At 37.6% G+C, this 118,018-nt stretch overlaps 4 protein-coding genes across 5 annotated transcripts in view; 2 read left to right on the top strand and 2 right to left on the bottom strand.

The window, feature by feature from the left end:
• Window positions 1-4,583: 4,583 nt before the first annotated feature.
• Window positions 4,584-82,725, bottom strand: rnf17 (ring finger protein 17). The gene is made up of 37 exons (XM_052148354.1): window positions 82,671-82,725; window positions 82,332-82,447; window positions 78,532-78,629; window positions 78,342-78,426; window positions 78,126-78,206; window positions 64,441-64,544; window positions 63,857-64,025; window positions 63,590-63,666; window positions 58,165-58,239; window positions 57,794-57,999; window positions 53,582-53,686; window positions 53,348-53,506; window positions 52,886-53,057; window positions 50,089-50,215; window positions 44,272-44,438; window positions 41,849-41,984; window positions 35,166-35,319; window positions 33,450-33,565; window positions 33,146-33,260; window positions 32,546-32,663; window positions 32,218-32,433; window positions 31,848-31,995; window positions 31,620-31,732; window positions 31,378-31,468; window positions 31,148-31,260; window positions 29,548-29,795; window positions 28,896-29,059; window positions 28,635-28,754; window positions 23,946-24,026; window positions 23,673-23,795; window positions 23,529-23,585; window positions 23,345-23,452; window positions 22,684-22,807; window positions 22,457-22,595; window positions 6,369-6,555; window positions 5,698-5,811; window positions 4,584-5,614 (listed from the first exon to the last, which is right to left on the bottom strand). Exons 1-36 carry the CDS (start codon window positions 82,723-82,725, stop codon window positions 5,716-5,718), a joined length of 4,563 nt encoding a protein of 1,520 aa, XP_052004314.1. The 3' UTR covers window positions 4,584-5,614; window positions 5,698-5,715.
• Window positions 82,726-85,405: 2,680 nt separating this feature from the next.
• arhgap20 (Rho GTPase activating protein 20) lies at window positions 85,406-99,589 on the top strand. The gene is made up of 15 exons (XM_052148785.1): window positions 85,406-85,636; window positions 86,923-87,005; window positions 89,413-89,580; window positions 90,395-90,544; window positions 90,657-90,698; window positions 90,796-90,880; window positions 90,976-91,053; window positions 91,141-91,207; window positions 91,449-91,601; window positions 91,880-92,070; window positions 92,742-92,906; window positions 93,080-93,210; window positions 94,260-94,440; window positions 94,543-94,654; window positions 95,632-99,589. The coding sequence occupies exons 1-15, from the start codon at window positions 85,562-85,564 to the stop codon at window positions 96,939-96,941; spliced, it is 2,991 nt and encodes a 996-aa protein (XP_052004745.1). The 5' UTR covers window positions 85,406-85,561; the 3' UTR covers window positions 96,942-99,589.
• Window positions 99,590-99,680: 91 nt separating this feature from the next.
• On the bottom strand, window positions 99,681-103,326 carry LOC127659134 (adrenodoxin-like). Of its 2 annotated transcripts, XM_052148800.1 has the most exons (5): window positions 103,052-103,326; window positions 101,124-101,248; window positions 100,700-100,829; window positions 99,939-100,105; window positions 99,681-99,796 (listed from the first exon to the last, which is right to left on the bottom strand). In XM_052148800.1, exons 1-4 carry the CDS (start codon window positions 103,207-103,209, stop codon window positions 99,967-99,969), a joined length of 552 nt encoding a protein of 183 aa, XP_052004760.1. In that variant the 5' UTR covers window positions 103,210-103,326; the 3' UTR covers window positions 99,681-99,796; window positions 99,939-99,966. The 2 variants fall into 2 exon arrangements, with proteins under 2 accessions (XP_052004760.1, XP_052004759.1); XM_052148799.1 differs by having other exon boundaries at window positions 99,687-100,105.
• Window positions 103,327-106,550: 3,224 nt separating this feature from the next.
• The window catches only part of dnajc3a (DnaJ (Hsp40) homolog, subfamily C, member 3a), a 13,953-nt gene continuing 2,485 nt past the window's right edge, over window positions 106,551-118,018 (top strand). Inside the window, exons 1-11 of the mRNA XM_052148795.1 lie at window positions 106,551-106,717; window positions 107,304-107,414; window positions 107,589-107,713; window positions 107,803-107,877; window positions 108,321-108,473; window positions 108,758-108,939; window positions 110,983-111,102; window positions 115,108-115,213; window positions 115,308-115,428; window positions 115,992-116,124; window positions 116,215-116,363. Coding sequence (XP_052004755.1) covers window positions 106,636-106,717; window positions 107,304-107,414; window positions 107,589-107,713; window positions 107,803-107,877; window positions 108,321-108,473; window positions 108,758-108,939; window positions 110,983-111,102; window positions 115,108-115,213; window positions 115,308-115,428; window positions 115,992-116,124; window positions 116,215-116,363 — 1,357 coding nt within the window. The 5' untranslated portion in view covers window positions 106,551-106,635. The remainder of the gene's footprint in view (window positions 106,718-107,303; window positions 107,415-107,588; window positions 107,714-107,802; window positions 107,878-108,320; window positions 108,474-108,757; window positions 108,940-110,982; window positions 111,103-115,107; window positions 115,214-115,307; window positions 115,429-115,991; window positions 116,125-116,214; window positions 116,364-118,018) is intronic.

Below are 118,018 nucleotides of genomic sequence, written 5' to 3'. Positions count from 1 at the left end.
ATCAACCATTAAGGTCCTCCGAAGCAGACTTCACAAGATATTTAGCCATCTTAAGGGAGATTCCAAACCGAAGGAAGCGTACATGTTCACTTGGAAGGCATAGGGAATAACTGTACATCGATACATCACTTCACAGGAAGTGGAGAGTGAAATTTATCCACCAGTCATTGCGAACTATCAGAGTACTGATGTAGTTTGGCTAAAATAAAATAAACAAATGGGTTTTGATATGATGATGTTTAAATCAAGCTTAATTTACCTCGTGTACTTTCTATGCGGTTGTGCATGAGTGTTAGGCACACAGGATGCCCATTATCACAACAATTGGTCTTATAACAGCTAAAGGAAAAGTCTGGGTTCAATAGGTCAATACTGATTAACACAAAACTATTTTACTTGCCCTTCCTTTTCTTAAATTTGTTTTTACAACAAATAAATATATATGGGTTACAGTAATGCAATTAAAATTGAAGTGAATGGGGGCCAATTTTATGTTAAAATACTGACTTTTAAAAGTATGGTCACAAGGCATAAACAATATGAGTGTAAAAATTATTGTACATGTAATAAAATCACTTACTAAGGTTTCTGTTTAAAGTTATAGCCAATGTTATAACTTTGTTGCCATTACGATGTAATATCAACAAACCCTAAAACAGCTGTAAAAACTACAATTTAAAAAACTTTACAGCTTAAATAATACACGAGTTTTAACAGATGTAAGTGCATTTATAAAAATGAAACGTCACATATTTCCTGTTTTTGCCTTGACTTTTATGTTGAAATTCAGTTCCCCTTGTTAGATTTGTAGTCCTTTGTAGTTTTATTTCTTGATTGGTTTTCCCCTGATTGTTTCCCCCAGATGGTTCTTGTTCCCTTGTTTTCGCTTGTGTATTTAAGCCCTTGTTTCTCTCGGTTTCTTTGTCAGTCTTAACATGTGTTGTCATGTTCTGTGTCTTTGATTTATTAAAAGCTGCAATTTGATCCTCATTACTCGCCTGCCTCGTCACATTACGCTTCCCATTTCTGTGTTGAAACCCTCCAAAAATTGGCCATATTCACTTCCATTGTAAGTGCCTCACTGTAACCTCGATGTTCTGTTATTTTTTTTAAAGAAAAGGAGGGATGAGTCAAAATGATTTTGCCACAAGTGCTGAATTTAACTTATTTTGAACCCAGAATATTCCTTTAAGAAGACACATATTAAAAAAAGAACCTCATAATTTTTTTTTTCTTTCTTTCCAAGTCATTTCATTTAACAAGCGGGTTACAACTTCTTGAGAAATATATTAATTTAAATATAAAACAATACATTTTTATAAGTATATACACATGGATGTATTATATAACTGCATTTGTATGGAAGTAAGGTTAGTTATTGCACATTTATATTTACGTGAGTATATCGTGTCATCTTACTTGAACCCTGAAATCTGTGCGAGCCAAGCATCGTCTGTGTTTGATGGCATTGCAGGGAATTCCAAATGAACACATTTTGTCAAGTGAAGTGAACTTTCAACAGATATCTCATTTTCAGTGAATAGGGAGGGAGTAGAGAACACTGCGCTGGGACCCTGTGGATTGGATGCCCCCGAGGACAAAGCCTTTGTTGTAGTTAGGGTATTTAAACATTGTCTAACTGGCCCAGGCTAAGCAACCACATTGACCAGCTAGCTAGCTTTTAGTGGTGATAATTAAGCAATATCACACAAGCAAGATTGCGATATGGCCCTACATCAGCACTGCTGTGATTAGGCTGAAGGCCGAGTGCTGTAGGCAATCAACAGTTATATACAACAAGTACATTTAATTTTTTAATTGAGTACGGTCTTAAAAAACACATTTGTGGATGGAGCTATTTTCTTACGCCACGGATCAGAATCTGCAGTTGCTGGTCCAAAAGAAATGATGCGTCCAAGCCTCTCAAAAACATCACTTTAGAACCATTAGTATTATGGCTTGGGCTGTTTCTAACATGTTACTGGAGAAACAAGGATGTGTGTGTGTGAGAGAGAGAGAGAGATGGAGCATGTGCGATTACCTGTTGATGATGCTGTACTGTGTTAGTCAGCTTTCTGAAGATAATGTTGGTGAAATTCATAAATTGTTTCAGTGGGAAAATAGCCGTTCAGGCGGGGGTATTCCTCCCTATTTCGCAGTAGCCAGTGTGCAAGGGTTTTTACTAAAGAAATCTCCGCCATTTTGAACAGTATGTACTTTCCAATGTGGAAATTCCAGTAAGAGGTAAGCGCCTTGAGTTTGTGTAATTAATCAGTCTGTTGTGTCTCGCAGCTGTGTTGAGCCTTATTGCTGAAGTTGTTAGTTTAAAGCCATTTAAAGCTATTTCCTAGCTTTAGTAGTGTAGTAGTCATCCGAGAGATCACGCTGTGCTGATGAATGAAAACACTGACTGATGATGACTCGCTGCACGTCAACTGAACTGGCTTATACTACACAGAAAAATAATCTCTTGCCGCCACCTGCTGGCTAAAATCTGTAATGTCAAAAAAAAAAAAAATGTAAAGAGACACATCTAGCTCTTAACACATCTGCTCTGCTCTTACACTTTAGTTTAGAATGGCACATACAGCGGAGTGATACACACACAGTGAAGCATCTGAGTGCCGATGGTGTGAGACCATCAGTACTCATGGAACATCTCTCATCCAATCAGATTTTTACGCATTTATTTAAAAATGTATAATATATCAAAGTAGACATATAATCGATAGTTTCATTTTTGTGTGTGTGGGCGTGTATAGATTTTGTGTTTAATCTTCAATTTCATGCTCCCTGTGCCTTTAAACCTAATTTAAAACCGTGAATAGCGATTTAATAACAGCAATATAAAATATTCTCCAAATGTCATAGGCACTGCTCATAAATGTAGCTGCAGAATAAAAAGTAACAGCCAGTATGTGTGGCCACAGGCTGCATTAAGTACTGCAGTGCATCTCCTCCACATGGACTTCACCACATTTGCCAGTTCTTCCTGTGAGATTTTACCCCACTATCCACCAAGGCACTTGCAATTTCCCGGACATATATGGGGTGAATGGTCCTAGCCCTCACCCTCCGATCCAACAGGTCTCAGACGTGCTCAATGGGATTGAGATCCAGGCTCTTCACCTGCCAAGGCAGAACACTGACATTCATGTCTTGCAGGAAATCATGGACAGAACAAGCAGTGGCTGGTGGAATTGTCTTGCTGGAGGGTCATGTCAGGATGAGCCTGCAGTAAGGGTACCATGTGAGGGAGGAAGATGTCCTCCCTGTAACACACAGCTTTGATATTTGCCAGCAATGACCACAAGCTCAGTCCGATGATGCTGTGACACACCACCCCAGACCATGACGGACCCTCCACATCGATCCCGCTTCACAGTACAGGCCTCGATGTAATGCTCATTCCTTCGACGATAAATGCAAGTCCAACTATCACCACTGGTGAGACAAAACCATGACTCATGAGTGAAGAGCACTTTTTTGCCAGCCCTATCTGGTCCAGCGAAGGTGGGTTTGTGCCCATAGGCGACGTTGTTACTGGTAATGTCTGGTAAGGACCTGCCTTACAACAGGCCTACAAGCCCTCAGTCCAGCCTCTCTCAGCCTATTGTGGACAGTCTGAGTACAGATGGAGGGATTGTGCTTTCCTGGTGTAACTCAGGCACTTGTTTTTACCATCCTGTACCTGACCCACAGCTGTGATATTTGGATGTACTGATCCTGTGCAGGTGTTGTTACACGTGGTCTGCCACTGTGGGGATGATCACCCGTCTCCCTGTAGCGCTGTCTTAGGCGTCTCACAGTACAGACATTGCATTTTATTGCATTGGCCACATCTGCAGTCCTCATGCCTAACGCACCTTCACACAGATGAGCAGGAACCCTGGGCATCTTTCTTTTGGTGTTTTTCAGAGTAAGTAGAAAGTTCTCTTTAGTGTCCTAAGTTTTTATAACTGTGACCAAATTGTCTGTAAGCTGTTAGTGTCTTATGTTCATTGTTTATGGTTAATTGAACAAGCATGGAAAACATTGTTTAAACCCTTTACCTTAAAGATATTTGGATTTTTAAAAACTCTCTTTAAAATACTGTGTCCTGAAAAAGGGACATTTCTTTTTTCGCTGAGTTACTAGTTGATGCCTCTTTGCTACTTTTATGGCTCTGAGTACAATGGAACACACACACACAATAGCCTAATGGTGTGGAAGTGCTTCAGTTTCCTAACAATCAAATAGGTGGGTACAAATTCCTTTCAAAATTAGGTATTAGTAATCCAGTATTCTACTTTATGGTGCTTAGGTTAAAATTTCAATTTCAAATCTCTCCCCATCCTCCATTTCTGAGAAATACTTTACAGATGGTCGAAAGGAAACCATTTTCCATGATCAGACAGTTAGAAACCTTTATCCTAATGTGAGAGAGGAAAGTATACTCACAGATGGAACAATAATACAACTAAATTCATTAGTACAACTTGTGGACCTCCAGTCCATTGTGTTATAATGAAAAAGACATTCATCCAGGCAAATTAAAGTCACAATAATGGAACATTTTTATTATACTTTCTCACAGGGATGGAAATAAGGTGATCTAGTTTAATACAGGTCAGCAAGAGGTCCATACTACAGATTTTAAGAGACAGGAGTATCCAGATGGTACGATAATACCCTGTTTTTATTCAGATGGACGGCAGGAGACACAAAACCCCACATGTCATGTGCACATAAAAAGATGCACAAGGTCAAGTCATTGTGGACACTAAGGCATAAAAGGCACAAAACATTTGTTTCATTAAAATGTAATGAAGAGGACTTTAATTAATTTACCGTGTCTATATTGTTTTAATGTGTGAAGTATTTGTGTAATTTGTTCTGTAAAATAAATATTTTTGTAAGCTGGTTTAAACACTTGTCAGAACATGTTCAAACACCACCAATAGAATAAAATAGTGGATGATGTAAAGTTAATTTGATCAATTTAGCCCCAACTATGGTTTTCCATTTTATTTGACAAATTCTTTAGTCTTTCAGGAACAGTTGAGGTACACTACTTTCTTTTGTAGATCAATATGTTTTAGCAAATAGAAGTTTGCAGAATTTTTGTATAAATTAGAACCGACGAATGAGCTGCTGCTTGTGTGCTTTTAAAATAGGTAAGTGGTGGAGATGGTTAAATAAATGGTTTCCTTTATGCATTTACTAACTGCATTCTTGCAAATTTTGGGTTATGACTTGACGCAAACACTGGTCAAAACAACCAAGACAGAAACTTTTACTTAAACTCTGCTCAACATATAGAGAGCACAAACAAAGCCTTGCTGCTACTTTTAAGCAACCTTGAATATGAACACAGGAAATCTCAAATACCAAAACAGAAATGATCACATATGTGACATATTTAGAACAAATGCATATATTAATACTCTAAAATGAGGCATAACTTTACCAGCATAAAACCTGACACAAAACTGCCCAAATATTTAAAGCAATGACAGTGCACATAACTGCACAAATGTAAACTAAAAACACCAAGAATTTAAACAAAAAACTAATTATTTGCTGTCCTTCAAACTTCAATGAAAGCTGATGAACTTGGTTGTCACTGCCAGAACTTAAAGAAACAGAAAAGAATCATGAAAAATACACACATTTACAGGCACATTCTTTACATCATTTGAATTCCTTCGTACTTACCTTTCTAAGTGTTAAGAGTTATTCATAAATGGCAAGGCCTTTCTCCACCAGGGGTGTGTGCACAAGTGTTCCATCCACATTGTACAGAAACACTGTTAGCTGTGGTTCTGTTGCCTGAAATGGCACATTTAGACATTCCTAATTTCACATACATTTTCATGCAATTGCTTTGAACATCCAATGATGTAAAAAACAGCCTGACCGTTTCTGGCTTGTTACTAGATAACATCTGACAAATTGAGCCTCTTTACACCGGAATTTGATAAGTAACTGAATATATTCAACTGGATTACATTTACACCTTCTCTCAAGTGTGAACAAATAGAACCCAGTATGTAATTTCTAGCTTGAAGAAATGTTTCAGGAAAAATCTAATTTAAACAAACAAAAAACTATAACTTACTGTACAATGGAAGCCTACATATTCCTTTAACTCTTGTGACTGGGAAATTTGAAGTGTGGTACCAAACACACTTCTGCCTGTGTAATTGTATGAGATTAAAGACCACATGTACACCTTTATTGAATGTGGTCAAAATCTATCTCTGAACACCTCCAAAGTTTTATTGCAAAGTTAATCATATCATGATCAGCAAGAATGCATGTTAAAGCCAGGTGTAAAAGGAGCAAAACTTCTATATAATACCGTATCAACTCTGAATGAGACTTACAGTCAAAACAGCAGTGAGGTCACCATTCAACAGGTCAATCATCTCCAGCATGGCTCTCATGCTCCACTCTGGCTGGTAAGGGATCCGCTCCAGCTCTGTGCACAAGGTTGGTGGTCTAAAGCCTGCCACCTTCACGTAAATCGCCGCACACGGAAAATGATAGAGGGATGCAGGGAGCTGCCGAAGTCTGCAATGTCAACATGCATACATAGCACTTTCTGCAAGTTACCCTTTGAGATTTTTAATGCATAGATGACATCAAACAGGTTCAGGCTTATAGAAATCGTGATTGTAAAATAGTCTCACTTAGCTTTAAAACCACCAAATAAGAGGGTCAAGTAAAATTGTCTAAAGTAATTTTTGGTTTTAGGGTCAATTTACAATAAACAAAATGTATTTTTAGGCCAGTGGAATAATGAAGAGTTCACAAAGGGAACCTAATCATACATTTGACAATCACTGTTTAAGTGGGAATGAGGGGTACATGTTAAACTATTGTTGTATTTGAATGATTTCATACTGTATTTAAAAAGGGTTTCTCTGTGGTTCACATTTTACATTTATGCATTTGGCAGACGCTTTTATCCAAAGCGACTTACAGAGCCCTTATTACAGGGACAATCCCCCCGGAGCAACCTGGAGTTAAGCGCCTTGCTCAAGGACACAATGGTGGTGGCTGTGGGGATCAAACTGTAAACAAAGCAACACAAACCTGTTTTAAACTGATAAGCAGAAGGTTGTCAGTTCGATCCCCACTACCACCGCCATTGTGTCCTTGAGCAAGGCACTTAACTCCAGGTTGCTGTTAGCATGTTAAGTAATATCTAGTGTTTTAGGATGTGTTTTGTATGGACTTAAAATAGCATGTACAAATAATATGCATTTATAAATGCCCTTTTTTTCCCCCACTTACTCTTACATTTATCATTAACCAATGGTCCACCACCAGTTGAGATCCATCAGTGGATCTCAACTGGGTTTGCTTCAGGACTTAGATTTTACAATGGAAATCAAGTGGCAACCCAACATGTGACCTGTATTTAAATGTTGTCGGGTTGCATTTTCTTTTATCTAGCATATTCATAGTTTTCAAGTATAAGTGCATGTATAATGTGACATTGTTGATGTCAACAACAAAAGATAATTAAGTTTTATTAATTTCTCCCCTTTTAAAGTTGATGAGCCCATTATATTTATTATTCAGTTTATTTCCTAATATATAATATTTCACAATGCAGGAAAACTTTGTCCACAAGTCTAGGGCTGCATCCGAAACCAAAGGTAGCATTCTTGTTGCCTCACTGAACTATCAGTCAATGACTCAGAGTACGAAGGTACCTCCAGAAACTGGTTTTGGACTACCGAGGCAGCATAATGTCGCAACGTTGCTAGGGTACCAGCAAATGATTAATACCACTAAAGGTAACACGTCTGCTTAAATCATCCAACCGAACCGCAATGCAATATTAATCTAGAACAAAATTCATGAGAGTTTTGACGATAACCAAGTGTATATTTAATAACTACAATACTACTTTCACACTAGAAATGGAATCATAAATGCACATTTATTCACAAATTGGCTTTCAACTGCCTCTATGGCAGCCATTTTATTTTCTTCAGCTCAACCGCTGTGGAACGGTGTGCACAGGATTGTGGGATTTCATAGGCAGCGAAGGATACATCTATGCTGCCTTCAAAAATCAATTAGATGAAGGTATCTCAGTAGACAGGATGTGACATTAGCATTGGATTCGGATGTGCCTTGGTCCCTTCCTACTTCCGTATACAGCCTCCAGAGGCAGCATTTTTTGGATGCAGCCTAGAAGGTCCACAATTTAAAGTCCTCCATATACTTGCCATTATATTTACAGTGCAATGCCATATAAGTACAGGTAAGATTATGGATGGCTTTTTATTACCATGGTTAGGCTAATAGAGCTAAAAAAATAATATAGATATATATTTTTTATAATAACAATTGATAGTATCAGTTATAAAAAATAATAGCCTAAACACAGTAAACATTTAGAGACTTTAACTACAACTGCCACAGTTAATTCAAAATTAAACAGAGGTCTTAATATATTCTTAATATAAAATTGTCAAAATACCACAGTTACGGTTACTACCATTAAATGATGATACATTTTAGTAAGCGTGATGTGTAATATGAAAAAATGCTCTTTTCCTCTGTACGGTTTATAATGTTGGGGCCATCTACTGTTTAAGAGGACTCCCTCCATAGCAATTTATACTATAAAGTTCTCACTAGAATTCAAATGGGTCGTATCACTATTTAATATGGAAATAAATTCATGACTGAAGTCTTTGAAGCATAAAAGCATGTCGAATTACTCTAAATGCAACATATTTACATGCAAGCTGAAATTTAACATGGTTGTATTTTTAAGCATTGAAAATTTCATTTGGAAACATTTCACAACTAATTTCATTATTAAAAATTAAACAAAGATTTTTCACCTTCCAAAGACCATTTCCAAAATATTCAGATCATTTGAAAATACCAATTTTCCGACAGGTAAAATTCAGCCTGTTATATTTCACTTATATTTTCACAATCTCAACCTGGTGCTATTTGTCCTCACCAGTAGGTGGTGCAATGCGATTGAGTTACAGGTAGAGATAATAGCTGTGTAGACTTTTGATAGTTTGTTTTTCAATTGGAAAAGAAGAACAGAAACAAGAAAATGAACTAAATTTAATAAAACAATATTACAATTAAATTAATGAATGAAATTAATTAGGCCTAAATCAACATGATATAGTATTAAAATCAGAAGGAATGATGTTGATTTTATACTGTATCCTCATAGATTATACTATAATCTATGAGGATATTGTCGATCTTGGCACAACTTCCTTCCCACATTCCTTCTCTTTACAAACTCTCATCTTCCTCTGACACTGAAGGGCACTGCCACGCACATATCTGCCACGCACTGTCTTTTTACAGTTAAAGACAAAATTATTAGCCCCCCTATGAAATTTCAATTCTTTTTTCACAGTATTTCTTATCATATTTTTCCTCTGGAGAAAGCCTTATTTCAATTTGCCTGGAGTAAAATAATTATTAAAAAATAAATTAAAAAAATGCTAAGGTCATTATTATTAGGCCCCTTAAGAAATTATCTGTTTGATTGGCTACGGAACAAACCACTGTTATCCAATGACTTGCCTAATTAATACCCCAAAGCTTTAAGTTGCGCTTCACTAGTTGCTTTGCAAGATACTAATCCTGAGTTTGAAGTAATATATAAGTCATCACGGCAAAGACAAAATAAATTTGTTTAGACTTGAGAAAAAGAATAGTTAATAAACAAACCAGGAGAAGGATATACACGTTTATCAAAGTGTTTTCAGGTGTCAAGAACTGCAGTGAGAAGTATTAACAAGAGACCCACACAGTGGAGAACAATACAGGCAGAGGCAGGAAGCGAAAGATTTCAAAAACCTTGGAAAGAAAACTGGTGAGAGAGGTTTCTAAACACCCAAGAACAGCTGCCAAGTCACTAGTGAATGTCTGGGATTGATGTCTCAATGAAGACGGTCACTACAGCCTACTCAGGAATGGACTGCAAGGTTGCGGACCAAGAAAAACTCCACTTCTGAAGAAGAGACACATCCAAGCTAGACTGAAGTTTTCCAAGGACAACCTAGAGAAAAATTATGCATACTGGATACGTGTCCTTTGGTCAGATGAGACAAAACTAGAGCTCTTTGGCCATAGAGATGTAGCCTATGTTTGGAGAAAGAGGGGAGAGGCACTCAACCCAAAGAACACCGTTCCTGCAGCGAAACATGGCGGTGGGAGTATAATGCTGTGGGTTTCAGCGTGTCTGGAACTGGGAATCTCATCAGGGTCGAAGGAATCATGAAAAAGGAAGACTACGAGAAGATTTTGAAAGACAACCTCAGGCAATCTGCAACAAAACTTGGTTTGGGTCGACATTTCGTCTTCCAGCATGATAACATCCAAAGCGTACCTCACTTCTGGTGAAGAACTACCTCCAAACGAGCAAAGTGAACGTCCTTGACTGGCCTGCACAAAGCCCAGACTTGACTCCCATAGAAAATCTGTGGGCCACACTGAAGACTTGAGTCCATGCCAGGAGACCAACAAATCTGGAGGAGCTTGAGAGATTTGCTAAGGAGGAATGGGCTGCGGCGACTCAGGAGAAATGCCTAAAACTTGTTGAGAATTACAACAAATGACAAAGGTATACACTATTGACCATTAACATCAGAGGGCTAATAATTTTGACCTGTAGATTTTTTTATTCTTAGTTATAATTTTGTTTCTATTTGTATTATGAACACCAAGTTGCCTAAATAAACTATTATGTTTAGAAATGCTATGTTGAAAAAAATCTTTGCTCCATTAAACAGCACTTGGGAATTATTTGAAAAATAACTAAATATTTCATAGGGGCTAATCATTTTGTCTTCAACTGTAGATATGCATTGATGATCAGTTTGGGCGCAAGGTGCAGATCTCCGCTTAATCAGTTATTGTTTGTACAATTAGCCTATGTTAGTGCTTCCACCGCCCTATTGTGCACATGAAATAGGCCTGCCAACACGTAAACCTCTTTAAAATTTTCATAGTCTTCACAGACCCTAAAAGCTTGCACACCAATGGTCGACCCACAGATTAAACATTGCAAACGCACATTTGATTAACAAAGCAGTGATTGTGTAAAAAGAGTAGATTGTAGCCTCCAGCACAAAAATAATTACAAAAATATGTATTTAATTATGTAGTTAATTAATTTAATTAAAAAAAAAATTACTGAACATTTCTCAGAAAGCAAAATTACAAATATTAAGTTATGCACAAATCTATGAATGAGCACCACATACGGTCAGATTTCAGCACTTCACAATGGACAGCAAAGAAGCACTTTCATGTTAAGTGCAGGTTTGGGAAACGCATGAGAAGGAAAGAACCTTCGCATGTAGATAACGATCTTAAGAGCTAAGACTCATCGCTATCAGATAAGCATGCAGTCTTTGTTTCTCATGATCAATGCACTTGTCTGGGAGCACTTTCCGTTTCAGTTTAAAGTGCTTCGAAGCAATGGCAGCTTAGAAATTAATGTCATGCAAAGTAAATAGTGCAAAACAAAGTACAGAAATTAAGAGAAATGTCAAGAGATATAAATCTCTCGCTCTCTTATTACACATGCATTTTGTGCAGTGTAGGCGGTGCTCGGTTTCTGGGGCAGCCGTTGCCATATTTACAATGAACAATAACTCCAATGCGCACATCCACACACATATTTGTATTTACTAAAACCAACGTAATTAAACACAATTTCCGTTATGCAAAGTAATTTTGGATCTGTTTTACCTCACCCCAAGGAGAAGTGCCCTGTCAACACTCTTTAATTAAGATGCAGTTGACCACAGATTTTAAGCTGGGCTCACTTTTTTTTTTAACTGTTGCACTTCATATAGTAGTTAAATCAAATCAGCAGAAAGTCAGTTAAATAATAGAAGTGAGTTGAATCATAATCGGTTGTTACATGAGATATCCAAATGATAAAATAAAAACGGCACTTGTGTTTATAGTTGATTTGTCAGTCTTTGATTTGCCTAAGCAAAAACCTGATGCAAATTTAGCGCAGAATTTATTTATATTTGTTGTTTATAATTTCATTAGAATTAAGTGAAATTTTTTGGGTATAGTATATGATTAGCATTGACAACATGTCACCAATTGGAATCAATTCGTTTTTAAAATAAGATTATTTTAACCTGGCAAATCTACTTGTGCACAAGTATGCTCGCAAGCCCTGGCTCTCTAATAATGTATTTTTATGAGATCATATAGTTTGGGAATTTTAATTACGTATCTTTTCTTCCATGTTTTCTGCAATCTGATATGAGCTAAGTAAATTTTTGTTTGATTGGCTGTGAATAAAAAGCGTTTCAATGCTGCAGCAGCTCAGAAAAAGTCTTGCGGCGCCTGTCGTAAAGAGCCGAACATGTGAAAACGGCAGGATATTGGGCACACAAGCACAGTTTGAGTGCTGCGTCCGTGCCGCTAGCAAAACAGCCCGCGATTTGCCGCTGTCCTCTAGTTGAAAATTAAATAGATTATTTAATCGTGCTTACCGCGTCCCGCATAGACGGCCTCAAACCATCACGGTGCCTTGAACACCTGGTGTATACAAGGAGTGATGCTTTCTGAAAAAAACTGTTGAAAAATCACTATGAAATCAATACCATCAAAATTGTAATGGCAACAGAAATATGACATTTTCTTATTAAACAGATTATTTAAGATGATATAAGAGAAATGTCAAATTCAGAAAATGGACTTCAAATTCCTCAATGCCGACCCGCTGTTTACAAACACGCCGGCGGAGCCCTTTGTCTGGGCTGCTCGGCCGCGGAAACGCAGAAGGAAAAGGGGAAAAAGAGCCGGCGTTCTCATCAGAGTAAGATGTCGTGCAAATCGACACCCGCTACACAGTATACTACTGGCAAATGTTCAGTCTCTGGACAACAAGCTCTGCAAGCTGAGAGAGAGGATCTCTTTCCGACGAGAGATTGCGGTGTTATCTGTCTTACAGAAACCTGGATGTCTGCGGAGATTTCAGACTCGGCCATCGAAATCACGGGCTTCTCTGTGCACCGAGCGGACAGAGCGAAAGACCTCTCAGGTAAAAGCAGAGGTGGTGGTGTATGTTTTATGATCAACCAATCATGGTGTGATCAGAGGAATGTACATTTCATCAAGTCTTTCTGCTCTCCTGATCTGGAATATCTCATGCTTCTGTGTCGACCATTCTGGCTACCGAGGGAATTCACAGAGGTCATCATCACAGCTGTGTACATCCCCCCCACAAGCCGACACAGACCGGGCACTCAAGGAACTGTATGGGAGCATAAGTGAGCAGGAAACCTCACACCCTGAGGCCACGTTCATTGTTACCGGGGACTTTAACAAAGCCAATTTTAAAACAATCGCTCCAAAATACCACCAACACATAAACTTCAACACACGAGGGGACCGGGTTTTAGATCATTGTTACTCTCCTTTCCGGGATGGCTACAAATCCCTCCCCCGCCCCCCATTTGGCAAATCGGACCACTCTTCCGTTCTTCTTCTGCCCGCTTACAGGCAGAAACTGAAACGGGAAGCACCCACCCTCAGAACGATCCAGTGCTGGTCGGACCAATCAGACTCTGCGCTACAAGACTGTTTTGATCACGTGGACTGGGAGATGTTCTGGTCCGCCTCTGATGACGACATCGAGGTTTACGCTGACAGCGTAACGTGTTTCATCAAGAAGTGCGTAGAGGACGTTGTTCCGACCAAAACAATACGGATATACCCCAACCAGAAACCATGGGTTAACGGTGATGTTCGCACGGCACTCAATGCGTGGACCTCCGCTTTTAATTCTTCTAACACGGAGGAGCGTAAACAAGCCAGTTATGCCCTCCGTAACACTATCAGTGCAGCCAAATGCCAGTACAGGCACAAACTTGAAGGTCAGTTCAACACCACTGACTATAGAAGTATGTGGCAGGGAATTAACACAATCACGGACTACAAACGGAATAAAGACTCCGCCGTGAACACCACTGCATCTCTCCCGGACGAACTTAATATATTTAATGCTCGTTTCGAGGACAATAACACCGCACTCACGGCTGACGCTACAGAGGTTGTTCACTCTCCGTCTCTGTTGCGGATGTAACCCGATTCTTCCGACGGGTGAACATCCGTAAAGCCGCGGGTCCAGACGGCATTGCAGTTTGCCTACCGCAACAACCGCTCCACTGATGATGCCATTGCATCTACACTACACACTGCTCTCTCCCATCTGGAAAAAAGGAACACATATCTGAGAATGCTGTTTGTAAACTACAGCTCAGCATTCAACACCATAGTGCCCTCCAAGCTTGATGAGAAACTCTGGGCTCTGGGCTTAAACAGCTCGCTGTGCAGCTGGATCCTGGATTTCCTGTCAGGCAGACGTCAGGTGGTTAGAATGGGCAGCAACACCTCATCACTGACCCTCAACACTGGAGCCCCGCAGGGCTGTGTTCTCAGCCCACTCCTGTATTCACTATACACACATGACTGTGGCAACACATAGCTCCAATGCCATCATTAAGTTTGCTGACGATACGACGGTGGTAGGTCTGAACACTGACAATGATGAAACAGCCTGCAGAGAGGAGGTGCACACTCTGACATGCTGGTGTCAGGAGCACAACCTCTCCCTCAACGTCAGTAAAACCAAGGAGCTTGTAGTGGACTTCAGGAAGAAAGATGGAGAACACAGCCCCATCACCATCAATGGAGCACCGGTAGAGAGAGTCAGCAGTTTCAAGTTCCTCGGTGTCCACATTACTGAGGAACTCACATGGTCCCTCCACACTGAGGCCGTTGTGAAGAAGGCTCACCAGCGCCTCTTCTTCCTGAGACGGCTGAGGAAGTTTGGAATGGACCACCACATCCTCACACGGTTCTACACTAGTACTGTAGAGAGCATCCTGACTGGCTGCATCACCGCCTGGTACAGCAATAGCACCGCCCACAACTGCAAAGCCCTGCAAAGGGTGGTGCGAACTGCCAGAAACATCATCGGAGGTGAGCTTCCCTCCCTCCGGGACATATCTACCAGGCGGTGTGTGAAAAAAGCTCGGAGGATCATCAGAGACTTCAGCCACCCGAGTCATGGTCTGTTCTCACTGCTACCATCAGGCAGGCCGTATCGCAGCATCAGGACCCGCACCAGCCGACTACATGACAGCTTCTTCCCCCAAGCAGTCAGACTGTTGAACACTTGATCTATCAGGATCAATAATTAGCACTGCACTTATTAATCTATAATCTCTCACTGGACTGTCAACATATTCTCCTCAATACAACTACTTGTATGTATGTATGCATGCATGCATGCATGCGTATATATATATATATATATATATACATTTCATATACTCTTTACTTATTGTATATTGTGTATTCTATATTGTGTGTATTGTTTACTGTACATTGTATATAATTATTGTGTTGTGTAAGTATGTTGTTTACTGTAATTGGTATATGTCTAGTCACTGTCATGACTGCTATGTTGCTCGGAACTGCACACAAGAATTTCACCTACTGTTGCACTTGTGTACATAGCAGTGTGACAATAAAGTGATTTGATTTGACATGTGAGTGATAAGCTTAGTTTCTATCTTGTAAAATCCACAAATGTAGCATATTTACAGTGTTGCAACAAACTTAAAATGCACCAGTCTACTTTGCCATCGCAAAATCTCAAACACGTCTTCTGGCTGGAAGTAATGTTCCCTATGCGCTGTGCACCGCGCACTATCACGCAGCTGCACTCAAGAGACGTGATCCATAATTTAATGAGCTGTACGCAAAAGACAAGAGCAGTAGAAATTGAGAGGTAATCAAATAAAAAGCAGTTTAGTCTAAAAATTTGTAGTTGACAGATAATGTATAATTAATATAATAACATTATAGTGAATACAATGTATAATGGATGTTAATAGAAATATTTATTAAAATGGTTGTATTTATTCTTGTAGTGTTTACTACAAAGCAGGAAATAGGAAAATGCATATTCCTTGGTGCGTTGGAGTTCCAGAAATGGCTAGAATTTATCTGAACATGAATATTAATAGTAACACAAGTATGTCATTTCAAAACATGGTATAGTATGTAAATGCGATTTATTATTTTGAACTTTCTATATTTTAGTGTACTTGTAAAACACTATAAATTTAAGTCAAGAATGTTTGAAGGTCAATTTAATTTAGTGAATGCTAAGGGTTAGTCTCAGGGTGCTTTCACACTGGCAGTTTAGTTCGAAACAGCACGGTTCGCATTAAAAATTTGTATCGTGAAAGCTGTCATGCGGACTGGGGTGTGCACCGCGGTACAGAACCAGAGTTCGTCTGAGTTCGGTTGAAATGGAACTGTAGTGCGATTCAAGTGAATGTGAAATCAACTCAGACTCGAGTGCGCACTCGTGCAGGAAGTAACCTAAACATGCGTTTTAGCCGATGACAACATCATTAGTTTCAACAAAACACGAGTATCCACACATTCCTGAAGTTCCAAAAAAGCAATGACACCACAATGACATACAAGTACAACCAACACTATAAATACTGTATGTCTATCTACCTATACACCTTATAAATACTATTACAGATTATAAATATAGGGTATAATAGGAGATGACAGTGGTGATAACTTCACCTTGGACATGAATGTGAGAAAGCGTGCAATGTAAACAAAGCTGCAAATTAATTTCTTGCAATCAGCTGACTCCTCAAAAAATGGTGTTTGTGAGCAGCAGCAAGCCGCCTTCCCCAGGACATCTGATGAGTTACGCCATGAAGCGCACATATATGCAGTTGTCGTTCACTCTGTTGTGCATAATGGCACCAAAAAAACAAAAACAAAAAAAGTATGAGTCGCGTTGTGTTCACCATGCGTGTTTGTGACGACGTAAGATGAACGCAAACGGACCAGGGTTCACTAGAATCAAGAGTGTGCGAAACAAGACAAACACTGCGGGGGGCATCAGGAACAATCGCACTCCATATCGGACCGCAGCAAACATGCTCAGTGTGAAAATCCCCTCAGTCTCAGAAAGCAGGAAATCGCCACAGACCATTCACAGCAAGCATGATGTAAATTGCAGCATAAATTGCAAGAGCTGTCAGAAAATCCATTCTGATTGGCTGGCAGCTCTTATGAGGTGCACAAGTTATCACTTTATCAGATAACAAAATGTTGTTTAGAAGTTAACAGGCTACAACAATGAGCACCTCTGTGGAAGAACTATAGTCGAAAACTACTTGACTTTTGATTAGATTTGCCAAAGCTTGCAAAAAAAGCAGCAGTTAACGAGTACTGCTTTAACAGATTGTTAAAGTGATGAGCTACCACCTTGTTGTATGTCATGACACATTAAAAGTAAAAAACAAAACAAAAAACATTCGGGGTGCCTCCAAAAGAAATTGCCTAGGGCCTCTAAATGTCTAGAACCGGCCCTGAATCACAGATTGCTGTGTAGATAGACATGGGAATAAATGAGGTAAGGTGATCACAGTTTTTTATCATTGTACCATGGCGAAAACTGAGCCTTGTTTATTTATTTATTTGCATTTCCTGAACTATGTAAATATCTGCATATTAATGTCCGGTACTGAAGTAAATAATTCCAAAAAACCAAGGGGACTACACAGTCGAGGATTTTTAAAATCATAAATGTAATTGACAGACATTATTTTTTTAATAATAATAAAAAAATATATATTTTATTTAAGCTAACAGAATATTAATTACTAGCAGATAAAGATCTACCCATCTTCATTTGAAGTCAAAGCTCAGTTTTCAGCTTTTCTGTTAGAAAAAAAACAAAAAAAAACAAACATGTTCCTGGGATAGGCTCCAGTACCTTCACAACCTTACACAGGATTAGTGGTAATAAATGAATGTGTATTTTTTACCAACAACACACACACACACAAGTTTGGAATAATGTACAGATTTAGCTGTTTTGGAAGGAAATTGGTCATTTAATTCACCAAAGTGCCATTCAACTGATCAAAGTATAGTCACGACATTACTGATGTAAAAAACAGCACCATCTCTATTTGAAGAAAGTCATTTTTTATCAAATCTTGACAGGCCCCATATCCAGCAGCCATCACTCAGACATCTTATCCTTGAGTAATCATGCGAAATTGCTAATTTGGTACTAGAAAAATCACTTGACATTATATCAAACACTGTTGAAAGCTATTTGGTTCATTAAATTAAGCTTACCATTGTCTTTGTGTTTGTTTTTGAGCTGCCACATTATTCAATAGACTGGCATGTCTTAAGGTCAATATTTGGTCAAAAATGGCAAAAAGAAAGTGCTTTCTCTAGAAACTTGTCAGTCAATCATTGTTTTGAGGAATGAAGGCTATACAATGCTTAGGGAAAAAAATTTAAACAGGATTTCATACAATGGTGTACACTACAGTCTTTCAAAGACAAAAGGACAACTGGCTTTATCAAGGATAGAAAGATATGTGGAAGGCCAGATGTATAACTAAACAAGAGGATAAGTACATCAGTCTCTAGTTTGAAAAATAGACATGTCCTCAGCTGACAGCTTAATTTAATTCTACCTGCTCAACACCAGTTTCATGTACAACAGTAAAGAGAAGACTCGAGTGCAGGCCTTATAGTAAGAATTGCAATTTTGAATCAGAAAAACAAAAAGAAAAAGGTTAGAGTGGGCAAAGAAACACAGACATTGGACAACAGATAATTGGAAAATAGTGTTATGGATCTTAACCCCATTAAGCTTTTGTGGGATCAGCTAGACTCGAATGAGAATCTGGACGAACTGACAGCTAGAATGCCAAGGATCTGCAAAGCTGTCATTGCTGCATGTGGAAGATTTGTTTATGAGAACTCCTAAAAGAAGTTTAAGTTTAGATTATTTTTTAAAAATTGTAATGGTAATTTTTCACGTTATTAATGTCCTGACAATACATTGTGATCCGATGAATGCCACTTTGGTGAATAAAAGTACCAATTTCTTTCCATAAGAGCAAAATCTGTACATTATTCCAAATGGATTCCCTCTGGTCACCAGTGTATATATAGGCTGCAACTTTTAAGATCATCATAATTAACGCTGCTCGTTATTTTACATAGAGAACACCTCTCTCAAAACAGCACTTAGATAAGTCGTTAAAAAGTAGAACTTAAATGCTTTGTTATGGGAGCTGTCCGGTCCAACTTTGAAACCTTGGCCAATATGTCCAGATTATCTCATCAACATGACAATAATGCAGCAATACTGACAAGCATGGAAATTATGTGTAACCTCGTTGATACGCCAAAAGTTAATAATGATCACAGCATTTAATTTAATAAATGATGACGACTTTGGTAAGATGGTGTTTCAGATTAATGCTCAACTTTATGGCGATTAATGATAGAAATGTATGTGAACGAATGCAATGAGAATCATAATAAGGGTCTCTAATTTTGGCAAAAGTTTGTATCTTTTGCTAGAAACTGAATGCACACGGTACTGTCATTTTTCGAGTTAAAAAAATGCATCACACTTTTAATTATTTTCCTAAATTAAGTTTTTGAATCAGTGAATGTAAAACCTGGTGTAGTACTTTTTGTCAGTTAGTGCATATTCTCTTCTGGATTTTGGAAAATAATTATGTAACATTCTACAATAATCACATTTTATGACTAAATATTAAGCCTAATATTTGGATACATTAATTTGTTTAGGCTAATAAATTAATTATAATGAATGCTGGGCTAAATGGAAAATGTTAGCGCTAAAAAACTGTAAAATGGCAATTGTTGTTAAAGAAGAAGAAGAAAAAAAAGAAGAAGAAGAAAAAAAAAAACCACTTTTCTTATGCTTCAGTTCTTTAACAGTTTTCCCTCGGCACACCCAAAACCTTGTTTCTGGCTATGGCTTTCCAATGATCCAAATATAATTAAACAAGTTATTAAAACATTCCTTATTCCCTGATAAACTGTGAAAATGCGTAAAAGATACTTTCAAGTTGCACTTATGACTTTAGAGTGGTTCAAAGCCCTTGTTAATTTACTAAGTTTTTATTTTACTACTTTGATGGTTTTTAGGAAATACGCAGTAGTGATTAGTACTACTGTAGTGATACTAACATTCTACTTAGTGCCTCAGGAAACCCAAGCATGGACAAAATGAAATGAGACAAAAAAAATTATAAAAATAAATAAATAAATAAAGGTTTCCAATTCGGGACTGGTCACCATACTACATAATACGTAATGCCTACCTACACAGCAATCAGCTCTTCACGCATCTGAGAGTTATGTAATAACCTGGACAATGTATCAGCAATCTTTAAAAGTCAATACATTCCACCTACTGTTCTGTGCTTCACTACAATGTAAATGCATCCGCTAAGTGCAGTATAATAGATCGCGTTATGCACAGCTTCACCACACCTTTTGATAGCTGACAGCTAATTAAAACAGGCTGTGTGTCTAAGTAGGCCAAGAAATTTTGCACGAAGATGCGAGGGACATCGATAGGCTATTTCTAAAATAGACAACAAATATTTCTCTGGTACACGTAGGTTGCAGAACCCATGCCTACACAGAAGATAGACAGGGCCTTATGTCTATAGACCCTTCCCTGACTAGTACGGTTTGTGTCAAAGGCATTCCTTAGTCCAGTTGCTTAATGAGAGAGAGATAATATGTAGTTGCAGTAAAAGTTGTGAAGCAGTGGATAATTATTCTGTTGCAAGGCATCAAGGAACAGACGATGATGTGGGTTGACCAATCAGTACAAAAGGTGAGTTTCATGTGCAAATCAAGTATGTATCAATTTTCTACCCATGAACAATTAATTATCAAACATACATGGCTGTTATCTCTACCTGTAGCTTTGGTCTTCAGCAGTCAACACCTGATTGCATTGCACCACCTACTGGTTAAGAACAAATAGCACCAGGTTGAGATTAGCATCGGTACTCTGCTGAACTCTCCTGAAGTTCACGGATGCAGAAGTTTGAATTTCGAACCGGATTTGAACCACTGAATGAGGAAACAAATTTTGTTAAGGGAAATAGAACAGGATGAATTTTATCTGTCTAAAATCTAGATGGTATTTTCAAATGAACTGAATATTTTTAAATGAACTTTGGAAGTTGAATATTTATTGTTACATTGTTAATAATGTAATGTGTGGTGTTGTGAAATGTTTCTAAATGAAATATATTCAATGCTTAAAAATACAACCATGTTAAATTTCATCCTCCCAAAATGCAAAGCTGTAAATGCAACATATTTAAATGCAAACACTGTAAATTCAACGCATTTAAATGCAAGCACTGATAACACAATGCATTTATTTTTTCAATTAGAGCAATTCAACATGCTTTTATGCTTCAAATAATTTAGTCATGAATTTACCTCTAATTAAATTTAATTCAAATTAAATACCTCGTCATTTTTTTTGCATTCTGTAGAAGAAAGTTATACACATCTGGGAAGGCATGAGGGTGAGAAAATTACGAGAATTAGCTTTTTTTTGCTGAACAATTCCTTTAAGACACAATATCAAACTAAGCACATTTTCTGAATAAATGGGGAAAAAAAACTAAACATTTGACATGGACTCAAAACATAATAAAGTCAAATCATTTGACTTTGACAAGACAAATTTCTTTGATCTGTGACTGGTTTAAGCTCTATCACCAAGAATGATGCCTTACGCCCTGTCTACAACGGATGCACGTGTCACATCAAAAGCAATAGAACCCATTATAATCAATGATGCTGTCCACACTGGAAGTATTCTCTACAGCGCTTTGCATGACAGTGAACAGGTATCTCGTTCCATTTGCACTGCACATGATGACGTGACTACTGCCAACAGCACAAATAAATGGTTTAGAACGTTTGTGTCAATGCGTCCTTTGTAGACAGCCTCATGCAATTGCGTCACGTCAATGGATACGCTCTGTGTAGACAGGGTGTAAAAGTCTACATCCACAATAATCTGGAAACATTTGAGAATTGCAATTTCATTCCGAAGAGCTCTCCATCCACACTGACATTTTCAAACTTTAAGTTGCTCGTCCACACTGAAACGTCTGAAAACACTTAAATTCCCTTACTGCGCATGCAAAATGTTTTGTTTTTTTCAAAGCAGCGTGGTCTAAAAAGGCAATTGTCCTTATGTTTTGCCATGGAACAGCAATACATAGTAAACGTCCCATCGCCCTTAGAGGAATGCTTTTTTTTTTTTTTTATAAAAAGTAACATTTATCTTTAACAACACTATCAAAGTGGACAGCAGGCACAACAATGCCACTACAATATGAGCCACCATCTTTATTGTTTTGGCTCGAACGGATCACATGACTGCATTCCCATTCCACAATACAACGTGGATGCAGCATTATCAAATTAATCCACTTTGGATAGCTCATTTCAATTTTGTGCAAGATCAACTCAAGCCAAAAATTTACAATCTGAAAAATCTTACTTGTGTATTGGTAAGATGTCATCAGAGCCAAAGTCCACATGTCTCACAAGGAGCTTGACAGTAGGAGTGACTTCAGAAAAACACTGTAGCTTTGCACGATAATATCTACCATCACTGTACTCGGCCAGACAGGGACATTCTACACACACACACACACACACACGTTTTCAAATTTGCTTTGATTTACAGGTCATCCTTGAATATACCAAAATGAAAAATACAAGTACCAATAGGGAAGTCTGATAGTAGACTTAGATTTTCAACACTCATATTCACATGATCCAGAGCTTCCTCCAAACTCTCTCCCTCTTCCTGTTTCCCCCCAGACTTATCCAATACACACAGGAAGATCTGCAAGCATACACATTTTTGAAAGCAATGCAAGTACCAAGAGGTGATGATTACCAGACATTACTGACCTTCAAAACAGATTATTTTGGACATGTATAATCTTTTGTACATACAGCCTTTGCTATAATTTATTTTGCTAATTTTTCCATTTAGGTCATGTGTGCACATAATGCACAAGTAAAATGCTGGAAATCAGCTCCATATATTTGCAGACTTAAGGACATTTAACAAACAAAAAAAGATTCATACTGATGTTATTTGCAAAAAGCCGTAATATTAAATTGCTCAAGAACGTAAAAGGTTAGAACACTGACATACAAAGTCTGCTATCAGAAATTTGTGACTATTTTAACTTAAAAAAAAAATGTAAGGCACTGTTGCAGTCTTTCAAAATCTAGACCACATCATTTGGTACATGAGTTTTATTAAAATAATGAAAGTCTAATTAATGAAATTACAGAATGCATTACAGTAAACATTTCATGAGGTTTAAACACTGACCAATCATCTCGCATCATGATAACATGATAAACGTACCTCATTAGGGGTGCGGATGTGCTTGACTCTGACAGGGAAATGTTTCCAATTTATGGGAAGTTTAAGTTCTTTATAGACCCCTAACACAGGCTGTGGCTCCTCCAGCCCCTGAAAAAAAAATATTTGCATATTGTAACAATACGTAGCAAGATATTGTTTAATTTCTAAGAGATTAAAGTTTTACCTCTGTGTTTACATCCCAGTCATCCAAATCCGGGACAGGAGGCTTAACCACATAATCCTGTACATAAACACAGAAAAAATGTCTAGAGGACTACACCGCTCTCAAGCAAACCTAACCCACTCTCCCAATCTCCACTGATCAGACCTCCTTGCTGCTGATGGCAGAGTCAAAATTGGCATATTGGTGGTGCACCATTATCTTGCTGAGTGCCATGCCATCCACGGTTATCTCTACGTTAACACAGCCACTGGGATCCTCTAGGTGTTCCTGCAAAACATAAGGTTGAACGAGAGAGTGCTGACTGCATATAAACACATGATTTTTCCCTTTAAACTGTAGTGATTTGTAGCTTCCTACTGATGTAAGAAGTGGTATGGATGTAAAGATGTAAACAGGGACATATAAATTCAACTTTACCATTATGTGGACAGTGACAGGACGTCCAAGTAGCAACTCCTTCATGAGCAGCACAGCATCCAACTGCCATCCATTTCCAAGCTGTAACAGTTCATGGCGTCATCAAACCATCATTTAACTATTTTAAAATCACATTAATTCAATTAAATATATTAAGATGAATTACATATGATTTCAGAGCGCACGCACACACATACAGTGGGTACGGAAAGTATTCAGACCCCCTTAAATTTTTCACTCTTTGTTATATTGCAGCCATTTGCTAAAATCATTTAAGTTCATTTTTTTTCCTCATTATTGTACACACAGCACCCCATATTGACAGAAAAACACAGAATTGTTGACATTTTTGCACATTTATTAAAAAAGAAAAACTGAAATATCACATGGTCCTAAGTATTCAGACCCTTTGCTGTGACACTCATATATTTAACTCCGGTGCTGTCCATTTCTTCTGATCATCCTTGAGATGGTTCTACACTTTCAATTGAGTCCAGCTGTGTTTGATTATACTGATTGGACTTGATTAGGAAAGCCACACACCTGTCTATATAAGACCTTACAGCTCACAGTGCATGTCAGAGCAAATGAGAATCATGAGGTCAAAGGAACTGCCTGAAGAGCTCAGAGACAGAATTGTGGCAAGGCACAGATCTGGCCAAGGTTACAAAAAAATGTCTGCTGCCCTTAAGGTTCATAAGAGCACAGTGGCCTCCATAATCCTTAAATGGAAGACGTTTGGTATGACCAGAACCCTTCCTAGAGCTGGCCGTCCGGCCAAACTGAGCTATCGGGGGAGAAGAGCCTTGGTGAGAGAGGTAAAGAAGAACCCAAAGATCACTGTGGCTGAGCTCCAGAGATGCAGTCGGGAGATGGGAGAAAGTTTGTAGTAAGTCAACCATCACTGCACCAACCACCAGTCAGGGCTTTATGGCAGAGTGGCCCGACGGAAGCCTCTCCTCAGTGCAAGACACATGAAAGCCCGCATGGAGTTTGCTAAAAAACACCTGAAGGACTCCAAGATGGTGATAAATAAGATTCTCTGGTCTGATGAGACCAAGATAGAACTTTTTGGCCTTAATTCTAAGCGGTATGTGTGGAGAAAACCAGGCACTGCTCATCACCTGTCCAATACAGTCTCAACAGTGAAGCATGGTGGTGGCAGCATCATGCTGTGGGGGTGTTTTTCAGCTGCAGGGACAGGACGACTGGTTGCAATCGAGGGAAAGCTGAATGCGCCAAGTACAGGGATATCCTGGACGAAAACCTTCTCCAGAGTGCTCTGGACCTCAGACTGGGCCGAAGGTTCACCTTCCAACAAGACAATGACCCTAAGCACACTGCTAAAATAACGAAGGAGTGGCTTCACAACAACTCTGTGACTGTTCTTGAATGGCCCAGCCAGAGCCCTGACTTAAACCCAATTGAGCATCTCTGGAGAGACCTGAAAATGGCTGTCCACCAACGTTTACCATCCAACCTGACAGAACTGGAGAGGATCTGCAAGGAGGAATGGCAGAGGATACCCAAATCCAGATGTGAAAACTTGTTGCATCTTTCCCAAAAAGACTCATGGCTGTATTAGATCAAAAGGGTGCTTCTACTAAATACTGAACAAAGGGTCTGAATACTTAGGACCATGTGATATTTCAGTTTTTCTTTTTTAATAAATGTGCAAAAAGGTCAACAATTCTGTGTTTTTCTGTCAATATGGGGTGCTGTGTGTACAATAATGAGGAAAAAAATGAACTTAAATGATTTTTGCAAATGGCTGCAATATAACAAAGAGTGAAAAATTTAAGGGGGTCTGAATACTTTCCGTACCCACTGTATATAAATAAAAGGGCTGCAGCAGTATACCAGTTTCACGGTATGAAAATGTATGGTTTTCATACCATGTATATTTGCTTATCTACGGTAACCGACGGAGAATCTCACCAGAGCATGCGTATCTCCTTTCCCCCTCGAATGCCTGTCCGACTAATCAACTTGAGCCACACTCACACACACATGCAGCGGAGCAAATGTCAGAGTGAAGTGAGGTGAGGGGGTCTGACATAAGTGAGTGTGTGTGTGAGTGAGTTAAAGCAGTGTTTCTCAACTGGTGGGTTTTCCCACTTTGGGTCAAAAGTCTATTTGGACTGAGTAGCAGACAGCAGGGAAAGAACAATGCCCTCACAATGCTCTCCCACTAGGGCTGGGACATCGCGTCGACATCATTGATGACGTCGACGCAAAAAATACGTCGATTCGTCGGACCCAAAACAAAGATGGCGGCGCCGGCGAGTAGTAGCAACACGAGTGGCTCCTCAGACTATCAGAAGTGCAAGGCGGCATGCACTCGTTCCTCTAAAGTATGGGAATTCTTTAATTTAAGGAAACAATTCCGTGATATGTCGTCTTTGCAAAATGGAGATGGCCATTCTAGCACCACGGCAATGCACCAGCATCTGAAGAGGCACCACCCGGGAGCAGCTACAGATGACAGAGCACCGTAAGTTTTTTTTCAACTCCCCACTTTGCACTCGATGTTGGAGTAGGCTATAATACATTGTCGACACCTAAAGTTTTCGCTTATAGCTATTAATAATGCGCTTATAGCTATGAATGTCGTGAAAAATACAGAGAGGACACTGACAACGCGCTGACAGACAGGACCAAGCAGGTAACATTTAATAAAGTCTCAACTTTCAAATTTGGTCATTCAAAGAAAATTAAACCATAAATAGGCCTACTATTTTGTGGCTCTTTAATGTGTCGTGACAGATTGCCTCAGTTAAAGCTGCTTGTGAACCAATCATCTTTTCCTTGGTTAATTTATAGCATCAAATAGGCTAAACATGAATGTAGCCTACATCAGAAGGACTGTTGTTTTAACCGCGGAAAGATGTCAGTACAGTAGCCTACAATCCATTATTCAAATTCAAATCCACCGACGTTAATCTTCTCTCTCCTAACTATTTTGTCGGACAAAAATGGCGTATAATGATTGATTGATCAGATCGCCAGTCAATCAAACTCCCGGCAAATTTTTTTTTTTTTAAACAAAAACCCCCACCCCCGATGAAACCAGTATTACCGGTGTTGTCACAAGTCGATTAATCGAATAGAAATCGAATCGGACTGAAAAAATTAATCGTTAGATTAATCGATGCATCGAAAAAATAAATCACTAGATTAATTGTTTAAAAAATAGAAGTTTATCCCAGCCCTATCTCCCACTGAAGATATTTCGGCCTCTCAAACAGTAGGCAGCCCTGACATGTCAAACAGCACTGAGGAAAAAAAGATCAGCACTGTGCTATGCACAATTTTCTTTTTTTTCATTATACATCATCACCTTTACAAAATTGTTTCACAATTTTACATGAGCAAAAGTAACTTTTATATTTTGACAATGTTATAGTTTCATATGAAATACTCTAAAAGGTAGAATTTATTAGACCTCATTTTATATCAACAGTATCAGCTGTAGCTAAAGTTTTAAGATGTGTTTTAGCTAGTATATCATAAATATTATAATTTGTTATTATTATTACTACTATCATTTAAGACTAGCTACACTGACCTAACAATGGTAATGAGGAGCCTTTCCTCTTGTGTAGTGTGCATGTTCTGTTTGAAATTAGGAAACAAATGGGATAATAATGGGCTCATATAAGTAAATATGTTCTTAAATTTTTAAAATGGGGTGAGAAAACTTCCTCTAGCTTTTGTTGTTCGTCAACAACAAAAATAATGTCACTTAATGCATGTCCTTGTACTTGAAAACCATGAACAAAACTATGCAACAAAAGGAAATGTGACCCGGGATACATTAAATACAGGTTAGGTTTTTACTATGGTGGGTCGCCACTAGGGATGAAATGGTTACCGGTTTTTAATTATCATTAAAACCGCGCACCATTATCGTGATTTGTAAAACTCACAGTAAATGCTGTTCACACAAACCCAGCATGAGTCTGACGCATGGGCGCAGCATGCAACATTGTTATTGTTGCTTTTTTAGCGTGAAAACATGGCGGAAGGCAATGACAGCGCTTGGGAGAATTTCCAACCTTCCAAGAAGACCAAATAAGAAAGCGTGGTCATATTTTTGATTTTATAAGAATGCTGAGGGAAAATTAGAAGACGATGGTAACTCTGCATGCAGAGCTTGCCAGAGGAAATTTGCTGTGAAATGGGACAACCCATCGAATCTGGCGAGTCATCTTCGTGATAACCATCCATCACTTTATAGTGCATGCAAGGTGTTAACTTTTAGCTCAGTGCATGAGTTGGGGAAAAAATATGAGGTAAAGTAAATAGACACAACGGGCTACTGAAAATTAGGGTGGGGTGAGGGGTACTTAATTGTAATGAATATCTAACAATGCAAAAATATATTACGTTTAAAGAGCAGGCATCATTTCCTTTATGGAAAATTTAGTTTTTTTTCTTAGATTCCAGGGTATAATATGTCCCTGACATTTCTTGACAGTTTTTGTGAATCGCACAGAAATGGATATAAAAGCAAGTATTGGAAATCTCACTGCTAACAGATTTATGGATGGTATAAATATGATGAAAATGGTTATGGTCATCACAGAAGACCATCATGTATGGACAAAAATGGAGATAGAATTTGATAAGATGAAAACTCAGTTTACATAGCAAGGATTCAAATTCAAATTTAGCACACAAACACACCGGTATGACCCCATTTAGCTGACAGGGTACACAGAGCTGCGGTACATCCTCACAGAGGACTGCTGGGTACACGTGGCAAACTGGAATGCTCTCCACAAGTCCCTGATCCACATATCGGACCTGTAACAAACATTCACTTCACAAACTGCTAACAAACAATATAGGCCAAATATTTTTTGCCAATTAATCAAAGCATAAGAATTATAGGAAAAATTCTGTATACTTCATAGAAATAGTGCAATACAATGAAAGCACACTGACCTTTACATGTCCTCCAATGACCTCCAGCACCTGACCTCTGTACCAAAACATGTCGGTTCCCATGACAGCACAGCCCAAAACTCCTTTCCAGTTGTAGTTCTTCTGTCTTGGAATGGTTTTAATGTGCTGCTGCAGCCGCACTCTTAAGCGATCAAACTCACACACTACACTCACACGGAAAAAGTACATGGGATGACTTCAGGAATACTTGGAATTTTTAAGGGGACATTTAATGAAAAACATGACTTTCCTAGTTTTATCATTTAGACATTCTACCTTTAAGAACTCAACTTGATCCCCTCTCCACAGAGACCATTTATTGAGCTAAGCAGCAAAACCTCTCATTCAGATATCTTCATATTTAGGATGTCATAACCATGAGAACAACAAAATATGACTGCCCATGACGCACGCCTATTCCAAATTCTGAAACTTTGTAGGGGCAGTTACTCACTGCACACGTGACAAGGTTAGATAAGCACAAGAAAGGTAATTGACATACAGAAGTCTTCAAAGGTAAAAAAACAAACAAAACAAAAAACAGCCTGTTTAATTGAAAGGGTGAAAGTGGTAGAGTAAAAAGGTAATGAGAAATTAAGATTATGTAAAAAAAATAAAATAAAATAAAAAAGTGGAAAAGAACGTCACACACCTGCTTGATGTGTCATTGCATAAATGACTCCTTGTTCAGAGATGGCAGAGATGCTCATAACCGTGTGTCCACAGGGAGGCAGCTCTGGAGGGGGGTAGGCATGTGTCTGTACTCTCTCTGGAGGAGGGTTGATGCGAGGAGCAGGTGTGGGCAGAGTCTGAGCTGGGTTGTTAGTTCTCTGTGTTTCAGGGTTCTGCTCACTCAGCAAACACTCCTCTGACAAAGCTTTCTGCGATGTGGAAGCAGCCCTAGAACACAACTTGCTATTAAACAGTGTTAAGAAGTAGGGCTGCAATAACTGATCGATAAAATTGATAATGAAAATCATCAACAACAAATTTCATTATCGATCAGTTGGATATATGCAGCCAGCACGGAAAAGCTCCATCAGTGATGTCACTTCACAGCCCAGTAAAAATGTGTTGCATGATGAAACTCCTTAGAAAAATGACAGACAAACTGAAGCAGAAAAAAACATGACCCAAGATGTCCAGCACACAAGAGCACTTTATAAACACTTCAAAGAAGATCATAGTAAGCATAGTTTAATGTGGAGTGGTTGCTGCATCAGGTGCGGTTGAGTTCTCTCTCCAGCACATAACTTACATTTGATTGCTATTTTCTACGTTTTATAATGCATTCATATTATTAATTCAATATCAGGCGTGTATTTTGAAACACTGTTTTTACCGCATACAAGCATCCGTTAAACTTCACTGAGAAAACGAGTGTGCTCATCTGCATCAAACTGCTCGAGGGAGCGCCATAATTTTGATTAAACTTATGCAACATCATACCAAGCTTTCAGTTTCAATGTAATTAACTGTGCAGCTTTCATTAATGTCATGCTGATGTCTCAGGTCAAAGTGTGACAGTTTAAGTGTTTTAGATAGTTTCTCATCATGTAAAGCAATGAGCAACAGGATGAGACTTTTCAGCACAAGAGACAATAATCTAGTTAATAATAATAATAATAAAAACATAACTATTCAGGCTTTGTTCAAAGTTTTGAGAGTATAGAATCATTAAGTACAGTAAACAAAACAAAACCACATCCTTATGCCCTTTATAATTTAATAAAAATATGCTTCTTAAAAAAAAAAAAAAAATTGTAATAATAAGAAATTTGGTTATTTATCCAATGAATCGAAGAAATAATCGAAGATTAATCGATTATCAAAATAATCATTAGTTGCAGCCTTATTAAGTAGTAACCAAGACCTAGTTTTAGTTGTTATTAGGGTAAACTTACAATCTGATCAAGTTAAATGCATTCACCCTGATTGTTCATTCAAAAACCCTTATTGTTTTTGTACCAGAAAAATGTGACCGATTAAAATTATGAATTATGTCATTTGATAGATATAAAAAGATATTGCTCTCCTAAGTAGCTTCTATGTAATTAACCATTTCTTAGTAAGAAGCTTGTAGTGCAGCTTAAGAGTAGCTTTACTGTAAGTTTACTATAAATTATGGGTAGCTAGAAGACTGGCATACTACAAAGCAAAGTAGCTTTCAAACTAGTTTTAACAGTGCTATTAGGAAGACAGTGTATGCACAGAGCTGCTGTTAACACAGCAATGGCATATGATTTCCTTACTTTCGCTCTTTGAGTGCAAGTCCTTCACTGATGAGGAAATCTGCAATACTGACGTTTTGACCAGCCCGGTTCGAACAGAACAGAGACACCAGCACAGGTCTGGTAGAACTATCCTGAGGGGAAGAAATGCATACACAGAGAGTAGATTTGTTTGTACTACAGTTAAGCAACGTTGTCACCTTTTCTACAAGTGTTGTATTTCTTTGTAATTCTTTGACATTGTTTCCAACCTTTATGGTCATTATGGCCATTGCACCGGTCAGGTAGTGAGAGATAAAGTCGCACGCTGTGGCCGTCCATGTGGAGAGACCACCAGCTGGCCTAAAATAGTTAGAGTGTAAGGTAATCATGTAGAGGGGAAAGAAAATCATTATAAAAGAAAATGACAAAATTCACAGAGAAAATATAAAAAATATATAATGTTAAAGCAATGTTCTAGCAGTTAGCACAGTTCTGTTCATTTTTTTTTTACCTTATACCACTGAGGTTACATTCCAGCAAGAATGACCCAATCAGATCAGGATGAAGAGGTCTAAGACTGTTCACGTGAAGCTTCACCTTATTCCCGAAGTCAAAACGAAAAACCTACAAACACACACACACACACACACACACACACACACACACACAAAATTGAAATTACATGACGTTTAACTCTTTCAAGACATTCATCTATGAATGTGTGTGCAATACACTTTACCTCTGCAAGCCCACTGCTAAAGGACAAACTGCACACTTTTCCTCTTTCCCAAACTCCAGTGTTGTTGGCAGCACAGACCATCTCTGCTTCCCACTCCATCTCCGGTGGCTCCGACTTAGAGTAGAGACACTTCAACATGTCGTGGATTCTGGAAACATTGCAAGCAAAGTGCATGTGTTACAAACTGTAATGCACCTGATGATTATGAATAGGCACCACACACATATTGTGGAAAAACATGACTTTTAGTCTCCTGTGTTCAATGTAGACATACTAAAATTTTCACAAAACAAAAGACTCTCCTCAGTCTACCCAGATACATTGAAGCAAAGCTTTCAAAAAATATCTGAAGACAGAGGAAGGCAGACACCTCTTTAGCTGGCCATCAAACTGTAGCAGCTGCACACAGATGTTTCCAGGGGAGGTGACGTGTGTCACACGAACTCTGAGGTCTTTGAGACAGGTGGGCAGACTCAGGTTGGCTTGCAGTTCTTCAGAAGCAGGAGTCTGTTCAGGTAGAACTTTCTCTTCGAATGGAGGATCCCATACAGTTGCCACCAGGGGCTTCGGGACATTAACCTGGGTCCTAAAAAAGCATGAGAAATGAATATGTAATAAAATAGATGTTATGGAAGGAGGAGAGGAAGAAATGCCATTCAATAGTCTTTCAAAACTTAAGGTTTACTGTAAATATTTACCGTTTACAGTTTACAGCAAGACCCTTCTTGACTAGAATGTCTCCAATACTAGCTCCGGTGCAGTCATCGCTGAACTCCAACAGACATATAGGCACTGGACTAGAGGTGGGCACAAGCTCTGAATAGGGGTGAGGAAAAATATATGAAGTACATAAATATTCAATAACATCAAAACTTTGGTCAATAATGTCCCGATAAACATTTATATTAGGGGAGAAACAAAAAATGACTGTATAAAAGTAAATGAAAGATCAGTGTAAAGATAGGCCTATTACTCAGTTGAAGAATTTACTTTTTCAATAGTCATGTACATTTTAATCAAACAAATGTATCAAAAGTAAATAATAATAATAAAAAGATAAATATATATTTTATCTGCTAAGCAACATTTTTCATTTAAACCAAAAATATGGCTTCTCATGAAAAAAAAAAAAAAAAAAAAAAACTTTATTGTTCCCAACAATGACAATGTGTATAGATTATTTAAAATTCTATTCCCAAATATAAATTTCAAAAATCAAAATTATGGATTTGACATCCCTTTCGGTATACATCTGGTACAGTCCGTGCACATTTATGTGTTTAACTGTAAACTCTTACTTTGTGCCAACACAGTGACAAACTTCTGCTCCGTGAGTTCCTTAAAGACTTCACAGGCTTCATTACTCCACATCTCCTTCAAACCATCCACATCAGACAGAGTGCACCACACCGCCTGAGAAGCAAATGGACAGACAAGTATTCTTAAGTTTGTTACATGTATCTCTTCAAGATCAGTTGTTCAATAATTCACAGAAGTACCTGTGAGAAGTGAGAATTATGTTGTCAAATTTGGAAAATGTCAAAAACGATAATGATCCAAGCCTGCTTAAAAAGACCTTGTTCATGCATTTTTAATCCTTACCATTTCCGGTAAAGCAAAGAACTCATCCTTTATCTGTCTCAGGTCTTTCACAGAGAGAGTCTTTCTGTAGCCAAAGTCCACATACCGGACCTCAACCCTTTGACCCCCTGGGAAACCTGACAGATAAATAAAGGCAACACTTTCAGCCCTGACAAACTGAATTAAACAAAATGTGTGTGTTACATTTTAAGTTACATACACTTAGGTTGAAGTCATTAAAACTCTTTTATTTTAACCACTCCACAGATTTCATATTAGCAAACTATAGTTTTAAGTCGTTTAGGACATTTACTTTGTGCATGATGAGTATTTGCTCAAACAATTGTTAACAGACAGATTGTTCCACTTTTAATTGACTGCATCACAATTCCAGAGGGTCAGAATTTACATTCACTCAGTTAATTGTGCCTTTAAGCAGCTTGGAAAATACCACAAATTATGTCAAGCCTTTAGGCAATTAGCTTCAGATAGGCCATTTGGCCAATTGGAGTAAATTGGAGGTGTACCTGTGGATGTATTTTAATGTCTACCTTCAAATCACCTCAGAAAAAAAATAATAATTTGTGGATCTCCACATGTCTGGTTCATCCTTGGGAGCAATTTCCAAATGCCTGGAAGTACCACATTCATCTGTACAAACAATAGTACACAAGTATAAACCCCATGGGACCACGCAGTCATCATACCACTCAGGAAGGAGACGCATTCTGTCTCCAAGAGATGAAAGTAGTTTGGTGCAAAAAATTTAAATCAATCCCAGAACAACAGCAAAAGACCTTGTGAAGATGCTGGGGGATCTCTACAGTAAAACTAGTCCTATATCAACATAACATGAAAAGCTGCTCAGCAAGGAAGAATTAATGCTTCAAAACTGCCATAAAAAAGCCAGACTACAGTATACGAGTTCACATGAGGACAAATCTTACTTTGTTGAAAAGATTTCCTCTGATTTAATGAAACAAAAATTGAACGTTTTAGCCATAATGACCATTGTTATGTTTGGAGGAAAAAGGGCGAGGCTTGCAAGCCGAAGAACACCATCCCAACCATGGGGAGTGGAAGCATCATGTTGTGGGGGTGCTTTGCTGCAGGAGGGATTGGCGCACTTCACAAAATAAATGGCATCATGAAGGAAAATTTTGTGGATATATTGAAACAACATCATAAGACATCAGTCAAGAAGTTAAAGCTCAGTAGCAAATGGGTCTTCCAAATGGACAATGACCCCAAGCATACCTCCAAAGCTGTGGCAAAATGGCTTAAGGACAACAAAGTCAAGGTATCGGTGGGCATAACTGAAAAAGCATGCGTGAGCAAGGAGGCCTACAAACCTGACTCAGTTACACCAGTTTTTGTCTGGAGGAATGGGCCAGAATTCCAGTAACTTATTGTGAGAAACTTATGGAAGGCTAACCAAAATGTTTGAACCATGTTAAACAATTTAAATGGCAATGCTACCAAATACTAACAAATTAAAATGTAAACTAGCCCACTGGGAATGTCATGAAATAAATATTGCCTGAAATAAATCATTCTCTACTAATATTTGGACATTTCACATTCTTAAAATAAAGTATTGATCTTAACTGACCTAAGACAGGGAATGTTTTCTACAATTAAATGTCAGGAATTGTAGAAAAACTGAGTTTAAATGTATTTGGCTAAGGTGTATGTAAATTGCTGACTTCTCATGTATGTGTACAAACATTACCGCACCTGTGACCTGGACCCTGCACCACTCTTGGTCATAGAGAGCAACACAGGCCTGTGACAGTGTAGGGCAGAATATCTGGAATTCACTGCATTGTGTAGAAGAATCATAACAGTCTTGAAGCTTAGAATGCAACAGCAGGTACTCCATATTCTCAACCTGCATTTTCATAAACTCTTATTATAAATCCACTCATACACAACATGAATGCACAACTACTACAGTTGCATAGAAAACACTCTTTGAAAAGTCTTACAAGTTTAGTTCACTCAAAAATGAACTGTTGTCATCTCTTACCCACCCAGATTTAGTTCCAAACCTGTATGATTTTCTTTATATTGTAATTCCCTATATTTGTGACAAAACAATTCTTCCATATCTAGATTACATATCGTTCATAATGCAGCAGCGAGACTTTTAATGGGTGTCCATAAACGTGAGCACATTACTCCTGTGTAATTGTCTTTACATTTTCTTCCTGTCCGATCTCGAATTGATTTTAAAGTGCTCTTGCTAGTATTAAATCCTCAAATGGCAGAGCCCCTGCCTATCTCTCCGACCTTTTGTGTGAACACCATCCAGGAAGAGCTCTTAGGTCTGTCAACCAGAGTTTATGAACTATTCCTAAGTAGAAGCTAACGTCTAAGGGTGATCGAGCATTCGCCATAGTCGCACCAAAACTTTGGAACACCTTACAGACTTCTATCAGAACTGCGTCAACACTACATATTTTTTAAATCGAAGTTAAAAACACACATTTTCTCTCTAGCCTACAACTTGTGATGTTCTCTGTTGTTTGTTTATGTCTTGTTGGGTATATATATTTTTTTTTTTATTGTGGGTTTTATTATATTTAAAATGTTCTTGCGTACAAATTGTACAGCACATTGGTCAACTGTTGTTTTTAAATTGTGCTATATAAATAAAATTGAAGTGAATTTATACCACATATTACAAAAGTGGAAATTATGAAGAATGTTCATACAAGCAATGGGTTATGATGGCCGACTAATCAACTAGTCTTTCAACAGCCAACTTGGTCGATTAGTTTCTCTATAACCTTATACAGTTTAAGTTTTGCCATTTTTGTAGCAGTGATTTAATTTGGGTGCTAACAGTGTGCTGACTTTTACCTGTAACCCATAGCTCCATAGATATCCATACGAACAGCCGTGGCCAAAAGTATTCGCAGTGAAATACATTTTGTGTTTGCTGCTTCAGTATTTGTAGATTATTTTTTCACATGTTTCCATGGTAGACTGGAAAACAATGATAAGCATTTCATAAGTTTTAAAGGCTTTTATTGGCAAAAACATTCAATAAATGCAAAGAGTAAATATTTACAGTGTTGACCCTTGTTCTTCATAACCTCTGCAATGCTGATATCAGCTTCTGGGCCAAATCCTGACTGATCACAATTGATCACAATTTGTGGGTTTCTGCTTGTCTACTCACCTTTTGAGGATTGACCACAGCTTCTCAATGGGATTAAGATCCGGGGATTTGCCAGGCCACATAATGGTACCATTCTTTAATCATGGCAATGTTTTTGGGCAGAATTGTGAGAGCCCACTCCCTTGGATGAAAAGCACCCCTACACATGGATGGTCTCAAGATGCTTCACTGTTGGCATGACACAGGACTCATGGTAGCATTCACCTTTTCTTCTCTGAACTATTGATTTTCCAGATATCCCAAACAGTCAGTAGGGGGCTTCATCAGAGAAAATATCTTTGCACCAGTCTTCTGCTGTCCAAACCTTGTACTTCCTGCAGAATTTCAGTCTGTCCTTGATGTTTTTCTTGGAGAGAAGTGGCTTCTTTGCTGCCCTTCTTGACACCAGGCAATTGTCCAAAATCCTTCGCCTCACTGTGCATGCAGATGCACTCACTCCAACCTGCTGCCAACATTGGGCAAGCTTTGCACTGGTGGTGACACGATTCAATAGCTGACTCCACCGGAGGAGACGGTCCTGGTGCTTGCTGGACACACTGGGATGTCCTGAAGCCTTCTTCACTGCAGTTGAACCTCTCTCCTTGAAGTTCTTGATCAGAGCCGGCCCAAGGCATAAGCAAACTAAGCGGCTGCTTAGGGCCCCGGTGGCCACCAGGGGGCCCCCAAGAGCACATGAAATGACAGCTTTACGTTTTTTTTTTTTTTGTGATTATACAGTCAATGGACAATGGTAATTATACAAAAACGCAATATTAAATGCAATATTATGTTAACGTGCTGCAGGATGCAAGCAAATTCAGACAGCAAAACAGCAATGTCACAAAAAAGGACATATCTTCTGGTGCAAAGAAAAGGAAAAAGGAGAAAACAGAGGAAGAGAAAAACAGCTAAGTTAAGCAGCTAGGCTAAGTTATGAGCTAACATTAGCTGGCTAGTTAGTTAACATAGCCTATATAGCATATCTTCTTTTTTAGGAAAGTTTGATTAATCATCCGTAAATAGCCTTGACATCTTAATATATTATTAGTACAACATATTACTTAGCAAGTTTTAGATTAAAGTTTTTGTCTTCTGTGTAAAAATAACTTTCCTGGGTATATATTTTTGTAATAAAAATAAGCTTCTGTTCCATAAACTTGGTACTGATAACAACTTAACATTATTTACATTAGTCTACCATTTTGGGGTCTTTGCTATTATATTCCAATATCATTATGCCTCAATTAGCTAGTTATAGATTAAGAGTTGTTGTTTAGGTGTACAGATGGCTTGCTGCTGTGTATAATAATTTGTGTTGAGAAAAATAACATATTTTGTCAAATGTGTACTCTTATGAAACTTCCCTAGGAGCACTGTTTAAATATTTTGGACGTGAGGCACAACCAACGCCACCTGCCCCAAGTTCCAGTGCTACAGCTGATGATGATTTTTCAACAATCCCAGATCATTATATTTATATGAATAAACCATGCCTTTGTTTTTGACAGACAGTTGCATTACCTTCTAATATGACATCTAACATGGCTAGCTTTTATTATTATTATTTTCATCAGGTCCATCCTCTGCAGGCGAGGAGCACTTCCCAGCACGTGCATCCACTGATGTGGTCATATATCCTGTCTGACTCAGAAAGGACTGATCTGGTAAGCAGAGGGCCACTGCCTATACAGGAAAACTTCACATTCCCTGAAAAACCTGATGGCCGAAGCTTCCACTACACCTACAGAAAGTTAATTAATGGGGAAAAAAATTTAAGTGGAGCTGCTCACTTATTCAAAAAGAAATGATATTGCTAGGAAGTACACAAAACTGGTAACAGAGGATCAACAGGATTGGGTAAATATAGGTATAAAATATGCACGTCGATTCATCAGACCCAAAACAAAGATGGCGGCGCCGGAGAGTAGTAGCAACACGAGTGGCTCCTCAGACTATCAGAAGTGCAAGGCGGCACGCACTCGTTCCTCTAAAGTATGGGAATTCTTTAATTTAAAAGGAAACAATTCCGTGATATGTCGTCTTTGCAAAATAGAGATGGCCTTCCATTCTAGCACCACGGCAATGCACCAGCACCTGAAGAGGCGCCACCCGGGAGCAGCTGCATGTTGAAATGCTCACATTCCTCCACTCCAAAATATGACTGTATTTTTGTCTTGAATGACACGCACACACACACACACACACACACACACACACACACACACACACACACACACACACACACACACACACACACACACACTATTCTTAAGGTGAAAGGAGAGTGTAAGTTGTTATTTGCATGTGAATGAAGATGCTTTTTTTTAGTAAGCTAGGCCTATGTTCAACATAAATGTTGAATTCTGAATGTTTATTTTCATTATTTATTTTTTGTTGGAAAAGCACTTTCTGTATTAGCTTAAAGCCCCCAAGTTTACAATAGTTACTGTATTCTTTCAATAGCTCTAAGAAAGGGTGGCTGGGTGATCTTTTTATTTTTTTTATTGAATGCTAGACATCAGAATGCATTATTTTGCTCTTGTACACTTTTACTTGAATTTTATTTTTGAATTTTGAGTTTAAGAAAAAGGTGAGTGGCAGAGTGTATTACTATATGTTGTTGTTATTTTTATGTGAATGAAGAATTAAAAGATGCACTTTTTTCAGTACGCTAGGCCTATGTGTTTTCAAGGCTTCAAGGTTTTATTGAATGCTACCTCTGACTAAGAATGCATTACTTTGCACTTGTATAGTCTTTTATTTTGGAATTTTAAGAGCAATAAACATACATTGCAATGTAAAGGAATTCATGTTTTTTTCATTCAGATATGTAAATCAACATGTATAAATTGCTATTAGTCAATTAATGGGGAGATAATTGAAATCGAATCGGACTGGAAAAAATTCATCGTTAGATTAATCGATGCATCAAAAAAATAATTGCTAGATTAATCGTTTAAAAAATAATCGTTTATCCCAGCCCTATGTGCTACTGTTACATTTAAAACCATAGAAGGGTAAAATCATGCCAGGCAGACATTGGTATGTTGTAAGCAACACAGCTGCAACTAATCAAATTGAAAATTGATATAGTGTGCGAATAATCAAGCATTGACAATATTCAATCATATTGGTGGCACTGAGGGGCCCCCAAATCAAATTCTGCTTAGGGCCGGCCCTGTTCTTGATGATCTGGTAAATGGTTCTTTCAGGTACAATATTCTTTGCAGTAATTGCCTTGCACGTGAGGCCATTTTGATGCAAATCGATGATGGCTGCACGTCTTTCTTTAGAGTTAACCATTGCGAACAAGAACACAATGATTGGAAGCACTTCTTCCATCCTTTTATAGCAAACAGTCTGTTCTTATAATCAAATCAGCATGATTACTCATACACGTTAACACTTTCCCAGGTGCTGCTGATATGATTAGTGAAATTATGTTAGCTGGTCATTTTGTGCCATAGCCAAAAACAGTGAAATTTGGGGTTATTTTGGGCAATGAAACTTTTTGCAATTATTTAAAATGCATCTGATCACTGCACAGTAATCTAGAAACAATGTGAATCTACTACATCACAACAACTGAAGCAGAAAACATCCCAATACTTTTGGCCACGGCTGTAGATACCATCCATTTAGATGTCAAAAATTAAATTACAGTAATTCTGAAATGGTGAGATCTCACTTTTTTTTTTACACTGTCAGTCATCTTGGAGGAGTTTGTAAGAATATAGTGTTGTCTATGAGAATGCTGTATAGGATCTCATGGATAGGCTGCATATGCAAATAACATGCAATGACATTGGGACTACAGGTGAATTGTCATGTCATAATTCAGTTTAGCCTCAGAAATGGTTTTTGAAGTTTACTCTTTAGCCTCCATTTGTTGCAAAATTATCATTATGATAATAATAATAGCCTATGGTATTACATGTTATATTTTATATTACAATTAGTTTGATAAGTTAAAATGCTATATTGTATATAATAATTTTTTTGAATACAAATGTACATAATGCTGCATTATACATGGGTACCTTTGCACCAACTAGTCGCCTAGCTCAGACTGGTGGATTGGTAGTTTTGCACATCCATATCTTGTACCAGCAAATTATACATTACAGAGTGACAATTGTCCTTTCAGACACAACTGTTCTTTAATAGACATGTTTTCAACCAAATTGATTATCAATTTGGAAATATAGTCTTTTTAACAGTAGATATCCTTGGACTTTTAAATTTTGAAAATGTAAAAAAAATAGATAAAATATATACACTTATATACACACATTTAAATAAATACTAAAAATTATTAATACAAATTTTATACAAATGTAGTTAATATATTTGTAGTGCACTGTGAAAAATATTTTATCGATTATATTGCAACCTCCCTGCCAAGGGTCCGTGTTTTATTTTCTCATTGATTTTGATTTCAAAAATACATTTAGTGACACACGAAAAACAAATGAACTGAAATTTCCAAATTCAAATTGCACTAAACTAAATGAAACAAAAAATAATAAAATAACCTTAATTAAAAACCTTATTTAACCACCTCCCCAAATCCAAACAGCTCCATTTGCCATCACTTAAGCATCTGTTAAAAAGCCCTAAATAAAAAATAAAAGCCCTAGGTGAAGGTGAAGTGAATGGGACCCACATATTACTTTTGTGAAACTCAAATCTAATCCTCAAAATAATAATTCAGTATTATCTTATAATAACCCTGACAGGGTCCCACAGTAATAATTTAGTATTCTGCAACATTCCACAGGGTTCCAAAAAAAAAAAAACATTTAAGTAGTTTTTGCACACCTTGTTCATTCAAAAAAATATATTAGTAAAAATATCTGAAGGTAAATAATGTCTTTATTAAGCTACTATGAATGATTAAATATAAGAGCATGTCAATGAAGACGATTAAATCTCATTCTATCTTGTTTATTTAGTGAAAAACTTTAGGAAACATGCCTTCATTATTTTTTAATTGATTTTTATTTAAAGCCTTTAAAATTGACTAGCAATGGCTGTTTGGGTGAAATTATGGTTGCTCTGATAAAAAAAATAAAAAAATACCCAGACCTTAGCATATGGGTAATACAATCTATTTTTATGGTGGTTTATCTTTTTTGTCCTGCTTCATGGTCGTTTTAACATTCTTCAAGGAAGAAGGTCATACAGGTTTGGAATGACATGGGGGTGAGTAGATGACAATATTCTCATACCACTGAGTGTGCATTATACTCACTAGTTGTATATAGAAGTCAGACGGCGTGTTTACATGAGAAACCATAGCTTTGACCTCAACGTTGAGTTTGGGGGAAACTGGAGGGTAGAACAACAGGGCCACACTTCCTCTAGAAGCTGGCATAGGAGAATAGAATCTGTATAAACACACACATGCACAAATAATTTGACAACCATTTTAAATCAAAGCACCATATGTTTTGCAATTGGAGCAACTTATTTATTTCGAGCCATGGGTATAAATATTTTAACTTGGCTGTCAATTAAAATTTTCTAATACATTTTTATTATATACAAATTAATTGCAAATAAATAACATTATTATTTGCTGAGAAAGTCCCCCAAACAAAAGATTTATAAATGGAAAATGAAGGGCAAATAATAAAAATAATTCAGATTGAAATATATTGCATTATTGTGGCATAAGTAAAGCATTACTAGACAATACAAATTGTGGCTTTTGAAGTCAATATTTCATTCCCATATCTTTGAACAAGCCTAGAGTCAACAGCAATCCATTTTGCATTAAGTTAGTCAACATGTCCTTTGCGCATTCTAGCGTTTCATCTGTGCTCGATGCTTTGAGCATCTCACTGGTATTGATCCTCGATTTCTAGCACGTTGCATCAAGTTGAAAGTACTTAAATCTTTGAAAATAATCTCAAGATCCTTGTATTCTATTGTGCTTTGTCCAGCTGTCAATAATGCATCCTGTGCGACCAGCTCTCATTCTGTGGCTGCGTTACGTAAGGTTTGTTGAGGCATGCTCAACTGCTCTCAACTGATGTGGCTTGTAAAAACACTTTCTTCAAGCTTGAATTGCTCCAATGGCAGGAAAATAGGTACTTTTATTACAGAATTTACATATAGGTCAGGGGGCATGTGTTGAATTCATAAAGGTGTACATTTTTATAGAATTAAATCATACTAAAATATCGTGCAAATTTGACAGCCTTAATTCTGACATTTAAAGTCCATCTTTAACAGGAGTTGAGCAAATATGGGAGTACTTCTAATGTGGCAATTATATGAGCACAACACATTCTTTGCATTCATAAATTGTTCTCTGCTCAGACAACAGTAGCTCCATCAACTGGCCTAAATCACACACACTGGCATATAGGCCATCCTTGGTGTCCAGCATTGTGTGTCTCTTAACTATCTGACTGGAAAAAAAGAGCAGTAGCACAAGTGTCTGAATTTAAAGGTCACAAGCACGCACTTGGAGTTTATTTTGTGGAGTATTTTATGCAGGACACTGGAGTGACTGGGTCATTTGTTGCACTCATGTAGCAGCCGAGTGGGCCAGCTCAATGAACATTCATTTGGCTGCCTGAGGAAACTGAACAGCCATTTTTTTTTTGCTGGTTCCGCTAACAGCTGGAGCTTGTTTTGTGGAGGAACATAACTTCGGGACAGATATGTGGATGAAATCTACACATTCTTTATTTTTATTCCCCCTATTGGCTTGAGTTGTTTTATAGATTATCTTTAGTTGTGCAACTCTGTCTCACAAAATTTGTATAGGAACACCAGACTTGCGCATCCCAAAGGTAAAGTTGTCGCGGGGATTTTGTAGGCATACATGGACTGTTTGAGTTCAGTGGGATGGACGACAGTTGGTGCTGTCGTGCAAGGGGTTAATGCACACGTCTTTCATGAAAAATGTTACAGTTTCACTGTGAAAATACTTATGTACATGTGTTTTTTTTATTTTTAATAAATTTGCAAAGATTTCAAACAAACATCTTTCACATTGTCATTATTGGGTATTGTTTGTAGAATTTTGAGGAAAATAATGAATTTAATCAATTTTGGAATAAGGCTGTAACATAACAAAATGTGTAAAAAGTGAAGCGCTGTGAATACTTCCGGATGCACTGTAAGTTATATTTCACTCAGAAACAGACCAATAGGGAGTAACACACACACACACACACACACACACACGACCCATTAAGACTTTTTTACATTACATTTAAGCACCATTATGTCAAAATGGTAAAAGCTTATCAAACTCAAATGCATGTGACCAAGAATATAAAAAAGAATTAGGTCAGAAGTAATCTAAAAGGGTTCCAAAAGCAACCAGATTAGATTACTTTAAAAATGTAATCCAATATATTATGTTACTGACTACAAATGTAGTCATATCATTTGTAACCAGTACCAGATTACAATTCAGAAGTAATCTACCCAGTACATGTCTCTGGCATGCACATAAGCGCCACTAATCTGTCGTGGTTAATTTAATGTAGAATAGTTTTAATTTGATTTATTTGTATCTTTTCAGAATCATTGGAAATGAGATGCATCAGACAATCTATTTTTTCTTCCACCCCTTTGCATTAACTACTAAAAGAAATCTATGAATTAAACAATTATTCTCATCTATTGACCAACATATATTTGACTTTTACATACCTGGCCAGTTCCATGAAAACTAGGTACTCCCGCATTGACAGCATTGGTGGTTTTTTCAGATCTACCATTAGAGTGTCTCCATCTTTACCAAACACCTGCATCTCCACAGCCTCAGAGCCCAAAAGACGCCTCATCTCTTCACTTGCTTCTGAACTCCACCCTCTCACCTGAAACAGATGTTCACATATTCAGAAATCACAATGAAGCACAACACAAGCCACTTCTGAATACTCAAATGTTTCATTACAGGTACAAATGTCCATAATAACAGACATAGGTCAGGGCCTGTATTTACAAAATATTTTAAAGTTAAAAGTAGCTTCTAACTCAACTTTAGGAGCAACTCTTAAATTTATGGGCATATCACTCATGACCAAACTCAGTAATTTTAGTGAAAATCTTCAGTTAATATGAAGTCAGTTCTACTGGCACATTTGTTCATATATCTTATGTGGGCCTGGAATGTGGAATGAACACTCAATTGGAGCCAGCAGCCTGATGGAACCGGTTTACTTACATTATAAGGACCTACAGAGCTTCAACATATTTCTAAAAACCTTAATGCGTGTTCTGCTAAAGAAAAGACAGTCATAAACATCTTAGAAATACATATTTTTGGGTGAACTATTCTTTTAACCCTATAACGCCAAGTGAATGAAATATAAGCAGTGTATGACGGCTCCTGCTTCACACTCTGTACAAGCCATCAATACAAAAGGTCTATGGTATGTAGCTTTCACAAGTTTATGGCACCGTCTAGTGGTTATTTGTTTAAAACAAATGGTGTCAATGTTTATATATAGAGAGTTGTATGAAAAATGACTTATGTTGGGATTATGTTAAGTGACCGTAATTATTATATTGTTGATTATATTTTAAAATGGATATTTGCTAAATAAATGCTTGGTTAAAATTTTGTATATTATTATTATTTAATTTTTTTTAAAACGCAGCTGAAATCCATATGTATCAAATATGATGCAACAGGCTTTTGAGGTACATCTCTCAAAATCACCATTCCATTACATTCCTACCCACCAAAAAAAAAATAACTTTTTAAAAGATATATTTAAAGTGTGAACTAATATTTGTGTATTTTAATTTATGCAGCCTGCTTTATTATAAAGGTCTCATTATTTTACATTACAAGCTTTTATGATGTAAACTTACCATAAGTTCCTGAGACCCAACAAAAAAAGTTTTACAATTTCCCCTTTTGAAATGTCAATATAGTGCTAGGTGCATACAATACATATGATAAAAATTGTTAAATGAATAAATATTTTATTCATATTGTAATTAATGTGCTGAAATAAACTGCGATTTATTTCAATTAGGGCTGCCCCGACCAAAGATTTTACTGGTCAAATAGTAGTCGTTAATTTAAGCCATTAGTCGACTAGTCGCATGTATATGATATTAATTTAATTACTTAAAACGTTTTCTAATGCTTCCCCCCCAAAAATATATTTGAGTTCCAGGGCTGAGAAAGAATGTTATAAGTAACATTGCTAACAATGTTCTTCTACATTATAGAGAAATACTAAACCATAATAATGAGCCTTTAAAATATTAAATTTACCAGCGCACACATGAAGCGAGACACAACGACACCGGCAAAAGCTGTAATGATCCTGAATGTGTCGGAAAAACAAGCAAAAGGAGAACGTCTGAACATTTAGTTAATTTATTGAGAGAAATGCACATTAGGGTTGTGCCGACAGACGATAATCTCAGAGATCAACGATGGTCAGAGTGATCGCCAATAGCTGATGCCTTTGACCATGTCATGTATTAAATTATTATTATTATTAGGCTATTATTATTATCATCATCATCAAATTAATATAAAAAATAATTTGCCCGTAGACACACAAACACGCACTTGAAGAAACACACTTATTTTATTAAGAACAGATGACAGAAAAGCAGTCTATGCACATGTTTGACATGCTGATACGGAGGACTGCAATCTCGTGGAACACGCGCATCTAAAAGTTCACTCTTTGTTTCTGTCTTTCGATTTATTTCGTCTATGAGTGCAGCAAATGTCCTCAGACATCTCAGATCAGGAGGTGTTTGGAGTTCAGTTCGCTATATTTCCACAGAGCAGTTAATTGTGAATGCATTTTACAGCCTGTAAAATACAACAAAATACATAAAATAATACAAAAACACGTTCACCTCGAACCATGATTTATATTTCAGGGATTATTATCACTATTTTTACATTTATTATTGTTTTTATGTCTTAATTTGTGTAAGTAATTTTCCGCCTGCATGTTTAGATAGATACTGATATATATTACAAACACACAGTATCTCACAAAAGTGAGTACACCCCTCGCATTTTTGTAAATATTTTATTATATCTTTTCATGTGACAACACTGAAGAAATGACACTTTGCTGCATATTAGTGAGTGTACAGCTTGTATAACAGTGTAAATTTGCTGTCCCCTCAAAATAACTCGACACACAGCCATTAATGTCTAAACCGCTGACAACAAATGTGACAACTAAGTGAAAATGTCCAAATTGGGCCCAAAGTGTCAATATTTTGTGTGGCCACCATTATTTTCCTGCACTACTTTAACCCTCTTGGACATGGAGTTCACCAGAGCTTCACAGGTTGCCAGTGGAGTCCTCTTCCACTCCTCCATGATGACATCACAGAGCTGGTGGATGTTAGAGACCTTGTGCTCCTCCACCTTCCATTTGAGGATGCCCCACAGATGCTCAATAGGGTTTAGGTCTGGAGACATGCTTGGCCAGTCAATCACCTTCACCCTCAGCTTCTTTAGCAAGGCGGCGGTCATCTTGGAGGTGTGTTTGGGGTCGTTATCATGCTGGAATACTGCCCTGTGGCCCAGTCTCCGAAGGGAGGGGATCATGCTCTGCTTCAGTATGTCACAGTACATGTTGGCATGTTGGTTCCCTCAATGAACTAGCTCCCCAGACCATGACACTCCCACCACCATGCTTGACTGTAGGCAAGACACACTTCTCTTTGTACTCCTCACCTGGTTTCCGCCAGACACACTTGACACCATCTGAACATAAATTTATCTTGGTCTCATCAGACCACAGTACATGGTTCCAATAATCCATGTTCTTAGTCTTCTTATCTTCAGCAAACTGTTTGCGGGCTTTCTTGTGCATCATCTTTAGAAGAGGCTTCCTTCTGGGATGACAGCCATGCAGACCAATTGGATGCAGTGTGCGGCGTATGGTCCGAGCACTGACAGGCTGACCCCCCACCCCTTCAACCTCTGCAGCAATGCTGGCAGCACTCATACGTCTATTTCCCAAAGACAACCTCTGGATATGACGCTGAGCATGTGCATTCAACTTCTTTGGACCACCATGGCGAGGCCTGTTCTGAGTGGAACCTGTCCTGTTAAACTGCTGCATGGTCTTGGCCACCTTGCTGCAGCTCAGTCTCAGGGTCTTGGCAATCTTCTTATAGCCTAGGCCATCTTTATGTAGAGCAACAATTCTTTTTTTCAGATCCTCAGTGAGTTCTTTGCCATGAGGTGCCATGTTGAATTTCCAGTGACCAGTTTGAGGGAGTGTGAGAGCGATGAAACCAAATTTAACACACCTGCTCCCCATTCACACCTGAGACCTTGTAGCAATTTGGACATTTTCACTTAGGGGTGTACTCACTTTTGTTGCCAGTGGTATAGACATTAATGGCTGTGTGTTGAGTTATTTTGAGGGGACAGCAAATTTACACTGTTATACAAGCTGTACACTCACTACTTTACATTGTAGCAAAGTGTCATTTCTTCAGTGTTGTCACATGAAAAGATATAATAAAATATTTACAAAAATGCGAGGGGTGTACTCACGTTTGTGAGATACTAATATATATATATTAGTATATATATATATATATATATATATATATATATATATATATATATATATATATATATATATATATATATATATATATATATATATATATATATATATATATATATATGTGATCAGATTCAGAGTCCTACGATCGATATTACGATATGTGCCTATTTTACACAATTACATTGTCAAAAAAAATCTACCAAAATATAATTTGAATATAAAGCATTATTGAGCTCTCTGAAACGTGGAAATCCAGTGTCTACATTGGGACATCCACTACAAAATAAGGTACTTTAGTAACTGAAAAAAATACAGAAAAAAATTAAACAAAAAATTGTCACACACACACAAGTGATAATTAATCATTTGATGACACCTCACTGCCTTGTGGAATGAGGTAAACACTACAGTGACAATTTGTCAACTCTACAGTAGTCAAGTAAGTCTTTCAATCCAAAAAACATTCACAAGACAGCAGAGTATGTGCTCTCCTTCGCTATAATTTCTTCTTCACTACATCTTCCACGGTTGTATTGAAAAATTCTGTTACAGTTTACTGTGATAAATGTTAGTAAGGGTGTCAATGTGAAGATGAATAAAGTCTTGTAATTGATGTTGGCACAGGTCAAGTGTTTTCTCTATCCATATAGCATGATTGAATTGCTCCAAAAGTGAAAATTCTCATGTAGAATTCAAATGTGTGAGCTCTGAACATAATGTTGTGATTTTGCTTTTATTCATATAAAAAATAATTTGCATGTCAAATTAATGATTCCATTTTGTGGGGGGCCAGGGTAGCTCAGACAGTACTGATGCTGACCATCACCCTTGGAGTTGCAAGTTCGAATCCAGGGTGTGTGGAGTGACTCCAGCCAGGTCTCATAAGAAACCAAATTAGGCCGGATGCTAGGGAGGGTAGAGTCACATGTAGTAACCTCTTCGAGGTCGCGATTAAGTGGTTCTCACTTTCAATGGGGCACGTGGCAAGTTGTGCGTGGATTGTGGAGAGGTGCATGAGCCTCCACATGCTGCAAATCTCTGCAGTGTCATGCACAGCAAGCCATGTGATAAGATGCGCGCATCGATGATCTCAGAAGCGGAGGCAACTGAGACTTGTCCTCCACCACCTGGATTGAGGCAAGTAACCGTGCCACCACGAGGACCTAGTAAATAGTGGGAATTGGACATTCCAAAATTGTGGAGAAAAGGGCACAAATTCTTTTTTTATATATATATATGTATACCATTTTTCGATCACACAGTAAGTTTTGGAACCCAATTTGTTTTATTATTGTAATTTATAATAATAATAATTTTACGATACATTGGTAATACATTTCAGTAGTAATTTCTTAATGCTTTATATTGGAAGTCTGTCACAGAGTGCTCCAGGAAGCCTGTTTATTTGTAGGCTAATTCACAGTAGTGTAATACTTTTCTCATTTAACATCAGGTAAAATGCTTGTCCGGGGCCGTTCTCAGTGCATGCTACAGGTGGACCGAACAATTGATAATCTACATCTGAGATGGAGTTTGTGTGGAGCAACCAAATATTGCGCTGAGCAGTGCATCACAAGCCTTTGTGGTGCTCATTCATTAAAGCGTTGTGCCAGAGACTACTTCGCTGTGCATGCTGTCTGTATACTTATTCACAAAGCTTTTAGATGACTGTAAGAGCCTGAATAAAATGCAAGAGTTATATGGACTACTTTAATGGTGATTTGAAGGTTATGTAATTATTTGATCTTGACTGTAACGTCAATGACAAACATGCAGTAACGGATTTGGATTGGGTTTGGATCCAGGCAAAAACATCTGTATTGGACCAGATACTGATCTAGGTATCATACCCTAGTTGTTCCACCCAAAAATGCTTTTCCTATCATGACTTTATATTGCTTTTGGAAAGGATAAGAAAGAGTAAATACAGAACATCTCAACAGCTCACCGTGTCTGAAGGAATAATGTCTTTAAGAGAACATTTGATGGCCATTGGAGCCCAGCAGCTCATTTCAGACCGAGCAGCTGAATCAGGTTTCCGCAGACAGTCGTTCAATCCTTTCAAACTGCCATCACTGAGAGGGAGAAAGAAAAAGAGGGAGAAAGAGAGGGTGAGACAGATTGACAGTAATGGTTAATTAATTTTATTTCCAAACATAAATGTAAACCTCATGTTAGGGCTGCACGATTATGACGAAAATCATATTTGCTGATTATTTCCTTAGATATTGTAATAGTGATTATTAATTTTGATTAACAGAACTAGGGATGTGCGGAATGACAGACATTTAAAAAAATAGCAACCCTAATACCTTTTTCTTAACGGATTTCACCAAGTAAACATTACTTAACATATTAAACCAGTCTGTTGAAATAATTCACAGGTAAGCTTTATCTACGAGAGAAAAAAAATGCAATGAAATGTTATGCGGGATCTGACACACCTGAAGCAATTATCCTGCACTTGAAAAAGCCCACTCAGCAGGAAAATAACTTGCAAGCATGCACAGATTTAAAGAAGACTCAAATTTAAAAACATCCATAGCGACTTGCAATACAAGGTTTTGAAATTCTTCTAATCTTTTACTTCCCGCATAACCACCGAAGTGATTTCTATAGCTAAAGTACTTTGCTGGTCTTGCAAGAGGACATTTTTCTTTGTGCATCATCAGTGAGGATATAAGCACACCAAGCCTGAAGTAATATTAGACTTTGTATACATCTGCTTCAGATATCCTCTTAAATAATATTTGTATTATTAATTACATTTAAAATGTGTAACATTAACATGACAGTTATGTGCAGCCTTTGTAAAAATATGTGTGTAAAAAATGTTGAACAGTTTAATGGGGAAAAACATTTACTGACTAGTAATTCCAGTGTGGACTCGTGGCATCAGAACAGTTTAGTCAACTAGTCATGCACATCCCTAAATCGAACTGACATTAAAATACTTTTTATTTTTTAGATGCATGCCATATTCTTTATGTATGACTATGCATCAAAACAACTTGTTGATTCAGTTCGATATGATGGTCATGGTTCGATGACGACAACATTTAAATGACAGAATGTTTTTTTAAATGCTTGCGCAAAATGCATATCATTTTTAATCAACATTAAAAGTCTTAAATACAATAATTTAAATGTTCAGTTTAAATAATAGTTTCTTATTATAACTTTCACTATAACAAAAACATCACAAATAAGCATTCAAAAACAGTGGACTACATTTAGGCTGATCAGGTGCAGAATAAGCAATAGAACTGAACAGAACCTGTCCCTAAAAAGTATGTGAAAATGTAAAAAATTTTGTTTGTCTTTATTATAATGATATTTTAACTTTTTAAAAATATACAAATTCTACATTCTATCAATTCATATTATTTCTTGAAATTGTATATATAATAATGACGAGCAATCAATGTTTGAAATAATGTGTATAATTTACAAGTAACAATATTAAGTTTACATTAATTTGTATAACAAGCGCTATATTGATACTGTCATTTTAAGAGTTTAACGAGCATCTCACAGATGTCTCGGTTTTTTTGTGCATCTGTGCCATTTTTTATTAAAATGTATATTTCTTTTTAATTTTTTATCTGACTGTAAAGAACAGAAAAGATATTAATAGGCACATTATTAAAAGAAAGTGGAGTGCTGGATCTCATCTTTGATGGACACATATTACATAGAAGAAATGGTCTGTTTTAAACTCAAGCACTTTTCAACAAAACAAGGTGATTTTTTCATGTGTTCCAGTACTTATATTTTTAAAAGCAAAATGTAGGCACTTTCAGTACTTCAAGGACCTTGTGTGAACTCTTTAAATAGCGTAGAAAAAAAATTGCAGTGGGGTTAAATCGAGCGATGGAGAGTTTAAGATGTTTGATGGGTCATTTAATTTATGATCACATGGACAGAACACAATGTTTCAAATTTCAAAATATTGAGATTAGCCTCGATATGGTTTGTAATTTTTTGGGGTTTGTGATATATCCAAATTAAATAAATCGAAGAAATATATCATCCCATCCCTATTATTCACATTTTAAATAAATTGTACACAGTATCATTTAGACAGTGAGCATTACTGATATGCCTTAAGACTAATTTAAACACGTAAGATTTGCCTCTGCATTCAAGCACACAACGGGCCTAAAACTGTTTTGTATATAGAAAATATTGGGTGAAATTATGGAATTCACTAATTGACACTTTTCTTGATTATACTATTGCGACAGCTGCAATTGAAATCTTGATTACATGCCATGGAACCTAGCAACTAGAAATAAATGTAACATTTAAAAAAAGGGAGCCAATCATAAAATGTATACTATGTGGGGGGCAGTGGAAATGTTGTCTTTTTATATAAAAATGTGTTTTTATAAGGCCTGTTGCGATTATTAAAAAATTGTCTGATTGTGATTATTGTGCACTTTAAATTCCACAATAATTCTCACATTTTAATGCCCAAATAAGGGAATTTAAAGCAAGTATATAAATGCCATCAAAAGCATGTTTGTGTGCCTATCAGTTGAGCTCCGAACATCACTGAGCCACACCGCAGAAGTCAAACAGGGGTGCATTTCCAGTACAGCAATGTGCCCAACAGCCTAACAACCATATTACGATGCATCATTGATTAACAAGCTACTCAAATAAAGCTGGTGCAAATAAAGGATGTCTTTTTAAGCCTGACAAACTAATTTCTAAGCAAACTTACACAGTTTAACTCTCACCTTGGGATTGCGAGTCCCTTAGTAAAGCCATAGTCCTGGAAGTACACACAAAGACGGGTGACTTCTGAAGCAGGGCATTTAGTCACACTCTGGAAACACTCTTTCTGGAAGAGTTCAGTCACTGTTACCCTACACCAGACATCCTCCTTCCACCAGACAAAGAGCAGAGAGCCTGCCCACAAACATGCACACAATCAGATCACAAGAACCCCCCCCCACCACACTTTAATAACATTAATAACATTCCGATATTACACACCAAATCTGTATTAGTTCTGTTTGGATCTGAATTGATGTATGATCATTTGTAATTGTCTGTAGAAAACATTGTCTAAGAGTTTTTACTAAGTTAACTCGTGTATTTTATATGACACCACATTAACCATGCAAAAAAAAAAACCTAGTCTTAAAACCTTGTCAGGGTTTTAAGACAACAAACAAAACATCCCTATTTGCACTTACCTATCTTGATTTCATCACTGAATGTGAAATGGCTACTCTCCCCTGCGCATAATGTGCCGATCTTTTTAGTCAATTTATGCCCCGACTTGTGTTCCGTCATATATCGTATGTAGAAATGTCCAGGGTTTACAATGTGGCTCACCAAAACATAGTGCACCACTACAAAAATACACAATGAGCCATTAAGACAATTTCTTAATCAACCAAACTTAATTCAGATTAAGCAGCACATACATTTAGGATGTGTAGTTGAGGGCTTGTCAGTCTGCAGCTTGTGATGTCTCCTCTGTACCCAGTGCCTTTCTTTGTGCCTGGGTTCAGGGACTGGGTAAGTGCATGCTAAAAAAAACAAAAACACATATATATAAAAAAAAAAGAAAAGAAAAAAATAGTTTGGTTCCCTCCTTCACGGTATATATAAAAACAAATAAATCACAATGTCCAATTACATTAGAAACCTTGCGGCTGAGGGATCAGTGAATATTCTTGCTTTATTGATTTTGCATTGAAAATGTAATTTATTTAAAAAAAAAAAAGAAAAAAAAAAGAAAAACTTAAATCAAATACATTTATAAATTAAAATTGCACTCCATTATTTTATTTGCTTTTTCATTTTGTTTGGAGTGACACACACACACACACCTTTCCATTTACAGTTAGGCAAGTGTCCATCTAAACAAGCAGGTGGAAAATTACGGAAATATATATCATGGTTTGAGATTAACGTGTGTTTGTATTATTTTATGTATTTTTTATTATTTTACAGGCTGTAAAAGTGAGGGGTGTACTCACTTTTGTGAGATACTCTATATGCGCATAGACGGCATTTCTGTCATCTGTACTTAATATTATAAAGTGTGTTTCTTCAAGCACGTCTGTGACTACGAGCAAATTATTTTAATATTAATTTAATAATAATAATAATAGTCTAATATTAATTTAATAGATTAATGGGAGAACAAGCCAAATATCGTCTTGACATCGTGAAAGGAATCAGCTATTGGTGATCATTCTGTCCATTGTTGATCACAGAGATCATCGTCTTTTGGCACAACCCTAATGTGCATTTCTCTCTAAAATTACCAAAATGTACAGACAGTCTCTTGCTGGTTTTTCCCGAGTCATTACCTGCCACTCGCTTCGTGCGCTCGCTTGTAAAATAAAGGCTCATTATTGCGGTTTAATATTTCTCTGTAATATAGAACGGTGTTAGCAACGTTACTTATAATATTCTTTCTCAGCCCTGAAACTCAAACCATTTTCTGATGCCCCCAACACACACACACACACACTTAAATTAACATCAAACATGCGATGAATTGTCAACTAATTGCTTAAATTAACGACTACTAGTCGACAAGGAAAAACTTTGGTTGGGGGCAGCCCTACCAGATACTGACTGTTACTTTTGATTTCAACCCCCCTTTTGTTCAGGGACATATTATTCCATTTCTGTTAGTCACATGTCTGTGAAACTTGTTCAGTTTATGTCTTATAAATGTGTCACATATTTACACATTAGGTTTGCTGAAAAAAGTGGTTGAAAATGAGAGGAGGTTTCCATTTGCTGAGTTTAGCTCTGCCTCTGTTAATTTGTACACATTTTCTGGCTGTGCAGACGTGGTATATTGAGAGAGAAACAATACCGGAGTTTGAGGAATCTGCAGCATAATAGATGCTGATTACATTTCTATTTCAACATGATATCAAGTTAACGGTCATGTGTTTGTGACAAGTGCAGTTTCAAATGAGACTGGTTTATGTGATGCAAGTTTATCACAAAGGCTAAAGTAATAGTCAAGTAATCCAATTGTCATAAGGACAAACATGTATTTAAAAAATGTAATTTAGTTTCATATTATAAATAGATAAATATTTATAACCATTAGGTAGGTATATGTATTTATGCATATACATATATATATCACTCACCTAAAGGATTATTAGGATCACCTGTTCAATTTCTCATTAATGCAATTATCTAATCAACCAATCACATGGCAGTTGCTTCAATGCATTTAGGGGTGTGGTCCTGGTCAAGACAATCTCCTGAACTCCAAACTGAATGTCAGAATGGGAAAGAAAGGTGATTTAAGCAATTTTGAGCGTGGCATGGTTGTTGGTGCCAGATGGGCCGGTCTGAGTATTTCACAATCTGCTCAGTTACTGGGATTTTCACGCACAACCATTTCTAGGGTTTACAAAGAATGGTGTGAAAAGGAAAAAACATCCAGTATGCGGCAGTCCTGTGGGCGAAAATGCCTTGTTGATGCTAGAGGTCAGAGGAGAATGGGCCGACTGATTCAAGCTGATAGAAGAGCAACTTTGCCTGAAATAACCACTTGTTACAACCAAGGTATGCAGCAAAGCATTTGTGAAGCCACAACACGCACAACCTTGAGGCGGATGGGCTACAACAGCAGAAGACCCCACCGGGTACCACTCATCTGCACTACAAAAAGGAAAAAGAGGCTACAATTTGCAAGAGCTCACCAAAATTGGACAGTTGAAGACTGGAAAAATGTTGCCTGGTCTGATGAGTCTCGATTTCTGTTGAGACATTCAGATGGTAGAGTCAGAATTTGGCGTAAACAGAATGAGAACATGGATCCATCATGCCTTGTTACCACTGTGCAGGCTGGTGGTGGTGGTGTAATGGTGTGGGGGATGTTTTCTTGGCACACTTTAGGCCCCTTAGTGCCAATTGGGCATCGTTTAAATGCCACGGCCTACCTGAGCATTGTTTCTGACCATGTCCATCCCTTTATGGCCACCATGTACCCATCCTCTGATGGCTACTTCCAGCAGGATAATGCAACATGTCACAAAGCTCGAATCATTTCAAATTGGTTTCTTGAACATGACAATGAGTTCACTGTACTAAAATGGCCCCCACAGTAACCAGATCTCTACCCAATAGAGCATCTTTGGGATGTGGTGGAACGGGAGCTTCGTGCCCTGGATGTGCATCCCACAAATCTCCATCAACTGCAAGATGCTATCCTATCAATTTGGGCCAACATTACTAAAGAATGCTTTCAGCACATTGTTGAATCAATGCCACGTAGAATTAAGGCAGTTCTGAAGGCGAAAGGGGGTCAAACACAGTATTAGTATGGTGTTCCTAATAATCCTTTAGGTGAGTGTATATATACATACATACACATACACATACACATACACACGTGCGCGCGCACGAAAAGCACAGACTTAATTTGAGGTTATTTATCATCACTGGTTAATTGATATTACACTAGATAACAATACCTGGAAAAACTTCAAAATACGTGGGCAGAATGTACTGCTGATTGAAGTGGAAATTGAAGTGGCATTCTGTTATAACTGCCCGTTTTAATTTGTGTTCAGGATTTAACATGCATCTCACTCTATATATGGCCAGCAAAGCAAAACTTTGCAAAATTCGAATAGTATTTTTACTATTCGAATAATTATTTCAGAACGAATATTAGAATACTCATGCACATCCCTAGTGCAGTGCATAAAATCATGCAGATATGGATCACGAGCTTTAGTTAATGTTTACGTTGACCATCAGAATGAGGAAAAAATAGGGGGCCTGGGTAGCTCAGAGTGTACTGACGCTGACAACCACCCCTGGAGTCGCGAGTTCAAATCCAGGGTGTGCTAAGTGACTCTAGGCAGGTCTCATAAGCAACCAAAATGACCCGGTTGCTAGGGAGGATAAAGTCACATGGGGTAACCTCCTCGTGGTCGTGATTAGTGGTTCTGTGGGGTGCATGGTAAGTTGTGTGTAGATCGTGGAGAGTGGCATGAGCCTCCACATGCAGTGTCTCCGTGGTGTAATGCAAAATGGGCCACGTGACAGGATGCGCAAATTGACGGTCTCAGGAGCGGAGGCAACTGAGACTTGTCCTCTGGCACCCGGTTTGAGATGAGTAACCACTCCACCACGAGGACCAACCAAGTAGTGGGAATTGGGCATTCCAAATTGGGAGAAAAGGGGATAACAAATATTTAAAAAAAGAAGAATGGGGAAACATTTTATCTCAGCGATTTGGAGAGTGGCATGACTGTTGGTGCCAGATGGGCTGGTTTGAGATTTCTGTAACTGCCCAACAGTCTCTAGAATTTACTCACTGGATGTTTTGTTTTTGGCACCATTCAGTGGCAGTTCTGTGGATGGAAACACCTTGTTGAGGAGAGAAGTCAACAGAAAATGTCCAGAATGGTTTGAACTGACTAAGTCTACGGTAACTGAGATAACCACTCTGTACATTTGTGGTGAGAAGAATAACATCTCAGAATGCAATGGGCTTTCTGTGCGAGACTTTGAAAACCCCTGATGTAAACTGCTAAATAATTCATCACCATTCAGGCAGAATGTGGGTATTTCAGAATTTCCATCATATTATTCAAGTGAAGATAGTAAAAAACAAATGTTTTTATCCCGCCTTACAAACACACCATTTTCGACTATTTTCGTAGAAGCACCAGTATCTTCTATGATTTCCTCCATGGATTTAGGGCTGTGTGTGCTTTTCTTTTTGGGAATGGGGTCTTCATTTCCCGGAACAAGCTGACTGGAGCCGACCCAGTCCTCCACACAATTCTTAGACGGTGCACTCTTCACTAGGTTTTGGAAATCCTCCACAGTGACTTCTTCCAAGATACTGTTATGACAAGATATACGTAGTCAAACTGTCTGCATTTTTTGTGTAAAAAAATCTAACAATTTTTTTAATTATTAAAATCAGATCACTCAGTATTACTGATTTTTTACACACATTCAGAGGTTTTAACATGCATTCAGTGGAGCGGATTCTATAGATACTCACACGTCATCACCATCATTAGCTATTTTAAGGCAGTTATTTATACTTTCTGCAAGACTGTCCACCAGAAGACAGCAGCTATATAAAAAAAACAAAAAAGAAGAAATTAATTCAAACACAAAAAGACAAACAAGATGGTCAGATGAAGCAAGCCCGGCACAATGTTAGAATGTGTGTGGCGAAACACTAAGGGGAACAGTTCACACACAAAAAATTAAGTTAATGTCATCATTCCAAACCCATATGACTTGAATATATTTAGCAGAATATCTTATCTGCTCTTCCAAAAACAAAAAATATTAAAGTAGTTCATACACAATGCTCTAGATTCAAAACATATCTGGGGAGCCACTGGCTCCTAAAATAAAACATCTTTAGTTCCCAAATCACAGATTTTCTTCATTTATATTGTTATATTTATATTATCTTCCATTCTCAAGTCTAGTTTTGATGATCTATTGCTGTTGTTCATCCACATGATATTAATATAATTTTACATGGGGGCCTGGGTATCTCCGAGTATTGACATGGACTACCACCCCTGGATTCGCGAGTTCAAATCCAGGGTGTGTGGAGTGACTCCAGCCAGGTCTCCTAAGCAATCAAATTGGCCCGGTTGCAAGGGAGGGTAGAGGCACATGCAGTAACCTCCTCGTGGTCACAATAATGTGTGGTTCTCGCTCTCGGTGGGGCACATGGGGAGTTGTGCATGATGCCGTAGACAATAGCGTGGGACTCCACACACACACACACACCATGTCTCCACAGTAACGCTTAACTCTTTCCCCGCCAAACACGGAATTTTCCGGGTTTTATGAAAAAACGCTTCCCCGCCAAACACGGAATTTTCCGGGTATCCGTGTTTTAGGTGGTATACGGTAAGGAAGACCCGCGCGCATGTTTTGAGAGAGTACGCAACTCTTTGATCAAAGAAACAGACTGCGATCGTCTCAAACGTGAAGTGGAACACCATACTAATACTAAAGCACTTGTTTGATAAAAATGCCTTTTCTCAGCTTTTTGTCCGAAATGTTGTTTTTGACAAAACCTACCTCTGTTCAAGTGGCAATAAAAAAAGAACAAATGAAGATAAAATAAAATCGTTTTTTTTTTCCTAAAAGCAGAGGCTCAGATCTTTATTTTGATATATAGCATCTTCATATATTCATGGAAGAAAATATTCTGCGGGCCATTAAAATTTAGCGAAAATCGTCAAAAATCCTGGCGGTGGCTGGCAACTTTTTATAAAAACGCTGGCGGGGAAAGAGTTAACAAGCATCGTGATAAGGTGTGCGAGTTGACTGTCTCTGATGCGGCGCAGAGGAATATAGTAAAAGTACAACTACTTCATTTACTGTACTAAAGTACAGTTTTTAAATTTTTCTACTACAGTACAAATATTTCTTTGGACTTTTACCTTCACTTCACTACATTTTAAAGAGAAAATTGATACTTTTACTCTGATTAATTTCTTCAGATCCTTTCGCAACTGAACACAGCAAAAAAAATAAATAAATACCAGCTGTATGTGTAAAAATGCATGCAGATTGAAGATAGTGATGTGTGATTAATTAAATTTTTTTAAAGAGTTTAATCTTTTACATTTGATTCCTTTGAACAAAAAGATTAAAAAAGCAGTCTGAATGATTTTTTTTGCAAATCACGAATATGAAAAAAAAAAAAAAACACAAGCAAAGCACGTGCCCGATTACATGTTCTGCCACCTGTCTCCACTGGAGAAGACAACAAACTGCTCATGTTTACAAATTAATTTGATAACATTAGGCTTAAACATTATGAAAGCTGTTAAATAATTAAGTTATGTGCGATCAGTCTCCTGCCTTTCCAGGAGACCAGCTCATATTAAAGTCAAATCACATTCGTTTAGATTTTACATTTAAACAAGATATGTGTATGAATAATTAACAGCGCTCATGAAAATGTCCAACAATATTTATTTTGATATTTTCTCATGAATATGTCCATAAATATATTTTTTATGAAGATGAATGTCTTTGCCCAAGCAAAGCTAGTTTTCTGGTGGTTGCTAAAGTGTTATATTTGCTTTGTAGCATTTTTATATTACAGTATGTGCTTACTAGGGTTTTCTGGATGGTTGCTAGGGCATGCTATGTAGTTGTCAAGGTGATCTCTGCGGTGTGTTTGGCGCATTGCTACAATATGTGGTCGCCAAGTTGTTACTATTCTGTTGCTAAGATTTCTGTGGTTTTTGCACATTGTTCTGCAGATGCCAGAATGTTCTGAGTGGTTGCTTATTGGCCCAAATGAAAAGAGCCCAGCCCCACAAGTCTCTGTTCTGTCAAATGACTTAACTCCCCCCTTCAATATTCCAGTTATTCATATTCCCATAAATATGATCATTTTGATTTGACTTGATTGCACCATTAAAAGGGATAATTCATTTAATTTTCTTAACTTCATTCCATGTGTATGACTTTCGTTTTGTTTCTGCAAAACACAAGATTGCAGAAACCAATATGGTTTGTTCACACCCAAAACCAACTGAATTGCTTCAGAGGACATGGATTTAACCACTGTAGTAGTACGGATAACTTTATGCGCTTTTTGTAGCTTGAAATATCTGGCCACCATTCACTTGCATTGAATTGACCTATAGAGCTGAAATATTCTTCTAAAAATCTTTGCATGTGTTCTGCAGATGAAAGAAAGTCAAACACATTTGGGATGGCATGAGGGTGAGTAAATGATGAGCACCACTAATCAAATAATTTGCCATGGGTTTAATGAAATGTTCCGTAATTTATGCAATTTACATGTACTTCTGATACTTAAGTAAATTTAATATCAGTTACTTCAATACTTTTACTTAAGTCATTTTTTCGTGAGCTAATTTAACTTTTACTTGAGTCAATTTAGATGAAGTTAACTTTAATTTTGTAAAATGTATGATATGTTGTATGTTGTCTAAAGTATGACAAATGGATACTTTATTTAACACTGATGGAGAGGATACAGATTCATCCTCCGCCACCCTGATTGAGGCGAGTCACTACGCCACCATGAGGACTTAGAAATCATTGGGGATAGGGCATTCCAAATTGGGGAGAAAAAAATAAATAAATGAAATTATATATAAAATTGTACAATTTGCCATTGTTTGATGATTAGCTAGCATGCTGTTCCTTGTTGCATTCTTAAAGCGCAAAGCATGTTGTTGACAAGTTCAGTTAGGACTGACATAATGTCATTAATATTAACTGATGTCATTAAAATACAAAATGACAGCTCGATTTTAAAATTGCTGTTGCATTTGCAACCATTGTACTTGCAGCATGAACCCCAATTCATCCTGTGTACTATACTTAAAGAACAGGGAAAAGAACAGCATGGTATGGTATGAGATTTACACAGTACGGTATTACACAATTATTATCGGTTACAATGACCCTTAAAAGGAGATAATTATTATTTATTTTTTAAGGAAGTATGTGTAAAAAAAGTCTCCCTTTTGAATATAAAGAAAACAGAAGGCTAACAGGATTATAAACATGATAAAAAAAAATTGCATGTAACTACAACATGTTATATAACTAAAGCATGTTATTTTATATGTTAGCATAGCAACTACTAAATGAAAAATCACATCAGCTGTGTGAGCTTTTAAAGTAATGTCCTGTGATTATTATCAATTAACATATATAAAGGTGAGTGACAGCGCAGCCAGACTGCTCATGTCTGTACCTTTATCTCAGTGGTTCTCAACTGGTTTTGCTTCGGGACCCAGATTTTACACTGGAAATAAAGCGGCGACCCACCATAGTAAAAACGTAACCTGTATTTAATGTATCCTGGGTCACATTACCTTTTATGTTTCATTGTTTTGTTCATGGTTTTCAAGTACAAGGACATGCATCAAGTGACATTTTTGTTGTTGACGTCAACAACAAAAGCTAGGAGGAAATGCCCTAAACCTAAAATCAGAACTTCGGTTTTGCTTTCATTTAATTGCAAGAAATTGTTTGCCAGCCAATGTTTAATATCCTTGAAGCAATTTAGGGCATTTTCAGTAGAACGGTTCTTGTCTACACTCACTGGGAAATAAAATTGGGAATCGTCAGCATAACAGTGATAAGATATGCTGTACTTATTAAAAATAGATCTCAGAGGAAGCATATACAGTGAAAATAACAAGGATCCCAAGATTGACCCTTGGAGGAACACCACACAATAATTGAGCCGAAGCAGAAGAAAAATCTTAGAAAACGTCCTTTCTTTTAGATAGGAAGAAAACCACTGGAGGGTTAATCCCCTGGATGCCAACCATACACTCAAGCAGGCTGAGAAGAATATTATGGTCAATAGTGTCGAAAGCGGCACTGAGATCTAATACAACAGCTTCTTTCCCCAAGCAATCAGACTTTTGAACCCTTGATCTCTCACGATCAATATACATCAGCACAGCACTTTATTAATCTTATATCTCACACTGGACTGTCATAATAATCTCCACAATACAACTACTGTATATATATATGTTTTTATATACTTTTTATTGAATGTGCATTCTATATTGTGTGTATTCTATACTGTCCATTGTATACTATTATTGTGTCATGTAATTATGTGTACATTTGATATGAAAATTGTGTTGTGTAAACATGTTGTTTATTGTAAACTGGTATAAGTCTTGTCACTGTCATGACTGCTATGTTGGAACTGCACACACAAGACTTTCACCCCCTGTTGCACTTGTGTATATGGTCGCGTGACAATAAAGTGATTTGATTTGATCATGATCGCGAGCTGGTTCAGTTACACTCGTGTAAAAGTGCAGATGAGAAGCCTTTAGACGATTGAGTTTATCATTTAATCAGCCTCGGCAGTCCTAAATAGGCCATCACTTGAGACCTAAATAGGCTATCACTTAGGCGGCCACCGAAATATCTTCAATGGGAGAACCATGGCATTGTTCTTTTCCTGCTGTCCGCTATGCAGTCCAAATAGACACGCAACCCACCAGTTGAGAAGCACTGCTTTATGTCAGACCCCCTCGCTTCGCTTCTCTGACATTTTCTCCACTGCACGTGTGTGTGTTGTGCAAGTTGACGAGTCTGACAAGCAGTCGAGGAGGAAAGGAGATGCGCACATGCAGGTGATATTCTCAGTCCAGTTGCATTTTTTTTTTCAATACCGTAGATAAGCAAATGTACATGGAATGAAAACTGTCAATTTTCATACCGTGGTATACCACGGTATACCGTGAAACCGGTATACCGCTGCAACCCTAGCATGGATATTCTGCTAAATATATCCTTTTGTGCTACACAGAAGAAAATCGTGTGGGTTTCTACATACATTTTTGTGGGGGGTGGTGAGACAAACTTCCCCATTAATATAGGCAAACAAAAAGGTAGAAAAAGAGAAAGAGAGATTGATAGTGTTCTACCTGAGTCCTGAACGCAAAGACAGAGCACTCATGTCATATGACTCAACATCCACTGGAATGTGTAATGTCTCCAAAATCTCAAAAACAAATAAACAAATTAATTAAAAGCAAGCAATACAATACACATTTAAGCAGTATAAAGAGACAAATTCACAAAGAGAGACTTTAAGACAAAATAAATCTGGATTCATCAGGAAATAATATAGAGCTGGCTTTGATCTCTCACATTAATGAAAGCAGAGCAGATGATGTCCAGTGCAGCATTACCTCATCAATGTTGCAGTAAGTCTCTAGAGAAGGAACCTGTCGGACATGTCGAGCTTTCTGGATGGCTGTGCGCAGCGCTTTTACCCTCTCTTCTATTCTCTTACACTCCTTTCGGCCATCCAAAAAGAGAAGCTCCACAGCATTCAATTTTGATAACAACATACTCCGCCTGAACAACATTAAAATTCCACAATTTACGTTTAAGAGAAACTCACATTATTCCTGCAGGTTTTAAGATTGTCAATGACCCTTCAAAGTAGACATAAAATGTAAGTGCTATTACTAAAAACATATACAAATGATTTACTCGCACTGCAGATGGCTGATGTAAACAGATCAAAGGGTTTTAGCAGAAAATATTTTAGGGAAGCCCTGATCAACATGCACATGTCACATCCAAGATCCTTGAGCAGCATTCTCTCTACATATACAAATTTAATTAATTATACAAATATAAAAAAATAACAATTACAATATAACCAAAAAAATAAATAAAGGCAAAACACAACAGATTAAATTTCTAATGGCTTATCCCAAATAACACATCTTGACTTTTGTGCCTCTAAATATTCTTATCCACATACCTTTTCAGCAGAATATTCTTTGCTTTTTCAACAGCTTCATCAATTTCTCTGATAATTCGAGTTATCTCTTTCCTTAGTTGATCTTGAATACCTTTCAATAGAGTCTGCATAAAAGTACAAAAACATCGAAACTAATCAGCAGCATCACCTATACAGTTGAAGTGGTTTAAAAGAAACTTAATATTAGGCCTCTAAGGATCCTGTGCCTGCAGACTTCAGAAGAGTGCTGCACAACATCTACCGCATTCACGAAGCAGAAGTCATCATTGTTGGGTAAACACAACTATGGCCGGTGCCGAGGTGTGTGTTTTTTACAGTCCTTACATTTTTCTGCCATTTACATTTGGAGACATTGACCGCATCGTCCAAATGAATTCATCAACAGTTAAAGCTACACTATGTAACTTTTGGTCATCTAGCAGTTGAAGCATAAAACTGTAAGTTACTTGCAGAAAATTATGTGAATTGGGACCGTCTTTTAAATCGGTGGTGTGGGGACATTTCAGTTTTGCCGTAGAGTATAATGCAGTGGAAGAAAAAATGGTGAACTAAAAAATTACTGTGTGCAAGCATTGTTTTACACATGTTGCCTACTCAAATGGAAACACTTCTAACATGACTGCACATCAGTGGCACCATCACCCAGCGATATCACGGTCTGAAAGCAGGATAGCAGGGGAGGTAATACAGTCATCCAAAAAGCAACAGTCCCTCATTGATTCCTTCCAGCATACATACTCAAATGGTTAAGAGAAACTTAACCAAAGGCAGTAGGGGTGTTCATTGCCAAAGATTTGCAGCCATTTTCGGTGATTGAAGATGTGGGCTTTCGCCACCCTATGAAATCGCTCGATCCGCGTTACAGACAACAGTCTTGCACTTTTTTTCAGCGCAGAGGTCATTCCCGACCTCCAGGGCTGGACAGGTAATCTGGCATACCAGGCATTTTCCCGGTGGGCCGATGCACTTTGGGGCCAATCAGGGGCGGACTGGCCATCGGGAGAAATGAGCGAGCCAGTAGTTCGGAAAGTTCCCGAATGGGTCACAATAAGCAAAAATGAGCAGCCGCGATCTGCAGAATAGGACAGCGAAATGGTTCTGAGCTGTGCATGCATTTTTGTGCATCTGTGTGGGGGAGGTGTAATTATACAAAAGGATCATTCTCTTTGATACATAGGGTCTAGTACAGAATCCTGTGCCCTCCACAGAGGAAGAAATTATACAATACACTAGGAATGTGTACACATCCACATCTTGGATGTGGACTCAAGATGGCGCCGAGTATGGCTGCTGCGTTGCGAGCTCCGACAAAACACTGCAGTTTATTGTTTGTTTACAGTTTTTAGTTTTTTTTGTCTTGGATGTTGTCTGCCTTATTGTATACGACAGACAAACGCTTTTGGACATTGGTTCTATAATTACATACCATAAACTGGACTTCAGATTCCTCAATGCTGACCCGCTGTTCACAAACACGCCAGCGGAGCCCTTTGTCTGGGCTGCCCGGCCGTGGAAACGCAGAAGGAAAAGAGCCGCGTTCTCATCAGAGTCACTTAACACGCGGACCTCCGCTTTTAATTCAGGGAACGCGGAGGAGCACAAAACAAGCCAGTTATGACCTCCATAACTCTATCAGTGCAGCCAAACGACAGTACAGGCACAAAATTTAAGGACAGTTCAACACAACCGACTCTAGAAGTATGTGGCAGGGAATTAACATCATCACGGACTACAAAGGGAATAAAAACTCTGCCATGAACACCGCTGCCTCTCTCCCGGATGAGCTTAATATATTTTATGCTCATTTCGAGGACAATAACACCGCCCTCACGGAGAAAGCGCTCGTGGCTGACGTAACGGATTATAGTTCACTCTCAGTCTGTTGCGGATGTAACCCGATCCTTCCGACGGGTGAACATCCGTAAAGCCACGGGTCCAGACGGCATTCCGGGCCACGTCATCGGAGCGTGCGCGAACCAACTGGCTGGTGTTTTTAACTGACATTTTCAACCTGTCCCTCGTCCCCATATGCTTCAAAACGTCAACCATTGTGCCTGTACCGAAGCAAGCCAAAATCACTTGCTTAAAATGACTGGCGCCCTCTTGCTCTGACCCCCATCATCAGCAAATGCTTTGAGAGGCTAATCAGAGATTACATCTGCTCTGTGCTGCCCACGTCTTTGGACCATTGCAGTTTGCCTACCACAACAACCGCTCCACTGATGAGGCCATTGCATCTACAATACACACTGCTCTCTCCCACCTGGAAAAAAGGAACACTGTTTGTAGACTACAGCTCATATGTGAGAATGCTGTTTGTAGACTACAGCTCAGCATTCAACACCATAGTGCCCTCCAAGCTTGATGTGAAACTCCGGGCTTAAACAGCTCGCTGTGCAGCTGGATCCTGGACTTCCTGTCAGGCAGACGTCAGGTGGTTAGAATAGGCAGCAACATCTCATCACTGACCCTCAACACTGGAGCCCCGCAGGGCTGTATTCTCAGCCCACTCCTGTACACACATGACTGCCATCATTATGTTTCCTGACGATACGACGGTGGTAGGTCTGATCACTGACAATGATGAAACAGCCTGCAGAGAGGAGGTGCACACACCAACACGCTGGTGTCAGGAGCACAACCTCTCCCTCAACGTCAGTAAAACCAAGGAGCTTGTGATGGACTTCAGGAAGAAAGACAGAGTACACAGCCCCATCACCATTAATGGAGCACCGGTGGAGAGAGTCAGCAGTTTCAAGTTCCTCGGTGTCCACATTACTGAGGAACTCACATGGTCTGTCCACACGGAGACCGTTGTGAAGGCTCACCAGCGCCGCCTCTTCCGGAGACGGCTCAGGAAGTTTGGAACGAACCACCACATCCTCACACGGTTCCACACCAGTATGGTAGACAGCATCCTGACTGGCTGCATCACCACCTGGTATGGCATTAGCACTGCCCACAAACGTAAAGCCCTGCAAAGGGTGGTGCGAACTGCCACACACCTCATCGGAGGTGAGCTTCCCTGCCTCCAGGACATATACAACAGGTGGTGTGTGAAAAAAACTTGGAGGATCATCAGAGACTCCAGCGACCAGAGTCATGGGCTGCTCTCACTGCTACCATCAGGCAGGCGGTATCGCAGCATCAGGACCCACACCAGCCGACTACATGACAACTTCTTCCCCCAAGCAATCAGACCTTTGAACGTTTGATCTCTCATGATCAATAATAAGCACTGCACTTTATTAATCTTATATCTCACACTGGACTGTCAAATATATTCTCCTCAATACAACTACTGTATTTATATTTTTTTTACATACTCTTTATTTTTATTGTATGTGTATTCTATATTGTGTGTATTGTTTACTGTACATTGTATATATTATTGTGTAAGTACGTGTACATTTGACATGTAAATTGTGTTGTGTAAATATGTTGTTTATTGTAATTGGTATATGTCTGTTGCTTGGAACTGCACACAAGACTTTCACCTACTGTTGCACTTGTGTACATGGTAGTGTGACAAAGTGATTTGATTGTGTACGAGTGGAATTTTATTTTTTTTGCTTTTAAGTAAAATAAAGAAAGAGTATTGCAATTAAAAAAAAAAACATTGTCCTTAACCTCTTACTGTTAGCATAGAATAACAAAAAAACTTTTGAGCTGCCAAGCCATCAGAACCGAACACCATGGTTAAAAAAAACGAGATATGTATTGAACTGTGGGCTAACTGTATTATTGCATCCCTACTAATGACATAAAAATTTTACAAAAGTTTTATTAGCAGGTAAATACTATAGCATATCTTCCACTGTTGTTTTAACTTATTGAAAACAATTGTTATAAAATAAATAACGTTACAAAAGTTAGGAAATGCTGACATTATGATTACTAATAACAGATCAGGTCAAACGGAGGGAACAATTATAACTTGGCTAGCAGGCTATTCTAGACAAACAAACCAAGGTTGTAACTGGTTTAGAGTCTAGCATTGTTATCAACATAAACATTGTTTTGTGAAGCTAGACAATGCACAGTAGAAGTCGTTGCTGGTTGGTTAATTAGATAAAGATGTGGCTAATTTGCAGACTCAAAAAGTAACATTTATCCACTGTTCTTCCTTGAAAATAAAATCAAGCACTGCAGTAAAACAACAAATAATAAAATGCCCCATTAGAGTGGCTAATGTGATCTAACGAACTGCTGCCCTAATGTAAGAAAGCTACCAGGTTAATTATCGGTCCAATAAAATATTTTACCTGTCCAGCAAGAAAAAAGGCATCTCTGTGCAGTTTGAAATTCTTTCAAATCGGAGTTGTCCCAACTTCTGAAAAGCAGATTCATGTTTTATTATGGGCTCTGGCACTTTCCCTTTTTACTTGCAGACTCTTCTGTTTCTTTATTTTTAAAATGTGTGAATCCCCAGAGGATTCCTTTTTGAACTATCCATGGTCAACATTGCTCATTTGTTGTAACTACAAGCTTTCAGCTTCCAATACCACACCATCCACCGCACCATACAAACACCAGACCTTCTTTTCTTTATTTACGTACATGACTTAAACAGGCACGGATGAACGACAGAAGCATGAAATTTCTCAGGAAATCCACCCGACAGCTAGGGTTACTATTATACTTATAGTCTTACCATAGTGATTTGGGCTAAGGTAAAAACAAGGTTTGGAAGAAGGATTTTTGGTGTCCTCATTAATGAAAATGTGTTTATTTAACACAAAACAATATGTAGCTTTAAATTAAAACTCAAAGATTAAAAGTAGGGGTGGGCGATATGAGCAAAAGCTTATGTCGAGATTGGAGTAATTTCCATGCCACAGTTTGCAGGTTACATTTTTGTCAGCTTTTGTAAACCCATAGAACAGATGGTCTCACTCGTTTCAATTACAAGCTCATTTTGGGGATTGGGTAGCTCAGCGGGTATTGACGCTGACTACCACCCCTGGAGCCTGGGTGTTCACATCCAGGGTGTGCTGAGTGACTCCAGCCAAGCCTCTTGAGCAACCAAATTGGCCCAGTTGCTAAGGAGGGTAGGTAGTCACATGGAGTAACCTCCTCGTGGTCATGATTAGTGGTTCTTGCTCTTAATGGGGCACGTGGTAAATTGTGCATGGATTGCAGTCACTGTTGTCATACACAGTGAGCCACATAAAATACGTGGATTGACTGTCTCAGAAGAGGAGGCAACTGAGACTTGTCTGCTGTCACCCGGATTAAGGGGAGTAACCATGCCACCACAAGGACCTAGTAAGTAGTGGGAACTGGGCATGCCAAATTGGGAAGAATTTTTTTTTAGTCTATTGACTATATCAGAAATACTTCAAATGACGGAGAAGTACAGACATATTGTGCAGTTGTGCACCTCGGCATGTTAAAGAGGTGATCCACGTGTCTGGATCACAGTGATGCTGCACAGCAGAGTGTGTCAGATAATGGTGGACTGCTGCATCCTCTGCAATATAGTGCTCAGAATTGGCCCACAAAATCAGAATTGCAAAGCGCAAGTGCCGTTACCTGACCCAGAGCCGTTGAAAAATAGTTGTGACACTGCCATAGACTTGCCTGTTGTAATCGGAGAATGCAGAAGTGACGCGTGTCATGGGGCAACCGATATTTCCAAACACTGAACCACATTCATTAAATTGTTTGTCAAGCACACTCACTGGCAAGTTGATGAAATGACTGCATTTTTTCACATTAACACATTAGCTGACCTCATGAATCTAGTCAATAGTGGTATTTTATGTAGCCAGCTCTAGTTAATGTTGATCATTAGATAATAGCTAGTTAGATTCTAATTGCTGTTAACTAACGTGAGCAACACTTCACTAGCTACCATAACCAGATGTCAGTTGGCCTATATTTACCTCAAATTAATTGCAGTTATTGATGTCCGTTAACAAAGTTTATCTTCAGTGATTAGATTTGTTGTTAAACAGACTGTACTAGATTTGTATGCCTACTTTCAATGAATAGTAGCTAGCTGAACTAAATAACATGGCTAGCTGGTATCTAGCAAGGTTGTTCCTTGGTTAATTCAGTGTTTCAGGGACAGGTGACAAGTTCATCAGTATATATGTGCCCTTGGATGAGTTTGCACCCCTGATAATGAATATTTCTGAATTGTTACTTTAGTTATTAGGGAGATTGCGTATCACCAGGCACATCCACATGGTGTTGCCTAGCAGTGGTCAAGAGTAGAGGGAACTGCTGAAATGTTGACAGGGATTAACCCCTGATTCCCGATGGTGAACATACCCCATGTCCACAATGTCCGAACCCTTGTAAATGTAGGAAGGAGACGTTTAGGTGTTGGGCTAGCCTACAGGTGTAAGGTTGGTTTGGAATTTATATAGATTGGTCAATGTATTTGGCCAATTACACAATTTTGGCTCTGTCCTTCAGCACATTGGATTTGAAATGAAACAATGATTAGAAGTTTAAAATGCAGACTTTCAGCTTTAGTATTAGGGTATTATTTGGTCATTAAATTCAAAAGAATCTGCAACAAAGTATTAAATAGGATCATTTTATTTAGGTTTAAAGGAACTTGTGTAATACCTTTTTGTCCTCTGAAATTGGCAGTCTGTCAAATGGCTATAATTACTACATGGTTCACTTGATACATCTGAAAATACCTACAAAATTAAGCTGAGAGTTTACACTTGAAGTCATAGTCATTATTTAATTTCAGATTCAATGTACTGGACAGAAATCATGCCAATGTACAAATACGTATGGATCTAGCTGTAGGCGTGTACTCTCACTTTTGTAATCTCTACCTCATTCAAATCTTTGGGAAACATTGGCTTTTAATGTGCATTTAAGCTAAACACAGTTTCTTTTTTCTTTACTACACCCAGTTCTCTCCAGCAGCAACAGTCTCCTCTGGGGCCCATGAAATGGTCTGCTTCCAGTGATGGAATGTAACTAAGTAAATTTACTCAAGTACTGTTCTATACTCAAGTACTATACTTACAGTAAATATACATTTTAGGTACTGTATATGTATTTCCATTTAATGCATCTTTATACATTTACTCCACTACATCTCAGAGGCAAACATTGTACTTTTTACTCTTAATACATTTGTCTGACAGCTTTAGTTACTACAGTAGTTACTTTCCAGTTTACAATTTTTCATACCCTTCCTGTCCAGTGAAAAACATAGATCTCCAAATCTGTGATAATCTTTCAGTTTAAGTGTTCCTTTATGGGGTGAGAATTTCTCCTACTTAAGCTAAATAAACAATTTAAAAAAAAACTTGGATTAACTAGAAAACGCATTGTCTCACAGATTAAAACAGGGCCATTTTTACGAGATCATGAAAAGTTGACTTTAGACATGTGGTATTCACAGGACAGCAATGTTACAAACATTTGATTGAATGTGATGGAATATGATGCATTTCTGTAGATTAAACTACCAAACATTATATAATGTAGTTAAAATTAGCTCAAACTTAAACATCTATCTACATCAGTAAAATGCAACATACACATTCATGCAGACAACATATATAATAGTAAAAAACTGGCAGGGAACATTTTTCTGCAGAATAAGTACTTTTACTTTTGGTACTTTAAGTAAATTTGGCAGATAATACTTCTATACTTTTACTTATGTAAGGTTTTGAATGCAGGACTGTTACTTGTTTTGGAGTATTTTCAAAGTGTGGTATTAGTACTTTGGTACTCAAGTAAAAGATCGGAATACATCTTCCACCACTATCTGCTTCTGGCAGTGGATTGCCCTCACCAAAATATTCAAGTAAATGTAGCATTACTTGTGGCGTTGAGTTTGAATGTTTTTGCTATTATTGTATGGATAAGAATTTGAATCTGTGGTTCTTGTGTGTGTGTCCAGAGATGTTTTGAGCAGTCATCATTCAGTGAAGTTTATTGAGCGCTCATGGACAGGTGACCAGATCTCCTTCTCGTCCCACTGTTGTGATGAAAGAATGCAATGGCTATTTTGAACAATTTTATACCTTTCCTGGCCTGCTTTCTGCCATCTTTCTCTCCCTGTAGGAGGTTGAATGAGTTTCTATGAAGACTGTCCATTCAAGGAAAAACTTAGTCAGGTCCATAAATATTGGGACATTGACACAATTCTAATCTTTTTGGCTCTATACACCACCACAATGGATTTGAAATTAAACGAAACGTGCTTTAACTGCAGACCTTCAGCTTTAATTTGAGGGTATTTACATCCAAATCAGGTCAACGGTGTAGGAATTACAACAGTTTGTATATGTGCCTCCCACTTTTTAAGGGACCAAAAGTAATGGGACAGATTAACAATCATAAATCAAACTTTCACTTTTTAATACTTGGTTGCAAATCCTTTGCAGTCAATTACAGCCTGAAGTCTGGAACGCATAGACATCACCAGATGCTGGGTTTCATCCCTGGTGATGCTCTGCCAGGCCTCTACTGCAACTGTCTTCAGTTCCTGCTTGTTCTTGGGGCATTTTCCCTTCAGTTTTGTCTTCAGCAAGTGAAATGCATGCTCAATCGGATTCAGGTCAGGTGATTGACTTGGCCATTGCATAACATTCCACTTCTTTCCCTAAAAAACTCTTTGGTTGCGTTCGCAGTATGCTTCGGGTCATTGTCCATCTGTACTGTGAAGCGCCGTCCAATGAGTTCTGAAGCATTTGGCTGAATATGAGCAGATAATATTGCCTGAAACACTTCAGAATTCATCCTGCTGCTTTTGTCAGCAGTCACATCATCAATAAATACAAGAGAACCAGTTCCATTGGCAGCCATACATGCCCACGCAATGACACTACCACCACCATGCTTCACTGATGAGGTGGTATGCTTTGGATCATGAGCAGTTCCTTTCCTTCTCCATACTCTTCTCTTCCCATCACTCTGGTACAAGTTGATCTTTGTCTCATCTGTCCATAGGATGTTGTTCCAGAACTGTGAAGGCTTTTTTAGATGTTGTTTGGCAAACTCTAATCCGGCCTTCCTGTTTTTGAGGCTCACCAATGGTTTACATCTTGTGGTGAACCCTCTGTATTCACTCTGGTGAAGTCTTCTCTTGATTGTTGACTTTGACACACATACACCTACCTCCTGGAGTGTGTTCTTGATCTGGCCAACTGTTGTGAAGGGCGTTTTCTTCACCAGGGAAAGAATTCTTCGGTCATCCACCACAGTTGTTTTCTGTGGTCTTCCGGGTCTTTTGGTGTTGCTGAGCTCACCGGTGCGTTCTTTCTTTTTAAGAATGTTCCAAACAGTTGATTTGGCCACACCTAATATATTTGCTATCTCTCTGATGGTTTGTTTTGATTTTTCAGCCTAATGATTGCTTGCTTCACTGATAGTGACAGCTCTTTGGATCTCATATTGAGAGTTGACAGCAACAGATTCCAAATACAAATAGCACACTTGAAACGAACCCTGGACCTTTTATCTGCTCCTTGTAAATGGGATGAGGGAATAACACACACCTGGCCATGGAACAGCTGAGCCGCCAATTGTCCCATTACTTTTGGTCCCTTAAAAAGTGGGAGGCACATATACAAACTGTTGTAATTCCTACACCGTTCACCTGATTTGGATGTAAATACCCTCAAATTAAAGCTGAAGGTCTGCAGTTAAAGCACGTTTCGTTTAATTTCAAATCCATTGTGGTGGTGTATAGAGCCAAAAAGATTAGAATTGTGTCGATGTCCCAATATTTATGGACCTGACTGTACCTACCCTCTCCCTGGATATATTATATAATAAAATGTCTTGTTGAATGCAATTGGTTGCCTTGTATATTTTGCACTATTGACCAAACTATTTTCTTGGGTTAAATTGAGGAGTTGCTTGCATTTATTGATATTCACTTGTGCATGCTTATGTGAATATCTTAACATAATATTAGGATGTGAGGTTCTCTGGCTGCCGGTTGATGCACATATCAAATTAAAGGCTCTGATGCTGGTATACAGAACAGTCACTGGGTCTGCTCCAGCATACCTAAAATCATTTCTGCAGAGCTACGTTCCCACCAGAAGCCTGTTGCCGGCTAAGGAAAGGTGCCTTGTTGTACAAACAAAAAGAGGCACCAAAACACTTTCCCAGACTTTTGATTTCATCGTACCACGTAGGGATGTCGCGATTAGCCGATTTCACAATTAAAATGCTCCGTAAAAATTTGGAAGCTATGGCTAAAAAAACCATGTTGTCTATTTAAAAAAAAAAAAAAACTGAAATTGAGTCGTGTGGGTCCATCTACTTGTGCCACGAGTGTGTCTGGCCTCTGCCTGGCTGGTTTGTGAGGCGGTTACTATGGTAACAGTTGACGAGTTGATTGTCTAGAAGGCGGGGAACGTGCAGAACATTTTCAGCGCACGAGAAACTCTCAAAATGAAAACATGGCGGATGCGATCTTGCAGAGTTGTATCCAAAGAAATGAATTAAATCAGCTATTTAGGAGCATTTTGTCCATCTAATAGAATGATACAGGAGTTGTTGAAGACCGGTATCCAGTATGCAAAACGTGCAGACGAAAATTGCCTGCAAAAGCGGTGAAAACATGTAAAATGTTCCAGCACCTGAGGGATCAGCACCTGAGGGATCACCATCCAGAGATTCATGCCCAGATGAAGGTAATAATTTTACAAACACATTAAATATTAAATGTAGTGTAATACTTTGCTTTTGGTAAAGTCAAAACACTGAATTGAAGCTGTGTAAATCCCAAGAGTTGTTATTTTAAGTTTATAAGAGGAGGGGTTCATCTTTATATTGTGAATGTGATGCCTCCAAATAGTTTTTCCTACTTGAAGATTTCAGTGAGCGTAAAAGTGTAGCGATTAGTAGGAATATTCATGTTAACTGGATGTCCTAACGAATGCTGCAATAAAACTTAAGTTGTGAAATGTTTGTGGAGGTTTTTATTGTAAAAATCGTTAAATCATGATTTTTTTTTTTTTTTTTAATCAGACAATAATCGTACCATCAAAAATTCACATTGTGACATCCCTAGTACCACGTTGGTGGAATGACCATCCCAACTCCATCCATGAAGCTGACTCACTTGGTCTTCCAAAAAATTTATAAAAACACATCTTTTCCATGAGCACATAACTGGTCACAAAAATAAAATAAAAATTCTTGTTGCACTTTCAGGCTTTAATACTACTATTCTGATGATAGTGCAACTTTGTAATACAGCACGTTTCATACCACTGTCTCTTTAAGATGATTCACTTATAATGTATTCCTCTTTTGGAAGTCGCTTTGGATAAAAGCATCTGCCAAATTAATAAATGTAAATGAGTAATTTTGACCATAGAAGCACAAGAAAAATATGAATACATACATTCTGTAAATGTATTCTACGTTATGGCAGCAATCCCCCTTCCCTCCAAAATTAAAAACTGATTAAATGCTGTCTCTCAATCACTACCCAGAAAAAAATGCTACTATAAAAAGGAAGTCAACATAGTAATCAATGCACATTATGCATTAATATTTACTGAACAATGCTGCAAATATAGCCGCTGATGCTGTCTGTCCCATTTAAACCCAATCAAACAGATTGACAGCACGGATTTGTTTGGAACCATTGAGACCTACATGAACCACGAGTTCAAACAGGGTCACAACTCTTTTTCAACAGCGCTTGCCTGACCTACATAATTCCTATAGTGAATCTGGCATTAAATCCGCACAAGCCAGCACTTTTACCGGCCGCAGTTCATTCGCCTCTCAAGCCTGTCTTCAGTCTCATGTGTAGCGTGCCCACTAAAATATATGCTCATACTGCACACATGGATATTTACATACCGCGATACAGCTACATTTGTATTGACTGACACTTTATATAGTTTTATATCATCATATTGCCCAGCCATAGCTGTTTTTCCAAAGGTTATCTACACGAATACTAAGGCAAGTGGATAAAAATTTATTCTTGTTAACAGGTTGTGCGTTAAATCAGTAGACGCATTTATTAAAAGGAACGATCTACAAATCTGTTGCCATAAATTGCATCTGACTTCTAACCCCGTCAACCCTGGTTGTGATGTGTAATCATTCCATTGAAACAGTGAGGGTGCAGCTAAGGTTTTACAACTCCACCTGTAAGCGATTACTGTAAATCCCAAAGTTGAAAATGCTAAGTTACCGTAATTTCCGGACTATTGAGCGCACCTGAATATAAGCCGCACCCACTGATTTTTAAATAAAATATTATTTTGAACATAAATAAGCTGTCTATAAGCCGCAGGTGCCTACCGGTACATTGAAACAAATTAACTTTACTCAGGCTTTAACGAAACACGGCTTGTAACAAAAATAAATAGGCTTTAACGAAACACGGTGTGGCAGCGGGGGAGTGGTCAAGCGCTCGTCCGAGAGAGAAAGCGGTAAGGGCGCTTACACCTGAGCTAAATTATGTCTAACACCGGTGTCTAATTTCAGTAAGCATGGGGAAAGCGGCATAAAAAGGCAGCAGCCACAGAGCTGAGAGAGTGACACACGCCAGTCTAGTGTTGGCGCATAGAAGAATTGAGAAACTTTATAAAACTGATTGTAAACATTGCTGTGGCCATTAAAAGCCTTACCTGGAACGTCAAGTGCCCTGCTGAAAACTGTCACACTGGTGCCCGTGTGACAGTTTTCCCAAGAGGACACGTGAAGCAGGGCACTTGAAATTAGACACCGGTGTTAGACATAATTTAGCGCAGGTGTAAGCTCTTACAGCTTTTCTCTCCCGGACGGGCGCTTGACCACGCCCCCGCTGCCACACACGGCTTGTAATAAAACATTTGCAGTAAACAGTAGCCTACCAAGAAAGTCATTGGTCACTATCTTCCTCGTCCTCTGCACTGAAACCACTGAAGTCATCTCCTTCGGTGTCGGAGTTGAATAGCCTCAGATTTAGTTGTCTTTTGCACTGAGTCAATTCCTCACGCTGCTGTTTCCAACGTCTTATCATCGACCAAGCTCCCGTGCAGCAGCTCTATTTCCTTCTCCAACAGCCAGATCAATCGCCTTCAACTTGAAAGCAGCATCATATGCGTTTCTCCATGTCTTTGCCATGGTGAGGGTGACAAAATTACTACCGTAATCAGAATGATGGGAAGTTTGAGTGCGCTCGATTTAATCTAAACAGTAAACAAAAAAGTTGTTTTGACCTTAACCCGTTCGGCAATTTCATTGGTCTAATGAAAGCTTCACGCCGCCAAAAAACTGAGCACGTCACAGAATGTTTTTTTTTTTTTTTTATTTGAAAGCGGAAAAATCCATATATTAGCCGCGTCATTGTATAAGCCGCGAGGTTCAAAGCGTGGGAAAAAAGTTGTGGCTTATAGTCCGGAAATTACGGTAGTTCTCATTTAATAACAAAGTTTTAGTTTGCCTTTAATTGCCTGAACCCACCAACCTCGTACAAAGCTCAGCATCTTTTGGAAATTCATGGCAAGACAAAATGCAGACTTGCTTGTTTTTAGAACTTTTTTAGTGCAAATATGAACAATGTAGTGCACTGGTTATTATTGTTCTTCCCGATCACCCGCAAGCACGGATGTATGAAAAGGGCACTCTGGAATAATTGATAGAAGCAGATCACTAGTGCAAGCTAACTGCTAATATCATATCACTAGTGATGACCATTTGTAGGAAGCTTTCTGTACGGTTCCCCATTTTACCTTGTGAAGTTTATCAAGTTGTTCCAGGTTTGCAGTTGCCTCCACGAGAGCTTCATCCAAAACTTTAACTACATCTGGCCTCTACACAAACATAAACACTCACATACATGAGCAATAACCTTAAGCTAAGAATATTGCAAAGATGAATCTGATCAATATACTACAGATCCAAGTTATTGCAAATGGGTCGTGTGTGTGTGTAAAAAAAAAAAGTACCCTTTCAGCATGCTCCTGTGTGTGGACAACCGCTGTTGAGGGTGGGCTACTAAACCGTATTTGTTTCCATTTGTCACCTGAGTGCCTGATGACAACATTTAATTAGCAATGATTTTTTTAAATACAGATATTGGGCAACAGAATACATCAGTGAAACTTAAATTAAGTAGGCAGAATTTTGTGTGCGTACCCTTTCTTGGCGTTCATCCGTGTAGTATAGATGAGGCCAATGATTCTGCTGTCCACCTCTAAACCATCAACCCCTTCCTCACCAACACTGGTGTCCATCTACATAAAAAAAAAAATAATCCATCATCAACATTTCCAAGTGAAAGATGGGGCAATAAGAATGGGAGGAACAGCGGTGTAGCACGCCAAAATTAAAATTGGGGTATCCATCAACAGAAGGCATGTTACATTGGGCAATGGGCACTTTAAATGTTGATGGCTTTGTTGATTGTAATAGGAGAGATCTAGTTTAGCCGTGACAAATACATACTACTAAAAGTTTGTCACTTCAAAACCATAGAATAATTAAATAAAGCATTGCACAAGTATCCCACCCAAAATGTGTTTTATGTGGGCCCACTATGGGTAAGGTTAAGTTCATGAATATGAATTATGTTACATACCTAGACACTCCAGGAATGTTACTAAGCAATATCAGCATGGCCTAATTAACATTCCTGAGGCAAGCCTTTACCCTACACAGCGCTACTCAACACGTGGCCCGCATTACAATTTCATCAAGCACTACTCAACACACAATCTGCATTACAAATTCATCAAAAACATTTTTTAAAGAGCTCATCAATTGTGAGGTGTCCATTTCCAAAAGTATTTAAGGTAGTTCTCTATCACTATATCGCAATACAGTTAGACAGTTAAATACACTGCAAAAGGATGTAACAAATGAAATGAACAACAAAAGAATATCGGCACGTAGCTGATGTTACATGAGAGCAGGGGTCAGTCAACGAGCACCTTCATAGTATTTGCACACAAAGGTCTGACAACATCAGGACCAATATTACGGTCCTATCAGAAGGGCAACTGCTCCCTTTTGATTGCAATTCTTCCTCTTCTGATTGCTTTTGAGAAATTAAAAATGACAGTAAGCCGGCTAATTTCAATGAATTCTTTTAATACTCTCCCCATTTTACCAAAACTTTGGGGGGAGAGACACAACTGGGAGGTGAAAGGTACACAAAGAGCGATATACACACTTTTCTGTATGGAAACCAAAACTTTTAAGCATGACGTCATCGTGCACACCATTTATATCAATAAAACTTTGAAGGGAAACAGGCAGAAGACAGCAAATTTCGCAAACATTATTTTTTACTCATTTTCACTTTGTCAATAATATAACAGTGTGACAAGTGGATGGAAACTAGGTTACTGTCTAACATTCCCACTATACACCAGGGTATAATTAGCATCTGCCACTATTTACACTGTACGCGTAGCATAAACAGTGCTGTAGTGCTGATGCTGCAGCTTCTACAAAAAAAAAAAAGAGATCATAAATATGTAATCATAACTGAGAAACATTTTTTTTTAAAATCTACTTATATAATTGACATTAAACTAATTGTGAAAATATATTTAAATGGACTACAATTTTGGTTTTACTGTTAAAGTGGTCCGCTACCTGTAAATGTTTGAGAACCACTGTTCTAAACACCTGCCTGCATCCATCCAGGTGTCCAAGTTAAAGGTGCAATATGTAATATATTTAATGTATTAAAGTATAAAATTATCATATGTTAGAGATTTAGGAAACATGCCTAAGTTTTAATACTGGCTTCTCTGAAACCAATGTTACAGTCAGTATATTCTACTTTTAAATGTTGGTTCCAGGCCGGAATTTCTGTTTATGTTTTTGGCCTGTGTGATCCCGCCCACTGCCTATTCACCAATAGTATTTCGACACCACGGGTTGGCAGATTTGAAACAAGTTAGTGGGAAAACACAGTGGGCTGCAGCCATGGAAGCCAGCAATACATCTAGCTATTATTGACAGTAGAGATGCACAGATTGTGAAATTCTGGGCCGATACCGATGATTAAAATATCACGGTATTACACAATTACTATTATCAGTGAAAACAGAAGACTTATTTTATTTATTTATTTGAGCATATACTTTATTATAATTGAAACCATTTATTTTATTGACATTTTCTCAACTGCATTTGTGTGTGTGTGTGTGTGACGCAAGTTGACGAGTCTGACAGGCAGACAAGGAGGAAAGGAGATGCGCAAGCGCATGTGAGAATCTGCGTCCGGTTGCATTTTTTTCTCAATACCGTAGATAAGACAATGTACATGGTATGACAACTGTCAATTGTCAAACCGTGGTATACTGTGAAACCGGTATACCGCTGCAACCCTAATGCAGTGTGAAAAACGATTAAAGAAAAATTTAAGCGGTGTAATATAAAGGTTTACATATGATACATTCCTGATAATAAATAGGCTATTTTGAATAATCATCTGAAGCGTCGCCTTCACAACTGCATTATGTCCCGCATATTTGTCCAGCAACTTTTAACGACCAACTGAACTTTTAGATGGTCATCTAAAAATAATTTTAGTCTCATAATGCAATTAAAATTTTCTGAAGAAGCTCAGTAAATGCGATCCAAGGTAAAGAGGGTTAGGTTTAAAATATTTAAAAGTTTTAAAATGTTCAAAAGCAAATTTTCTGAAAGTGAACTTGGCACTGGACAAATAGTTCTGATAGTTTATAGTCTTGAAAAAAAAGGTGTATAACATTCCGAGAATGTCATTCAGCCGACTTTTTTCATCCACAGAACAGGGCAAGGCTAATTTAAGTTTGTGTAAAGAAAAGGCATAGGTCTAAAAATATTTTTTTTTTCATTGGGTAATTATTTTATTTAATGCTTTATTCATTTAGTAATTTATTTAGCCCAACTAAATACAGGGAATTTTGCCAGCATTTTTTTCAAATGTATAAAGAATAATTTTATCGAATTTTGGAATTTTTGGGAAAAAGCACACTGAAGCTCTTCTTCTATTGTGTATTTATTTTTAATTTAAAACATCTTTGTGCACAGAAATTATGTTTTTTTTATTGTGGGCTAATTCCATGACTGCCGTCTATTATTTTGAATGGTGTGGAAAAGAAAGTAAAATTAATAAACGGATGCTATCGTGAATTAATCACAAACAGTGGCCATTAATTTGTTCTTCATGCACTTGTCGATGTGCATGATATGAGATATCGGTGTTGGTACTCCTGGAAGTGTCATGTTTGCAGCATCAGATCTATACGCTGTTAAGATGAATCTATAATCAAGTACAATTAATTGGCTTTCAAGGATGTATACTGTTGTCATGATTAAAACAAGCTAATTATTGTGGCAAATTCTGTCATGTGACACAATTTTTGCACTAATGCCAATTTTCTAGACAAAAAGTGTTTAAAAAGCAGTTTTTTGTGACCTTTGAAGTATGGACATAGTTAAACAGAAAATATTATGTCGACCCCTGTGAAAATTAAAGTTTCCATCAGCGTTATTTTGATGTACTAAAACTTTTTGTGCAAAAAATCCTTGGATGGAAACTTAGTTATTGTTAGTTTGCTTATTCCTATTGCGTGTCCTCAACCTGGCAACCCGAGTGAGCTTCGAGTCTGGGGAGGAGGGGGCGGGGGAGATAACTTCAGTACCCATTTTAAACGCTTGATGTCAATGTTACATATTGCTCCTTTAAAATTATTTGATCTTTAAATATTTTAAAAGATGGGGTTTTGTTGTTCTTTTAATAAATACACGCTTTGCATTACAATTTGTAAAATGTATGCACCTATGAAAGTTCACTTTTTATTAACAATAAACACACAAGCAACACTCACAGCAAAGTAAAGATAACATTTCCGGTCTTACAATTTTAGACAATAATGAACGAATTCGTAGAAATCGATTATTTAGAAGAATATATAAATATAGAACTTATTCATCACCTGGCATTCCGGGCACGTGATGACGTGCTGTGGGGACTCGAGCGCGTGCAGGCATTTGATGCAGAAAATATGACTGCACAAGAGCACGTGCGGGAGATTTCCCACAACTTCATCTTCTGGAGAAAAAAATAAATAAAAATCAACATTTACATCAGGTTACCTATAACATGACTAAATATTAAAGTGCATTAAAAACGAAATTATAGGGCAATAATTTAGTCACGTGTTGCACGTGCATAGGGCCAAAAATGTGAAAATCTGAAATAGCACAACAAGAACAATGTGACAACGTAAAATATTTTTACATCAACAAAAAGATTAAGATGTGTTGCTTGTTACCAGGTAATGTGTACGGTGAGCCACAAATATTACACACAACAGCCGTATCCGACATTTTCCAATTGAGCTCAACTATCCCTTCCACTCAACCTGCTACGTTGATTTATGAGCTCGCACACCAATCGTCCAATCAAAATATGCCTTTGCTCTGATATCCAATCAGGGCTCTCTTTATTTCTTCATCGTGGTCTTCGATGTTTATCTCCCAATCAGAAGCCCCCTTTTAATTGACATTTCTGACGATCATCTGACATGACAACTGTTCAATATAGCATTGCGTTATTTACTGTAAAATATAAAGGATTTTGACCAGTTTTTCTTGTCAAATTGTCACTTATTATTTTGTATATATTTTATTTTTATTTGTTATTTTGCCATTGTTTTATTACTATTGACCTGAAGCTTTAATTTTCCTTCTCTTTTAAATGTATCCACATCATCTATATTGTTGAAAATGTGTCAGTTTATCTAAATTAATTAAGGCTCAAATTAACAGTGGTGCTTGCTAATGTGGGATGTGCAAAAAAAAAAAAAACTGTGTAAAGATATAGCACTTTAACATGGTCAGCTTTGTCAAAGAATATGTGGGTAAAGATGCTTTTGAAAAGTGTTTCCTTGTTGAATATTGATATAAGTACCTCATCAGTAGCACATTGTCTAGAATGAATCCTCATATCTGAGAGAAGAAAACGTAGGATATATTTCTAAAACTTTTAAGCAACCCAAAATTATTTTTACATTGTATGATTTGTTATTGTAATATATATTGTTTTATTACAATTAGGGATCTGTACAAATTAGTAAATTATTAGTATTAGTAAACAGGTGCGCATTCAAGCTTCACATAGTCACACACACACTCAAACTGATACTACACACTAGAAAATGTTGCAGTGTCACAATGAATTTGTCACAGTATATATAACCTGTCAGGTGCAGGTACGAACACCTCATAACCCGACCTGCCCATTTATTATAGACTACTATCAGACAGACACATGCCATTCTCTCTATATTCCCATCTTTTCGTTATCTTTGTACACAGATCCATATTCTTTCTTTGATATTTCTATTGGATTACTTATTTGCCTTCATATATTCTAGGAAGTATTGACATACCTTAAACACATGTTTGTGGATTGCAGAAGAGATGTTTGATAAATGTGAACAATTGTCACCAACAGGAAGGGATATTTGACATTGATACTAGAGAAAATCTGTGTTATATATTAACTTTTCTGTCATTGATTTATGATTGTGGCCTTTCCAATCATTTTTAGTCATTTAATAATCAAAATAATTTATTGTACTCACTTTAAATGGTCACAGAGTACTTGTTTCATTAATTCAATCTGATGATTCTTGGGCTTGACTATTATCATGAGGGTACTGGTCCGATGAAAGGCAGTTTATAAAGAGTGCCACCCTGCTGTATATCAAACATGCACCTTTGAACAGAATTTCAGGGCTAAGCAAAGATACCTCTACCTCTCATAAAATGTGGAATTTTCAAATTGAAGAAGAAAGTTGCTAGTAAGGGTTGTTTAATAATAGCTTCATAACGGTAGCCTGCAAAAGGGGATGTTTATTGTGCAAAGTACCAAATTTCCCTTGTGTGATTTGTTAAATTTGAGATGTTAGCCACAGCCACAATTTATGTTCACTGTACAGTATGGAAAAATATGCTTTTGAAGTGAATGGTGACTAATGCTATTATTCTGTTGAATTTTTATAAATTCAAGAAAACGAAAACATATAACCAAGTCACTTTAGCTCATACTCAATCAATCAACAACAACAACAACTTACATTTATATAGCGCTTTTCTCAAACTCAAAGCACTTTTCATAGTATAGGGGGAATCTCCTCAACGACCACCAGTGTGCAGCATCCACCTGGATGATGCGACGGCAGCCATAGTGCGCCAGAACGCCCACCACACACCAGCTATTGGTGGAGAGGAGATGGTAGAGTGATGTAGCTAATTCAGGGATGGAGATTATTAGGAGGCCATAATAGATAGGGGCCAATGGGGTAATTTGGCTAGGACACCGGGGTTAAACCCCTACTCTTTTACTAGAAGTGCCCTAGGGATTTTTAATGACCACAGAGAGTCAGGACCTCGGTTTAACGTCCCATACTCAATCAATCATACAGGTAATGCATGAGTCAATAATTATAAAAGAATGTTCTTGTTCATGACGTTTTCAATTTGTCTCTTTTAAGCAAATGCAGCTGTAGAAACAATGAAAGGACATAATTGCAATGCCTAGAATAATGTTTACAACAGGTAGGGAAGGTATGATTAGTTTGAGCAACCGTCAGTCAAACTGGCCATGTTTGGTGAGATAAGAGGCTTAAGTTTGGCTATCCATTTACTCCTCTCAGAAAGGAGGGCTAAGGAAGTATGAGGGAAATCTTAAGTAGGTCCAGTAATTATTGTAGAGAAAGAGAATATGTTCAGTGGTTTAAAAAAATATTTGTCAAAATATATTATTGCTCAAAGAGAAGCAACACAAATGCAGAAATCTCTTTTACAAGGTACAAACATGCTTCCCTCTCTCATAACTATAGCCATATGTAGTATACAGACAGATCTAAACATTGAGTTCCCACTCTTAAATCCTCCCCCACCTGCTCTGAGACACAGACATAATCTTCTATCCTTCAAGGGGAAAGATAGAGACGATGCTCTGCTAATTCAATTTGAGGAGCTTGTGGGGAGAATAGGATAGCAGAGCACACCCCTGGATTTTTTTTCTTCACTAGAAAAAAAGGGGAGAAGTAGAGTGAGGATAACTCAGAGGCAGAGGAGAAGGGGATGATATGGAAGCATTGACCTGAAAATTCTTCCAAATGACACTCGCAAGCTTCCTGCAAAGATTTTGACAATGGGAACACTACAAGAGCCAGGATGGCAGAGTAGAACCCGAACCAGTAGTTGTTCGAATTTCCACCATTCCAATGTAAGTAAATCAATATGCATGTGTTAATGTCTGGTACACAAAACAAGGACATATACCAATATCACAAAAAGGGATGTTTTGTGTGATTTGCACACAGTTTACTGTATGTCGCATGCACTTTCACCTATTTAGTAAAATATTCTGTCTGATGACTTTATTAAACATTATGTCTCATGCTTCACAGAAACAACAAATTTTCTTTGGCATTTTATGGACATTTTATCTTTTTATTATTAAATATTTTGTTAAACAAACAACAATGTATTGATCACAACTAAGTTGTGACAGTTTCTGTGGGAATTCACTTTTGATATAATATACAAGTTTGTGTATATTTAATGGAATGATGCCTAATTGACATATTATAATAGTTTAAATAGGTGAAGTAGCTATTAGTGAAAGTCGCAATAGTACTGTTTCATTTTAATAAATGGAAAGGAAACGTTTTTGCTTATTTACTTGAAGTATACCACTTAATTAAATGTGGGTGGAATATGAAGTATATATGCATGATAACAACAAACTGACTTAAACTTTGATGTTAGTTAAATTCCTGTTTTTGTATTAAGATTTTTTAACATTGCTGTTAAGTATTCTAAGAAAGAACAGATGGAATAATTTAGCAATTACTATCTGATCCATCACTGTACCATGACACCACCCTTTTACATAGCTAGGATTATCACAGATGAATTAGACTGCTGAATTTGCAGTCTTGTAATCCTTATGCACTTGGGAACATCTCCTGTCATATTAATTTAAAATATGTATTGAGGATGAGGCTACCTGTAAAATGATGTTTTTACCACAAGTTTTACAACAAAATTGTTAAAACTTAATTTTACACAATGGCAAACGTTTTAGCTATTGTTATCTATTTAACTTTTTATTTATTAATTTATTTATTTTTATTAGCATTTATTATTTTTAGCTTTTATTTCTGAAGAATATAATTTGGATTTTGAAGAGATACATTTAACTTTCCATGACCTCTCAAATATATTTTTCAGAATTTGTCAGTGAAGTAAAAAGATAAACACGATAACATGTATGTTCATATGAAATTGTAGAAATTAAAACATTTATGGTGATGGTTTGAACATACAACCAGTTTGTCCTTCGTCTTTGGAATTAGAGATGCTACATGATAACTTCAAGTGTATATATATATATATATATATATATATATATATATATATATATATATATATATATATCAATGTATATTTTATTCTCTCTTTCTCTTATTCTCTCTTTCCTTCTCTTATTCATTCTTTTTCTCAAAGGTGAAGCCTTTCTCCCAGCGCAGACAGTCTGCTCCCTCTATTATTATAAACAAAGCTCTTACAAAGTCAAAGTCAGCCTCCAGGTATGAAAGCAACATTTACCAGCCCACACTTATCTTCTGATTGTCATCTATTGAAACTCATTTCACAATATAACCATCTCACAATCGTACAAACCTAACAATGTGTTGACATTATAACACATATACGTGAACATAAGACTGCATGCTCAGTACAATATTTTACTATGTCTGAACATCACTCCAAAAAATGTTTTTTACCATACACATTTCAGTTTCATAACTAAATTCAATCAAACTGAATGGAGTAATCTTAAAACGAAATAAAAGAAAACTTAAGATGCACAGTATCTCACAAAAGTGAGTACACCTATCACATTTTTGTAAATATTTGATTAAATCTTTTCATGTAACAACACTGAAGAAACTACACTTTGCCTCAATGTAAAGTAGTGAGTGTACAACTTGTATAACAGTGTACATTTGCTGTCCCCTCAAAATAACTCAACACACAGCCATTAATGTCTAAACCGCTGGCAACAAAAGTGAGTTCACCCCTAAGTGAAAATGTCCAAATTGGGCCCAAAGTGTCAATATATGGTGTGGCCACTATTATTTTCCAGCACTGCTTTAACCCTCTTGGGCATGGAGTTCACCAGAGCTTCACAGGTTGCAACTGGAGTCCTCTTCCACTCCTCCATGATGACATCACGGAGCTGGTGGATGTTAGAGACCTTGTGCTCCTCCACCTTCCGTTTGAGGATGCCCCACAGATGCTCAATAGGGTTTAGGTCTGGAGACATGCTTGGCCAGTCCATCACCTTCACCCTCAGCTTTAGCAAGGCAGTGGTCATCTTGGAGGTGTGTTTGGGGTCGTTATCATGCTGGAATACTGCCCTGCGGCCCAGTTTCCGAAGGGAGGGGATCATGCTCTGCTTCAGTATGTCACAGTACATGTTGGCATTCATGGTTCCCTCAATGAACTGTAGCTCCCCAGTGCCGGCAGCACTCATGCAGCCCCAGACCATGACACTCCCAACCACCATGCTTGACTGTAGGCAAGACACACTTGTCTTTGTACTCCTCACCTGGTTTCCACCAGACACGCTTGACACCATCTGAACCAAATAAGTTTATCTTGGTCTCATCAGACCACAGGACATGGTTCTAGTAATCCATGTGCTTAGTCTGCTTGTCTTCAGCAAACTGTTTGCAGGCTTTCTTGTGCATCAACTTTAGAAGAGGCTTCCTTCTGGGACGACAGCCATGCAGACCAATTTGATGCAGTGTGCGTCGTATGGTCTGAGCATTGACAGGCATACCCCCACCCCTTCAACCTCTGCATCAATGCTGGCAGCACTCATACGTCTATTTCCCAAAGACAACCTCTGGATAGGACGCTGAGCATGTGCACTCAACTTCTTTGGTCGACCATGGCAAGGCCTGTTCTGAGTGGATCCTGTCCTGTTAAACTGCTGCATGGTCTTGGCCACCGTGCTGCAGCTCAGTGTCAGGGTCTTGGCAATCTTCTTATAACCTAGGCCATCTTTATGTAGAGCAACAATTCTTTTTTTCAGATCCTCAGTGAGTTCTTTGCCATGAGGTGCCATGTTGAACTTCCAGTGACCAGTATGAGGGAGTATGAGAGCAATGACAACAAATTTAACACACCCGCTCCCCATTCACACCTGAGACCTTGTAAAATTAATGAGTCACATGACACCGGGGAGGGAAAATGGCTACTTGGGCCCAATTTGGACATTTTCACTTAGGGGTGTACTCACTTTTGTTGCCAGCGGTATAGACATTAATGGCTGTGTGTTGAGTTATTTTGAGGGGACAGCAAATTTACACTGTTATACAAGCTGTACACTCACTACTTTACATTGTAGCAAAGTGTTATTTCTTCAGTGTTGTCACATGAAAAGATATAATCAAATATTTACAAAAATGTGAGGACTTTTGTGAGATACTGTAAATCTAAAATATAAGCTGAAAATGTTTTATCAAATAAACCCAGGCAGCACAATGTCACATAAACACAGTTTTATGTTTGTGTGCATGCAAAAGACTTACTCTGAATATTTTTGCATTTTACTGAAAGTTGACAATAGTGGGACGTTACAAGAACCAGTACATGTGTGGTCTCACAACCTTCTTATCTGCACATGTGAGAGTGTGTGGAAATGAGAGACACAGAGAAACAGAGCTGTCTGTTTTCAGACAAGCTGTCTAAAGAGTATGTGTACTTTTGTAGCTAATTACTCAATGTGAAACACGCGAAAGAGCACATACATCAGACGTCTTGATAAATTACAGACCGATTGATTCAACTGGTTTTCATATACAAACATGAACCAAAAGACGCCTGGCCTGGGGAAACTGTCTGTACATGTGTGTGTGTATCATTACCCTTTCTGTGAACAAAAGATGATGTGTGACCATTGACGTTTTTCTCTCTTTTTCTCAGAGATTGTCTATTTAACGTTAGTCAGGACCCTTGGACCCTGATCCAGTCTCTGCTCGGCCCTACCAGGAAGTTCATTACCCAAGGCAATGTGCTGCTGCAGACGGGCCTTCAGACCCAGGAGAGATTCCTTCTCCTCTTCACAGATCTCCTCATCATAACCAAAGCCAAGTATGGAGGAAATAGATTTGGATGGTGTTCAGTTAACAAAGGAGAAAGTGAGACAGAACCATACAAAAAACATTGTGCTCAAAGGTAGCTCAGGAGACTTGAAGTTCTTAGTATCAAGTCTATATAGACATCGGAGAAAGAAACCTAGAAACAAATGATACAGTAGCATACATCAAATATGGCACTATATGTGGTCTTGGAAAAATAGGATGATAAATGTTTGAGTTCATATTTAGATTGCAGATCTTGGCTAATCTGAGAATAGTTTCACACAATGTAAACATTTCTTAAAGTGCTAGTTCACCAGAAAAAATGAAAATTCTCTCATAATCTTTCTTTCTTCTGCTAAACACAAATTAAGATTTGTATAGATTATTTAAGCTCTGTAGGTCCACACAATGCAAGCAAATGGGTGCAAAAATGTTGAAGCTCCAAAATCCCATAAAGGCAGCAGATAAGTAATCCAGACGACTTCAGTGGTTAAATCCATGTCTTCAGAATAACTATGATAAGTTTAGGAAACAGATCAATATTTCAGTACTTTTATGCTACCTTCATGTGCATTTTGGAGCTTCATTTGCATTGTAAGGACCTGCAGAACTGAAATATTCAATATTTTTTATATTCTTATATTCTAACTTTTGTATTCAGTAGAAGAAAGACATTTATTCTTGTGTGTGCATCATGTCAAATGTGGAGTACTATCCCATTGCTGCCATGATGATGCCCCCTTTATGCAAAACCCCCACAATATAGTTATTTACACAATGTAGGAGTGTGTATGGGCAGTGGTGTCACTGTCTTTTTATCTCAGGTCTGTCATGCAGGTGAAGCAGAAAGTATGTGTGCGTCTAAGTGAGATGTGGACGGCCAGCTGTGTTGATGAGGTGTGTGAAGGTCATACTGTCTATGAGAGGAGCTTTGTCATGGGCTGGCCAACTCACAACTGTGTAGCCACCTTTAGGTACAAACGCACATTTAAATGTGGACTTCCCATTGACATCTTTTTTTCATAAATAGTTATTAACAAGTTAATAACAAAGATGTTTTGTCTATTCCTGTCTCACTTTCTTCAGCACTTCAGAAGAGAAAGAGAGGTGGCTCTTTCTCATTGAATGGTCAGTTCTTTTATTACTGCCATAAAATAATGAATTTTACCACTACAAATAAATTAATACTCTTGTCTAAAGTTTTCTCCCCCCTCTATTTATTTAGTTGTATTAACGAAGAGAAAAAATTTGATGATCCAAAGATAATTCCACTAAAGATATTTACAAAGGATGTTGGGAATTGTGCCTATGTAAGAAACAACGCTTTTTATTGCTCTTAGAATGATGAATGATCATTTTGGTTTGGATTTTGTAAATTCACGTGAATTTGCTTTTTTCTCTGTAGGCAAAGACTTTTTTCATCAGCAATACAGATTCCACTTCTGATGTAATTTGCAGAGCACTACAACAGTTTGGGCTTTCAGTAAGTTATCAAGACTACACTACATCTCCTCCTCCTACTACTACTACTGATGATGATGATACACATTTCTGTTGTCTTTGTACACAGGGTGGGATCAAAGATTATCAGTTGTGGGTATGTTCAAAAAAAGATGAAACTCCATACCCTTTAATTGGTAAGTTATAATTACATATTTTGTTAATTCAGAATCACATTTTAACTGTTTATTAACAGATGTGCAGGCAGTAGCCTAATTCAATAATAAAAAAAAAACATTAGGATCAAGGCATTATCATGATTTTTGGACATCATAATACCACCATAATACATTTTTTTTGCACATTTACCATGGTAATATTATGATATTCTTTGAAGAACCTTTGAGTACTTTTTGTAAAGAGTGTGTGTTCCACCAGGTCATGAGTTCCCTTTCAGCATTAAGATGAACTGCATTCGCTCACTGCAGCAAGATCCAGTGACAGCATTCCACAGCCAGGTGGCATTTTTGCCTATAGATACTCATTGCCAGTTCTGTCTGAGGCCCAGACGAATGAGTTGCACACTAACAGGTGAGACTGGTTATGTGCAGAATAGCATAGTACCATACAATTTTATTATTTTTGCAGTATGCAAAAATACCACACACACACACACACACACACACACACACACACACACACACACACACACACACACAATGAACAAATCTGATAATTAAATTGTAATAATTAAAATGCTATACATTTGAACTTGAAATCAGACAACAGGTTGTTTCACACCCCCATTTCTTCAGATGATCGAATCATCAATGTCACTAATACCCCCACCCTCTCCTCATTTCTCATAGGTGAGCAGAAGAGGAAGAGGAGGATGTCTCTTATTAGCTGGCCTTTTAAACGAGGCTTCGGCATTGAACAGGATGTCCAATCAGAATCTAAGATTTCCCTTGATCATATCACTACATCAAATTCTGCTCATCTCTTTGGTCGTCCACTGAATGATGTGATAAATGACAATACCCTGCCATCACCTATTTTGGTAGGAAATACTGAAAACACTGACATTTAAGCAATTCAAATGCAAAGTTCGACTGATGCTGTATACTACTAAAAATAAACTTTGTAACATTTACAATAACATTATAATAATTTTAAAGTGGTATAAATTTAACAATAAAAAATGTCATTGTTAAATAATTTTGAAAAGCAACTTAAATAGTTCACCCCAAAATCAATTCATTGCATGTTTTTTCATAATGATTCAGAAATGATCTAAAATGACAGATAGATGTTTCATACACTTTTTAAATGTGATCCAAAATGCATTTTATGCAACCCTTAAAATTAGTTTCATTGGTGTAAGCTAATGTATTCAGGTTGATTCAGTGATGTTAAACAAATGGTTTGACTTGACTTGTCAAACCAGTGTATTTAAAAATTATTACATGAAGCAATTTTTTTAGGTTAACATTTTTTCAGTGTACATTGTAAAACATTTTTTGTCAGCAACAAAAATGTGCTTCATGTGGTAACATCTAGGTAACATAAATTAGCTTCTTGTTGTGACATATAAATTGAATGTATTTAAGTCTAAAAGAATATTTATTTACAGTAATATGACTGAATCTACCTGGCTTCATTAGGTTACATCAACAAAAGCTATTTTAAGGGGTAGACTCAGGTAGCAATCTCCACCTTTTCTTCTTAAAGGACATGCTGATGTGTTTGCGCAATGAGGGGGCTGTGACGTGTGGAATATTCCGGCGTTCTGCTGGAGTGAAGGCTTGTCGAGAGCTTAGAGAAAAGCTTGATTCTGGTCACCATGAAAAGCCATTGAATGGACAATCTGTATTTGTTATCGCTGCAGTGTTTAAGGTATACAGGGGGCAAATGTGTACGTCAATGTGTGGTACAGTTTTTTTTTTCTGAGAGTAATTGATATTAAAGAGAGGCCTGTAATGTAGCTCTGTACTATAAGTCAAGACGTTGATTGTACTAGGATGATGCCAGTTACGTGTCCTTAAATCTGTTTTATTTCTGATTGGTAGGATTTCTTACGCAATATACCAGGCAGCCTGCTGTGTGATGAGCTCTTTGAGCAGTGGCTCAGAGCAATAGAGCAAGATAGAGAGAGAAATGGACAGATGACGGAGAGGAACCAGCTACAGGAAGTTCAGAGGTAAAGTGCCACTTCATGGCAGACTAATTAATTATGTTTTGCAATGCAATTCAGTAATGTGGGATAAAACCTTTTTAATGTTGGACAGTTGATCAAGGTTATGATGTTACTGCACATCTGAAACACATTTAGGTTTTAGTAGGCACTTTGCTTAGGGATGGTGTAGTATAGTACTTCTTGTTGGTATCTGACCAGTTAGTAATTCACAAATAATGGTTCTGGTTGTGAGACAACTAGTCAATTGGCCCTTTACAAAAAAGGGACAAGCCCTACAATGTCACATCAAAACTTCTTGTTTCAATAGAAAATACATCAACACTAGACAAACCACGATTGTTTACGGATTTCATGGGGCCTTTAACATTGGAGAGAAAAAAAGAAAAAAAAAAAGAAAAAAAAAACATAACTTCTAACCTCAGGTTAATCCAGGTGGACAGGACCTTTAACTTACTTTGGACAAAAAAAACATTAAACAAATAAATTAGTGTCAGTTACTTCTTTACATGCACGTTCTTACACTATTATGCTTACATGTGTGGTCATGTAAACGCATTAAACGGATCCTTTATCAGTGTAAAGTCATAAATGGCTTAAGAATAAATCGATCAACATGGGTAGATTTTTTCCCATTACCCCAGTTTCCAGCCTTTTTTTTTTTTTTTTACATCAAAAGCAGAGAATTACTAGATTATTTCCAATCTTATGTAAACATGGTTCTCTTGGTATGTCTTTTTTTTTTTTTTAGATTTTTAGTAGTTATCAATGTATTGGTGTGAATGTAAAAAGGCTCAGACTACTATCTAATCTTAATCAGGTTACTAAATAATGCGCTTCATGTGGTAACATCTAAATTAACAGGTTTAATTCAAGATATAATTGCCATCCCATGTATAAAATCCTTAGCAAAGAAATTGCATGCTACCATTTTTTTTTTATAAAGGATAATGATATCTCACCTTTGCTTCAATCATGAAGATCCTGAATGCTTTATTCGCTGAATTGTGCTGGACTTGCAACATTTAGATGTCTTGACTTGCTTATGTTCATAGGCTTGTTCAGCTGCTGCCTAAAGAGAATCTCCTACTACTAAGACACATCATGGCTATGCTGCATCACATACAGCTCAATGCTGAGCACAACCAAATGACCTCCTTTAATCTGGCAGTTTGTATTGCACCCAGTTGTCTGTGGAATAACAATCTACAACCTCAGGAAAAAGATGTCAAAAAGGTGAGCACAAGTGAAACACCTAATAAATATTAACAATATTTTATCATACCTGCTTAGTATGTTAGAAAACAAATTATGAATGCAAATGTAATCTGTGAACAGGTGTGTGACCTTGTGCATTTCTTGATTGACAACTGCTGTGCTGTGTTTGGGGATGATGTTGTAATCCTATTAATGGATTTGATTGAGGACAACAGAAGCAACAATGGATCAGGTTACTATTAATAAATGCAAACATAATTTATTAACACAAATTCACACAAAACTTTATAACACTGTTATAAAACACTGTTGTTAACCTAAACAATGTGTTTCATGTGGTAACATTAAAATTGTATATATAATAAAAAATCTAAAATAGTCTTAATAATAATAATAAAAAATAATATTTTTGTTTGTTTTATTCTTTTTTTATTTTCTCCCCAATTTGGAATGCCCAATTCCCAATGTGCTCCATGTCCTTGTGGTGACATAGTGACTCACCTCAATCTGGGTGGCAGAGGACAAATCTCAGTTGCCTCCGTGTCTGAGCCGTCAATCCGCGTATCTTATCACGTGGCTTGTTGAGCGTGTTACTGCGGAGACATAGCGTGTGTGGCTTCTTCACACTATTCTCCGCGGCATGCATGCGCCCCACCGAGGGCGAAAACCACATTATAGCGACCACGAGGAGGTTAACCCAACATGACTCTACGCTCCCTAGCAACTGGCCAATTTTGTTGCTTAGGAGAATTGGCTGGAGTCACTCAGCACGCCCTGGATTCAAACTCGTGACTCCAGGGGTGGTAGTCAGCGTTTTTACTAGCTAATCTACCCAGGCCCCCTGTTTGTTTTATTCTTATTTAAAAATTAATTGATCTAACTAAATCAACCTGACTAAATTGGGTTACACCAACAAATCAGTTAGGAATAGCTCCTTCAAGTTGCTGTAAGCAATGTTTTATGGAATGGCATGCAGAAAATGTCCCTACTATCTGACAGATATCGCTGAATTAGATGCCCTGAAATAATCAACAAAAATGTGACTGAGTCACTGTCAGATTCTTTATTGGGAACTTAGACTACACTACACTGAAGTGTGGCATTCCAAAATGGCTAACATTGCTCACACCACCTTTAAAGCAACACCAGCAGATTCAAAACAAACTTAAAATGTTTTGTTTTTTTTATTTATTATTTTTCTACCTCTAGTTGGGTCCTTGCAGCAAATGTCAGACTCAGGTTATGACAGTCTAAAGAATGAGGTTAATACTGATATAGAAGACATTCCAAAGTCCTTCCCTCTTAAAAAGAGTCGTAGTATGGACTCACTGGTTGCACTGAGTGATTGTGATCATGAAAACCCAGATGATGATGTGAAGACAGAGTCCTCCAACCCACTGGCACAAATCAGGAACTTCACACCCGCGGTGCGTCAGCCCCGATCACATAAATGGCATCGAAACTCTGTGTCTGCCATTGGCCATGCTTTGAAGTCTAATGAGCAGAAACTAATTCTAGAAAGAGGAAAATTCAAAGAGGTTGAGAGACCTACAAACAATGAAGTCAAAGATAGTGTGTTATTGGAATACAGCTTTCAACAACTGACGCTCATGTCTGGAACAGATGAAGTTGGTCACAGTGAGAGGGAAAAGCAAACTCCACCTCCCCTACAACATCGAGAATCCCCTTCCTCCAGTTTGTCATCCCCAGTGACTTCACCAACTTGCTCACCTGTGAGTTCAATGGACAGCATCTTTTCTCAGTCCAGTGATCATGTAAGCTCTTGCCTTAAAGAACATATTCAGAACTTTCCACCCAAGGGACAATCTGACTATAAACACCCAATCATTTTGCAGAATGAGAATATGTGTCTGTCCGCTTGTCAGAGGGACGGCAATCCTTTTGAAGGGGGTTTACATCCTAAAGTGTTACATTCCAAGCCCAGCAATCCTCTTTATCAGCAGGCCTTACTACACCTAAACAGAAAACCATTATTACTGACTACTACACAAATGCCTGTAAGATCTACATTGCTACTGCAAAATCAAAGAAGCCTTTTCTACAGGGGGCATTTTGAAGACCAGCAAGTGCCCCTTGCTCCTCAGAATTTCAAGTCTTTATGCATTGATAGTGACACAGGTGTTGTGGATGACCTAAGGAATGTCAAATCCAAGACAGAATTCATGTTACCACAGAGTATGTTTTATGGACAGAGCTGTAAATTGACAGTGCACAGGGTCAGGGAACAGAATCTGCCAATTTCAGCTGCAGACTCCAAGACTCCAAGTATCCCCTCAGTGCGGCAGTGGAGGTTTAAAGGACTTGATTTGCACCCACCCACCAGAAAAACAGGCTGGGTTTCTTTTTCGGAAGCTTCCTCTCTCAGAAAGAAGATGACGGAGCACGACGCTGAAGGGAAGAGCCATAGACTCAAGTGTTGCAGTAACAGCCTGTGGATTGGTGACAGAGGAGCCAAGCCAAGATTTTCAAGCCAAGTGGATTTTGAATGGATTATTTGATCTTCTAAAACAAAAATGTCTTCGATTATTAAATTGAATGATGCTTGCATTTAAAAAAAAAAATTGCATATGCCAGAAATCTTAATTTTCAGTTGAGTCGAGTCACAAGTCCCACTAAGTGCAACATCCCGTGGGTGCTCAGGAGCTCTAGTTCACGGGAAAGGTCAAGCACCCAAAGGAAAGCACCAGTTATACTAACAAAAGCCAATTAATTTAATAAACATATGTGCAGTTAACATTTGCCATCTATGTCTGATCTCTGTGGGAAACTCAATCAGTTTTTTTTTCATAGTATAATATATTACGTCAGTGCTTTTTTTGATCGGTTACTGGTTGTTTCCTTTGGTGCCGAGATGCTTTTGAAAGGTTTTGCGGTGTCTTTACACACTCTTCTTGTTTTAAGAAAGCAGCGGCTTATTATCTTGTCTCCACCATTTTAGTGCGAATCATTTTCATTATAGTCTTTATAAAACTAAAAGTCCTTTACATGAAATAACAAAAGGTTGTTTTACATGGTAGCCTCGGGTTCCCTATTCTTTTCAACAGGAGAGAGACTTCAGGTAGCAGAATGGTTTGTTGCAGTACCGCCTCTAACGTGTCTTCAAAAAATCTGCTGCAGTCTTGCACAATTGCTTACACTCACCGTCCAAGATGAAAAAAAATATATAGAATTTTGTGGTTATTAACCAGTCAGAGATTACTTTCATCAGCTAATATTTAGCTTTTATATAACAGTCTGATAAATCGCTCCCTATTCCCACCCATTTTCTTTTTTTAGACATCTTGGTTTCGGATTCCGGAAGTATTTTACCCTTTCATTTCTTCTAAAAATGTTTAAAACATTCTTCATAATAGAGTTTAGGACATGAATCAAACCACCCAGCTCTGAAGTGAATTTCAACATTACAAACTTTGATTTTAAGTAAAAAGCATTTGAAATTCAACTAAATTAAAAAAAGGTACAAGAGTTTCCGTGTACTTACAGTGTTTCATAAGGCATGAACAACAATCCAAAGAAGCACTGCGAATGACGTAATCATATTAAAAACACAAGTTTTTAAAACTATTGATTTTAAGGTATAGTTAAGTACAGAAACACCATTTTATCATTGTATTGCAAAATATTCAAATATTTATGAAATGTATAGTTTTAGAGTGTAGGAAGACCATGCAAGTGGGCGGTTGCTGCAGGGTTTGTTTGGCATGCTTTATTGGCCACTATTCTCTGATTATTGGTTCTTTAATCTATAGGATCATGGGTAGAGTAGTTCATCCCCAGGAATTCTATTAAACACCATTTTTAAAGAATGAAGATAAAATTGCTTCAACAGAAACACATTCAATTGATTAACCATCTTTCATGACCGTTCATGCATGTTAGATCTGTCTTCAAAGGTTCATAATTTATCATTAAAAATGTATTTGCCAGAGGAAAAATTGTATGGGATTTTTACTTCCGGAACGTCTGTAACGCTGTATAGTGCATTATGAGGGCAACCAATAGACTGAATTCTATTTGTTGTTAATCTGTTTTATGTACATATAATAAATTCATGAAGAAAGTAAATTATGTTAATTTTATGGCTGACCCTGGTGCCTCCTTAAAGGAATAGTTCAACCAAAAATAAAAATTCTCAGTTCATTTACTCACCCTCATGCCTTTCTAGATGTGCATGACTTTCTGTATTCTTCTGAACACCAACAAAGATTTTTTGAAGAATCTCTCAGCTCTGTTGGTTCATAGAACACAAATGAATGGTGACCAGACCTTTGAAGCTCCAAAACTCAAAGGCCACATAAAAGTTATTAATTAGACTCCAGTGCTTATATCCATATCTTCAGAACCGATTTGATAGGTGTGGGTGAGAAACAGATCAATATTAAAGTCCTTTTTTTTTATTGCAAATCTCCACCAATGCCATGAAGTGAAAGTGGAGATATATGGCAAAAAAGAACTTAAATATTGATCGGTTTCTCACCCACACTTATCGGATCACCTCTGAAGATAATGATTAAATTACTGGAGTCTTATTGATTACTTTTGTGGCATTTATGTGAATTTTGAGCTTTAAAGGGCTGGTCACCCTTCACCTGCATAGTAAGGACCAACAGGGTTGAGATTTTTCTCTACAAATCTTTATTTGTGTTCTGCATAAAAAAATCATATAAATCTGGGATGTCATGAGGGTGAGTAAATGACGTGAGATTTCTCATTTTTGGTGAAAAAAGATAAAGGGGTGAACAGGGATTCCATGCTGAAGAGTCAAATGTTTGAAAATGGCACCCACAAAATAAAATTCACGTCAATTGATATTCATGTTTTTTGTAATAATTTTTATGTACCTGTGACACAACAATTTTTACCCAATGATGTAAATATTAAAGAATACATTTTTTATTTGCTTGCCATTTTGTTACTTCTTGCTTGCTTGCTTGATTACTCACTATATTTTGGTCATATTTTTGTTGTCATAAAATGTTTTAGAGCATGCATGGTAATGACTTTTCTGTAAATGCTCCCATAGATTTATGACCAAAAAAGATAAGGGATTTTATTGTACTATAAGAGCACTACTTTGCAGTATTTAAAGGTTTTGTGTCCTTCCTAATGCAAGTCCAACATTTTGCTTATTTTAAATCATTTAAAATGGCACATATAAAATCAAAAAAATTGCTTTGTTTAGATTCAAAATGAACTTGTAGCTTTCCACTACAAATAAAGTTTGTGGTTAAACATAAGATGGCTAAAAATCTTATTTATTGCAATAAATCAGGCACACAATTACAATACATAAGCATTCAAAGTATACCAACGAGATGCTCCCATATCTCAGCTTCACAGACAATTGCCGCTTCTGTGCAATTAAAGAAAAAAAAAGTATAAAAACTATTTGTCTTGGCATCAATGAAAATAACATTGTAAGATATAAAGTCTACTTCAAGAAGGTTTACTTTTAACATATTAGATATTAAAATACAAGCTATTAAATAAATCACCCTAATTGCAGTGTTTATGAGATGGGGATTATTTTATAGGTTGTGCTTTGGGTGGGGCTGAGGATTCATTCTCACTGTCCACTCGGGCATCAGACACCGCCTCTGGCACACGCATAATCATCCCATCCAGATCTTTCATCAAACACACTTGGCAACCCAGACGAGATCTGAAATCATGCAAAACAGGAAATTATCTTATGATTGACTATGAGTATTCAAATTTAGCCAACTCCTGAATGAGCATGGAGAAAAATGGGGAGTTGTTACAACAGAGAATTCAAAATAAATTTCTGAAATTAGGACATTGTGTTGATATTATTTGAAAGATTAGAATGATATTTTCAAGACTCACAGAGGTGAAGCTTCTCTTTGTGTGAGGAGGGAAATTTAAGTCATTATTCAAAGTTATCAAATGATTTTAGAAGACTTGTAAATGAACAACATAATTATTCTTCAAAATATCCATTTGTGTGTGCAATGCAGAAAAAAAAAATCATAGAAATTGGAATCATACGAACAAAACAAAATGCTGACAGAATGTTAATTTCCTGGTGAACTGTTCCTTTAAGTCCAGCCCACTTTATAATGGAGCACAACAGTGCCGGTCTATTTTTGCAGTCGTCTTGGTTTTAGACATTTTTATTAATTAATGGGACTTTTTTTTAACTTCTGGAACCTGACTGTTGCACTCTATACCTGGTTCAGATCAGTCACTGTGAGTTTTGCAACATACATTCGTTATTCCAATCGGGCTCACTCACGTGTCTGTAAGCCCATAAGCCAAGTCCAGCATGTCCATTTCTTCATCAGAAACTGGTCCAAGCTTCTTATAAACAGCTTCCTCAAAAATAAGGTGGCATGTAGAGCAGGCCAACGTTCCCTCACATGCACCTAGTTATAAACCCCCAAAAAGACACAAAAATATTAGCCTACAAGCTTAAGATTAGTCTATCTGGTGGCTAGCATTAACATACTTTTCTGAGCTAAAAGAACTGTTCACCTAGTTTAACCTTTGGATTGCATACACAATGCCAGCACAGCCTGCATCCCAAAGTAAAAATGTACTAAATAATTTTCAGTGAACATTCAGAAATATGCACCAACAAAATTTCAGTCAAATCACTTTAAGAATTTAAGTATTTTCCTTGTTTTAACACTTTTGTATTATATCTGGCAATAACTTACCAAACCCATCAATATCTAGATTATGGTTTACAACGACATCGAGTAATGTGTCTCCAGTTGAAGCTTTCACTGAAAGCCTTTTTCCATCTCTATTCAGAATGTGAATGGTCACCTTCTCCTCTGCCCTGCAAAGAGACATTTATTAAGCCTTTATTTTTCCCCTCCTTTTTCTACCCAATTGGAATGTCCAATTCCCAGTGTGCTCCAAGTCCTTATATTGGCATAGTTACTCGCCTCAATCCGGGTGGCAGAGGATGAATCCAAGCTGCCTCCGCATCAGAGACTGTCAATCCGCGCATTTTATCACGTGGCTTGTTGAGCGAATTACTGTGCAGACATAGTGGATGTGGAGGCTTCACGCTATTCCCTGTGACATCCACGCTCAACTCACCACGCGCAACACTGAGAGCAAGAACCACATTACCCTATGTGACTTTACCCTCCCTATAGCCACTGGGTTAATTTGGTTGCTTAAGGGACTTGGCTGGAGTAACTCAGCATGCCCTGGATTCGAACTCACAACTCCAGGGGTGGTCAGCGTCAATACTCGCTGAGCTAACCAGGCCACAAACATTATTAAGCCTAACTATTTGAAAACCCTAAAACAATGATCTGTTGTATCCTTAAGCACCATTTGCAGAACATTTTGGCTGACGTCGTTTTTATTCTTAAACTGCCCCTTGGTGAAGTATATTCCAGATAAACTCACACTATTGAATAATAAAATGTGCCTTTATGATAGGCTGCATAAATTATGAATTCAGTAAATTTGTCAGAGAAGTCGGAGAAGAAAAGTGCATGGAGGCCTAAGACAAGACAAAGCGGGATGGAGAAGGGAGTGGACGAGGGATTTTGAGTGAATTGGTCTTCATTACACAAAAATATAGGTTTTCCTTACCTGAAGTGATTGCAAAATCAGTCTTTTATTGTGTGCTCTGAAAACTTTACTTATAAGCCCTAATGAATCTTTCCAAGTTTGGGGCAGGTGTCGGTTTAGATTGTCCAATATATTTTTCATAAGCCCAAATTCTACATTAAAAAAAAAAAATACATAAAAAAAAGGCCCAAAAGATGCTAAACAGTTCAGCATTTTTGTATGGCTAGATAAGCAACATATGGGTTGGTATAAAATACAGATAAGCTAGTATAAGATATAGTAGATAAATATTTATTAGCAAACAATACATTTCTAGATAAAGAAAAGCACACAGTAAAATAAAGACTAATGCTTAATTATTATACAATGCATACTCCAGCACACAAACCCAATCTACACAATGAAGAAAAAAAAAAAAGAAAAAAACGTATTTTGCGTAACTGGGAAATACAGCGAGATCCCAAAGCACATTTGCACTTTGGACACTTAAGTCACACATACATACATTTACCAATGCCATTGCATTTGTATTAATACTTTTGATTTAATATCTAATGTGGCATCTCAAACAAAAGATATTACACATTTTCTCAAACCCATTTTTTGTTTTTACATTACTTAACCAACAGGTGCCAAAGGTCATTATTAGTGGAAGTCAGTTTCAAGTTCACACCTGTGTCCTATCTGAATAACCACAGTTATAGTTGTAGTTAATTACATTACATAACTACGCACCTAGTAAAAAACGAAAGTGCTCAAGTGCTTCTTAATTTTTAACGGTTCATCATATAAAAACAAACTTTATATGGCAAAATGTATTGTTTGAAATGTGTGCTTGTGCTATATATGCCTTAAAAAGAAATGCCACTTATCTAATGCATTGACATGTAGTGTTGCCCAAGTGTCCAAATACATGTGTGACACTGCATTATACACAAATTAGCTGAAAGGAGGAAATATCACTTGACTGTTTAAACATCATAGCGGTCAAAATTACAAGGGTAAACCATACTAACTTGAGGCCTGAGCCGTTTTAAATGACAGTTCTTACCTCAGTAAACTCAAACATGTGTTTATTCCTCTGCAGTGTCTAAAGGTCTCAACCATGCATCGAGGAAACGCGCTTGCTGTTTTACTGAATGTTTGGTGTGTAGCGATACGCAACACAGCAGGTCTCTGGAGAAACAGTCTAGCAACAAATGACGACATTGTAATGTAATTGTATTGTGCTGACGCGGTCTGCTGAATGTGAGCTGCAAATGGATATTTCGAATCTTTGAATGTAGCGTAATTCTCGAATTGTCAAAATGTATTGTCTCCGCCTTCTTTCTGTTGTGCGTGTGTGCGCGCGCGTCATAGTGTTCTTAAAGGCGCACTCAATAATTTTGGCTGATGTTGCACTGACACCCAGCGGCGTAGTTGCAGCATGCAATCATGCAACGGTCCGTGTTCGCAATGGTATTGGCTAATGCTACTACTCTTACTATTTCTGCCGTATATCGAGCAAGTAGAAAAATAATAAAAGTAAGTGTAAGTAAGCTTAAGACTAAGTAAGAGTAGTGTATGCCATTCCGAACAATTTATTCAGTGCGCTAAAGTTTAGGAAAAAGTTCGAATTCCAAATGCACGGTTATACACAACTAGACTTTTAACTCAGTCAGAACCTTTGAACTTACTACGTAAAAACCTTATTCTATACAGTAGCTAAGATATTTGCGTGCAGGGTGAGCACAGGCACTCTGCGCGCTCAATGAATCTGCGTCTCACAGATGCAGCGCGTTTATTTGAAAGACTACAGAGAACAGCGTCTGATTTACAAAACGCTTTCAAACACAAAGATTGAATCTGGATGTATACAAAGATGATGGTTTAAATTAATATGTCAAATTCACATGACAGAATTAATGCAACAGTATAGATTACTTTAAAATATTTAAGCCCTGCATGCATTTAATGTTTAATGATAAAGAGAAAGGTGCTTTAATGCCCTAAATATGTGCACGGTAAACTTTTGTAATATTTCGGAAATAAAGAACGTTTAATGCCATGGATGCGTCAAACACAATCTCAGATAGCAGGGAATAAAATGCACAGTGATCTTCAAATGATAAAACTGCCTGCAATATAGTAGCCTAAGTCTATACTTATTTTCAATTTATTGAGTAATTCTGCCCGGGCATAAGGCAGCGAACGCTACTGATTATATGACTTCTTCGGAATGCTTTGCTTTTAAATGATTCAGCATTTACCATTTGTAATTCACGCTATTCTCTGTGCAAAACCGAGAACCACATTATAGTGACGAAGAGGTTAACCCAACATGACTCTACCCACCCATATTAACAGGCCCATTCGGTTGCGTAGGAAACCTGATTAAGAGTCATTCAGCACACCCTGGATTCGAACGTGCGACCCCAGGCATGATAGTCAGCTTCTTTACTTGCTGAGCTACTCAGGTCCCCCAAACTTTTTTTTTTCTTTTTTTTTTTTTTTTATATATATCAAATCCAGACACCTTACTCCAACACCTTATCCTTGTAATCATGCTAAATTGCTAATTTGGTACTAGAAAATCACTTACCATTATATCAAACACTGTTGAAAGCTATTTAGTTTGTTAAATGAAGCTTAACATGTCTTTGTGTTTGTTTTTGAGTTAGACATGGTATGCAATAGACTGGTATGACTTAAGATCGATATTGGGTCAAATATGGCAAAAAAAGAAACTGCTTTCTCTAGAAGCTGGTCAGTCAATCATTGTTTTGAGGAATGAAGTTTAAACAATGCTTGAAATTGCCAAATAACTGAAGATTTCATACAATTGTGTACACTACAGTCTTCAAAGACAAAGGACAACTAGCTCTAACAAGGACAGAAAGAGATGTGGTAGGCCAGATGTACAACTAATCAAGAGGATATGTACACCAGAATCTCTAGTTTGAGAAATAGACGCCTCACGTGTCATCGGCTGACAGCTTCATTGAATTCTACCCGCTCAACACCAGTTTCATGTACAACAGTACAGAGAAGACTCAAGTGCAGGCCTTATAGTAAGAATTGCAAAGAAAAAGCCACTTTTGAAAAACAAAAACAAAAAGAAAAGGTTACAATGGGCAAAGAAACACAGACATTGGATAACAGATAACAGGAAAAGAGTGTTATGGATCTTAACCCCGTTGAGATTTTGTGGGATCAGCTGTAAGGTGCGTGAGAAGTGCCCAACAAGATATACACATCTGTGGCATGTGCTACAGGAAGCGTGGGGTCAGATGTCACCCGAGTATCTGGACAAACCGACAGCTAGAATGCTAAGGATCTGCAAAGCTGTCATTGCTGCATTTTTTTCTTTTTCTTAATATTTATTTACTTTTATCATTTTTATCTCTTTTCTTTCTCCCAATTTGGAATGCCCAGTTCCCACTTCTTAGTAGGTTCTGGTTCTGGTAGGTGGTGACACGGTTACACACCTCAATGCAGGTGGTGGAGGACAAGTGTCAGTTGTCAAACACTTGAGTCTAGTCTCAATATGCGCATCTTATCATGTGGCTTGTTGTGCATGACACTTCAGAGGCTCATGCTGTCTGCGATCCACTCACAACCTACTTATTTTGTTTAAAGTGATTATATAAAACATTTTCAATAACTGTCCAATAAGTGAAAGGATGGTATTTGGGATAAAAGCCCCCCTGTTGCTGGGACTAAAGCACACATTGTTTTTCTTAAGAGGGGCGAATAATTTTGTTATGAAAATTTTCAAAGTGGGCTCACATTGACTGATCCAATCACAATGTAGATTAATTTGTTTTTATAATAATTAAGATGCAATACAATGTCAAATGTGATTGTGATGAAATTGTGCACCCTAAAGAACTACCTTGAAGTAGTTATTTTGAATTAGCATTATCTTAATTTGTTACTCAAAAAAGCATCTTGCTGTCTTAAAAGTAGTTGCATAAGTTAAAAAATTCTGGTATCTACATTATGTTAGTACAACCGCCTTGGGGCCTTTTACCCCAAGTGTGGATAAAAGGTCCCCTAGCCACCTTTTTTTAAGACCTACAGAGCTGGAATATTCTTTTAAAAATCTTTGTGTTCAGCAGAAGAAATAAAGACATACACATCTGGAATGGCATGAAGGTGAGTCAATTCTAAAATAATTTTCTTTTTTGTTGAACTATTCCTTTAAGTTTACATTTCTAATGTAGTTTGCGTGTTATATTCTAGTCTGGGAGTTTGGTGAAAACACACTGACATAATTTTAGGCTCCACAATTTCTAATATTTACTTTTTTTTAGGGAAACTTCTTTCTTTGAACAAAAACCCTATCCCTTTTATTACACGTAAACCAATAATTGAAAATTATTTTAATCCACTAATACGTTCGTCTCTGCTTCAAGGCTCTTGCTTACTTCTCCGCATGCGCAGACAGAATCAAAATAATGATGCCGTGGCTGGCCTCAGATTGAACACGGGGCGATAGGTGGGGTTTCAAGAATTATCAGCCAATCAGAGGGGCCCACGCCACGACCAATGGTTACGACGTCTGCTTTGCTTACAGACATGCAAGTGCCCAGCGTGTCTTTAGCAAGTTGATACAATATATGAGGGATTTGTTTGAGGAAAGGAAAATAAAACATGGTTGGTCTAAGCCCAGTGGCGCACAAATTACTAAATTACGTTCCCTATTTACTGGTTCTGATCGATCTTCGATACGAAGGTAAGTGAAAAGTGCTGATGCTGGTTAATTTAATGAAATCTTTTAACGAGGGTTTTACTTTTATCTAGAAACTATATATTAGGCGTCTTGAAAAAGATTTTGAGAAAGTGACTAAAGATATGGAAGTCAGTGAGTGATGAAAAATAACAGCACTTGAATGTCCTCACGTGTCGCTCATAAGAAACACATTGAGATGACATATCTGTTAATTTCCAGTTTATATGTTTACCTGTCAGGCATGCCTTAAACCGTACTAATGATGATCAATAACTGTCTGTGAATTTCTAAGTTATTGTGGTGTTGCTGTGTTATGTATTGTATGTTGCATATTGTATACAACTGCTATGACTGAAAATAAAATAAAATACCACTTAGTGTGTTTAAATTTTGTATACTCTGTTATAGTGTACTCATTTATACTGTACTGCAGTACGTTATAGTGCTTTTAGTGATTGAGGCATACTAACTCTGTACTAGTCTACTCTAATGTACTATAATTTACTGTGCTGTAGTGTAGTGTAGAGACGTTCTTTATGGTCCATTCTAAATGTCAAACTCCATTTGCTTTTCACACAATGAATTTCAGGAGTTATTGGTGGGAAGGACGGTGGTGTTGAGACTCATCTGGAGATGGGGAAGAAGCTTCTGGCTGCCGGACAGCTGGCTGATGCTCTGTCCCACTTCCATGCTGCTGTTGGTGAGTTTGGATCATCCAAGTTTTGGACAAATGTGCTTTAGAACATGTCAGTATAAATGTTATATGGTGAGTAGTGGGAACTTTGCATGCATTGATCTCATAGTGCATCTTTGTTGTATATTGTTTTTCTAGATTTATCCATATGCTTTTTTTTTTTTTTTTTTAACACATCAGATGGAGACCCCCAAAATTATATGTCTTACTATAGAAGAGCAACTGTGTACCTAGCCATGGGAAAATCAAAATCTGCACTACCAGACCTTAGCAAAGTCATCGAACTTAAACCAGACTTTACATCGGTGAGTTCTGCTCCGCAGAGAATCACTTCACACTGATGTGTTAAATGTTAATATGATTTATCAAAACCTGTTGCTTCTTTAATCCAAAGGCAAGGCTTCAGAGAGGCAGCCTACTGCTGAAACACGGCAAACTTGATGAAGCAGAAAGTGATTTCAAAAAAGTGGTGAGTAACATTTGGATTGCATTGCCACATAATTGCTAAAAACGATTCCTTATTTATATTTCAAAATCTGGTGCAGGTTTGTAAAAGCACGGATGGCATTAACAATTATTACAGTGCTTTCTTGATCACACACTAGTATTTTAATTATGGCAATATTTATTTTCCCCCTAATTAAGTCTTCCCAAAGTGCCTTAGTTCTTTTTAAAGACTCAAATGTCTATGTATTCCCTCTTCAGAGTATTCTCAGTTGAGTCAATCAGTGGGGGCATATTACCAGGCTAATATAACAAAGGCTTAATTTCATCTGCACAGTGTAAATGAGCACACAGGACTGTTCTACTGTAATAGTAGAAATCAATGGCAATATTGAATTATGGTAAAGCAAATCTTAATATCTATCCTCTCAAGAATGATACCATATTCCATTTTCTACTATCATCCAGCTCAAATCAACCCCAAGCAGCAGGGAAGAGCAGGAGGCTCAAAGCCAGCTGAAGAAATCTGATGAAATTCAGAGACTCGTGGCTCAGGCTCAGAATGATTTCAACCGCAAGGACTACGGCTCAGCCACATCACACCTTGACATCATCATTGAAGTGAGTTTACCTGAATTCACTCCCTTTAGCAGCACAAATGTTTGAATTGAATTTAGAGGTGCGTATTTACTCTAGGATATCCACCCATCAATTTGTTGGTCTTTGTGCTCTATGAGAGGACTCTTTTTCAGAAATGTCATATTAGTTTGCGTTATTGAAACTAGATCGCAAGGAGTTGAAAGCAATACAAATATCATCCTAATTGCCAATAATAAATGATTGTTTACAACACTACCATAGATCACTCTTAGCAAATAACTTTTTATTTGCTGTCATCTTCTCAGACATGTGTTTGGGATGTGGACTCCAGAGAGATGCGGGCTGAGTGTTTCATTCAGTTGGGTGAAATGGGCAAAGCCATCAGTGACCTTAAAGCTGCTTCAAAACTAAAAAGCGACAACACACAAGCTTTCTACAAGCTAAGCACCATCTATTACAACCTGGGAGACCATGAGATGTCCCTCAAGTAAGATTTGAGAGATGGTCATTAATGCATTATGTCTGGGAATATGGAGTCTCGAAGTGCTACAAAAGAATACTAAGGCTATGTTTGTAATGCAGTAGTGTACTACTATTGCATAATGTGCAGTATATACATTATGTACTGCCTAATATTTAAAACAAATATTTTAAATAATGTATGTGAAACAGTGTGTTTTATGCAAAGATAAATGTTTTAAACTGAGGTTTTTTTACGTAGCTTTCACATGACTTGGAAATAAATATGGTTATTTTGTGTTTTTATTAAAATAGAATTACTTCTGTTTCTTTGAACACACTAGAATTGGTAGGTCGAGTGCAGTTTATTGCATTGTAGAATCCAGAATTGAACTTGACTGGTGATGGATTTTACCAATGGCTAGGGGTGGGTAAATATATCGATTTTCTGATGCATCGCATTCTTTATTTAAACGATCTCTATATCGATTCTTAAATCCCAAGATCGATCTTATACTCTATGCGCAACCCTCTACTACAATTAGAGGAAATCACTAACACTTGCAACCAAATTTCACACCATGCGACTAAAATGTATATAATTGTCAACTTGCTGCACAATGTTTACATTGAATTCACCAGTAATTGTTTAGTATTTTGGTTAAGTATTCAGCAGCGAGATGCTTTCAGTGCATGAGGATAAACGTTGTTCTGTGCATGTCCAAAGACGAGATCCACACAAAACATTTGTCATTGAATAATGTCTCTTTTAATACCCTTTCTGCTCTCTATTGTCATTTGTTGATCAAAAACGACTATAAAGAAAAATATCTAATCATGCATAGCACAGATGAGATAAAGCTATTTTGGTTTTAGCATGTGTTCATTAAATCATTGTAAATTCTTGTAAATAGTATAAAATAAACATGTAACAAAAAATTTATTTATGAAATATAATAACTTATGTTAACTTATGATGAAAATGTTAATATAATTAGTAAAATGTATATTTTTGCAATGCACCTTGTTAGAAGGTCCCCTGTATAATTACCAACATTAGCTGGGAGAGAATTGCTTTCAAATGTAAGTAAAATGGACTTTATATATATCTCGAAATTAAATCGAGAGCTTGTGAATCCAAATCAAATCAGGAAATCTGTATCAATACCCAGCCCTACAGATAGCGATAACTAAGATGGAGGGAAAGGCTAGTAGTGTCAAAATCGATTAAGAGAATGTAAAAAAAAAAATTATTTCCTTACCATGACAGGCACAGACTACAAGAGTCCAAAATGAATAAAATCCCAGATACAGTTTACTGTTCAACCAAAATGTAAATTTTTTTTGAAGATTTGGTGCAAAAAGTGGGATTTGACTTTAAAGAAGCCAGAAACACACAAATACTTTTTATTTTTTAATTATGGAGATCTGGCTCTGTTGCAATGCTTTATTTTAAATAGTATCCAAAATAACCTTTTTATAGCCTATACATTCACCAGATTAAGGGTTTTGTAAAGATTTCACCAGGAATAAGGTTTATTACTATTCATAAGATGTGAAGTTGGAGTTACAAAGCAAATGCTTACAGGGCACATTTCCATAAAATCGAAGAATTTACTTCAATTTAAAAAACTAGCTTATCTTATCAAAATAACTAAATATGCACTGATGTGAGGATGTAAATATGGATGAATATTATCCATGATGAAAGATTTATTTATAGCAAATCCCCATGAGGAGTCAGTGATTTTATGTCACTTCTAGAGGCTGCTGTTATACTGTAGAACCAAATCGTTCTAACTGTAGACTCCTCCAGCACCGACAACAGGGGAAAGGCGGGATAAAAAAACTATTGCCAACTATTGGCATAGATTTTTGCAGATAAGTAATAGATCCTAAAAGCAAGTATCGGCACCAGTTAATCAGTAAAACTGATATATCAGTCAGAAAAATAGTATACTGTTCCTAACATACCCTAAATTTGGACAATGCCTTCAAAACCCAGATAGATCTAGGTTTAACAGTATAACAACTAACTAGCCTCTTGTTCTGCTTTTGTTTTTGTCTGCAGTGAGGTGAGGGAGTGTCTAAAGCTGGACCCTGATCATAATCAGTGCTTCAGCCACTACAAGCAAGTTAAGAAGCTCAACAAGCAGATCCAGGCTGCTGAGGAACTGATCCAGCAAGAGAAGTATGTCTGTCCCAATACTGTTATGTGACTTGCCTTCCACAAACAGAAGTTGGTTCAGCCGCCTAATGTACAATATGTATATAATATTGGCCTAATTGACTAATCAAGTTGATTTAGTAATTTAGCAGATGCTTTTAATTAATACAATTAAGAGTAATATGAGGTATCTTAATAAAGGACACAATGGTGATATTTTATATGTGAACTACTTTCCTTTGAATCTGCAACCTTTCATTTACCAGCTAACAACACATTAAGAGGATATGCGAGGTTACATTATTCAAAATCAGAATCAGAATGAGCTTTATTGTCAAGTATGCTTCAACATAAAATAACATTTTCTTGGTGACAGGAGCTTCCAGTGCACAAACAATTCAACAAGACAGAGATAATAAAAAGCAAATAGAAATAGAAATATATACACTACCGGTCAAAAGTTTTGAAACACTTCTTTGCCAAAAAAAAATCTTTATTATAATTTTTTTCCCACATATTAGAATAATAGTGAAGTTATCAAAACTATGGAATAACATAAATGGAACTATGGGAAATATGTTATGACTAAACAAAATTTAAAATAAATCAAAACTTATATATTTTAGTCACCCTAAATGTAGTCACCCTTTGCCTAGAATTTGCAAACATGTACTCTTGACATTTTCTCAACCTACGTCTTGGTTAAAGGATTTCCCATTTATGTTGGGCACTTATTGGTTTCTTTTCTTTATTTGGTTCAAGTCATCGATTAAAAAAATATATATATATTTTTATAAAATTTTTGTTTTATAATGAAATAAATTTAATATGGTGGCACAATTATATTTTTGTCAACAAAACTCATTTCAAACATTTAAGGATACACCTTCAGATCAAAAGATTTTTAAGATCATGAGAAACATTTCAGTCAAGTGTTTCAAACGTTTTGACCGATAGTGTATATAGAAATAGACTATAAGACAAAAATATATATAGTATGTACAAATACAAATCTGTTATCTGCTGTGAAATATATGTAATGTAGAAGAGGTAGGATATGCAAAATAATATAATTGACTAGGCTGTGTTTTGCACAGAATTATAGTATAGTTTTTAGCTGTTCGTGAGGTGGATAACCTGGGTGTAAAAAAACTGTTTTGTACCTGATGGTTCTGGTGCTCAGTGCTCTGTAGCATTTTGAACTGTTGTAGGCAACAGTTCAAAATGGTATTGGGCTGGGTAAGAGGGGTCCAGAATGGTTTTACCAGCCCTTTTCCTCACTCTGGAAGGGAGGGAAAGCAGCAACCAATAATCCACTCAACAGTCTGAACTGTCCTTTGTAGTCTTCTGATGTCCGATTTCATAGCTGAACCAAACCAGACAGTTACTGAAGTGCAGAGGACAGACTCAATGACTGCTGAGAAGAACTGGATTAGCAGCACCTGTGGCAGGTTGAACGTTCTGAACTGGCGACATAAGTACAACCTCTGCTGGGCCTTTTTCACAATGTGGTCAATGTGGGTCTCCCACTTCAAGTCCTGTGAGATGGTAGTGCCCAGGAACCTGAATGACTCCATTGCTGCCACAGTGCTGTTTAGAATGGTGAGTGGGGTTAATGTTGGGGTGTTCCTCAAAGTCCACAATCATCTCCACTGTTTTGAGCGTGTTGGCTCCAGATTGTTATGACTGCATCAGTGAGCCAACCGTTCAACCTCCCTTCTGTATGCAGACTCATCGTCATCTTCGATGAGGCTGATGAATGTAGGGTCCTCTGCAAACTTCAGGAGCTTGACAGAGGGGTCCTTGGTGGTGCAGTCCTGGGTATACAGGGAGAAGAGTATTGGGGAGAGCACACATCCCTGGGGGGGGGGGGGGGTGTGGGGCACACATTGCTGACCGTACATGTGCTGGAAATTAATTCCCCCAGTCTTACTAGCTGCTACCTGTCTGTCAGAAAGCTGGTGATCAACTGGCATATAGATGTGGTAACTGAGAGCTGGGTTAATTTATTCCATAGAAGAGCTGGGATGATGGTGTCGAAAGCCAAACTAAAGTCCACAAAAAGGATCTTTGCATATACCTTGGCCTTTCCAAATATTGCAGGATATGGTGCTAGCCCATGTTGACTGCATCATCCACAGACCTGTTTGCCCTTTAAGCTAATTGAAGGGGATATAAACAGGGTCCAGTAATGTCCTTCAGGTGGGCCAACACCAGTCTCTCAAATGACTTCTGTAGCCATTAAGTCCTTTTGATCTTGGGTTTATTTGGGATGGTAGTGGAGTGTTTGAAGCTGCAGGGAACTGCACACTGCTCCAGTGATCTGGTGAAGATCTGTGTGAAGATCAGGGCCAGCTGGTCAGCAAAGGATTTTAGACAAGTGGGTGAAACTCTGTCTGGGCCTTGTGCTTTCCTTGTCTTTTGTTTCCGGAAGACCAGACACATCTGCTTTTCGCAGATCTTAAGTGCAGGTTGAGTAGCAGGGAGGGAGTGTGGAGAGGAGGTTGGTTGCAGGAGGTGTTTGTGTGAAGTGAAGGTCAGAGCGGGTGTGGGGTGTGAGACTGGGCTTTTCAAATCTACAGTAAAACACATTCAAGTCATCAGCTAGTTGTTGGTTCCCTACAGCATTGGGGGATGATATCTTGAAGGTATTAATGCCTTTCAGGCCTCTCCACACTGATGCTGGGTCGTTAGGTGAAAACTTGATTTTCAGCTTATTACAGTAGCTTCTTTTAGCCACTTTAATTTCATTAGTGTGGTTTTGGCCTGGTTTACAAGATTTTATCCCCATGACAAAGCTGTTTAAGTTTTCTTGAAAACCATAGTTTGTCGTTGTTGAATGTTAAATAAGTCCTAGTAAGAATGCACCCATCCTCACAGAAGCTGATATATGATGTCACAGTATATGTGAGCTTGTCCAGATTGGTGTCTGCAGATTCAAAAACACTCCAAACAGAGCAGTCAAAGCAGCCTTGTAGTTCCTATAGTAGTTGGTCCAGCTGTTTACAGTCTTTACTACAGGTTTAGCTGATTTTAGATTCTGACTGTAGGTTGGAAGACAATGAACCAGACAGTGATCAGAGACTCCCAAAGCTGCTCTAGTATAGCAATATGCATCCTTTAATTTTCTGTAGCAGTAATCCAGTATATTTCTGTCCCTGGAGGCGCATGTAGTGTGCTGTCTGTATTTTGGCAGTTCACAGATGAGTTTGGCTAAGTTAAAAATCGCTTAGAATAATAATAATAATTGAGTCTGTGTGTTGTTGATACTTGTCTGTGATGTGATCAGCCAGATTTAGCAGCTCTGCATTCATGCACGTGTGTGGAGGAATATAAACACTCTCCAGAATAAACGAGAAAAACACTTGTGGCAAATAGAAAGGCTTACAGTTGATAAAAAGAGCTTCCAAATTAGGACAGCACATCTTCTTTAACATTGTTACATCTGTGCAGCAACTTTCATTGATGTAAGAGCATGTTCCACCACCTCTCGTTTTCCTTGTTAAATCTGCAGTGCAATCCGCTCTGAACAGCTGAAAGCCTGGCAGATGTAATGCGCTGTCCGGAATGGCTTCACTCAGCCAGGTTTCTGTGAAACGCAAGACAGCAGAGTCTGAAAAGTCCTTGTTTGTATGGGTAAGGAGATGTAGTTCATCCGTTTTGTAGAGAGAGAGCGGAGATTCACTAGGTGAATACTCTTCAGTGCTGTTCAAAGTTGCGCTGTTGAAGCTTGACCAGCCTGCCAGCACGCTTCCCTCGCCTGCGTCTCATAGCATGCTTAAACAGCACATCTGCGCCTATATCAAAAATGTCCAGCAAAATGTCAGAATAGTCAAAAACCGGTATAAGAATGTCTGGTATGTGCTGCCAAATGGAAAAAATTACTAAACACAGGACAAACAAACAAAAACAACAAAAGAATTGGAGAGCTCCACATTGAGACGGCCATCTGCGGAGCTGCCATCATATCTCATCATATCGTCATTAAATCTGAAGGACATTAATGATTGTGTTATCCCAAATCCACAGATACAGTGATGCAGTTAATAAATACGAGTCTGTTATGAAGACTGAACCAAATGTTCCTCAGTTCATACTTGATGCCAAAGAGCGCATATGCCACTGTCTGTCTAAGGTAAGGTTAAGCTCCCTGACCACCAGGTGTCACTGTTTACCAAAGCATACACTGCAATGTAATGAAGTGGATATATTTTGGTCTTATTCCACAGGACCAGCAAACTACCAAAGCCATCTCGGTATGCAGTGAAGTTCTGAACTCAGATGCTCAGAATGTGAATGCTTTGAAAGACAGAGCAGAGGCCTTCCTTCAAGATCAGCAATATGAAGAAGGTATGTGTGAATCCACTATAGTTGAATGCTGCTTTAGACCATTACATAAATTACAGACATATGTCGTTAAAGGGGAACTTTTTAATCATGGTATTCTTTTTAAAATAGTAGTTCACCCAAAAACGAAAATTATTTTAGCATTTACTCATGCCATCCCTGATGTGTATGACATTCTATCTTCTGCTGGACACAAATTAAGGTTTTTATATAGAAATCTTTAAATTATACTAGAAATCATTGCCTTGACTAAAAACAATCGGTTTATATTATCAGCTTTGACCAGATTACTGTGTGAGTATACAGTATTAATTTAATGGTAGTTTAATAAAACTTGTCCTTACAATTTGCCCATACACATTCAGATGCAGCCCACTGGCCTGGTGATCCTTTTGAAAAGTGTAGTCATTTTATTTTTAAGCTTGGTGTATGTTCATCTACAGAATAACTTTTGTACTTCCCTATTCAAAGTATGAAGCAAATTGGCCCATTTAGAAGCTGTTTCCTAAACATTGCTCTCTAAATAATTGGATCTCTAAATAACAGAATTGTGTTCTCTTTAACAGCCATCAAGGACTTTGAGACTGCTAAAGAACATAGTGAGAATGACCGACAGATCAAAGAGGGACTGGAGAAAGCACAGCGCCTCCTTAAACAGTCCCAGAAGAGAGATTATTATAAGATTCTGGGTGTGAAGAGGTTAGATAAGAAATGCTTCTAAATTAATACATTTTAATATAATCAGCTAAGGCTTAAGTAAAACACTCTTAATTAATGATGTGCTTGCAGAACTGCCCAAAAGAAAGAGATCTTGAAAGCGTACAGGAAGTTGGCACAGCAGTGGCATCCAGACAATTTTCAGGATCCAGAGGAAAAGAAAAACGCTGAGAAGAAGTTCATAGACATTGCTCAAGCCAAAGAAGTTCTAACTAACCCAGGTATTAACCCAAGTCTCATTTAAAATACATCAAATTGCTACATAGTATCTGCTAGTTTTAAACCAGGAAAGCTTATTGTGCTCTGTTAAGGTTCTGTGGTTACTTTGGTAGTGGGTCAAGGCCTTGGAATGTGTTGTTAAAGGGATAGTTCACCCAAAAATGAAAGTTCCCTCATCATTTTCACACCCCCGTGCTTTGCCAAATGTGTATGACTTTCTTTTGCTGGACACAAAGATTTTAGAAGAATATTTAAGCTCTGTAGGTCCCAAAATGCAAGTGAATGGGTACCAAAATGTATGCTCCAAAAAGTACATAAAGGCAGCATAAATTTGACAAGACTGTAGTTTAATACGTATCTTCAGATTTGATGTGATCAATATTTAGGTCATTTTTTACTAGTTCTCGTCCCTGACCAGTAGGTGGCGATATGCACAAATAATGTGAATCAGCAAAAACAAAAAAATGGGAAAGTGAAAATGGATATTGATAGTAATATTGGCAAGATAAAACTGAGATGAAAACCTTCTAATTTTTACCATAGGAGAGAGTATAAAGGTCAACTAGCAAGTTATGACTGCAAGTCACCATTTGCGGGTACCATACAAATGAATGGGGAGAGTGATAAACCAATACCTACTTGTCCCAAAATTGTCTGCGTCTTTCTTATAAAACAGCAATTTTGTCATAGAAAACTCCACACATAGTTCATATCAAAAGGATTTAGTGTTAAACATGTTAAAGGTTATCGGATAGTGAAGTCATTTTTATTTGTGTAGTGCTTTTCACAACACACATAGTTTCAAAGCAGCTTTACCAAAAATCATGCATTAACTGTAATATATGTAACAGGGTTTCTGCAGTTTCTGAAAAATACTTAAATTTAGTAAAAATTTACTAAAATGTAAGGCCATAAAAAGTATTATATAAATTACAAGTCTTAAATTTAATTTGCTGAGGTCTTACAGAGGGGAACTGGCCCCCACAGTGAGTCTGGTTTCTCCCAAGTTTATTTTTCTCCATTAATCTACATCTTATGGAGTTTTGTGTTCCTTGCCACAGTCGCCTACAGCTTGCTCACTGGGGTTATTAATACAATTATCATTTAATTATTTTTAAACACTATTAAAAATTGTATTTTATCGAAATTACACAATGATGATTAATCGACTTTATAGACATTACAGCTTTGTCTGTTAATGCTGATATTCTGTAAAGCTGCTTTGAAACGATGCGTATTGTGAAAGGCGCTATACAAATAAAATTGACTTGACTTACATTTTGGGGCATGAATAGAGGAGACAAAAGAGTGTGAGTCAAAATCATCTCTTTGTGCATCTATCATTTAGCAGCTGACGCTTGAGCTTAGTGGTAGCACGTGCAGGGAAGTGCATTTTTACTGAACTTACGATGTTACCAGAGGTGGAAAGAGTACTGCAAAAATAATCATACTCTAGTAGAAGTACTATTACTTCCCAAAAAATTTAGTGTGAGTAGAGTAAAAGTATCGGTCCTAAAAACTACTCAAATAAGAGTAAAAGAGTAGGTCATTTAAAGTACTCATGAATAGTGATTATTGAGTACTGTTGCTAAACCTATGTCCCATTATAATGAACACTGTATGCTGACTTTTAAAATACATCACTTATCTATGATAA

Source organism: Xyrauchen texanus, chromosome 18, assembly GCF_025860055.1.
Source record: "Xyrauchen texanus isolate HMW12.3.18 chromosome 18, RBS_HiC_50CHRs, whole genome shotgun sequence".
Classification (NCBI taxonomy): Eukaryota; Metazoa; Chordata; class Actinopteri; order Cypriniformes; family Catostomidae; genus Xyrauchen; species Xyrauchen texanus.
Note: the sequence above shows the minus strand (reverse complement) of the source record. Positions and strands in the feature narration are given on the sequence as shown.

Excerpts from the sequence above, each read along its gene's own strand:
- arhgap20 (XM_052148785.1), top strand. The coding sequence starts at position 85,562 with ATGGGAACACTACAAGAGCCAGGATGGCAGAGTAGAACCCGAACCAGT. Across the intron at positions 92,907-93,079 it reads TTATCGCTGCAGTGTTTAAG|GATTTCTTACGCAATATACC; the intron begins GTATACAGGGGG and ends TCTGATTGGTAG. Across the intron at positions 94,441-94,542 it reads AGGAAAAAGATGTCAAAAAG|GTGTGTGACCTTGTGCATTT; the intron begins GTGAGCACAAGT and ends ATCTGTGAACAG.
- LOC127659134 (XM_052148800.1), bottom strand. The coding sequence starts at position 103,209 with ATGTCGTCATTTGTTGCTAGACTGTTTCTCCAGAGACCTGCTGTGTTG. Across the intron at positions 101,249-103,051 it reads ACATGTTTGAGTTTACTGAG|GGCAGAGGAGAAGGTGACCA; the intron begins GTAAGAACTGTC and ends GTCTCTTTGCAG. Across the intron at positions 100,830-101,123 it reads TCTAGATATTGATGGGTTTG|GTGCATGTGAGGGAACGTTG; the intron begins GTAAGTTATTGC and ends GTTTATAACTAG.
- rnf17 (XM_052148354.1), bottom strand. The coding sequence starts at position 82,725 with ATGTCGGATACGGCTGTTGTGTGTAATATTTGTGGCTCACCGTACACA. Across the intron at positions 50,216-52,885 it reads AAGGGACTCGCAATCCCAAG|TGATGGCAGTTTGAAAGGAT; the intron begins GTGAGAGTTAAA and ends TCTCCCTCTCAG. Across the intron at positions 5,812-6,368 it reads ACCTCACTGCTGTTTTGACT|GCAACAGAACCACAGCTAAC; the intron begins GTAAGTCTCATT and ends GTGCCATTTCAG.